A 104663-nucleotide genomic window follows, 5' to 3' on the forward strand; every position below is an offset into this window, starting at 1 on the left:
CTTAAGTAAATTACATTTTTGTTGAAAAGTTTGGTGATTTTTTTATAAAAATTTTTTGTCGTCCCAATATTTAGTTGTTAGGGCTCATACTTTTGGCAAGTAATTTGTAACGGTCAAATTAACATATTTAATAGTCAAGTATTCCTTCCTGAGTCCGTTTTCGGATGGGTCTTAACAGGTAAAATTTCTGGTCCTTCGCAGAACAATATTGTCGCCTGTATTTCAAACCCAAATCCCCAAGATGCTAAACAAAGAAATTTATAAATTTTGGGAATTAGAAGAAACAGCTGTAAACACCAGTAATTCCTTTTCCTTGGAAGAACTTGCCTGCGAACGGCATTTCTCAGAAACGGTCAAAAGAGATATTAACGGTCGGTTTATGGTACGTCTACCCTTTAAGAAAGATATTGCCACGCTGGGGTTTTCTGATGTAACCGCCCTACAACGTTTTATGGCACTAGAAATTCGTTTGAAGAAAAATAATCCTCTTAAAACCGATTATACTAGCTTTCTAGATGAATATTTAGCTCTAGGTCACATGAAATTATAGTGAACCAAGAGTTATAAGGTTATATAGCCATCATAAAATCATCCCATTGTGTTGAAGTTAAGTTGTTTACAATAGAAAAGGTTTGAGGGTCGTAAATAACGTGTCCACTGCAGCTCGACCGGCTCTTGTGGTTTCGTTCAGGGGCGGCTTTCAATAAATATGAAAATCCACCACTCCACTATTTCTTTACTACCTGCAGCCGCTGAGGGTTCCGAAATAACCACTCGCTTTGAAAGCCGGCCCTGTTAAATATGAGCAAGAAATGTTTAGAAGATGATTTATTGCCAACCGGTAAGCTTAGTGCGAACCACACAAAGGGGGTATTTATTTGCGGCCAACTACTTTTATGATGGCCATATAACCTTATAGGTCTTGGTTCACTATAGTTACAGGTGAATCTGATTTTCACACTAATCAATATACTTCCTCTGTCCGAAAATATGGTATACATTTTAGATTTTTTTTTGTCCGAAATTATTGTATACATTTCAAACTTTATTGAATATTTTTATTTATATTAATACATATTAATTTAAACATAAGTGGGCCTTGTCCAAGGCTTCTTGAGAAGAGAGTTGGTCATAAATGGGCACCTCGTTTAAAAATATCAAATAATGTAGACTTAGGTATGTCCACAGCCGAAGATAAGCTACGAGTTGTTCCTCGCCGATTGAATGCAATTCCTGGAATCTCCGCCAAATTGGTTGAATAATTATTCAGGTCTACAAAAAAAAATCGCAGTCATACGCTGTTTGTCTTTTGGGCATAAATGACTTCCTTGTATCCTAAAACTTCGATAAAAATGATTTTTGCCGTTTGTGCACGTCTACTTTAATTTTTATTGGAGTCCGAAATACGAAAAAACACGATTTTAACACTTTTCAAAAAAATAATACCTTCCCAATAATAATAATTTTTATGAAATAATTAGCAAATTTTATTTACAAGGATCTGAATAAATAGTTTTAATTAATTTTAGATGCTTAAAATCGTTTTCTTTTTGTTTGACGACTGTAACAATTCGGTGAACACTCCCTTTGCAGGAACCAACAATAATCTCCCATTGTTTATCCTGATCCCTTACTTCGAAACCGAGATATTATTGATATTTAATAATATGCGATCTTGACCGCAGATGTAACAAAATACATTAGGGTTGTTCTTACACATGTAGAATTGGTTTCAAAAAAAACGGGACAAATGAAAGTGACATAAACGTCATATTCCCATTGCTTTTCGATCTATGAGCACCTGATTTACTCATCTTGTCCCGTTTTTTGTGAAACCAATTATAAGTGCGATCTTTTTGTAGTATTACACTCATTTTGCAAAATTACACACAACGAGAATTTTGACGTAACTTCTAAATGTCATTTAAATTGTGACACATGCCTACTTGACTAAATCATCGAATCTCATTTTTTCAACTCGTGTAATAAGGGGAATACAGATGCACGTTTGATGTGAAAAATGGCAATTTTACGATATAAAATTACGTGTAACACAAAAATGTGACGTGATGGAAAAATTTGGAGAGCAGATTTGAAATCTACATAAAAAACTGCATTAAGTGCACACATTTTTATTGAAGGAGTATTTTGGTTGTTGACCAATGTAATCTTTACGTTTTTTGCCACATTTCCGTTTCTTTTTTGAAGAAACATCTGCACAGACTTTTCCCTCGTTGTATTGTCGTTGAGCTGCAAACAAAAATTTCCAATCGTTCTACCATCGAAACATCACGTGACCAAGTTGATTACACTAGTTTACAAGGGTTTCTCCCCAGACAAACGAATGCACATTTCTAGAAGATTTTTGTGCCCGGGGGGTGGGTTAAATTATCACTTGCGATAAATGTCATTGCGTAGCTTTTAAATGCAAAGTTTGCATTTATTCTTTGCATATAAGCTTATTAAATACTCAAAAGTTTACAATTACCTTAATTTTAAGAACTTATAACTCAGAATCAGTGCCGAAACTAGCTATAGGCCGAGTAGGCCCTTGCCTAGGGGCGCCAACGACAAGGGGCGCCAAATTCGTCCAAAAATTATGTTGTATAATTTTGAAAATTTCATTGTACCCTATAAACTTTTATTGGAAATAACGAGATGGACAGTAGTGCAATAGCAAGACATATTTACAATTTAAGTTGTCGCGAGCCGATATTCCCCAGATGTTAGAAACCAGAATAATCCAAGTCCGGGCAGGGACCATCGTTATTCGTTACTCATGAACAGAAATGACCATTATTTTATGAGTACAACTACCTGGCAAATGTTCTCAGACAAATTCGAGTGAACTGGTGTGAGTCATAAATGTTCCTTACCATTGTACTACTGTCCGTCTCGTTATCGTCAATAAAATTTTATAGGGTGGAATGAAATTTCCAAAACTATACCAAGAGTTATGTCATATTATTATTTTTTTATTTTGAACGGAAACTCAGAAACGTGTAACCGGTGCGACAGGTTTTTTAATGTTAATTTTATTTTGAACTTATATAAAATTTATACATATTATATACCTATATGTATAATCTCGATTTTTTTTCTGTTTTATATTTTATCATAGTATCTGTTTTGCGTAGTTATTAAAAAATATAAATAAAACTGTTCGGTAAAATAACATTTTTATGTGTAGAGGAGGGGCGCCTAACGCAAGTTTCGCCTATACCTAAATATTCTTTGGTTTCGGCACTGCTCAGAATTACGATTTTGCACTTCTATTTTGACATAAATTTCGAGATTATGTCTCCAAAATTTATCACTTCCCTCAGAGCTATCGAGAAAATATCACTCCATGAAAACTTGATTTCGTGACAACAGAATCGAGAAATGTGACAGAAATGTCTCACCAACTCAGCCTGTCAACCAATCAGCAAACGAGATTTTATCGCTATCGAGTTTTTTTCGATCGAGAAACAAAATCGCGCCCCTGAATTCGAATCCGTCTTCAAAAAAATTCCATCACGTCTAGAAAAAAAGTTGTGCAATAAAACGCAAATCTAAATGGACAATTTTATTAAACAAGGAAACAGATTATGTATAGGATTTATTTCTTCCGTTTATAAGCTGAGGCATCCGTTTCTCTCAAAACTGACCAACAATAGTCTCCCAACATATTTTCGTCCCAGTAACCTTGACACCGCCGTTCCGTTGCCATCAAATCCTGATGGAAACGGTCACCTTGTTCGTCGCTAACCGCTCCCAAATTTGGGGGAAAGAAATCCAAATGGGAATGGAGAAAGTGGATTTTTAAAGACATATTCACTCCCATTTTCTGGTAATTTGTCAACAAATTAGCTACAATCTCTTTATAATTGTCCTTCTTAACATTGCCCAAAAATCCTGCAACCACATCTCCATGCTGCTTTTTCTGTCGCCGACAATAGGGTTACAAACATCGTGTCTTTGAACAGTTTTTTATTTTGTGGATCCACGAAAATACCCTCTTTAAGTTTAGCAGGAGTCATTTGCGGTAATAGTGTGGCAAGATGTTTAAAGGCTGCACCGTTATAATCCAACGCCTTCACAAAATTTTTATTTAGTCCAAGTTTTATATGTAACGGGGGCAGAAGTATATTCCTAGGCTCGATTAATGGACGCTGACATATATTTAGTTGACCGGGTGTAAATTACTCTCTCAAAGGCTATTCTTTTCTCTTGTAATGGTGCTCCCTTGCTCGGCTATCCCATAAGCACAAGAAACACGAATATTTTGTGAATCCACTTTGTAGACCCAAAAGTAAACCTACCACTTTTCAATTGTGTTCCCGATATTTTATTATTTCAAGCAAGTGTACCATGGTGGCATATGTTTCTTTGGTGTTCACAGCATATCCAATGGGAATAGATAGTTTTTCATTTCCGTTATGAACTAACACGGCTTTTAAGCTAGTTTTTGACGCATCAATAAATAAACGCCAGTCATTGGGGTCATAAGGGTAGGCCATTTCTGTGAAAAGGCCGTATATGTGGGGACAGAAGCAGAATTTATCTTGTTTTTCAAAATATTCAGCCAATACTTGGATTCTGTTTCTAGTGTCCGCAGCTAACAAGTTCCATTGCTGTAAACGGGACCCAAGAAGTTCAGCAGCTTGTTTAGACAAATGAAGATCTCTCACAAGATCATTTAGCTCAGGTTGGGTAATCATATGCGGAACTGTTTCGTCTTTATACTCACTGCCACTGCTTGATTGCGAGAAGGAAAGATTTGCCCAAGTGTCCTCAGTATCTATATCGGCAGCACTTGACCCTCCAGGACATACTGCAATCGGTAATTCAGTAGAATGTTTCACAGGTTTGGAGATTGAGGAGACATCGGCATATTGTATGCACTGTTTATTCAGGGTATTATAGCCAAAAATGTTGGTGCAGCAGAAATAGCAGTCAACATTGTCATGTGATGGTTTACGTCACAACATCGGTATCCCAAACTCCAATGAAACGAGTTCACCAGCAGCCCAAGAAGTCAAAGTTTTTCTGCAATTGTCGCAAGATACATGGGGAACCCAGTCTTCATCAATGATCGACAATCCAAAATACCGTAAATATGCCAAACGGACAGAGTCGGTGATAAATCGACCACCACCAAATACAACTTTTCCGCAGACGTAGCAGAATTTATTCGGATTATTTTTGCAGTTTTTAGATGTCATATCGCTAGAAGGCAAGTACGTCGTACCACAGTGAACAAGTGATTATGCATTAGAGCCCTGTTAGCAGCCTTGTACTGGCTTCGCATGTAGGCACATGCGTGGACTCTCTAAACAATGATACCATCAGCCCACTCTTTGGTCGAAACACTATTGTACCAACCAATTGTCAATCCAATTTCAACACCGAGTGTTTGCGGAACTGGAACAGGACGTTTTCAAACTTATCTCAAAAACTAGACATGCTGGAATTTTTTTGAAAACAGATTCGGAATCAGGGGATTCAAAATAGTTATTAAGGTATTTAGGGCGTTATGAAATAAATAACGCGCGAGGTCGACAGTGTACTTCCGAGGGCGTCCCGCCCGAGGGAAAGTACGTCGGCCGAGGGTGTTATGTTCATAACCCCCGTGGTGCCTTCAACATTTTATGTCATCCTTACCAGCAAAAGTTTATAAATAAACACAAAATTCCAAAAAAAAGCTTATTCCCGTAATTTAACGGAAAAATCGACCTACCTTGGTCACTAGCAACGGCGTTGTTTACTAAATGAAAAATTGTGTGACAGGTGCAATATTACAAAATGTGCGACGAAAACTTGCCGGAACGTGTTTTGGCAAGTGCTGCAAAAGCTGTGGAAGGAATAATTCCAGTGAAATCGAAATCTGTTTACGAAAAAGAATATTCCCGCTTCATTCAATAGACAAACGACAATTCAGTAAAGACCGTAAAAGAAACCATTCTGCTTGCTTATTTTCAAGAGCTAACTGCGGATTTTTCTCCGAATTCGTTGTGGACTAAAGTTTCTATGTTAAGGAAAGAATTAATGGTTAAAAAAGTGGTGAATAGTGCTAAAAAGTTTTCCCAATTGGAGGCCTATTTAAAGCAACGCTCAAAAGGCTACCAACCAAAAAAATCAAAGGTACTAACATGGAAACAGGTCTTAACGTTCCTTAAAAACGCTTCAGATGAATCTTTTCTGATGATTAAAGTCGCTTTGGTGATGGGTGTGTTTGGAGCGTGTAGAAGGGATGAGCTTGTAAAAATGAAGCGCAGCGATGTTCGTGATATGGGTGAACACATACTCGTCAATATACCAGCTTCGAAAAATGATAAACCAAGAAGCTTCATGGTTATTGAGGACAACGAAATGGATGCTTTGCGGTTGATTCGCAGCTATATATCTCGTCGACCATTACATGAGACAAATGACAGATTTTTTTTATGCCTACGTGGGGGTCGATGTACTGCACAACCTGTGGGTAAGAATACTACAGCGGCTATACCATCCAAGATCGCCACATTTTTGGGTTTGCCTGATGCTAAAATCTATACTGGTCATTGCCTGCGACGAACTGCTGCGACATCACATGCCGATGCTGGAGGAAGCGTATTAAATTTGAAGCAACTAGGAGGTTGGAAAAGTTCCACAGTGACAGAAGGATACGTGGATGATAGCGAATGTTCCAAACGGAAGAATGGTCGTTTAGTTTCTGGCGTAAACAAGTCAGTTGACATCAAAACGTCAAGTCAATTTTCAAGTGTTACAGATTCCAAAGGTGTTAATTTTTCAGGTCACTTTACTAATTGTACTTTTGAAATAAAGCAAAAAGAATAAATTTATACAAAGTACGTTATTGTTCCATTTTTATCATTACTCTTACTATAATTTCTGAATATTGAAAAATAACGCCCTAGACCGTTATTTACATTGTAACGCGTATTAAATAAAGGTTGTTATTGAAAAATAATAATAAAGGATGACATAAATACTAGAAAATATCATTTGCTTGTCTGGGGAAAAAAGTTTATAAAAATTTGTAAATTAGTGTTATTTTAAAAACACATAAGGAACAATTACACGCAGGTCCAGCAGCAACTCTTGCTGCTGTTCGCGAAAGATATTGGCCAATTGCAAGCAGATCGGTAGTTAGAAATTTGCTACACAAATGCCATGTTTGTTTTCGCGCAAATCCTCAATATGATGATCAATTAATGGGCAATTTGCCTGCTCTGAGAGTGCAGCCATCCCGTCCTTTTCTTAATTGCAGTATAGCCTATGCAGGACCCATTGTTATGACGGAAGGTGGCCGCCGTAGTAAAAAAAAAACACTAAAGCCTACATTGCGTTATTCAAAAGTTTTGCAACGAAGGCTGTCCATATAGAATTAGTTACTGACTGCACTTCAGAAGCATTTTTGAGCACACTAAAACGATTCAGGGCGCGAAGAGGCAAAATTTCAACCATTCATTTTGACAATGCGACTTATTTTACCGCAGCAAATAAAGAACTAAACAAATTATTCCATTCTTCGCAATTTGAAAGCGAAGTAGTTTAATCTTTAGCAAAAAATAATATTAAATGGTACTTCATACCAGCACGCTCTCCTTATCGCGGCGGTTTTTGGGAGGCAGGTATCAAGTTGATAAAATATCATTTAAAACGTGTTGCGAATAATGCTTTATTGACGTATGAGGAGCTCTATACGCTTTTGACGCAGATTGAAGCATGCATCAACTTCCAACCCCTGACTCCATTATATCCTCTGACCCGAGCGATCTCACGGCCTTTAACTCATTGGCGAAAAATTAACAACCACAGTCGAAGACGATGTTACAGTGGTGAAAAACAATCGTCTGTCGCGGTGGCAACGCGTCCAACAACAGGCGCAAACACTCTTTTTTCTTTTCGTGTTCGTACCGTGTACGACACGGTTAAACGGTCCTTCGATTAGCCTGCGACGCAACGCCACAGGTTGTCAGACTAAAAATTGATTAGAATTTCAGTATTATCGGTCCAGTAGTTTTAAGAGAAACATTTTTTTTTCTTGTACACCGGAGAAGTGTAATTACATTCCCTGACACGTCAAGACATTGACCTAATGATGTCATCAACACCATTCTGGAGTATTTCATCCTATACTCGGAGCCGAAATCCTTCCAAAGACTCTGAAGGGTGGGATAAATTGGGTAGCCTCCTGTCTATCACATATTACATACCAAATATTTTCGATTAGGGATAGGTCAGAAGATTTTGGATGGTAAGGGTCAAGATTGACTTCTTCAACGCAGTCTAGAGTGACCCTAGTTGGGCATTGTCTTGTTGAAAAACAGCGTTTTGCAGGATGTGAAGATATGGAAGAAGAAGGGCCACTACATTATCCACATTGTATTGCCGTGGATCTATAGTTCCTCTAACAAAGATCAGGGTGATCCACTACCGTATCCATTCGCCCCCCACACCATAACCTTAACAGTTCGTTGCACATGCCGTTCTACAAAAACCTGTGGATGTCGTAGTTTTCCACGCCTTCGCCTTTTTTATCTTTATCCGACGATCGCTGATGCCCAAACCAAATCAGAACTCGTCAGTAAAGTCGACCTGATGCCAGTCTTCATTACAGCGAACTTTTCTCGACACCACTCTAAGTGTTGGCGTTTGTTGAGTGGCAACACAAACTATAGCCGGTACGACATGAGTTCGAAAGAATTTATATGGCCGTCGATGATCTTGGTTGTTACCAGTCTTCCTTCTTTTGCAAACCATTATTTGTCTACAATCGAACATGTAGTCAAAAAATGGCCCCTAACAGTTAACCGTCTTAGATGACGCTCCTGGCGTGCTGTTGCTCATGGGGGACGTTCTAGATGTCTGGCTCGTTGTGCTGTTTCTTCTTGGAACCAAACTTGATAACAGTTTGCCACTGATGATAAGGTCCTGTTTAATCGGGCTACAAATTAGCGAAACGATAAGTCCTCTCCCAGAAAACTTATTATTTGACCTCTTTCAGAGTCGTAGAGTTGGCTAAAATTTAGACAGCGACTCACTCTAGGCTGTGACAAACACGTCAAACACAATAACGTGCCGGAAATGATCAAATGAGCCACACATTTATCATTCCTTCATGGTACTTAGTATATACCACTTCGCTTACAGTTGAAGAGCAAATTTAGATTTTTTTTTGGGAACATCCTAAATGTCTTCAGACCATGAAGGTAGAATGACTTATCTCCATGCTTCAGACAAAATCCTTGTACTCTTGACATGCCACAAAAATTGGTCTAAAATTATGTGGACAGCACTTCTCTTGCTCCTGAAGTATATTAAAAAAAATACAGCTTCTTCGGAAAATAAATAATTTAATTTTGCGAATTTTATTTATTGTTTATGAGGAACGGTACCAGAAAAAAGGGGGAAGGGGTAGGCAGGCGACGGTTATCGGTTCTTATCGCGCATGGGTCAAAAACAAGGGATGGTAACGGTTTTCACGATGTAGCGAACCGTAGAGTGCAGGACCCACCAGAGGTACCAAAAGGGTCGAAGACTCAATGCCCGGTACCCTTATGGCTTCGTTACATTTTTTTTTCTTTGAATAAATTTTATCTTTTTGGGGTAATGAACTTTGTAGTTTACTTAATTTTTTGCGTTTGGGGCCATTTGGCGATAAAAAGTTGAAACCCCTCTTCATGTGAACAAGGTTGGTTTCTAAAATTGATAAGATGTCTACTAGATTTGCTTTAGCGGTAAGTAATAATTATTTTATGTACTTGTTCGAAACATAATCCTACTGCTAAAAAATTAGTCTAAAGAGTCGTCAAGAACTTTCTGGTCTGTACACCAACGATGACTCATCTTCAATGACAGCGACCGAGCGACGGAGCGCTAAAGAAACGCCTGGAAGCGGAAGTCGCGAACAGCAGTTCAGAAAGATCCCGATCGCCGCACATCTAGAAGGAAGTATGGGTTTTAAATAGAGGCCACCTTCGGGAACGATTATTATTCAGTCAAATTACGCCGGAATTATTTTTACATAATCGCTGTGTAATAATCAGTCGTGTAATTCGAGTTATAAAGAAATAAATTGTTGAGTTTAACCCACGCCGATTTTAAATATCCGTTCAATGTAACAATACAAATGATTTGTTGTTTCACTCAGAAAATAAATTCATACTTCATGCTTTTAATTGTTTTTTAACGTTTTTACATTATTTTGAACCTATTTTTGCACAATTAGGGTTTTCGAACACGGGGAATTCATAATTCATTGTATCCTTTGTCCCTTCGGTAAACGCAGATTCTGATCATGAATCAGACGAAGATATTGAACACCTTGGAAAAATCTTCAAACTTTGAAGATTTTGCAATTAAGAACGAACCAAAACTTGAGCCAGAAATTAAGTATACATGGACAGAATTGCAATATTTTCCAAGTTTATCCTCGAACGCAAAAATATGAGTAAATTTGAAATAGTTAACGACAGATGTGCCTGATTTTATATATTAAAATAACTAACATTCTCAGGAATAACATTTGTTTTTAGTAACAAATAACAACCTTAAAAACTGATATAGTTCTGAGTTGAATGCAACTCTTAGAATTCGATCTACCTATATCTCTTTCGAATGAGAAAACTTTCATTGTGGTCATAGAAAAAAGAAATTCCTTTAAGTATTTACACAAAAAAGATGAAAGAAAATCTTTTATTGTGGACGAAACTTTCTGTGTAACATAATATTGTCACTTGTATAAAATATTTAACAACACCGATGCAAAGTCGGTACAGTATGAAACAAGTGAAATTACCCTTAATAGTCAGCAATACGAATAAATTCACTCGCTGAAGTTTCTCGATAATATATATAATCTCGTACAGAATTTTCCACTGATAACAGTTCGCGTTTAATTGGCATTTATTGAAAACCAAATTTTGATATAAAATATGGTTTAACTTTTTTCAAGTTGGTTTTTTATTATCATGGATTTCCACCACCAAAACCCAATCAGGGGTGCGTAAATCTGAAATGAAAGCAATACTTAATCCTTGTCACTTTTAGGCGACCCCCTATACCTGATTTATTTTTTGGGCAGCACAATTTATCACTCAAGACTTGCGAAGATCGTACTCAAGATACTATTATTCTTTTACGTAGCATTCTCGGCCGCTCAAATTTTTTACATGGTTTCTGCTCCAGAGACAATTGATATAGTATATTATGGAGCTCTTTTCCTGCAGATGCTTTGGGTACGATTCCAAACTGCGTTTTTTCGAAAATAATTTTTCCACTACAGGTCATCTTGGGCATTTTCGCGCTTTTGACTAGAAATTATTTAGTGGAGGACACAATGAGTGTAATTGATTTGTGGGCTGTGGATTCTGCAGATGAAGATACTAAAACGAGGATTCTAAAGGAGTCGAAATTTCTCAACACATTTGTTTTTTTGAACAGCGCGATGGGTCTCATTTGGGCCAGCACCATGATTTATCCAAATCAGCGAGAAGCAGAGCATTCCTTCCCGGCTTTTCTGTTTAAAAAATGGTTTCCACACTATAGTCATTTTCTTGGGTGTGCTTTTAATCTAACCAGCTTTGCGATGTCGTTCACCATAGTCGCCCAGGGTTATCAGCTTATTTACGGAACTCAACACGTTAAATTCCAAATGTATATTTTCAACAAGTTCGTAGAAGCGATTTGTCAAGACTTTATACAAAGCGATGAAGTTGGAATATTGAGTAGACCACACCAAATCGAAATTGAATTGAGACTCAAGGTTCTAATCAAAAGACACCAAGACATTATAAGGTATTAAGCGAGTTTAACGTTTAAAACTTGAGCTATTTTTGTTTTGTAGATGGAAAACTACGGCTTTAGCTAATATGAAACATCTGATAGTACCTTTCAGTTTTGGTGGTTTGCTCATCGGGATGAGTCTCCTTCTTGGTTTTTTGCAAGTAAGCAACGTTTTTCGTGTTTAAGCTTTTGTTAAATTTTGTTCCAGATCACAGAGAACTCTCCGGCGATTCTCTTTCTGCGTACTGTGTCATTCACCATTGTTGCGGTTTCTACATTCTGTAGTGTGATTACTGCTGGACAAACTTTTGAGACCGAGGTAATTCTGAAATTGTTCAAAGGGGAATCATCTGATTTATAACATGTTTTACAGTCTGAAAACATATATAACACGCTGATATCGACAAACTGGTACCAGTGGAAAGAGGACAACCGCAAAACTTTGACGATTATGTTATGTAACAGCATCAACCCGATCAGTATGAGATTTACAGACTCTTTCATAGTCAACTTCCGACTAGGAATGGGAGTAAGATTTTGAAACAACTGAGGAAATAGTCTATAAGCTGAATTTCAGATTTGCAAAGGGGTTTATTCTGCGGCTTCAGTTTTCTATAAAGTGAAATAACAGATAAACTGCATAATATTGCCAATGAAAGACAAACTAATTTGGTACTTTTGAAGATAATATTTTTCCATGCTGACACGAAATGGAATCATGGAATCTATATATATAAAATAATATCCATTAAGAAACAAGTTATAACAAGTTCCTCTCTTCTATTTTACACCCTGTTATATTTTTGTGGATCTGTCAAAAGAAGTGAACGTAAACTAATTCGATAATTTTTAATTATTCATAAGAGCAGGTAAATGTGTATGTGATACAAACACTCTACATAGATTTTCCATCAACATATATAAGGAGCTCTAGATTAAGTTCTATTCAGTAGTTTGCTATGCACATAACAAATATTCACTTTTCCTGTATCTAGAGTTTTTCCCGTTGGAAAATAAAATTATTATTATTATTATTATTATTAGTAATAAGTTATTATAGAAAACCTATAGTTTTTTTGCAAGCGTGCTAAAATTATCGTGAACATGGTAAATCATCTATAATGTATAAAACCAAATTTTACACTTTGCCTTATGGTTACAGAACAACCACTACCATCTATTTTTTGTCCCCTTTAGAAAATTAATGACGTCCTAGTACAAATTTGTTAAATTTATCCTAATATATATATGTATTTGACCAAAGTCTACAATGCAAATTTAAAAATTAGCCTTTGGTTTTTAAAAGTAAATGATTGATTTAAAGCTGTTTCGTACATGGGATATCAGCACAGTTTGCAAAAGAATCAAACAATTTTCACTTTTGAAGTAGGTACAAAAATTAATGTAACTGTACATATCGCCTAGTTCTCGTAGTACTTATCCAGTTTTCATGTATGATTACAATTTATATTAATAAATAATAATATACTTCACAAAACAAATAGAATCGCGAAGAAAATACATTAGATATTTCAGACGGCAGACGCTATAATCATTACCGATAATGACTAGTAGAACTTGACCTTAAACTATTTTATTAATGAGAATAATAACTATATTGATGTTGCTGTTTAATTCTCATGAAATCTTAAGGCGTAAACAAAACCAAAATTTCTAAATACACTCTAAAAATTTTGTACTATATTACTACTTATAAATACTGTTTTTACTTAGTAACCTAGAACGGTTGCGTTTATTATGTAATTACACTGTTACAATTCAGTTTAATGTTTTCTAATTATGCCAAACTTCTGTTTTATAATTAAAGGACCTGCGTTGAAGGAAAGAAAATTTGATTGATTTTTGTCTCATCAAAACAGGGGAGAAGATTAATTTAATTATAAATAAGTTACAATGAAGCAAAACGGTCGTAATATTATTATTAAATGTAGACGGGTGCAACACTGTATTCTTACATTTTCGAAACAACTGGGTAAACTGTTCTTGATTTTTTGTTAAAAAAAAGAGCTACCAATAAGCCACTTGCGCTATGTGTCTAAAGAACAAGACGGATTAAACAATAAACAAATATATTAGTAATAATACACAAAATCAAGGTAGATTCGTAAACCACAAGTACAGGAATTCCATACAATTTAAATAATAAGTGGACTTCATCAATTTGTTACTGGGGATAATTAGATAAATTTTGCTTAGCGTTTTACTATCTACATAAATCTTAAGTATAATAATATGTTTATTATGAAATTAAATTTTACCCAGAAATTTTTAAAGATGGTTTTGTTTACAACTGTGATACGGTTTTTTTAGTCACCGTCTAGATATTTTAAATTCAAGTCTTTTTCTGTTTTTAACAAATAAACTTGCCTGTGAACGTATTTACTACCCTCGAAACAGTATTGATAACATTCAAAAATGATGTAGTAGCCTTCGTTTCGCAATTTGATTATTCTTAAACTTATTTTTTTCCTAAAGTTGTACAAAATTTACCGAAAACTATTCCGTCTAGTAAAAATATAAGGATTTTTTTCCATCGGACACTTAAACTTCTCAAAAAGTCGTTTATGTTCAAGTCGAGACTTCATACCAACAGGTTCCATAAGGTTGTTCCACAACTAGTTACCAGCTGTAATTTACATAAAATTATAAAACCACTCTTGTAAAATTTTATTACCTATATCATGTGCTTTTTGACTCAAATGGAAACAATCTATGGATAAATACCGCAAATCGACGGCTTCTGACATTGTCGTCGGAAAAGTATAATTTAACGCAAATGGTTGAACCACCACAGTGAAATCGTCTCTGTCGAATTCGTCAAGACAGCAAACTTCCATGTCCACACGTTGCCATTCATACATGAAATTTTCTATGGTGGATTTCCTGTTCATATTGGGTAATCCAAATAAACAAGGACATGCGGCACGTTGAAAAAGGTGGCAGAAGAGATTTTCTTCTAGTTTTAACTCAGCTAATGCTTTGATGAGGTCTGTAAAAATTCTCGTGACCATTTAAGTACCATGTTAATCTAGTATTACTTGGAGGTATAACGAAATTGACGATAGTCTTAGGTAAACTGTCTCTAAGAAGTCGCAATGTTTCAATTATGTCCTCTCTGTGTCGTTGCAGACTTGCCACCAGATTCTCTTCGTAGCAAATGTTATATACGGACATCATTTGATCCTATGAAAATTGTGACCATCTAAAAACTAGTGTTACAGTGTTGGTTAACCCTTTATTCTCACACCTTTCAGTCCTCGTCCACGTTAATTTTTTTGTCTGATTTGATTCTTCTGATGAGTTCTTTGGTCATGTAAGGCATATTTGCAGAAATAGCAAGCCCTTCGGCTACGTTCAACTGGGATCCCTCTTGTGTGGACAAAGAAGTGTTCAAGGCATATCCTTCTAAATTAGGATTGAAGACTTTTAAGATGTTAGGCAGGGTTACGTAAGTTTTCCAGTTAGCTTCACCACCTACAACGACGTTACGTATTAAAAATAAAAAAAAAAAAACACTTATAAAAACCAATGGCAAACGATTTTCCTCTTTCTTCGAGTGACAATTCGAAAGGAGTTATTGCTGTAGCGCCAAATCCAGCTGTTAAACTATCACCTAATGCCCCAATAACATCTATGTCGCCAGGTCTAAGTTTATGAACTGAATGTGGTCTAGAGGCACTTCGTGTATTTCGCACGTCACAGGGGAAGGCTTCTGATTTTGGCACTTGTCGTTGAAATTTCTGTAAAATCTAAGTCATACACTGTCATACTCAAGAAAAAACTAACTCTTTTTCTAAATTTTGAAGTATTTTTCCTTTTCGACTCTAACTGAATTTCCATTGACCGTCGTCTGAAAATTCTAAAAGGTGCTAAAAAATCTTCTAAAAAAGTTCGTCCAATGGGGGTTCCTATTTGTGCCGTTATGACGCAACATAAGAACCACAAAAAATTAAAAAGAAACACTTTCTTCATAACAACGTACGCACCAAACAAACTCACTGTACAAAAATCTACTGTTATATGAAGAAATTGTAGACACTTATATAATTAGGTACACTTACCTTCATGGATTTTAAAGTTGTATGCAGTATTTTATTAATTCGTGTGAAGGTTGTGTACAATTGAAAACAAATATCAACAGGAATATTTGGTACAAATATCAACAGGAATATTTTATTGTTTAGTTAACGTTCACTGTACCACTGTTTCCACTTTTACTTCCCGAGCGTAAGTTAACGTCACTTAAAAACCATCCTAATTTAAGTGGTTGATCGACCAAATTCTTCTCCCAAAAATTAAAAAATGTGAAGAAAATTAAGCTTGGATCAGGTAGTTCAAGATATAAATCATCTCAGAAAGCACTATCCGCATCGTTTGAAGTTTCTCAACTGATTGCTCAATCAAAAAATTGGTCTAAAGAGTTTAGACAGTACTTCCCTCGCTGTCGGAAACTTGACGACTGCATGCCTATTGTGTTTTTTTTTCTCATTACATTTTTGTAGTGGGAATTTAAAAAAAAAATTGTGATGACGTCATCAACATTTTTGCAAGGACACGTATATCAGTTGGGATAGATGTAGTGTAATACTAAGAATAAAATTATTGTATTCCCAAATTTTCGGGAAAATGAATTGGGTCGTTTTGAATATTGATTTCTTATAATCAATAAAATAACGAAACAATTTACTCACGTATACGGCGCCGGTGTGTAATATCTAGAGAGCGTATTTCTGTCGGGCTAGGCAAGGCCAAACTCGGTACGGCTCGTACGGGATGCGAATTCATTGCGGTTGCGGACTGCACTTCGTTTATTTGAGATTAGAATAACGCTGTTTCGTTGCACTCTGCTGTTAATTCCAGTTCTCATTTACTTAGCCGTTTGATTAATAAATCGTTAATTATAGTTATGGAATTAGTACCGATTAAATTCGGTGATTATCTATCACCCGGCGATCCAGCACGTCCCCCCCTATAATCGTGACGTAGCCCAACAGAAATTCGCTGTCTAGTAATATGAGGGGCAACTGAAAATCGTTTATGTATAAACATTCTTAATTTAAGATGACAAGCGTAACAGCATACGTGAGAGTCAAACAGAGAAACTGTAAACAAAACGACCATCGGTTTTATTGCTTCGACTTCCGCTTATTATATAAAACATTGGGTTTTATTTTAATTCTTGACGGTGAAATTCACAATTGGTTGATTATAAACATGTCTATTCCACATTCGCGGAACCAAGTGAGCGCATAAAACAAATGCAGGTCTGTAATGTTAAAGTCGATGTAAATAAGTGTGCTACCCTTATGTTTCAACCGAGTTTTTCCTTTAACAAATTTTGTGTCTACCAAATTGGGTTGGTTGGGGTGTAATACTAATAATAAGTGTTGCCTTTAATTTAATCAATAAAATAAATTGACTTCATCAATTTTTTTGAACCACCTCTTAAGAAAATCTAAAAAATATGAATGGAATGATAAATCACAAGTACAAACTCATCATATTTTTTGCATTTTAGATAGGATTTATTCAGCAAAATTTTGAGGTGACGTCATAAATTTTTTAAAGAGGATTTGGAAATATATTTTAATTAAAAATGTATCATGTTTATCATGACTTTAAAACATCTGCAAGATTTCTAAGTATTCGATTTTGCAAATACAAAATTAAATTGCAAAATATTGTTTTATAATTTTAATTTTTTTTTCCAAAAATCTAAGGGTGACGTCATCAATTTTTTTAGGAGGGATGAACAAATACATTTTGAACAAAAGTTTGCCATGCTTATAATAACTTTAAAATATTCCCAAGATTTCAAAGCATTCGGTTTTGTAATTCCTGATTAAATCAATAAAATAAATTTACGCATTCATTAATTTTTTTGAGTCACCCTGTATATGCAAATCGAAAAAATTTGAATGGAATGATAAATCACAAGAAGTGACTCACCATATTTTGTACATTTTAGATAGGATTTATTCAGCAAAATTTTGTGGTGACGTCATAAATTTTTTAGGGGGGACGACCAAATACATTTTGATCAAAAATTTACCATGCTTATGATAATTTTAAAATATCTTCAAGATTTCGAAGCATTCGGTTTTGTAGTTCCTGAGTAAATCAGTAAAATAAATTTACGCTTTCATTTATTTTTTTGAATCACCCTGTATATGCAAATCCAAAAAATATAAATGGAGTGATAGATCACAAGTATAGACTGATCATATTTTGTACATTTTAGATATGATTTATTCGGCAAATTTTCGAGCTAACGTCATCAAGTTTTTGGAGGGGATAAGCAGATATATTTTGACTAAACATTTATTATGCTCTTTATAACCTTAAAACATCTGCAAGATGTCAGAGCATTCCGTTTTGTAGTTCCTGATTAAATCAACAAAATATATTTACGCATTCATTAATTTTTTTGAGTCACTCTGTATAAGCAAATCCAAAAAATATGAATGGAGTGATAAATGACAAGTACAGACTCATCATATTTTGTACATTTTAGATATGATTTATTCGGCAAACTTTCGAGCTGACGTCATCAAGTTTTTGGAGGGGATAAGCAAATATATTTTGACTAAACATTTATTACTGCTTAATCAAATTTTAGATTATTTACAAGCAAATGATATCTTATCGCAGTGCCAATATGGATTTTCCAAAGGTCGCTCTACCATATCAGCAATTTTAGATTTTATTAATAATGTTTTTCAATCTTTTGAATCTAAAAAATTTTACTCCACATCTTTTCTGGACCTCAGCAAAGCGTTTGATTGTGTTTCCCATGACATTCTAATAAGAAAACTATTTTATTATAATTTTCATCCTAGTGCTACGAAGCTACTATTGTCTTATCTTAGTACCCGAAGTCAATGTGTTAAAATAGATGGAAAACTTTCAAGCAAATTGAATGTTGAATATGGTGTGCCCCAAGGGTCTATATTGGGTCCGGTACTTTTCTTACTATATATAAATGATCTACCAAACTTTCTTAATCAGACTGACATAATTTTGTATGCTGATGATACAACTATGAGTACATCAGATTTATCTTTAGATAACCTTACTACCAAGAAGAAGCAACTTAATACCTTAGCTGAAGAATGGTTTGTAATCAACAGATTGTCCTTAAATAAAGACAAAACTGTCCAGATGTTATTCACCTTAAAACATACTGTTTTAGACAACACCTATTCAGCCTTTACAAAATTTCTTGGTTTACACATCGATTGTCAATTGAACTGGCACAAACATGGAGAACAAGTCTCAAATAAAATTTCCAAAGGTATATATTTTTTAAGATTCATGTCTAACAGTCTCTCACAAACTTTTCTTAGAACAGTATATTTTGCTCTAATACATTCTCATCTTCAGTATGGTATCTTGGTTTGGGGTCACTCGTCCTCACTTCAAAGTGTGTTTAAACTACAACGAAGAGCTGTCAGAGTCATAGCTAACATTGGATATAGAGACGACTGCAGGCAGTATTTTAGGGAACTGAATATTATCACATTACCCTCTTTATTTATTTATAAATGTTTGGAATATATTGTCACTAATCTTACATCCTTCCCGTTACTCAATGAAAGTCATCAATATTATACAAGAACGGAGATGGTTGCATATAATACATTAAGGTTGACTAAAACTAGAGATGGAACGCATTATTTAGCTATTAAATATTATAATATTATTCCCACATTAATTAAACAACTTCCACCAAAAATCTTTTTACATAAAATAAAAAAATATCTCGTAGAAAAAACTTTCTACAATTGTGATGAATTTTTAAGAAATAATTTTAGTGATTTAGTTGCAGAAGCTGTGTAATTTAATTTAATTTACTATTTAAGTAGATAATTTTATTTTATGTTTTATGTATTTATGTATTATATATATATGACAAATTAATTCTTTATTTTAACGATGAATGTAATTTTATTTTGACGTGTGTAAATACTTGTATTCTAACACAAATATACTATCTATCTATCTATCTATCTATCTATCTATTATGCTCTTTATGACCTTAAAACATCTGCAAGATTTCAGAGCATTCGGTTTTGTAGTTCCTGATTAAATCAATAAAATATATTTACGCATTCATTAATTTTTTTGAGTCACCCTGTATATGCAAATCCAAAAAATATGAATGGAGTGATAAATTACAAGTACAGACTCATCATATTTTTACAGTTTAGATAGGATTTATTCGGCAAACTTTCGAGCTGACGTCATCAATTTTTGGAGGGGATAAGCAAATATTTTTTGACTAAAGATTTATGATGCTCTTTATAGCCTTAAAACATCTGCAACATTTCAAAGCATTCTGGTTAGCAGATTAAAAATTAAATTTCAAAATGTTGTTTTATAATTTTGATTTTTTTTCCCAAAATCTGGACGTTTCGGGTGAAAAGTCGATTCGGAGTTGTAAACTACATGTGTAGGACTATGTTATTTTATACAATTGAAAACCCATTTACTATGTACAATTTTGAAGTGACGTCATCGCATTAGTGGTGGGGATGATTAGACAAATTTTGGTTAGCGTTTTACCATCTACATGATATTCTTAATATAAGTACAAAATTTCACAACAATCGGTCGAGTACTTTCGGAGATTATCTGTCTAATAAAAATCCGGGACGGCAGACGGACAGACGGACAGACGGACAGACGGACAGACGGACAGACGAACAGACGGACAGACGGACAGACAGACGGAAATGGGAGACCTATTTCTTCGTCTTCTAGGGGTCATGAAAGATCGAAAAAACGTAAAAGTAGAGAGTCGGCCGACGGACTCGATTACAATACTTCCTTTGCTTACGCTCGGGAAGTAAAAATTGGTCTAAAGTTGTCTAGACGGTACTGCTCTTGCTCTTAAAGTACAGGCAAACAAATACAGCCTCTTTGAAACCATATAAAAATTAATTTTGGGAATTTTATTTTTCTAATGATAAACTCTAATAATAGGTTGAAAGAAAGCTATAGTGGATTGTTAAAGTGTAGATAAACCAGCATGTTATGCATTGTTTGAAATAAGTTTTTCCATAACAAAATTTTGTGATGACGTCATCAACATTTTACCAAAGACACGTACATAAATTTGGATATGTTCTTGATTTGATCAATAAAATAGATTGCCTCATTCATTCTTTTTTTAGTCACATTTATAAATAATAAAAAAAAATGTGAATGCATTGATAAACAGAGTCGTAATATTTTGCATGTACAAGTATGATCTTAGTAATTATAAGAGTCAGTCTGGCGTACTAAGCACTAGTACGTGGACTTAAGGTACGTGTCCACTTGCGAGAAATCGCCTCAAAATCAGAGAGCTCTGAGTCGAGTCAAGTAAACATGAAACACTGATCGGCTGATCTCGCCGCGAGCGGCATGCTCTCCAGTAGACAAGCCAAACTGCGTTTACATGCGAGAGATACTCTCAATGCGAAGAAGTTTCGAATTGGGAAAGTATTCACCGAGAGTAAGCAGTTCGTCATAAACTATTTCTCGAGTAAAGCCGACTTATTTTACACGTTTATGATTCTATGCAAATAGTCGTGAAACGACTACGCAATTCGGCCAATTCTGATCATTTACCCGACTTCAACATTTATACAGCGTTTTGAGATTAATTTACAGGTAACACTCTTATCGTAAATCTGAAGCAATCAATGTGAAAAGTAGACTAGATTAACTTTATTAATGTGTAGGTAAGCGAAGAAAAATGTTGCTCCTCCGGTGGGAATCGAACCGCACATTTACCGCTTGCCGGGCGGGTGCCCTTACCATTAGACTACAGAGGACGCTTATCTTTCCTCGCTTACACTACGTATTATTGTGCCGCTACAAATATATATTTAAATATCATAGTTTGCATAAGTGATTCTGGTATTTCATCATTATTAATTTTTTGTTTTAGTACGAGATCAAACTATGCACAACGAAGTAAATTCATTTTTTATTATTTTAATAACGTTTTTAAATGAATTTTTAATAATAAATTACATATTAGGTACTACAAATGTATTATTAGCATGCGTATTCAACAATTAATATTTATATTTATTTTCAGTGTTAATCCACAAGTGCTTTTATAATACCTGCCTCAACTGACAGTATAATTATTAGGGACAATAATTTTATAGATGTTTTTCACACTACAACATTGCATGTCATTGTCCTTTGATGAATCATAACCTGCCGGGATGATAAAAAATCTTCAGGTGCCGGTCGTATTAAGCGCTCTTACCACCCTAACCCGGGAAACAATTTACCTATACCCTTTTTGCAAATCTCTAAAAAATTTGCTTGAGCAATACATCTAAATTTGCAATCAAATAATTTATCTCCTGTGTGCTACCTGTTTTCCCAGCATTCACATTTCAGTTGAATTTCTTGAAAGAGGATTAACAAAAGGCTCATAAACCATAAATTATTATTTGTCGGTCGAGTACAAATCGCTCATTTCTTTCGCTAGTGTAGCCGAGCAGTGTACAGGGTAGCAAATTTGCTAGAACTTGGGCTCTAGTTGATAACCAAAGCTGTGCCTCTCTGGAGAGACTTCACAATACGAACACGTTTCGAATTCCTACAGTGCTGTCAGCGAATGATGACTTTTGCCATGGCCAAATTTGGATGGTCAAAAGACCAAACTGCAGATCTAGTTGCACGATATGAAAAAAAGGACTGTACAGATCGCGTAGCATACACTAAAATTATTTTCAACTATACAGTGTTCTGTATAGTTGAAAATAATTTCTCTACTTTTACGTTTTCTCGACCTTTCATGACCCCTGGAGTACGAAGAAATAAGTCTCCCGTTTCCGTCTGTCTGGCGTTGCGATTTTAATTAGACAGATAATCTCCGAAAGTACTGGGCCGATTCGAGATTTTTGGAAAAAAAAAACAAAAATATAAAATAACATGTTGCAATTTAATTTTGAATCTTGCAGATGTTTTAAAGTTATGATAAGCATAATAAATTTTTAATCAAAATACATTTGCTTATCCCCTCCAAAAAATTGATGACGTCAGTTCAAAATTTTACCGAATAAATTCCACCCGAAATGTGCAAAATATATATGATCAACCTATACTTGAATTGCTAACTGCAGAAAGGGGATATATCACATTTTTCAAAATGTTGAGGAAATGAATAAAACGTCTCAGATTTTTACAACTACTTGTTTCCGATCCCCGTTTTCAATTGTCGGTTCTCTATGTTCTCAGTTATCAACGAGTGTTGGTTAAATGCATGTTTTCTTTTTTGGGTCAATTTGGCTGTCAAATTTGACACTTGGACATATCCCCTTTTTGCAGTAAAATGAAAAAAAAGGTAAAAAAAACACAAAAAACAGCTTTATTTCAGTTATAATTTTACACAAACATGTTATATGTATATCTGACTAAAAAACTTAATCATTATCGCGCTCCTGTTCTACAGTTGGCCAAGTAGCAATCTCCTGCCAAAATGCGTTATAAGCGTCTGGGATAAATCGTAAAGTGTTTGTTATATCCGTCATTTTCTTCTGGCTGATGGCTAGTTATTATACTAATTTTGCACTTAATACACGTAGTCATCTTCTCACAACAAAAATTTAAAACATGTTTAAAACGGTAAATTTTTGTAGGAACTACGAATTTTGCAATTCTGCTCCGCCCCCCAGTCTGGCAACAAATGAAAATTTCACCACTATTGAGTTCGCGGCAGGTGTGGGTGGGGCCTAGTTTAATGATGAATTTTTCATTCATTTCCAGGCCGAAGAGTGAAGCGTCACTGAAAAATCTATATTTCCCTACAAAAATTTACCATTTCAAACATGTTTTAAATTTTTGTTGTGAAAAGATGGCTGCGGAGATTAAGAAAAATTGGCAAAATATAAGCCCCGCCCACCCACCCTATCTCAATTGTGATGATTTTTTTTATTCGTCGTGAGCCAAGGGCGTAGCTTAATTGCAAAATTCTTATTTCTTTACAAGAAATTACTATGTAAGACATGTTTTTGAGCGTCGTGTTGGATAAGAATAATAATTTAAAAAAATAGAATTTTCCAGTTAAGCTCCGCCCTCTTGGCTCACGACGAATATAAAAATCATCACAATCGAGATAGGGTGGGTGGGCGGGGCTTATACTAATTTTGCACTTGATATACGTAGTCAACTTCTCACAGCAAAAATTTAAAACATGTTTAAAATGGTAAATTTTTGTAGGGAACTACAAATTTTGCAATTATGCTCCGCCCCCCAGTCTGGCAACGAATGAAAATTTCTCCACTATTGAGTTCGCGGCAAGTGTGGGTGGGGCTTAGTTTAATGATGAATTTTTCATTCGTTTCCAGGCCGAGGAGTGAAGCGTCACTGAAAAATCTATATTTCCCTACAAAAATTTACCATTTTAAACATGTTTTAAATTTTTGTTCTGAAAAGATGACTGCGGAGATTAAGAAAAAAGGGCAAAATATAAGCCCCGCCCACCCACCCTATCTCAATTGTGATGATTTTTTTATTCGTCGTGAGCCAAGAGGGCGTAGCTTAATTGCAAAATTCTTACTTCTCTACAAGAAATTATCATGTAAGACATGTTTTTGAGTGTCGTGTTGGATAAGAATAACGCAAGACGTTGAGACCACGGTGTTTACTGCAGAAAGTCGATATCTCCTGGACATATCCCTTTTCTGCTGTAACCGTAAATTTCATCCGCTTGTAGCCCCGAGCTAAATCATTAAACATGGCCCGTTTTTGCAGTAAAGATGTGTTTAGACCTCTAGAAAACGATTATGTACGAATGTTATTGTGGTAAAAAATGGGACATGTCCCCTTTCTGCAGTTAGCAATTCACTTGTAATTTATTATTGTATTCATATTTTTTAGTTTTGCTTATACAGGGTGACTCAAAAAAATTAATGAATGTATGAATTTATTTTACTGAATAACACAAGAATTGCAAAACTGAATACTTTAAAATCTTCCAGACGCTTTAAGGTTATTGTGAGCGTGGTAAATTGTTAATCAAAATATATCTGTTCATTCCCCCTAAAAACTTGATGACGTCATCTCAAAATTTTGCCGAATAAATTTTATTCAAAATGTGCAAGTTTTTAGTTATGATTTATCACTGCATTCATATTCATATTCATCTACTGTTATTTTTAGTATTATACTGCACCAATCCAAGTTGATATATGTGTCCTTGCGAAAATGTTGATGACGTCATCACAAAATTGTGTAAAGAAAAAACTCAACTCGAGAATGTTAAATATGTTTCATTGTTCTTTCGGTGCGAGGAAAGTTCTGTCGAAACAACTTTCGACTAATTTTTTATATTTTTAAGAGATATGTGGAAAGAAAATTTTACATAATATTAAATAAAAGTAATAATGGCAATGTTGTTTTAATCAAAATCAACCCTACATTAAAATTTGCAGATTATATGACATTACAACAAAAGGTAGGATCAAGTGAATGTGCGTACTAATACCTAGAAGTTTGGGTTTAGCGAACACGGTCAACGTATTTAGGACGATGTTGCAACCGATCGCTTTACCCGAGCCACAGATTACATACCCTTAAGGCTTACGTAAGCGCTACCGACCGCCTGCACTAGACTTCGCCTCGTTCATCTCGTCCACCACTCTACCTGTTTTTACAGCTTGAATATTTTACCGCATTTCCTGAAAAATAAATTAACAAAAGGCTCGTAAAATCCTAAATTCTTTGTCGGTCGAATAAAGAGGGTCCACTTTCCTCGCAGGTGCAACTTTGTAGTGGACAGGGTTTTGAAAGCTTTGTCTGATGGACAGACATTTAACATCTATCGGCGAGCAAAATTTGCCAAAATATCCTCTCAAATCGACAAGCCCTTGAAAGTAACCCTCGCGAATTCTCGCCAAGTTACGCTCTAGTGGACACGTACAATCGCACGCAAATATTTTGCGCCTATGGGCGGATCATTTTTGCCGGTTTCTCTCCTTCAAATGCAGAATTTGTAGGTAGGCTCAAACTACAACGAAATTTACTTGTTGACCAAATTCTTACTATGAATTAGTTTTAATTTTATAAATACCCTATCTAAAATGTTCAAAATATGATGAGTCTATACTTGTGATTTACCATTCCATTTATATTTTTTGGATTTGTTTATACAGGGTGACTCAAAAAGAAATGACTGAGTCAATTTATTTTATTGAAGAAATCAAGAATTGCAAAACTGAATACTTTGAAGTCTTGTCAATTAGTTGGAAACTGAACCCAATTTTTTTTTTTGCAATATCTGTGATGTGCTATTAGTTTCCGTCGGACATTTTTTGAAGTGTAGGTACTACATTTCAAAAATCAAAAAAAAAGTTCAGTTTATAAACTTCATAATTTTGGTTTAAAGTTTATCAATTATGTTTGAAGCTTTATTTTATCCGTTGCATTTGCTATCCTCTACTGCGGTCTCTCTTGGGTCGGGGTGTAACACTGACCGAACGTTCTCCGACCGATAGGATAATTTATTACTTCCGGCATCTTTCTGGTGACAAATTTAATCTTTGCATACTTCAGCCTAGTTAGTGAACTCGTTGTAACCACTGAATTATACAAAGTGTAAATTCTGAAATGGAACGAAAGTCGAAGAATACTTTCAAAGTCACGAACAAAAATAAATGTATTTGCTTATCTTCTCCAAAAAATGCACGACGTCATCGCAAAATTTGATACGATGAGTCTGTGATTTATCATTGCGGTAATATTTTTTAGATTTACTTATACAGGCTGTCTCAAAAATGTAATGAATAAGTCAATTTATTTTATTGATTAAATCAGAAACTGCAAAACCAAATGCTTTGAAATCTTGCAGACGTTTTCAAGTTATTGTAAGGATGATAACTTTTTAATTAAAATGTATCTGTTATCAACCCCAAAAAATTGATGAGGTCATCTCAAAATTTTGCCTAATGAATTTCACCTAAAATCTGCAAATTATGATAAGTTTTTACTTGTGATTTATTATTGCATTCATATTTGTAAGATTTGCTTAAACACGGTGCTCAAAAAAATAATGAATCAGTCAATTTATTTTATTGAACCTAAAAAATATTAATGCAGTCATAAATCACAAGTATAAACTCATCATATTTTACACATTTAAGGATTTATTCAGCAAAATTTTGAGGTGACGTCATAAATTTTTTAGAGAAGATATGCAAATATATTTTAATTAAAAATGTATCATGTTTATCATGACTTTAAAACATCTGCAAGATTTCAAAGTATTCGATTTTGCAAATACAAAATTAAATTGCAAAATATTGTTTTATAATTTTAATTTTTTTTTTCAAAAATCTAGACGTTTCGGATAAAAGCTCAACACGAAGTCATAAACTACATGTGTCAGACGTCGTCACATTATTGGTGGGGATGATTAGACAAATTTAATAATTTTGCAACATTTATGAAAAAAATATCGGTTAAAAAAATTGGTCTAAAGAGTTTAGACAGTACTTCCCTCGTTGTCGGAAACGTGACGACTGCATGTCTATCATCTTTTTTTTTCGCAGTAGATTTCAAAGCATTCGATTTTGTAGCTCCTGAGTAAACCAATAAAATAAATTTTAGGCATTCATTATTTTTTTTGAGTTACCCGGTATATGCAGATTCAAAAAATATGAATGGAATGATAAATCACAAGTACAGACTTGTAATTTATCATTCATATTTTGTATTTACTAGATAGGATTTATTCGGCAAACCTTTGAGCTGACGTCATCAGTTTTTTGGAGAAGATAACCAAATATATTTTGACTAAAAACTTATTATGCTCTTTATAACCTTAAAACATTTGCAAGATTAAAAAACATTCGGTTCTGGAGTTCCTGATTAAATCAATAAAATTCATTAATTTTTTGGGTCACCCTGTATATGCAAATCCAAAAAATATGAATGTAATGATAAATCACAAGAAAATACTCTTCACATTTTGTGGTGACGTCATAAATTTTTTAGGGGGGGATGAGCAAATACATTTTGATCAAAAACTTACCATGCTTATGATAACTTTAAAACACCTTCAAGATTTCAACGCATTCGGTTTTGTAGTTCCTGAGTAAATCAATAAAATAAATTTACGCAGTGATATATCACAAGCACAGGCTCATCATATTTTGTACATTTTACATAGGATTTATTTGGCAAACTTTTGAGCTGACGTCATCAAGTTTTTGGAGGGGATGACCAAATATATTTTGAGTAAAGATTTATGATGTCCTTTATAGCCTTAAAACATCTGCAACGTTTCAAAACATTCGGATTAGCAGATTCAAAATTAAATTGCAAAATGTTGTTTTATAATTTTGATTTTTTTTCCACGATTTTTCGTTGTCATGGAATTTTTTGAATTTTTAAATTAATGTAAGTCTGGCTATACCAGTGACGTAGCAATTTTGAATAAACAAAATGTCAAATTTGACAAACTTTGTTATTCGAACGCCCATGATTTGAACATATATACATTTACCAAAGAGAAAATTATCGTGTACTTTTGGAAGGCCGCAACTGTACATGTTGAAAATATGTATTTAGAAAATCGAACTTAAAAATTTAAATATACATACCTATCAAAATTAAATGCAAACAATTTTACTGTAATGTTTGTTTTTTCAAGCAGAATGCCTCGTTTTACCATAAACTGGACAAAAAGAGCAAATAAGGAACATGTATATTATTACCAAATGCAAGGCCAGTTGCACATAACGAAAAGGAAATCTTGTATTTTTGCCATTTGGACACTCAAAGGGGTTAAAATTGCATATATTATTTTTAACCATCAACCCATACCAGTTCCGTGTTCAATTAAATAAGGATTTTCAGTTAAGCTCCACCCCTTTGACTCACGACGATTAAAAAAAATCAACAGAATTGTGACAGGGTCGGTGGGCGGGGCTTATATTTTGCCTTTTTTTTAATATACACACCCATCTTTTCACAACAAGAAACTTAAGACATGTTTAAAATAGCACATTTTTGCAAGTAAATATGATATTTCCTAATAAAATTTTCCATTTTACACATGTTTTAAGATACATATTGTGAAAAGAAGTCTACACATATTAAAACAAAAAGACAAAATGTAAGCCCGCCGCCCTGTCTCAATTGTGATGAATATTTTTTATTCGCCGTCAACCTAATTGCAAAATCGATATTTCCATATACAAATTTTCCATTTTAAACATATTTTAAGTTTCATGTTGTGAAAAGAAGTCTACACATATTAAAATAAAAAGGCAAAATATAAACCCCACCCACCCACCCTGTCTCTATTGTGATGATTTTTTTTATTCGCCGTGAACCAAGGGGGCGGAGCTTAACTGCAAAATTCTTGTTTCTTTACAAGAAATTAAAAAAATGTTTTTGAGTATCGTGTTGTTCAAAGAATACTATGTATATTAAGAAAAAAAGGTAAAATATAAACCCCGCCCACCCACCCCATCTCAATTGTGATGATTTTTTTAATTGGGGAAACTTAAAACACGTTTAAAATGAGAAATTTTTCTAGGGATTTTGGAGTTTGTAATTAGGCTTAGTTCTGCCAACGAATGAAAACTTCATTACTATTTAGATCGGGGCAGGTATGGGTGGGGCTTAATCTTTGGCTTTAATTTTACTTAATATACACAGTATTCTTTGAACGACCGATACTCAAGCACATGATTTAATTTCTCGCATACAAATAAAGATTTTGCAGTTAAGCTCACGACGAATAAAAAAAATCATCACAATTGACACCGGGTGGGTGGATAGGGCTTATATATTGCCTTTTTTTTCTAAATATACATGAGCATGACCATATTTTCACAACAAGAAACTTAAAACATGTTTAAAATAGTACATTTTGCAATTATGGGGCGGAGGCTAATTGCAAAATCGATATTCCCTTACACAAATTTTCCATTTTAAACATATTTTATTATTTTAAGTTTCATGTTGTGAAAATAAGTCTACACATATTAAAACAAAAAGGCAAACCAAGGGGGCGGAGCTTAACTGCAAAATTCTTGTTTTTTTAAAAGATATTAAAAACATGTTTTTGAGTATCGTGTTGTTCAAGGAATACTATGTATATTAAGAAATAAAGACAAAATATATGCCCCACCCGCCCACCCCATTTCAATTGTGACTATTTTTAATTCTTAGATTCTTAGGGATTTTGGATTTTGCAATTAGGCTCCGCCCCTAGGTCTGCCAACAGATAAAAACTTCATTACTATTTACATCAGGTCAGGTATGGGTGGGACCTAATCTTTGGCTTTAATTTTCTTTTAATATACACAGTATTCTTTGAACGACACGACACTCAAGAGCATGATTTAATTTCTCGCATACAAATAAAGATTTTGCAGTTAAGCTTCGCCCTATTGGCTCACGACGAATAAAAAAAATCATCACAATTGAGACCGGGTGGGTGGGTGGGGCTTATGTTTCCTTTTTTTTTTCTAAATATACATGACCATATTTTTACAACAAGAAACTTAAAACATGTTTAAAATAGTACATTTTGCAATTATAGGGCGGAGACTAATTGCAAAATCGATATTTCCTTATACAAATTTTCCATTTTAAACATATTTTAAGTTTCATGTTGTGAACATATTAAAACAAAAAGGCAAAATATAAGCCCCGCCCACCCACCCTATCTCTATTGTGATGATTTTTTTTATTCGCGGTGAATCAAGGGGGCGGAGCTTAACTGCAAAATTCTTGTTTCTTTACAAGAAATTAAAAATATGTTTTTGAGTATCGTATTGTTCAAAAAATACTACGTAGATTAATAAAAAAATACAAAATATACGTTCGATATGACGAAGAATTTTGTAAAAAAATGGTTCTAAAACTCCAAAACGTTTATTACGGATGCGTTCTTCCGGAGCTTGTTGATCCTAGGAGACGTAGGATATGATCGATTCGAAATCCTGATTATATTTTAAAAGCACACAGAGAAAAAAAAATCACTAAAAGTTAAAAAACAACTTTAATTTTAAGTTTAATAAAACTGATTGTTATTTTTTTGTTGTGTTAATTCGTCATTATTAATTTTATAAATATGACATCTTTTTAAATTATCATTCTCTGTTTTTCGGAAAGTTTGGTCGAAATCAGCTTCGAGCAAATTTTTTATAATCTATGTATCCGTCTATCTACATATAAGCCTGTCTGTCCAATTTTGAACGTATGCCTCCCCTTTATTCTTACATACTTTTTTTATTTTTTTATTACTATAAATTATACTCCTATTGCATACTAATTATGTATAGATTATTTGCTCGTTTTGAAAATATTTAATATACTTACTAAATCTGTCACCTCTAAAATGGTAGTTTCATTGTCTGTTATTCTTCTGGTTTATATTGATCAACATGACGCCTTTCTTAATACAAAAAAGAAGAAAAACGTGAAGATTATTTAGATAATCGTAAAATTTACCTGCAAAATAGAAAATAAACATACTCGACCTGCAACAACTAGAGGACGGACGACCGTCCTCAGGTAATTTATTCAGATAAGGAATTAGTACAGTCGCCCATCCAAGTAGAGATTTTCGGTGCTTATAATTCGCACCGATTTTACTTCAGCTCCCCCTTAACAAAAGGCTCGTAAAATCCTAAATTCTTTGTCGGTCGAATAAAGAGGGTCCACTTTCCTCGCAGGTGCAACTTTGTAGTGGACAGGGTTTTGAAAGCTTTGTCTGATGGACAGACATTTAACATCTATCGGCGAGCAAAATTTGCCAAAATATCCTCTCAAATCGACAAGCCCTTGAAAGTAACCCTCGCGAATTCTCGCCAAGTTACGCTCTAGTGGACACGTACAATCGCAGGCAAATGTTTTGAGCCTATGGGTGGATCATTTTTGCCGGTTTCTGTCCTTCAAGGGCAGAATTTGTAGGTAGGCTCAAACTACAACGAAATTTACGTGTTGGCCAAATTCTTACTCTGAATTAGTTTTAATTTTATAAACACCCTATCTAAAATGTTCAGAATATGATGAGTCTATATTTGAGATTTACCATTCCATTTATATTTTTTGGATTTGTTTATACAGGGTGACTCAAAAAGAAATGACTGAGTCAATTTATTTTATAGAAGAAATCAAGAATTGCAAAACTGAACCCATTTTTTTTTTGCAATATCTGTGATATGCTATTAGTTTCCGTAACTTATAAAATTAGAAAACAAAAACCTGTTCTGCTCTAATAAAATCAAGAAAATACTCAAAATCACACTAACATTAGGTCTGATTGTGCCGACCATAGTTATAAAATTCACATTAAAATAAGTTACGGACATTTTTTGAAGTGTAGGTACTAATTTCAAAAATAAAAAAAAATGTTCAGTTTATGAACTTCATAATTTTGGTTTAAAATTTATCAATTATGTTAGAAGCTTTATTTTATCCGTTGCATTTGCTATTCTGTACTGCGGGTGTAACACTGACCGAACGTTCTTCGACCGATAGGATAATTTATTACTTCCGTCATCTTTTTGGTGACAAATTTAATCTTTGCATACTTCAGCGTAGTTAGTGAACTCTTTGTAACCACTGAATTATACAAAGAGTAAATTCTGAAATGGAACGAAAGTCGAAGAATACTTTCAAAGCCACGATCAAAAATAAATGTATTTGCTTATCTTCGCCAAAAAATGCATGACGTCATCGCAAAATTTGATACGATGAGTCTGTGATTTATCATTGCAGTAATATTTTTTAGATTTACTTATACAGGCTGTCTCAAAAATGTAATGAATAAGTCAATTTATTTTATTGATTACATCAGAAACTGCAAAACCAAATGCGTTGAAATCTTGCAGACGTTTTCAAGTTATTGTAAGGATGGTAACTTTTTAATCAAAATGTATCTGTTATCAACTCCAAAAAATTGATGAGGTCATCTCAAAATTTTACCTAATGAATTTTACCTAAAATATACAAATTATGATAAGTTTTTACTTGTAATTTATTATTGAATTCATATTTGTAAGATTTGCTTAAACACGGTGCTCAAAAAAATAATGAATCAGTCAATTAATTTTATTGAACCTAAAAAATATTAATGCAGTCATAAATCACAAGTATAAACTCATCATATTTTACACATTTAAGACAGGATTTATTCAGCAAAATTTTGAGGTGACGTCATAAATTTTTTAAAGAGGATTTGGAAATATATTTTAATTAAAAATGTATCATGCTTATCATGACTTTAAAACATCTGCAAGATTTCTAAGTATTCGATTTTGCAAATACAAAATTAAATTGCAAAATATTGTTTTATAATTTTAATTTTTTTTTTCCAAAAATCTAGACGTTTCGGATAAAAACTCAACACGAAGTCATAAACTACATGTGTCAGACGTCGTCACATTATTGGTGGGGATGATTAGACAAATTTAATAATTTTGCAACATTTATGAAAAAAATATCGGTTAACAAAAATTGGTCTAAAAAGTTTAGACAGTACTTCCCTCGCTGTCGGAAACGTGACGACTGCATGTCTATTGTCTTTTTTTTTCGCAGTAGATTTCAAAGCATTCGATTTTGTAGTTCCTGAGTAAACCAATAAAATAAATTTTAGGCATTCATTATTTTTTTTGAGTTACCCGGTATATGCAAATTCAAAAAATATGAATGGAATGATAAATTACAAGTACAGACTTGTAATTTATCATTCATATTTTGTATATTCTAGATAGGATTTATTCGGCAAACTTTTGAGCTGACGTCATCAGTTTTTTGTAGAAGATAATCAAATATATTTTGACTAACAATTTATTATGCTCTTTATAACCTTAAAACATTTGCAAGATTTCAAAATATTCGGTTCTGGAGTTCCTGATTAAATCAATAAAATTCATTAATTTTTTTGGGTCACCCTGTATATGCAAATCCAAAAAATATGAATGTAATGATAAATCACAAGAAAATACTCATCACATTTTGTACATTTTAGATAGGATTTATTTAGCAAAATTTTGTGTTGACGTCATAATTTTTTTAGAGGGGGATGAGCAAATACATTTTGATCAAAAACTTACCATGCTTATGATAACTTTAAAACACCTTCAAGATTTCAAAGCATTCGGTTTTGTAGTTCCTGAGTAAATCAATAAAATAAATTTACGCATTCATTAATTTTTTTGAGTCACCTTGTATATGCAAATCCAAAAAATATGAATGGAGTGATAAATTACAAGGACAAACTCATCATATTTTGTACAGTTTAGATAGGATTTATTCGGCAAACTTTCGAGTTGACGTCATCAATTTTTTGGAGGGGATAAGCAAAAATATTTTGACTAAACATTTATTATGCTCTTTACAACCTTAAAACATCTGCAAGATTTCAAAGCATTCGGTTTTGTAGTTCCTGATTAACTCAATAAAATAAATTCACGCATTTATTAATTTTTTTGAGTCACCCTGTATATGGAAACCGAAAAAATTTTAATAAAATGATAAATGACAAGAAGAGACTCACCATATTTTGTACATTTTAGATAAAATGCACAAAATTTTGGGGTGACGTCATAAATTTTTTAGGGCGGATAAGCAAATACATTTTGATCAAAAACTTACCATGCTTATGATAACTTTAAAACACCTTCAAGATTTCAAAGCATTCGGTTTTGTAGTTCCTGAGTAAATCAGTAAAATAAATTTACACATTCATTAATTTTTTTGAGTCACCCTGTATATGCAAATCCAAAAAATATGAATGGAGTGATATATCACAAGCACAGGCTCATCATATTTTGTACATTTTACATAGGATTTATTTGGCAAACTTTTGAGCTGACGTCATCAAGTTTTTGGAGGGGATAACCAAATATATTTTGAGTAAAGATTTATGATGTCCTTTATAGCCTTAAAACATCTGCAACGTTTCAAAACATTCGGATTAGCAGATTCAAAATTAAATTGGAAAATGTTATTTTATAATTTTGATTTTTTTTCCAAAAATCTAGACGTTTCGGGTAAAAACTCAATTCGGAGTCGTAAACTAAATGTTTAGGACTATATTATTTTATACAATTTAAAACCCATTTACTAAGTACAATTTTGAAGTGACGTCATCACATTAGTGGTGGGGATGATTAGACAAATTTTGGTTAGCGTTTTACCATCTACATGATATTCTTAATATAACTACAAAATTTCACAACAATCGGTCCAGTGCTTTTGGAGATTATCTGTCTAATAAAAATCCGGGACAGCAGACAGACGGACAAACGGACGGACAGACGGACAGACGGACAGACGGACAGACAGACGGAAATGGGAGACAGACGGAAATGGGAGACCTATTTCTTCGTCTTCTAGGGGTCACGAAAGATCGAGAAAACGTAAAAGTAGAGAGTCGGCCGACGGACTCGATTACAATACTTCCTTTGCTTACGCTCGAGAAGTAAAAATATTACTCCGTGACCATAAACACCCTATCTTTTTGGAATCAACACGCCGGGATCTATACTCTGAATTTTTTCAGAATTTTTACATGAATTTTCAAAAATGAAATTTTCCATTATGTATTACCACCATTATGAAATTTCGACCCATTCTCGACGATTTTCGAAATTTAACTAAATACATTTTCTTATAGATTTTGGGCCTCAGAAGTCACTTCTGGCTTCATTTCTTCGATAACTTAAACCATTCTTCCAGATTCGTCCAGTTGAAATATCGCAATTTTTAAAAATCTCGAAAAATTCGAATTTCACACCGCAGTTTCCGAAAATATTGCTCGGTTACCATTAACATACTATATTTTTGGAATCAGCACATCGGGATATACATATATCTCTGAATTTTTTCAGAATTTTTAGGAAACTTTTGCAAAAATGAAATTTCCCTCATGCAAATTTCGACCTGTAGGGTAGATCTTAGTTAGGTTGGTATTGTATGTACGTTGGTACTGTTGACAGTTGGTTGGGGAATTAATAAAGAGTGGAGCATGGCGAAAGACGCCGTAACGGATATTAATTAATACCTGGTCCCCTGCAAAGCCAACCACCACACGACCCATTTTCGACGATTTTCGAAATTTAACTAAATACTTTTTCTTGTAGATGTCGATAACTTCAACCTTTTTTCCAGAATTAGTTACTTAATTCAGTGCATTGAAATATTGCAATTTTTAAAAATTTTAAAATATTCCATACAACATATGCAGAAAGACCTTGCGTCATTTTTGCAAGTAGGTGCGTGTTTCCAAGTTCAGTTCGGATTGCAGTTTTTGTTCGGATTAAAGAAGCATCGACTGTGTTCGGATTACTGGATGTTCGGATAATCGTGAATTCGGATTATAGAGGTTGAAATGAAAATGCGATTTCAAAATTTTGAAATTGGTCAAAATAAAATACCTCGGGTGTCAGGATCCGCGCCTGGCTAATCTACTTAAAAAGAGTTTTTCTGGTAAAAACACAGGGTAGTATTGTCTCGGCCATCCCTGACACGTGACACGTACCATGGTTTGCATTTGCTAAGTTTTATGAAGGGTCGGCTGTAAAGTACTTTAAACGTCAAAGCCATAAACGCACAATATGTTTACGTCCAGTTTACTTAGTAGAAGTTTGGGTTTAGCGAACACGGTCAACGTATTTTGGAACGGTGTTGCAACCAATCGCGATCGCTTTACCGGAGCCCTACCGACCGCCTGCACTAGACTCCGCCTCGTGCATCTCGTTCGTCACGAGATCTTGTAACCACTCTACCTGGTTTCACAGCTTTAATATTTTACCGCATTTCTTGAAAAATAAATTAACAAAAGGCTCGTAAAATCATAAATTCTTTGTCGGTTCGAGTAAAGAGGGTCCATTTTCCTAGCAGGTGCAACTCTGTAGTGGACAGGGGTTTGAGAGCTTTGTCTGATCGACAGACATTTAACATCTATCGGCGAGCAAAATTTTCCAAAATATCCTCTCAAATCGACAAGCCGTTGAAAGTAACCCTTTCAAATTCTCGCCAAGTCACGCTCAAGTGGACACGTACCTTTAAAGGAATAAATTTGAGAAGGATAGAAATATTTAGCTAGAAATTTAAAGTCCACCGAGGCGTCCTTGAGAACGGATGAACTCGCCCTTGCTGTCAACACCGACTCTCTAATCGTATACCTATCATAAAAAAGTCCACTGCACAGTGGCGTAACTACCGGTGTTCCATGTGTTCGCCGGAACACGGGCCCGCTTCTTCAAGGGGCCCGGTCCGGTCACAAGAACATTTTTTTTTATTGGATTTTTTGTATTATTGCGATCATCCCAGGATCGATCGTTCATTGCTATTTACGATTTTTTTGCTGCAAAGGGCTGGCCCTCTGGCAGCATCTCAATATCATAGACTCAATAAACTCAGGTTTTAGCGAGCGACATCGGCGGCTAGAAATGCATCAGCATCTGTTTCTAATAAACCTGTCGCACTGTCGCAATGCCATTGTGTCAAATCTAAAACACTCCATTTAGTAAATTACCAATCTTTAGCCGACAAAAATATGACTAATTTATGATTCAGGACAACAAAACACTTAAATTTTGTCCTTAGATCGTCAGTGAAACTTTATACTGTAAGACGTGAAAAAAAAATCAGTTTCAGTTGCGTTTTAGGAAAACTTTCGTATTTCCAAAAATGTTTTAATTCTGTGTTTGTGGTGCTTTTTTGGTATAATAAAATATATCTGATGTATGTTACAACTAATTTTTAATTCCCGAGCGTAAGCTAAGGAAGTATAGTAATCGAGTTCATCGGCTGAATTGCCACCTTCATATTTTCTCGACGTGTCATTACCTCTAGACTTCGAAAACAGTAGTCTCCCGTTTCCGCCTGTCTATCTGTCTGTCTGGTGTCTGTATCAATTTTTGTTAAACAAGTAATCTCCGAAACTACTGCACCGATTGTTATCAAATTTTGTATGTATATTAGGAATACCACCAATGGGATAATGTCATCTCCAAAATTTATAATAAAAAGTTTTTTGAAATTTTTTCCTGCACCGTGTCGAATTTTTACCCCAGACATTAAGAATTTTTAGAAAAAATTTAAACATGAATAACAATATTTTGTAATATAACTTTGAAACTGCAAAACCGAATGCTCTGAAATCTAGTAAATATTTTAAGGATAACCATGGTAAATCGTTAAGCAAAATTTTTTCGTTTACCCACTCCCAAAAAATTGATGACATCATCTCAAAATTTTGTCGAGTAAATCCCATTCACAATGTGCAAAATATGATGAGTCTATACCTGTGATTTATCATTGCATTAAAAGTTTTTAAATTTTTTATACAGGGGAAAAATTAATGAAAGAGTCAATTTATTTTATTGATTAAATCAGGAACAGCTTACTCTGTTTTCCTAAAAATTTCGAAGTACAATACTGTTATCATTAGTATTACACTACACCTACCCAAAGTGATATCTATTTCTTTGCAAAAATGTTGATGACCTCATCACAGGGCGAAGGAAGTTCTGTCGAAATAACTTTCGACCAATTTTTTAAGTAGAAAAAACACTGGACCGGAAATTTATTACAGAATGAATACCTAGTACCTGCACTAGTTTCAGTGAAATTATCACAGATGTTTCATTTTTCTTTCGATGGCTTCAGCGGAAATATCTTTTTCGAAATTAAAAATGGCTAAATTTTTTTTAAGAAACACAGTGGGCCAATGCAAATTATCTTTACTGGCTATTATCTCAATTGAAAATCAAATTGCTAGAAGCTTAGATGTGTCAAATCTTGTATCAACTTGTGCCCATTGGAAAGCAAGAAAAAACAATTTTGAGATAAAAAAAATGGGCAATTTAATTTCTAATATATATTTTAATTATATGTATTTAGGTAGTTATTGTATTTTGTTTTTTTAATTCAGTGTTTCAGGTAGAATGATTTTAATAAAATCCCTAATTGCAATATACCTACTCATACTTTACTCATTATACGTATGTGCTCGTATTGTTAAATAATTTTTATTTCGCTGTTCATTAGGAGCCCCACAGTGTCGTAGAACACAGACCCGTATTTTGATTGCTACGCCACTGCAGTAGACCAACAGCCTGTCAAAGTTAAGACACGTTTTTTGTTGCAGGCCTGTGTAATAATTGAAAACTAGATGAAATACTTTTTATTAAATGCAAAATACTTAGATACACTGATTTATTTTATATACAATTAATTTTATTATTAATAATTACAAATTTTGCGATACGAGTTTGACGAATTCGTAGTAGTATAGTAGTAAGATACCGTTTTTAAGTTGTTGCAATTCATCTTCCGGTTCATTCATGAACTACCTGAAGCGGGTGGTTGGTGTCGAGTTGGCCTAGCGTCAAAGGGTAGTTTTTAAAATTACCTGAAATTGCTGGTGCCGAATTGGCGTGTTTATTTTATGACGGATTAGGCTCGGTGCCAAGTTCACCTGTGCCCGTGTGATCAAAGCCTCTAGGAGGATAACCATTATATCGTATCCAGCCTGGACCTTATAAGCGAGCAGAAGAGAAGGATTAAAACCGATATATCTGAGAAATCTTTACAATTTCTAAAAATGAAAACATGATTTAACTAAGATACCTGAGATATGATCCACGAAGTAAAATTTCTGGTCAAATAAGATACCAAGGTCTCTGAATGAATCAACACAATTTACCGGTACCCCATTCAAGACATAATTATGCTGATACAATTCTTTTTACCTTGTGAAAGACATAACGTTACATTTGGATATATTAAGTGTTAAACGATTTTTCTTTCACCATTCCAATAATTGATCTAAAACATTTTGCAAAGCTAAACAATCATCAACTGATTTTATTTCAAAGAAGAGTTTCATGTCATCAGCATATAATAACTTTTCACAATGAATTTTGTCAACTATGTCATTAATAAATAAAAGGAACAAAATCGGACCTAGGTTAGACCCTTGGGGCACACCGGAAGTAGAAGAGAAATTTGAAGAGTGAAAATTGCAGTGTTTAACAAATTGTACTCTGTTAAATAAATAAGATTCCAGAAGTGACAACAAAGACTGAGTGAAACCATAATGATGTAATTGGTTTAAGAGAATGTAGTGGTCGATTTGGTCAAAAACTTTTTGAAAATCGGTATATCTAACGTCCACTTGGCTTTTTCGATCTAGTGCTTCCGACACAAATTAATTGAAGTAGGCTAAATTTGTGATGGTAGATCGCTTTTCCACAAAACTATGTTGTTCAAGGGATATTAAACTTTTAACTTGGAAATAAATACGCTTATGTATTATGGATTTTGGAAAAAAGGTTTAACAAAAGCATGAGCACAATCCTTCAAAATGAAACTTGGGATACCATCAAGGGCGGCTGTGAATGAGTTTTTGGATCGTCTTAAAACATGCAAGATTTCATCGTCAGTTAAAAGTGTAAGGGAAATTAGAATACTAGAGAGACTGGTAGTTACCGATTGCACCTTACTGGGACGGCACAAGACATTTGTAGAGCTAAAAAAGTTGTTGAAAGTATTGACAATTTCATATGGAGTAGACAAATTGGTATCATTGTAACTCATATCTCCAGGAATTCTACTATGTCCTTTTTCATTACGAATAAATGTCCTAAGTTTCTTAGGATCTGCAGATATAGAGTTTTGCGCTGCATTTAGGTATTGTCCATAGGCCGATTTGATTTGACTTTTACAGTGATCTAAAATGTTTGAACTTGTTAAGAGAATCGTCTGTTTTAAAACGTTTGAATTTTTTGTAGTATAGTAGGATTTTAAGTTTAAATTAATATTTATTATCCACCAAGGAGGATATCTGCGACTATAGTGTTAGCATTGGCTGCAAATTTTGGAATAGCAGCATCGAAAATGTCATTCAAAGTATTAAAAAAAGAGCATGCATTATTGACATCCTTAAAGTTATCTAGGGGAGACCAGGCTTGAGAAGAAAGTAGCTGGTACAGTAAGGGATAGTTGTTTTTTTTTAATTACGTTCCAATCTGTCAAAGCACAAGTAAAATTGCCTATAAAGTGTCTATACCCTATATAAAACATACTGCATTTTAACCGAAAACGCATCAGTCGCGTATGAGATGTAGGATCACTGATGTAGGTATGTATAACACACATTTCACTCGACTGCATTCCAGGTTGCCGAACACTATCCTAGACAAATGTCATTTCTCCAAACATGCCTCAAGCACGTTATGCACGTTGTGAACCGTTTTTTGATGATGGTAATCGTGATATCACCAATCATCCACGTACTCTATTATCATTGACCTTCAATGTTGCGCTCAATGTGACTTTCCATAACCACTAAAGATAGAGGATAGAGGGGCAACAACGCGATTCCTTTGATTTGCTTACTTTTAACAATTAACGAAACTCTAAAACGTTTTTAGTTTGCATTCAGCTGTCGAACCCGCGACGCGTGTGCACAAGTGCATTCCACATTATTATTCCATTTTTTTTTAGCTTGTAGTGATAATTACTGCAGTCGAGATGGCCCAAGGGTAATATATTTTTTCAAATTTTGTAATGGCAACTTTTCTGCTTTTTGAAAATAGGTTAATATTTTGATTGTTTCTCATTGGTCCTTTTTTTGCTACATCATTATCGGGGAGGGGTGCTGCTGTAGCGATAAGATCACCTGAGGGAAAATTATGAAAATTGAAGTGTATTTTTACGATATTGCAACTTCTAAACATTCACTATGTATAACTTAATTGCATGGTGATTAACGTTTCCCGGATTCCCGGCATTTTGATTCACAATTTTAAAATTATGTCAGCACTGTCATTAACCTACGCATTTTTAAAATGTTACCTCCATGGAAACAAATAAAAAAGAATATAAAGGTGAAAAAGTAAAAGTGGGGCATTTGCTAAATTATTACACTAATCTGAAGGTTGAATCAAATAAATGTAGGCTATTACCAAACCACCTTAGAAATGTAATTTAATTGTTACTAAGATGAATGTTTCCAATTTTACAGGAAAGGAGACATTGGTTTAATCGGTTTGGCCGTAATGGGTCAAAACCTGATCCTAAACATGGCAGACCATGGCTTCACTGTAGTAGCCTTCAATCGATCAATTGAAAAAGTTCATGCATTTTTGGCTAATGAAGCAAAAGGAAAAAGCATTCTCGGCGCTGAATCAATCCCAGATCTTATATCAAAACTAAAAACTCCCAGACGAGTTATGTTGCTAGTAAAAGCTGGAGCTGCTGTAGATAGTTTCATTGATCAGTTGGTTCCTCATCTTGAAAAAGAAGATATTATTATTGATGGCGGAAACTCTGAATATACTGACTCACAAAGGCGACACAAAGAATTGCAAGCCAAGGGTCTTAGGTTTGTTGGAGCAGGCGTCTCAGGAGGTGAAGATGGTGCCAGATATGGACCAAGTTTGATGCCAGGAGGAAACAAAGAAGCGTGGCCTTATATTAAAGATATTTTCCAAAGTACTGCCGCAAAAACCGATGGGCAGCCTTGCTGTGATTGGGTTGGTAGTGATGGTGCTGGCCATTTTGTCAAGATGGTTCACAATGGTATTGAGTATGGAGATATGCAACTCATTGGAGAAATTTATCATCTGATGCAAGCCATCGGAATTGACCAGGCGACGATGGCTGATACTTTTGCTGAATGGAATAAAGGAGAATTGGACAGTTTTCTCATTGATATTACCAAAGATATCTTGAGATACAAAGATGCTGACGGTTAGTAAGAATTTTAAGTGGAAGCAATTTTTAAATTTAAGAATATAAAAATGACAAAGCTTTGAGAGGCATGTGAGAGATAAGTTAAAACAGTGCTTGCTGAAACATGAGATATTAAAAAAAAAATCATTATCACTGAAATATATTTTCAATGCTTTTTTTATTTATTTATACATATTGACATTACTTGAGTTATTAGGCGAGGTGAAAGTAAAAGAAAATAGTACTACACTCATTTTTGTTGAAAAACAAATAACGTCTATATTTTTATTCCAATGACGTATTAACTTCTTAAAAATCAAGTAACAGAGTTGTTTTTAAATAATCATAGTATCCAAGTAGGCAATGGGATATACTATGTTATTGACAACAAAAATTGTGACATTGTGACCAAAGCGACATGTATCATCACGTAATCGAGAAAAAAATATATCAACTTTTGAAAGGTAATAAAATATAATATGTGAGTTGGCAATCAGTATTTGTGTTAACCGGTTTGATATTTACGGTCAAGTAACTCAATTAAAGGGTCAAATAACAAATGTCAACGTTATTTTAAAAGTAAATTTCATGGTTTACTAGACAACTTTTTTTCGGTCATATCAATAAACTGATCTTATTAGTTTATGACTAATCGTAGGGGATAACAAAAATACCAGACGCCAAATTTAAACTGAATTAGTCATTTATAATGTCTAGCGATAATTTGAACCAAGGTTTGGTTTAGATTTAGACTGATATTTATGGGATTTCGACCGAGTTGACTATTCAACAAACTTTAAAACAACATTTATCCTCACACAAAAAAGTGTTTCCTTCGAGTGTTGGATCCGTAATGTAGGTATATAAATTTTTAGCAGCAAGTTTGAAAATATCCAAGCTATTGATTGCTTTTTAAGCCCAAGTTGTATTACCAGCTTTGATTTTTGTATAGTGGGAAAGAACAAAAAAAAAATACATTTCAGTGAAATATTAAGAATACTGTTTAATGTCGAAAGACATTTTAAAAATAAATGCAAAACATTTTTAATTTAATCACCGTGTGTAATAGATCGAAGCATTTGTAACTTTTTTCATAAATGCATGTGTTAGAAAGTGTAACATTCAAACTTTTTATTTGTTTTTTACTTTACCTAGTTACAAAAAATTGCTATTGAAATATAAGTTATTCAATTTTTTAACTAAATGCAGCTAATAAATAAGTTTAATTGAATTACCACCTGTGTGGTAATAAGATTATGCACTAGGGAATTCACAAAATAATGCTAGCCATTTAGGGATGCCATAATATTAATAATAAAACTTTGGATTTGAGTGGGGAAAGACGACTTTTTTTTAATAGGACATGTGATGGAAATTGATTAATATCTTGATATCAAACACCTTTATATACGTTCTCTTGATCAACGTACATAATATAGCTTCGTTTTGATTTAATTTGACACCTTTTAAGTATAAATTCATGTTTTTAAGAATACAAAACTAAGGAATATAAATTATTTATTAAATATACCATCCCGTATGAGTAATGAAAATGTTTAGTAAAAATGAGAACTGAAATAAGCCGGCGGTCTTATAAACTTAAATTAATTGTATAAAGAACAAAAAAATGCGCATATAATTAGCTGAAATCATGATAAACTGTTTTTAATCATTAGATAATGCGATAAGAAATATTCTTGACATACCATAGTTTAATGATTCAGCACTATTAAGTTTTTATGTACACTTGATTTTGTTTGATTGTTTGACCTCCTGTATGATTCGTTAACTAAATTTAGAAGTGCCAGTAGACGCGACTGAAATACATTTTTCCATAAGAGATCTAAAAACATCATAAATAACCATGGCTTTGTTACAGGTAAAGGTAATTGGGCATTTATAGAAAATCGAATGGAGGACATGGTATACGGTGCGAAGTTATGTCTCTATCTCTTATATTTTGTTACTTTTTGACACGATCTACACTAGTTAAATTATTATTAATTTTTAAAGCGACTGCAAAATCAGTATATTTTTTGTCACCATGGTGGGACTTGTTACCACACTAAGAACACAGAGATTCTGTGGTCATCCTTCCTTTGTTTCTCTTATTGGGACTTTGTAGCACCTTAACAAAAAATGTGTATAGTAACCTTGGAAGTAAACATGATGAGTCATTTTTTAACTTGTAGTATTAATTGTACAATAGACACAGCATAAATATTGACCTCCAAGAATATCTTTTGGCGTTCTTGTTAAAATTTCGAATTTAAAAAACACCAAATAATAAAATCAATACACGGAGGCGAAAAAAAAGTTTGGAATCAATTAATTTTATTTTAACGTCATCAAAGAGTATATTTTTCCGGTTTCGGTGATTCGTGGATTATCTTATCAAAACTGCAGAAAAATATGTAAATATTTTTTTTGTCCATGTTATCGACTGTGTCGTTTGTTGCTCACGACACAAATGCGCTGTGCGCACAATATGAGAAAATCTGTAAAATGTTGAAACCACTTGAAAATTAAGTTTTAAAACGAACTAAAATTGGAAACATTTTTGGAAATGACCTTTTTGGCATTTCTGGAGAAACGTACCCCTACGAAACTGGATGATTTATAGAGTAACATGTATGAATAATAACTAGTTTAATTAATAAACAACCGGTTATATTCATTTGTACGTTGGTGAAGTTAGGTCAGGGTTACACCAAGGATTCTATCACTCGGGTACATAGAAACTATTACTTTTATCTCGTGTTTGTTAAAGGTACGCTATGTAAATGCGAATTCTACAAAATACAAAACGATTTCTGAATATTTGTTTGAACCAAATGAGTGTTGATGTTTAGAGGATTTTGAATTTACTACTGATAAACATAAACATCATTACAGTTTTTGTTATGCAAATAAATACTATACATAATAGATTGCATTGACATAAGATATGGAGAATTTAGCATGATTTTAAATAGTTTTCACTGACGTTATTACCTATTTGGTTACTTGGTGTATTTTATTGGACGTAACCTTTGCAAAGCAATAATTACCAGTTAATGTCTTCATTAACCTTGAAAAGCAGCAATTGTATGGAAATCTCTGAAAGCAACAAGATGTAAACCGAATATTGTTTTCCACCTCTGTAGAAGATAAACCGTAGGTGTGTTAACCTGGATTGTTGAACTCCTTAATAATTTTAATAATGCCAAAAATAAGTTGCCAAAGTTTGTGTTGTATCTCTTAATACCTGAAAAATAGATCCCTTGGACAGCTTTTTTTATATAATTTAGTTTGGATTTTAGATGTATAGTTGATAGATGTGAGAACTAAGATTTTTTTTAATGTTATACCAAAATAAATGAAAAATTGATAACATGGAATGTATCTTTGGTCATTTTTTTCAACCATTCTTAAGATGAAATACGTTATGTACCAAAACTATATTTTAAAACAATGTCGTCATCTTAAGCCTATCTTGCATTTTAGGACATGTTTATCAGTAAAGATTCTGTCATTATAGTTTGGTGGAGATAAATCGTTATAGTTTGGTAGCCATTATGTAATGTAGTTCCTGCGTGAGTCATTAAAAAAATTAAAAAATATTACTAAGTACAAACAATATGTATAGTCTCTTGTTTACACATTCTTCTCTCTTCAGGTCAATATCTTCTACCCAAAATCAGAGACACTGCAGGCCAAAAAGGAACCGGCAAATGGACAGCCATCGCCGCCTTGAATTATGGCATTCCAGTGACTTTAATTGGTGAAGCAGTTTTCAGCCGATGCTTATCCGCTCTTAAAACCGAACGACAAACCGCCAGCAAGATACTTCCTGGTCCCTCAGTACAGTTTTCAGGAGACAAAAAACAATTTTTGGAAGATCTCCGCCAGGTACCTCTTGTTTTAAAATAATTACTTATACAGTACAAATAACATCAACAGGCTCTCTACGCTAGCAAAATAGTATCATACGCACAAGGCTTCATGCTGTTACGTGAAGCCGCCCAAGTTCACAACTGGGATTTGGATTATGGTTCCATCGCTTTGATGTGGAGAGGTGGATGTATTATTAGGTCAGTGTTTTTGGGACAGATCAAGCAAGCATTTGATAAAGATCCTAATCTTCGATCACTACTTCTGGCACCGTTTTTCCTGAATGCGATTACAAAGTCGCAAACAAGCTGGAGGAATGTTGTGTCTACAGCAATTACTTTAGGTACGTTCAGATTTTCTTTTGCAGTAATTGTTCATACGTAACATTCTTGTAGGTATCCCAACCCCCGCTTTAAGCACGGCTTTGGCGTTTTATGATGGATATCGTTCAGAACGTCTTCCAGCCAATCTTCTGCAAGCCCAGCGAGATTACTTTGGGGCACATACCTACGAGGTGCTTGGTAAAGAAGGTGCATTTGTCCACACCAACTGGACCGGTCATGGTGGCAACGTTTCAGCTTCATCATACAATGCTTAAAAGATTTTATCATATAAATTATTTATATGTCTATTTTTTCAATGCTTCTAGGTTGTTTGTAGATTAAGTCATTCAATACAGTATTGTTTTAAGAACTGTGTTTATTATGGCCATATAAAAGTATAACATTGTTAAAAATATATAACAACTAAGTAAATAAGCCCACACAAAACAGACAATCGCAGTAAAACCCTCAACAACGAAAAAATTGAGCTTACATATTGCTTATAAAACTAAGTAATTTTATTACCTTGGTACCGGATTAAAAGCAACTGAACGGTGCAACTAATTAAGTATAGTACGAACTTCGTTTATGTTTAAAAAAATATATTACCTTTAACATTGCTTTGGTAAACCGACATCGACTTGTAATTACGCCACGATCTTTCTGATCATATAATTCAATATACCTCCATGTTTGTAAAACAATAAATCCACTTCAGTATCAAATCTCAGCAAAACATCGAATGTTTTGCCAGTATTTGTCGAAATCTTAATATTTTGTCCTGGTTTCAATTCAGCTGGTATTTCTATATTATAAACTTCCTTCCCTGTTAAGCCGAGAGTTTCAGCAGTCTCATCAGCTAAGAATTGGAGAGGAATGATACCCATGCCAACCAAGTTTGAACGATGAATGCGCTCGAATGATTCGGCAATGACCGCTCTTACACCCTATAAAAAATAACAACAATAAGAAAAAAATCGCCACAAGATCATAGTTAATATTATATAAATATCAAAAGTGGGGTTTTGCACTCTGACACAACTCTGATAAGTGTTTAGTCAAACCGATTCTAAGGAAGTATTGTAATCGAGTCGATTGGGCGACTGGCTGCTTTCATTTTTTATTATTTTAGCAAGATAAGACCATTTTATATTACATCGTCAACATATTATTATTATTACAATCACTCCGGCTTTACCCGATCCATATTTAGTTTTACTTGTTTTTAACAACTTCATTTCAGAATAAAATATTTGAATTTTTTGGATCTTCCATGCTTTTCTAAAGTCCATTTCTTATTTTAATTAAAACTTAATTCTAGCTAAATTGATTAATATAAAATTCATTTTGATCAGAAATTTATTACAGGGTTTGAGTTCCCTTGCTGAAATCTGCTTCGAAAATTAAGTACGAATGTTGTTCACGTATATTTTCTAAACGAAGGCTTTTATGGCCCTAGTTAATAACCAGACAACCTTTTCTAGGTTCAGACCGTGGCAATTTGAAATTGTCAATTTGGAATTTTCCACAAATTTTTGAATTATCCCAAGTTTTGCTTTGTACATCTGTGTGAAACGGAAAATAAGTTAAATGTATTCAACTCATTAGGTAAAAATTACAAATATCGTTATATTGTGTTCACACGATTTTCGAAGAGCAACATGTAGAATTATCGTATGACAGCTCAAAAAAAATGTTTATGAGGTCGCTCCAAATTTTTAAAAAGTGCCCAAATCGTCAAAAATTTATTTTCTTTTTGTTTAATTTTGTTTTTCTCGTTACGGTAATATTTTATAGACGAAAAAAAAAGTTTCCCAAATTTTTAGTTCAAAATATTAATTTTTAAAAGTCGTTCATAATTTTTTATAATTTACAAGAGCATTGCCTTAGATGTTTTCGAGCGACTTTTTAATTTTTATATTAAACTTCAATGAATGCTTTACCTTTTAATTAGAAAGATAATCGATGAATATACACCACGAAATGGAAAAAAAATCAAACACAATGCTGGAAATATAGTTTGTTAATAACTCGATATTTAGCAAATTAAAATTATAGTATGATTGTTAATTGTTATTTTGAATTTTTAAGTTTTCTTTCAAGTCTTTATCATTTTTTATTGTAAATTATATCTCAATAAAAATAAAATTAATATAATAAGTACTTTAAATGAAAAATAAAGAAAATTAATCTTTAAGTAAGCTTTAAAATTGTATAAATTTATAATTAGTTTTCAGAATTCATAACAAAGTTTATTTAAATGTTGTTAAAATGTTGTAATTGTTTACATAAAAATGCTCTTGTAAATTAAAAAAAATTATGCGCGACCTTTAACAATTCATATTTTGAGCTAAAAATTTGGGACTTATTGTTTTTTTTTTGTCTATAAAATATTATCGTAACGAAAAAAAAAAACAAAATTAAACAAAAATAAAACCAATTTTTGACGATTTGGGAGCTTTTTAAAAATTTGGAGCGACCTCTTAAAAAAATTTTTTTTGATCTCTCCTTTGGAGAAGGGTCTTAAAACATGACAAACTAACATATTTTTACAGGCAGCTCAACACAAAAAAATAGTCGGATTTTTTGCGCTACCCTAATATACAACAATGTATATGTGTTTATACAGGGTGACCCAAATAAAACGAAACAGACGGGACCGTAGCCACTGTCCCTGATTAAGTTTATTTTTATTTTATTATTATATTATTTAAGATAAATTAAAGTCTATTTGATGAGCTAAAAGATTTCTTTGGTCGGACTAATAACTTCTAATGAAGTTAGCAGACAATCATCGTTTTGATACAATTTGATACGTACAACATACAACCAAAACGTAAATTCGAGAGAATCATCAATTAATCAGTAAGTTCATCTTATAAAAAATATAAGAATTAGTTGAGAAATTACTATTTTTTTTTTTTTACAAATCTACAAGAAACATTTTTGGATGTACAAATTTCATACCCAACGTTCACGCAACGCAATATCAACATTTGCTGTAGTTGTAGACAAATGAAAATTGGCCCCTTTTTACTTCCCAAGCGTAAGGAAAGGAAGTATTGTAATCAAGTCCGTCGGTCGACTCTCTACTTTTACGTTTTCTCGACCTTTCATGATCCCTAGAGGACGAAGACGATAGTTCTCCCGTTTCCGTCTGTCTATCTGCCGTCTCGGATTTTTATTGGACAGATAATCTCCGGAAGTACTCGGCCGATTGTTGTGAAATTTTGTATTGTGTTAGGAATATCATGTAGATGGTAAAACGCTACCCAAAATTTGTCTAGTCATCCCCACCAATATTGTGATGACGTCACTTCAAAATTGCACATAGTAAACTGGTTTTAAATTGTATGAAATAACATAGTCCTACACATATAGTTTATGACTCTGTAGATAAGCGAAGAAAAATGTTGCTCCTCCGGTGGGAATCGAACCGCACATTTACCGCTTGCCGGGTGGGTGCCCTAACCATTAGACTACTGAGGAGGCTTATCTTTCCTCGCTTACACTACGTATTATTGTGCCGCCACAACTCCGTATTGAGTTTTTACCCGAAACGTCCAGATTTTTGAAAAAAATTCAAAATTATGAAACAACATTTTGCAATTTAATTTGGCATCTGCTACACCGAATACTTTGAAATCTTGCAGATGGTTTATAGTTATGATAAGCATTATAAATTTTTAACCAAAATATATTTACTTATCCCTTCCAAAAAATTGATGACGTCAGCTCAAAAGTTTGCCGAATAAATCCTACCTAAAATGTACAAAATATGATGAGTCTGTACTTGTGATTTCATTCTTATTTTTGGGATTTGCATATACAGGGTGACTAAAAAATGAATGCGTGAATTTATTTTATTGATTTATTCAGGAACTACAAAACCGAATGCTTTGAAATCTTGGAGATGTTTTAAAGTTATCATAAGCATGGTAATTTTTTTATCAAAATGTATTTGCTCATCCCCCTAAAAAATTGATGACATCACCCCAAAATTTTGCTGAATAAATTCTATCTAAAATGTACAAAATATGATGAGTTTGTACTTGTGATTTATCATTTCATTCATATTTTTTAGATTTGCTTAAGAGGTGGCTCAAAAAAATTAATGACTGAGTCAATTAATTTTATTGATTAAATCAAGAATTGCAAAACTGAATACTTTGAAATTTTGCAAACGTTTTAAAGTCATTGTAAGCATGGTAAATTGTTAATCAAAATAAATATGTTTATTTTCCCCAAAAAATTGATACGTTATCTCAACACTTTGCCGAATAAATTCTACCCAAAATGTACAAAATATGATGAGTTTTTACCTGTGATTCATCCTCACATTCATATTTTTTATGGCAATAATTTTTTTTGGCAGCAATTAAAATTTTTATTCGCATAATATTTCAGCTAATAAAATGATCGATCAACGAGATATTTTTGCAACTGCAATTAAATTATTGGTAACATCAAACAATGGTTAGTAAAATTGGAGACTTTGATAAACTAATCAAGTATTGGAGCGGCAAGTAAATGCCTGCAGAAAGAATAATTGGTCAGCTAAAAGGATAATTGAGCAGCAAATTGGCTGACATAGGTGCAGATTTTATACATGAGTAGCAAAATAAATTATTTTTCATCTCAAAGTGTAAGCGATTTACTATAATATTATGTGATCAGCGTTCCTACGACTGTAACTAAAATGCTTTGTGAACGCAGTGGTACATACGATATATCCATGATTTGGGCAAGTTCTTTCCATATAACTTGTTTCCATGATTTGTTTTGTTTTCTTTGATTAACTATTGTTGTTTTGTTCCACCGCCTGCAGCTCTAAAACTGTACCAATCGGTGAAAAAATAAAAAGAGACAGACCCTCTAAGACTAAGCGAGCTCTTATTGTACAATAAGTTGTAAAGTAGTCCAAGAGCTATAAGGTAATATACAGGGTGTTATTGAAAGGTACGTACAACAAAATAGACAGTTCTTCGCGAAGTCTAAGAAGTCGAAAAAACTTATTTTGTGTTATCAAAATTATAACGGGAAAATTAACCCTTATCCAACCTTTTTGGACGCTACTGAAGGATAAATAGGTAAAATTAATTTATTTTAGTAAATCCTAGCAACGGTAACAATAAAACTTTTGTCAAGATTAAATGTTGCTACAGAAACGAAAGATGATCTTTTTATCAGAGGCGTACAACGAATTTGGACATAAACTTTAATAATTTTTATCTCTAAAAGGAGAACACTTTTACCTGAACTTTTTTTAACTTTTAGCACCTATACTTCGAGACCAATTGCCGATTTTATTTTGTACGTACCTTTCAATAACAGGCTGTATAGATCATCATAAAACTAGTTGACCGCAAATAAATACCCCCTTTGTGTGGTTCGCATTAAGCTTGCCGGTTGGCAATAAATCGTCTTCTAAAATTTTCTTGCTTAGATTTATAGTAGATATTTAGTGAAAGTCGCCCCTGAACGAAACAACAACAGTCGGTGCAGCTGCAGTGGACACGTTATTTACGACTCTAAAATTTTTCAATTATAAACAACTTAAGTTCGACACAATGGGATAATTTTATGATGGCCATATCACCTTATACGTCTTGGACTATTATATTAACTTTAATTTTTTTAAATAAGTATTAATTTTACATTAGCGTACTTTGTTACATTGTTATTTGTTATAAATATTATAGTTGGACAAAAATGCTAGTAGATCGATTTATTTGATATCCCGTATTACCAGCTGTTTTCTGTACCATTATTTTATTAATAGTTAAAATGATAAGATAGCTTGCTGTGTAAAAATTAGTTAAAGAGTGAACACAATTCGACATTGATTGAATTTTTTTATGCCAATGTACTCTTTCGGCTGGACACAAAAAATATTATTAGCCGATCAAGCGATCACAAACCCATAAATTGCTGCTCCAATTTCGCTGTTCAATTAGCCATTTTGCCGGCAACATCGGCTCATTGGCAGATCAATTAAACCTAATAGTGAACACAGTTTGATATTATTAGCTGATCACAAACTCATAAATTGCTGCTCCAAATTTGCTGCTCAATGAACCATTTTGCTGACAAAATCGCACTTTATTTGCAGATCAATTAAACCTCACCCATTTTTTATTGATCAAATTAAGAACGGTTCACCCCATTTTCCCGAAAATGTAAAAATGCAATTAATTGTTTTGATTCTCTGTTTTGAAGGGACGAACTCGTTCAAATCAAACTAATTTGTACGTGACATTCTTCCGATGTATAAACATAAACATTTTCAAGTTGTTTTTCTTATCGAGGATAATCTAAGGACGTACAGTAATGGAGTCCATTGGGCAATTTGGTACTCGTTTCTCGATATTTCATAACATAAGGCAGTAGCTAGGGGGAGGCTAGGGGATGCTCCCCTAAATATAAACCAGTTTAATTAACCAAATGTGAATTAAAGCATCCAAAAACGGAGGAGGTAAGTTGTCTCCCAAATGTACAAATTTCTAAAAACCATAGGTAAGTTGTCCCCCGACCCCAGGTAAATTGCCTCCCGCACACAGTACTACATTAGGGGTGGTTTAGTTGTTAAAAACACCTCCTACCCTTAATTTACCTGTTTTCAAATTATTGAGTTGCAATTTAGCAGCACTTTCATAGAAGTTTTGAATAATTTTCAAGTAAACTCATATATTAGACAAAGAAGTGTAAATCAAAGTAAAGTCATTTATGATAAGAAACATCTTCTTAGAAGAAAAAATTGAAAACTTAGCCAGACATGACATAACAATGTTGGAGTTTATAAAAATTGTTTCATATAAATATAAACCTAGAAAAATTTGAAATTATAATGTTTATTTTTTAAAATATAATTCAAATTGATGTAAATAAAACAAAATTTTTGACTTTTACATATGTACCTGTGTATCAACTGATATTTTTCTAAATAAGTGTACATATGTTTTTTTTTGTTGACTTAGATTGTAGATTAATCCATATGCTATGTACTTGCAAATTAATTGTAAATGTTATACAAAAAAGTATAATTTGGACATGCGCATAACTTATTTGTGGCGTGGATGTTGCATGTACTAATTCTTTTCAATAAAAACAGTTTTTTTTTTTGGTGAAGTACATTCTTGAATATTATTGCACATTCTCGACGGTGCCGCCCATTAGCCCTAATCCGTGTACCTGCGTAACCGGGAGAGAATTTACCTATACCCTTTTTGTCACTGGGAGACAACTTACCTACAGCCTCCAAAAAACCAAGTAAAATGTAGTGTTCTATTCAATAAACGGAAGTCAGAGCAATAAAAAAGTCTGGACCGTCGGTATTATCATCCGGTTATTGCAAATCGTAGAAACCATGTTTTAGTTTAGTTTGTATTTCACCGTCACGTCTATAGCTTGATAAGTGTTATGGCTATTTGTATTAATTTCCAAGTACTATACAGGTGTTCATTTTATCTGTTCACATCCTGACAATTTTAGCATAGGCAACATATTATACACCCCAGAGACGATTTCGTCCAATTTATTTTTTTTTAATAAGCAATCATAGCAATCACAGAAAAAAAAAATGACAAAGATGTGAAAGCCAAATAATGACAAAATTGAAGCAATTAATACTAAAACATAATAGGCATGCAGTCGTCACGTTTTCGACAGCGAGGGAAGTATTGTCTAAACTCTTTAGACTAATTTTTTATAGACTGGAAGTGATTCTTTGATTTAGCGGTCATGTATTCGAATGATTAAAATCCGCCGTATCTGATCTAAAAACATGGCGGTTAGCCTCGTTATGTTGTTCTGTGCAGTATTATTTAGATATTTTCCCGATTAGATGAGTTGTAAACTTGCACTTCTGTTTGTTATCGAATTTATTCCTGACTGTACGGACATATGCATTATACAAATAGAAAAAATATTATTGACGCATTTTGTTGATATGTACTTTCAAACTTTAACTACTGAACTGTTATTAAAACTAAACTAGTACGTAGTTGATAAACATTTAGCGGTTGATAAAATTGCAATTTATGTATCTGACGACTTTTTGTCAAAAATAATGGCAAATTGTTTCTTAACTGGTTTATAATTGAATCTGTTTTAAAAGACACCATTTTTGGAATTCGAATTTATTTGAAGCAAAGAGCATTTAACTGGAACCGTAATTGACACAAATTGTACAGAAAGAAGGTGGCTCCATTTCAATTTGAATTGTTGTAGTTAAAAAACCTAGCGCATTGAAGATGAACGCTAAATAAATATTGTTTGGAAACTTGCAAGATTTATCAGTCTTGTTATAAAATAAATATTAAAAAGTAATTACCAAATCATTACTCAAAATGTTCGTTTATCTATAACATTCTTTTACGCTAATGTGATTTTGAACGCCAGTAAACAAAATTTAATTTGATTAAGTAGAATTCTATTTGTATTCGCTGATTGAGCATTACTTTAACATAATTTAGTCGTTTGTTACTGTACAACTTCCTTAGTTTGTTGAACGATTTCTTATTCTTTCTATTTAGTAATGTAACATAATTTCTTTCATTTAAAAAGGCATTTATTAGCCGTGTGCTTCATGATAGAACAGATTTTAAAAATATTCTTTTCATACAACAATACAATTATTAGAAACAGGTTGACTAATTTAGCGTAAATGCAAATGCAATAACTAGAGCCATGCGATTGAAATTTAAACGCTGCGAATTGACCCCCACTCCGGCAGGCCAGAGGCTTGCAACCGACGTTATGAATCGCAAAGAAAATTACGCGAAAAATAATGTTAACGGGATGTCAGTTGATGATTTTAAAATCCATATTCACGAAATAAGAGTAATAATAATTTTAATAATGTTCAGGTGTCCGTCTCGTTGACAATAAAACTATTTGTGTGAATTATCAAAAATAATCCACAACTGAAAAGCGAGAAGCAAGCAAGGCAAGGCTGTAGCGATCGGCACTGTGGGCCGATAGTGGGGGTAAATAAATTTGGACCGCACAGCTCTAGTAATAACTTACGACCAGTACAGGTGGCCAATTTTCCCTAAAATACAAAGTACCAACCCACGACATCAGTGATCCTATACCTACCAGAGATAACTTCTTGTCTCTGTACCTACTGAAAAATTGTAAGCAACAACAAAAACGCATGACCGGTGTCGGTTACCTACAGGAACCTAATATTGTCTATTTTTCACAAGCTGTGTTGTAATGTTGTAAATCAACTGTTTCGCAGAACTTACCAACAAATATGGGCCCTTAGCCGCCCAGTCTCTACTTGAACCGGAGCCATAGTCTTTCCCGGCGATAATAATGAGGGGTGTCTGGGAAGACTTGTAGCGTTCAGCACAGTCAAATACGTCCATCTGAAATGCATTAAAATACGATGAACTAAGGATGAATCAACAAACACAATAATGACAAACATTATTTGAACAAAATTTAAAAGTACGCCGCTTTACAACTAATTTAGCAATTTCATAACGAAGGCACATAAACGTATTTCTGTATACTACTGAGTTTTAATTTTTGTAGTTTTAACTCCTTTCTTGTCGTATTTTAGAATGCGTACACGACGCCCCGGAATAGGATCTCGAGTTGGAGCTACCATCTCGGTGTCCTCGACACCAACCCAACAACACAAGAGAGAAATAGTTATTGTCTTTGCCATTTCTATTGAAACACCACCTGTTGATTTTGCTTAAAATTTAGCAGTCCGTCTGTCCGTCTGTTGTCCCGGATTTTTATTAGACAGATAATCTCCGAAAGTACTCGACCGATTGTTGTGAAATTTTGTACTTATATTAAGAATATCATGTAGATGGTAAAACGCTAACCAAAATTTGTCTAATCATCCCCACCACTAATGCGATGACGTCACTTCAAAATTGTACATAGTAAATGGGTTTTCAATTGTATAAAATAACATAGTCCTACACATGTAGTTTACAACTCTGAATCGACTTTTCACCCGAAACGTCCAGATTTTTGGAAAAAAAATCAAAATTATAAAACAACATTTTGAAATTTAATTTTTAATCTGCAAACCAGAATGCTTTGAAATGTTGCAGATGTTTTAAGGCTATAAAGAGCATCATAAATCTTTAGTCAAAAAATATTTGCTTATCCCCTCCAAAAACTTGATGACGTCAGCTCAAAAGTTTGTGGAATAAATCATATCTAAAATGTACAAAATATGATGAGTCTGTACTTGTGATCTATCACTCCATTCATATTTTTTGGATTTGCATATACAGGGTGACTCAAAAAAATTAATGAATGCGTAAATATATTTTATTGATTTAATCAGGAACTACAAAACCGAATGCTCTGAAATCTTGCAGATGTTTTAAGGTCATAAAGAGCATAATAAATGTTTAGTCAAAATATATTTGCTTATCCCCTCCAAAAACTTGATGACGTCAGCTCGAAAGTTTGCCGAATAAATCATATCTAAAATGTACAAAATATGATGAGCCTGTACTTGTCATTTATCACTCCATTCATATTTTTTGGATTTGCATATACAGAGTGACTCAAAAAAATTAATGAATGCGTAAATATATTTCATTGATTTAATCAGGAACTTCAAAACGGAATGCTCTGACATCTTGCAGATGTTTTAAGGTCATAAAGAGCATAATAAATGTTTAGTCAAAATATATTTGCTTATCCCCTCCAAAAACTTGATGACGTCAGCTCGAAAATTTGCCGAATAAATCATATCTAAAATGTACAAAATATGATCAGTCTGTACTTGTGATCTATTACTCCATTCATATTTTTTGGATTTGCATATACAGGGTGATTCAAGAAAATAAATGAAAGCGTAAATTTATTTTACTGATTTACTCAGGAACTACAAAACCGAATGCTTCGAAATCTTGAAGATATTTTAAAATTATCATAAGCATGGTAAATTTTTGATCAAAACGTATTTGGTCGTCCCCCCTAAAAAATTTATGACGTCACCACAAAATTTTGCTGAATAAATCCTATCTAAAATGTACAAAATATGGTGAGTCTCTTCTTGTGATTTATCATTCCATTCAAATTTTTTCGATTTGCATATGCAGGGTGACTCAAAAAAATTAATGAATGTGTAAATTTATTTTATTGATTTAATCAGGAACTACAAAACCGAATGCTTTGAAATCTTGCAGATGTTTTAAGGTTATAAAGAGCATAATAAATTTTTAGTCAAAATATTTTTGGTTATCTTCTACAAAAAACTGATGACGTCAGCTCAAAAGTTTGCCGAATAAATCGTATCTAAAATGTACAAAATATGATGAGTCTGTACTTGTGATTTATCATTCCATTCATATTTTTGGATTTGCTTTTCAGTTGCCTCTGATACGTATTACGTGAGTAAATTGTTTCGTTATTTTATTGATTATTACAAATCAATATTCAAAACGACCCAATTCATTTTCCCGAAAATTTGAGAATATACTAATTTTATTCTTAGTATTACACTACATCTATCCCAACTGATATACGTGTCCTTGCAAAAATGTTGATGACGTCATCGCAATTTTTTTTTAAATTCCCACTACAAAAATGTAATGAGAAAAAAAACACAATAGGCATGCAGTCGTCAAGTTTCCGACAGCGAGGGAAGTACTGTCTAAACTCTTTAGACCAATTTTTTTCGTTTATTATTCATACACAGGAAAATGTATCAAATCAACAATTAAATTATTGAAAAAAAATAGTAAGCACTGAAGAACATCGAAGCCGTTATTGTTTTGTAATTTTGTTAGCTATCTTAAATATTAAGCGTTTTAAAAACTAAATTCGCATTGCTGGGTACGGCCAGTGAGTATAGAGTTACATAGTCACTGGTACGGCGAAGGAGAATCTCGCCGGACCTGGGGCAACATACATTCCGCTCGTAAACAGTGTAGTAGACAAAGAGAACAATGAAACCGTAAGCTGCTACGAAGTCGAAACATGGAGCATTGAGCATTCCTGGATGCGGCGTGCCGAAATCTCGCCGGCAAAGCGTGTTTATCAGCATTTAAAATTAGCAACAAATGCTTTATTTTGTACCTATAATATAATAAAATATATTTTTTAATATATATATGTTCTATACTAAAGGTACATTCAAACTTTATTTCTTTTTTTATTTTCTAATTTCAACGCTTACTAAGTATTTTAAAATGACTGATACCCTGCCGCCCCTGACCAGCCGCCCCTGTAATTTAACTTTGAAATTGCAAAAATCGAAAACTGTGAAATCTTACAAATATTTTAAGGTTACTGGAAGCATGGTAAATCGTTAATCAAAATTTGCCCGCCACCTTAAATTTTGCCAAATAAAGGTTCCTCAAATTCATAAGTGTTTTTGAGGAAAAAAAAATTGGTCTAAAGAGTTTAGACACTACTTCCCTCGCTGTCGGAAACTTGACGACTGCATGCCTATTGTGTTTTTTTTCTCATTACATTTTTGTAGTGGGAATTTAAAAAAAAATTGCGATGACGTCATCAACATTTTTGCAAGGACACGTATATCAGTTGGGATAGATGTAGTGTAATACTAAGAATAAAATTATATTCTCAAATTTTCGGGAAAATGAATTGGGTAGTTTTGAATATTGATTTGTAATAATCAATAAAATAACGAAACAATTTACTCACGTATACGTATCAGAGGCAACTGAAAATCGTGTATGTATAAACATTCTTAATTTAAGATGACAGGCGTAACAGCATACGTGAGAGTCAAACAGAGAAACTGTAAACAAAACGACCATCGGTTTTATAGCTTCGACTTCCGCTTATTATATAAAACATTGGGTTTTATTTTAATTCTTGACGGTGAAATTCACAATTGGTTGATTATAAACATGTCTATTTCACATTCGCGGAACCAAGTGAGCGCATAAAACAAATGCAGGTCTGTAATGTTAAAGTCGATGTAAATAAGCGTGCTACCCTTATGTTTCAACCGAGTTTTTCCTTTAACAAATTTTGTGTCTACCAAATTGGGTTGGTTGGGGTGTAATACTAATAATAAGTGTTGCCTTTAATTTAATCAATAAAATAAATTGACTTCATTAATTTTTTTGAACCACCTCTTAAGAAAATCTAAAAAATTGGTCTAAAGAGTTTAGACAGTACTTCCCTCACTGTCGGAAACGTGACGACTGCATGCCTATTATGTTTTTTTTTCGCCGTGGATTTCAAAGAATTCGGTTTTGTAGTTCCTGAGTAAATCAATAAAATAAATTTACGCATTCATTAATTTTTTTGAGTCACCCTGTATATGCAAATCCAAAAAAAAATCAATGGAGTGATAAATCACAAGTACAGACTCATCATATTTTGTACAGTTTAGATAGGATTTATTCGGCAAACTTTCGAGCTGACGTCATCAATTTTTTGGAGGGGATAAGCAAATGTATTTTGACTAAACATTTATTATGGTCTTTATAACCTTAAAACATCTGCAAGATTTCAAAGCATTCGGTTTTGCAGTTCATGATTAAATCAAAAAAATAAATTTACGCATTCATTAATTTTTTTGACTCACCCTGTATATGCAAATCCAAAAAATATGAATGGAGTGATAAATTACAAGTACAGACTCATCATATTTTTACAGTTTAGATAGGATTTATTCGGCAAACTTTCGAGCTGACGTCATCAATTTTTTGGAGGGGATAAGCAAATAGATTTTGACTAAACATTTATTATGCTCTTTATAACCTTAAAACATCTGCAAGATTTCAAAGCATTCGGTTTTGTAGTTTCTGAGTAAATCAGTAAAATAAATTTACGCTTTCATTAATTTTTTTGAATCACCCTGTATATGCAAATCCAAAAAATATAAATGGAGTGATAGATCACAAGTACAGACTGATCATATTTTGTACATTTTAGATATGATTTATTCGGCAAACTTTCGAGCTGACGTCATCAAGTTTTTGGAGGGGATAAGCAAATATATTTTGACTAAACATTTATCATGCTCTTTATGACCTTAAAACATCTGCAAGATTTCAGAGCATTCGGACTAAATCAATAAAATATATTTACGCATTCATTAATTTTTTTGAGTCACCCTGTATATGCAAATCCAAAAAATATGAATGGAGTGATAAATTACAAGTACAGACTCATCATATTTCTACAGTTTAGATAGGATTTATTCGGCAAACTTTCGAGCTGACGTCATCAATTTTTTAGAGGGGATAGGCAAATATATTTTGACTAAACATTTATTATGCTCTTTATAACCTTAAAACATCTGCAAGATTTCAAAGCATTCGGTTTTGTAGTTTCTGAGTAAATCAGTAAAATAAATTTACGCATTCATTAATTTTTTTGACTCACCCTGTATATGCAAATCCAAAAAATATGAATGGAGTGATAGATCACAAGTACAGACTCATCATATTTTGTACATCTTAGATATGATTTATTCCACAAACTTTTGAGCTGACGTCATCAAGTTTTTGGAGGGGATAAGCAAATATTTTTTGACTAAAGATTTATGATGCTCTTTATAGCCTTAAAACATCTGCAACATTTCAAAGCATTCTGGTTAGCAGATTAAAAATTAAATTTCAAAATGTTGTTTTATAATTTTGATTTTTTTTCCAAAAATCTGGACGTTTCGGGTGAAAAGTCGATTCGGAGTTGTAAACTACATGTGTAGGACTATGTTATTTTATACAATTGAAAACCCATTTACTATGTACAATTTTGAAGTGACGTCATCGCATTAGTGGTGGGGATGATTAGACAAATTTTGGTTAGCGTTTTACCATCTACATGATATTCTTAATATAAGTACAAAATTTCACAACAATCGGGCGAGTACTTTCGGAGATTATCTGTCTAATAAAAATCCGGGACGGCAGACGGACAGACGGACGGACAGACGGACGGACAGACGGACGGACAGACGGACGGACAGACGGACGGACAGACGGACGGACAGACAGACGGAAATGGGAGACCTATTTCTTCATCTTCTAGGGGTCATGAAAGATCGAGAAAACGTAAAAGAAGAGAGTCGGCCGACGGACTCGATTACAATACTTCCTTTGCTTACGCTCGGGAAGTAAAAAGAGAGAAAAAAAACACCAGTGTGGTTAATTAATTAATCAGTCCACTCCTCCAAGTCTCATTTTCTTTTAACCACTCATGCTTGCAATCTGAAGTTCTAATAGTCGAACTCTTTCGAAGTATAAACAAATAAACAGTTGAAGTCAAGCATGTACTGAGAAATTGAGAATATCTACATTTTTACTTCCCGAGCGTAAGCAAAGGAAGTATTGTAATCGAGTCCGTCGGCCGACTCTCTGCTTTTACGTTTTCTCGATCTTTCATGAAACCTAGAAGACGAAGAAATAGGTCTCCCATTTCCGTCTGTCTGTCCGTCCGTCTGTCCGTCCGTCTGTCCGTCCGTCTGTCCGTCCGTCTGTCCGTCCGTCTGTCCGTCCGTCTGTCCGTCTGCCGTCCCGGATTTTTATTAGACAGATAATCTCCGAAAGTACTGGACCGATTGTTGTGAAATTTTGTACTTATATTAGGAATATCATGTAGATGGTAAAACGCTAACCAAAATTTGTCTAATCATCCCCACCACTAATGCGATGACGTCACTTCAAAATTGTATATAGTAAATAGGTCTTAAATTGTATAAAATAACATAGTCCTACACATGTAGTTTACGACTCCGAATTCAGTTTTTACCCGAAACGTCCAGATTTTTGGAAAAAAAATCAAAATCATAAAACAACATTTTGCAATTTAATTTTGAATCTGCTAACCCGAATGTTTTGAAATGTTGCAGATGTTTTAAGGCTCTAAAGAGCATCATAAATGTTTAGTCAAAATATATTTGGTTATCCCCTCCAAAAACTTGATGACGTCAGCTCAAAAGTTTGTGGAATAAATCATATCTAAAATGTACAAAATATGATGAGTCTGTACTTGTGATCTATCACTCCATTCATATTTTTTGGATTTGCATATACAGGGTGACTCAAAAAAATTAATGAATGCGTAAATTTATTTTATTGATTTAATCAGGAACTACAAAACCGAATGCTTTGAAATCTTGCAGATGTTGTAAGGTTATAAAGAGCATAATAAATTTTTAGTCAAAATATATTTGGTTATCTTCTACAAAAAACTGATGACGTCAGCTCAAAAGTTTGCCGAATAAATCGTATCTAAAATGTACAAAATATGATGAGTCTGTACTTGTGATTTATCATTCCATTCATATTTTTGGATTTGCATATGCAGGGTGACTCAAAAAAATTAATGAAGGCGTGAATTTATTTTATCGATTTAATCAGGAATTACAAAACCGAATGCTTTGAAATCTTGGGAATATTTTAAAGTTATTATAAGCATGGTAAACTTTTGTTCAAAATGTATTTGTTCATCCCTCCTAAAAAAATTGATGACGTCACCCTTAAATTTTGCTGAATAAATCCTATCTAAAATGCAAAAAATATGATGAGTTTGTACTTGTGATTTATCATTCCATTCATATTTTTTAGATTTTCTTAAGAGGTGGTTCAAAAAAATTAATGAAGTCAATTTATTTTATTGATTAAATTAAAGGCAACACTTATTATTAGTATTACACCCCAACCAACCCAATTTGGTAGACACAAAATTTGTTAAAGGAAAAACTCGGTTGAAACATAAGGGTAGCACGCTTATTTACATCGACTTTAACATTACAGACCTGCATTTGTTTTATGCGGTCACTTGGTTCCGCGAATGCGAAATAGACATGTTTATAATCAACCAATTGTGAATTTCACCGTCAAGAATTAAAATAAAACGCAATGTTTTATATAATAAGCGGAAGTCGAAGCAATAAAACCGATGGTCGTTTTGTTTACAGTTTTTCTGTTTGACTCTCACGTATGCTGTTACGCTTGTCATCTTAAATTAAGAATGTTTATACATAAACGATTTTCAGTTGCCCCTCATATTACTAGACAGCGGATTTCTGTCGGGCTACGTCACGATTATAGGGGGGGACGTGCTGGATTCCATAAATATAATTAACGATTTATTAATCAAACGGCTAAGTAAATGAGAACGGGAATTAACAGCAGAGTGCAACGAAACAACGTTATTCTAATCTCAAATAAACGAAGTGCAGTCCGCAACGGCAATGAATTCGCATCCCGTGCGAGCCGTACCGAGTTTAGGCTTGCCTAGCCCGACAGAAATCCGCTCTCTAGATATTACACACCGGCGCCGTATACGTGAGTAAATTGTTTCGTTATTTTATTGATTATAAGAAATCAATATTCAAAACGACCCAATTCATTTTCCCGAAAATTTGGGAACACAATAATTTTATTCTTAGTATTACACTACATCTATCCCAACTGATATACGTGTCCTTGCAAAAATGTTGATGACGTCATCACAATTTTTTTTTAAATTCCCACTACAAAAATGTAATGAGAAAAAAAAACATAATAGGCATGCAGTCGTCAAGTTTCCGACAGCGAGGGAAGTACTGTCTAAACTCTTTAAACCAATTTTTTCTGGTGGTTATCATGAAATTATTTTTTGAAATGGAAACGTTATTTGTAAAACAAGAGTACATATAGGTGACATGACGTAAGTACATTGATGTCAGTTTTAAAGACTCCAATATAAAACATCGTTATTAAGTTTCTGCTATTAAAAAAAGAGTTAATGAAATCTCAAGTTCTCTAAATAGACGTGGCAGACCTAACTTTTAAAGTCGCCATAGGATTACCATAAAAGTATGAACTTGTGTCAAATAATGTTTATTACCCTTCTATTTATGAATAAACACCTATATAGGGTTCTAACACTAACATCGAACCTTACCTCCTCGTTTGTTGGCAAATACAAAGTTTTTGGTCCAGCCTTACTCATAAACTTGTTAACCAAACGGATATTAGCAAAAGTTCCCCTGGCCATGACAGCATCATTACCACGTCTTGAACCATATGAATTAAATTCTCTAGGAGTCAAATTACGCTGTGCTAAATATCTCGCAGCAGGACTACTGCGTCCAATCGAACCAGCAGGACTTATATGATCTGTAGTAACTGAATCGCCTAAGAAAAGCAACACTCTAGCTCCACTAATAGCAACAGATGAAGGCAGAGCTTTTGTCATTCCATCGAAAAATGGCGGTTTTTTAATGTAAGTGGAAGCATCCGACCATGGGTACAGGATACCCGATGGAGCATTCAACGCCTGCCAGCTTGACGAACCCAACTGAATACGGGAATAAACTTGTTGGAACATAGCTGGAATGACAAACTTCTGCTCAACAGTATGAATTTCTTGACGAGTAGGCCAGATATCTCTCAAAAACACAGGAGTTCCATCGGGTCGTTTTCCGAGTGGATCGATCTCGAAGTCGATATCGACAGTTCCTGCAATCGCGTAGGCTATGACCAGCAAAGGACTCGCTAAGTAGTTGGCTCTTGTGTTGGGATGAATGCGACCTTCGAAGTTTCTATTTCCTGATAAGACTCCACAACATACCAAGTCGTTTTGTTCGATAGCGTTGACTATATTTTCGTCAATACCTCCGCTGTTGCCAATACATGTCATACAACCGTAGCCAACTATATCAAATCCGAGTTGTGTGAGAGCGTCTATCACGTTTGATTCTTGTAAGTAATACGTGACAACACCGGAGCCTGGTGAAAGGCTGGTTTTAATATATGGCGCCACGGTTAGTCCAGCAGCCACGGCATTTTTAGCCAATAAACCGGCGCCTAACATTACGCTTGGATTGCTGGTATTTGTACAAGAAGTTATTGCTGCGATAATCACACTCCCATGTCTTATTGTGTATTGTTGGCTATTGAACATAAATTTGGCTTCGGTTTTCATTCTATCGCCCAAAATTCCGAATCCTTTGAAGCCGATCTAAAAAGAAAAAAACGAATCAGTTTATAAAACTTTTTATTACCATTTATTAGAATAATTATTCTAGTAGTCGTTTCCACACCAATCAGATGGATCAAATTTTAATCTGTATTTATTTACTATAAATATAGTCCATTCTAAGAAGTTAAATATTGACTATAATTTCATCTCATTTGATGTAAATGACCCAATAAATAAATAAATTTAATATTTATGACTGATCACTCCGATATTCCGATATTTATAAATTTTTAAATTGTGGTACAAAAACTCCATTCTAAATTCCTATTTGAATTAACAATAATACATTTTGACTATGCCAAAAACTTAAATTAATCCAGCACATCAAAATAGTACATCCTATGCACAATTATCGTATTTTGAATTAATTTATGAAAATGAACGAACTGTAACTGAATTCGTTATAATAAAGTCGAATCTTCACCAGAAAATTAACAAAATAACATCATGCATTATTTATTTTTCAATATTTTTCAAACGTTATTTCAGATATTGTCATAAAAGAAAAACAAGTCTTATAGACTATTTATTTAGGATATACCTCATAAAATGATATGGATTCCACTTTACAAGTGGCTGGTCGGTCCGCACCATCGAAAAAGCGTAGTGTACTCCCAGTTCAAAGTGGTTTTTATGACTAGATAATAAATATTATAACCTCATTATTACCCCACGACGGGCAATATGAGTTGAATAACAAAGTATTGTACGACGAACGATATTTGCAAGTGAGTCCAATTATGGGAATTGCAGCTGTAAAATTTCCGACCGCTTCGGAAAATGCACCCAGCATAAAACTGTCAAACAAGATTACCCGACCCCCTTATCTTTGCAGAACCCTTTTTGTTTCAATACGTGAACAGGTAGATTGTTAAAAGGATCGCTTTCAAGGAATTTAATCTTAAAATTTAAGGGGATGTTTGCTAAAAGAAAACTGTCGAATTTTTAATTTTGCCGTGTTATTGTCTTCACAAGAAGTTTGCGTGTAGAAAAATAAAGACGAGAAGTAGTGGTACGCTGGTTGAAACTCAGGAAAGCTGGGGTGTAATTTATGACACCCATAATCTCTGGTAACAGTTCGGCACCCGCTTGTCGTGTATTATTGTTCGATTTTCGTTCGTCAACAGTTCAATTTTCATATACGAATTTATAAAAATGACCACAAGAAATGAATAAAAAGTAAAAATCTGAATGTGTACAAAAATGAACTTCGAAGAATTAAGATAACAAATAATAAGTCCAAGCAATTATAATCTAATTGGGAAACTGATTGATTTACAACAAAAAAAGCACTCAGCCGAATAATTATAAATGCAGTTATTTTTCGGACACAAAACAATCACTTTCGCTACACTTAAAAAGATTTGTGGCAAATAAAACAAAATCAATTTTAAGTGTCCAAATGGTTCTACTGAGTGTGTCCCTATACTGAAATGCAACGAGAAAATTACCAATTTCTGCATCAGTATACGTACCTATATGTCATGATGTAATGCAAATTATAAAATAAACTAGGGACCAATAATTTGTTTCGTTTTTATTTATGCATATTTATAAATATACCCAATTGTTTTACTTAAAACTAAGTACTTCAATTATTTGGTTTACATATTTCAATTATAACTGGTTCCCAGCTGGTTAGTATCGGCTAAGTTCAAACCAAAGAGGTATAGAAACTACCTGTGTATACTGAATGGTTATCGGCCTAATTTAAGGTTTATGGTAAACTTTTATTCGACAAAATAAAATTCTTTCAGGTAATACACTTTGATCTTTGACAAAAAGCTGAGAAGTAATAGGATTGGTTATTATATAAAGTAACAATAATAAAATTTCTATTAGTAACATTGACTTACACTTTATGTAAGTGTATAAAAACAGCGGCGGGTCTAAAAAACAATAATATTTATATGTATAGAAATTAGGAAATAAAAGCATAATAATAGTAAAACTAATCAAATGATGATTAAACTGTATTTTTTGTCTGTAGTTTTAGTAGGTTTTTGACATAATAATTCTGATAAAAGTTTTTTCGACTTTTTCGTGGCTTTGAAAGTGGAATCTTCGACTTTCGTCCCATTTCAAAATTTACTCTTTATATATTTCAATGGTCACAAGGAGTTCACTAACTACACTGAAGTAAGTTTATGCAAAGATTAAATTTGTCACCGAAAAGATGTCGGAAGTAATAAATTATCCCATCGGTCCAAGAACGTTCGGTGGGTGTTATACCCCAATCCGAGAGAGACCGCAGTAAGAGACAGCAAATGGAACGGATAAAATAAAGCTTCAAACATGATCAGTTTTAAACCAAAATTATGAAGTTTTATCAATCGAACTTTTTTTTTTCTTTTTGAAATATCATAGTAAACACTTCAAAGAATGTCCATGACTTACTTTAATGTGAATTTTATAACTATGGTCGGCACAGTCGAACCTAATATTAGTGTGATTTTGAGCATATTTGCGATTTTATTAGAGCAAAACAGGTCATTTTTTCTCCAATTTTATAAGTTCCGGACACTAATAGCATATCAAAGATATTGTAAAAAAAAAATTGGGATCAGATTCCAACTAGTTGTTTAGTATTTGTGAAACAAAATCTATTGTAAATTCACTGAAAACTAAACCGATAACATCACCTTAAGGACACCTGAAAGTGTGGTTCTTAAAACGTTTTAAATCTTTGCAAACACATAGTTCTTAGAAAAATCCCAATAAAAATGAACTCTACCATGATTGATATATGAACGCTCCAAAATTCGAAGTCCGGTTCTGGCTGAAGTCGTACCTTCGTTGCGAAGGGTTCGTAACGGTTTTATTGCAGGTTGCGGTCCAAAGTACTAAAGACCCCTCACACAGTAATTGACAGCGTTTGCAATTATCTTTCGTCGTACTTTACGACCCTGCAAGAAAGCCACCACTTTCTTATTTATGGCTAGGGATTTACTCACTCCATTCCCCCCTCAGCAACTTCGACACAATGTACCTATCATAAAAACCAGTTTAAACTGGGAAGACGATACCATATTCTTTAGGGTATAGGATTTTTTCGAGCGACAATTGACCTTAATATGATGCACGATATGTACATATTATAAGATACGTATGTAACTGAATCTTAAAAATTGTTCTAATTAGATGGATATCACTTCATACAAAAACTGCACGAATAATACCACAATATCTGAAAACATAACTGTAAAAAATGATAAAAATAGAAGGGTGTTCTAGTTTTTAGTTTTTTGTGTTGGTTTAGAATAAAACGTTTTTGTCCTGACGCCTTCATCTACACACACCCTATCTATAGGGAAAGCCTATTTTAAAGATCGCTCAGTATACATGAAATTACGTACGCGAGTAAGCAATTCATTTTAAAAGATGAAAGGAACTATGTAATATGGTTTCCATACGTACAAAGTAAAAGTCGGTTTTCTTTAACTGCTGAACATTTGGAATATATGAACAAGTCGTAAAATTTACCTGAATATAATTTAAAAGACCGTTATCTAGAGATTAAGACTAGTAATAAGCAAGCCAAAGCCCGTAATGACCGGCAATGGTAAAAGTAAACATTGAAAGCCGCAAAATTTCTTAGGAATATGGTAATGATAATTTACAGCCCCTACCTCCTGTCCGGTGATCTACCTGAAAGAACCGGTGGCAAGACAGCAACAATTTACCAGCAACAATTTTAGATCGAACCGTAATTTCATGCAGGCGGCACACACATAGAAATACATATAGGGTAACCCTGTAATTCGCTTATCAGTGTTTGTGCCACGATGTAATTCAGTGTGGGAGATCTTTAGAATTTATAATGAATTGTGGTTTGAAAAAAAATTAAAATTTTTGGGGATGAGGGTGTCCACGGACATACCATATAGGGGACCCTTGTAATAGGCTTATCGGTGTTTGCGCCAGACAACACGGAGCACCTAAACTCCCGTCGCGGTCAAGTGCAACCTTTCTAGCCATAAAATTGGTCCTAATCCGTCACCGGAATTCCCGTCCGGCTAGCTGTATTATACAGGGTGACTGCGAAATACATGCAATAATTTTAACCACGGCATCCCCCACCCTAGTAGTGTCGAAATATCGAAAAAACAAATTAAAAATCGAATGGGGCAAAACCCCCATGAACCACCCTCTATACGAAGTAACTTTTTTTCTTACAGGTACCTATGTAGGTAAAACAAAAGTTAATGCTTGTGTGATAATAATAATTTTCAAAATATTGACGTTCTGCAATCTTATTAATATTTGTAAATTTATTAATTTTAGCATTTATATTTAGAATTCACTAAATGTATAATATACATATGTATAATAAAGATATAATTACACATAAGTATTTAAAAAAATTAATTAATAACAATATTAAATTAACGTTACAATTTTGGTAAAACTTTCGAATTTGTCACTAAGGTAAAAGGTTCTTTCTGTGTGTTCATTATGTACAAATCTATGTACAGTCGAGGCCTTTAATAATCACCGCCTCCCGGTCCTTCTTCATAAGAAGCTTTTTACTTAAGAATATTTTACTGGACCAAAGCAATTCGGAACATCAAAAAAGTCGTTTAAAAAATTACAGAGATGAAAAGCTCAAAATGTTCATTTTTAGCGACCCCAAAAATTTTCAACAAAAAAATACACCACCAAAAATTGATTTGTATACACTAGAGAAATTAACAGAATTTACAGATGAAGGAGATTTTCCGGCTGGAGTACTTCACATCCAAAATTTCGAGCCTTTTCACGAAAAATATGTGGCGGAGTGGCGCAACTAGGGATGGGCAGATTCGGTCATCACTACGAACGGATCGTTCATCGTTCGATCCCTACGAAGACCCGGTCATCAAATGTCGTTCATTTCGTTCGACTACTGGTTTTTAGTGACCAAAATTCGTCAACATACCACAGACACAATTAAAGAAAAAATGGAAATGGTCAGTGATGGATATATTAAAGCTTATCGACAGCAGAGAAATTGGGCAAAATTTTGCTGTAGCATTCCCACATCGTCCCATATCCGGCAAGATCACAATTAAAAAATTTTATGGCAAATTTATGAACACAGGTTTTCTCGATTGTGAACATCAAAAACGCAATTTCAGTGAATTTATCTTTTGTTTTCTTCATTTATGTTTGAATTCCATCAATCTGTTCCTTTTTTATAAACTGCAATAAAGGTTTTTTATGATTAAATTAAAATCATACTGTCAACAATAACAAGTTAAAATGATAAGTCAAAACCTATGAGGTACCAAAGTTTTTTAATGAAACAATTTTTATTTTTAAGGCACAAATTAACAATTTACGGCAACAAGTGGTAGTGGAAATTAAAGTAGAACCCTAAGGCTATTTTCACCGCAAAAATCATCTCTAGGTTTTCACTCTAACAAAAATTAACATGGGGCCTAAAATTTAATACGGGAATCCCTATGGCCACTTTTAAAAAAGTTGCATTGCATAAGACGTTTAATTTTGAAATGAAACACTATGAAATATCAAAATATCTAGATGAAATTTTGGAATTAAATTAACGACTTAGAGAAACAGAAATGTTTAGGAATATGAAAGCAAAACAAAAGATTTAAAATCATAACTACGTATAAACAATTGTGGAAAAATCAAAAGCTTCAGTTGCAGATTATTTAGTATTTTTCTAAAATAACGACACGAAAAAGTCGAGTCTTAAAAAGAATTTACTTGGGAAAACCCTCGAACGGATTAACGCCTCCCGAGATAACGGTGCATAAGGTCCACACATTGTTCTTGCATTGTTACTTACTCCCCAGCTAATCACCACAATTCTTTCTCGGAAACAAGGAAAGAGAAATCTTAAATATTTGAAATTTTAATGGTTTTCTAATGATAAACGGAGCACCGAATACCAGTAAGTGGTACTCACTTTTATAATTACGATTATCGTTATGTTAACTCTGCCTTAATACTAACGTTAGGTTTTTTGCAAAATAAGAATTTTCCATAATAAACCCATGTAACGAAAATGATTCGACTTTCATCACTTCCGTAGTCCTTTTGTTATGTATAAATAGTTCTTTATCACCGAACGCCATTAAACATTAAATATTTATTTTTACATACACAAATATCAAAATTAGGTAGAATATATCTTTAAACGTTCAATTAAAAATATCGAAGTGACCGTAACTGTTTGGGATGAAATAATAGTGTTTCGTGTGTTTGCAAAAAAAGTGGTAATATTAAAAAATCGTTGGGTTTTTAATCGAAACAAGACAAAATTTTCCACCATTAAACATTGGAATTTTGATAATGACCATGACAATGTCAGTAAAAGTATGTAGTGGGAGCAACTGCCCTTACAACTACATATAAATATGTCAATACTAAAGTGTAACAATAAAGTATTGTTTCGTGCACCATGCAAAACGTCTACTTTATATTTCTTTGGTGATCTAACTTATGATTAATTTTATAAGTCATAAAGCTAGATTCACCATTGAAATATGTCGTTGGCACTACTTCCCCAGTGAAAACGGCTATTTCATACAATGCATTTAAGGAACTACAGGTGTGATGTGTGAATTAAAAAACGTATCACAGCCGTAGTTGCCTTACTGTATTTGTGAAACGACGTCAAAATCTACTCCGACGAATGAAGAAATAATCATCTGGCTATTAGATGAACTCGACTCGGATGATGCTTATAAAAAACATCACTGGGTTCAGTTCGTCCAATAGAGGGATTTCGATACAGCATGGAATTTTATATATTCTGAAGAAAACGCAGGACAATAATATCCTTTAATTATATTTATATCTTTTTTTGTTACCTAATTTTATTTGTTGTTAGTGTTGTTGGTCCATAAAATATTGTAAGACTGCATTTTAAAAGTTGTATGCATTTTATAAAATAAACTGTACATCGGTGTGTTACTCTTTTTAAACTGGATCAAAAACATGCGAATTGAAGCAAACTGGAACTGATTTTCTTAAAGCTCATACAATTTTCACACTTTAAACAGCATAAAACATCAATTTTGCCGTAATATCACATACTTATTTGAGCTAATGGTTCATTGTTTACTATTTTATTAGACCTGATTGGTATTATTATAAACGTGCATGGTGTCCAGTTACTAAACTGTGTTCAAGAAAATTGTTAAAGTCACCAGTACTGATAACTAATCTCGTTGATTAATAGCAGTCTATGATGACAAAATAAATTTGTAATGATTCTGAAATAACGAGTAGTGGTACTTTGAAAATATAAATTCTCCCACTTTCTTTATCACCCACCCTCTCGGACATTCCTCCACCCAACCGGGTAGGGTGGGGACTACCCTCCCACAGTATAAAAGAACTCGAAACTCAAAATTTCATTAGTTAGTGCCTTTATTTCGGTGTCTACAGTACACTTGAGTGAAAAAGTGAGAGAGAGAGAGGTGTCTCTATTTCCTTCCAACAGAAAAGGTAAATTTCTTATTTCATAATTGGCGATATCTGTCCACTCCTACTAGTTCTAGAAAAGATTATAAATCCATAAACTTGTCTATAACGTGGATAGATGTCGCCACCCAATTTAATTCGTTTTACGTATTTTTGCCTATTGATGCTGCTCCATTAGATTAGCTTTTATGAAACTTTGGAACCATAAAGCTATGATCTAATGGAGCAATGTCAATTTGGCATTTTCCACAAATCTTTGCGGTGATAAGTTATTTCGCGCCAAGATGGCTTGCGCAAAAGTGTCCCTGCGCCAAGATGGCTTGCGGCAAAGTGTCCCTGCGCCAAGTTGGCTTTGCGCCAAAATGTCTCGCATCAAGTCGGCCGCGCCGAATTATCCTAGACCGCTCGCTATATTGTGTTCACGCGATTTCTGTACATCTACACCCAGAATTATCTTTCTTTTTATCACTTGTTACGATGAATATATAATTTTAGTTGACACAGATAATCCAAAGTGTTTGTTGCGCACACATTTAAAATTTTTTCTGATGGCTGAGTCTTTTTCATGCACTGGGATTCTAACTGCAAAAATATAATTTCATTTGGACAATATTTTTATATCCACGCTAATTTGAAATTTTTGATGACTCTTTTTAATTGAATGTTCAACGAAAAAACACGATCAAAACACCCATAGATTTGGAATGTTTGTCTTTGATCGTTACATACATTTTCGACTCACTTTCAAATTGACTGTAATCTGATAAAACTATATCAAAGACAAATCTTCAAAAATCCATTTTCATCGTGTTTTTACTGTTCTCTCGGTATTTGTTGTTGTAACACATTCGTTTTTTAATTTTTAATTTTGCTTTGCTAAATATCACGTTGGTAGTCCCATCTTTAAATTAAATAACAAAGAACTTTATTACACTTATTATTCTTATTAAATTGAAAATAAATCGGTCATTGTTGACGAAGTAGTAGGCGAAATTATAAACTACTAGTGTTGTTTGGTTGAAGGTAAATGACCAAAAATTTTCATTATTTGCCCATCATTTAAATCATATTTTACAAAGTGATATTTTACTCTTTTTTTTTATTTTAAATAAAGTGTTGTTGAATAAAAACTTCTTCAGTTAGTCTTTTGAACGTGTTTGAACCTAAAGTAGGATAATTCGTTACAATTTTTTATTTCCGTTGATATTATTTAATAAATATTCTTTTTGTGATATTTTTCTAAAAAAAAAATCTACATATGTGTGAACAAACTTCTTTTTAATAATGTTAAATTGTTTCTTAAAAACTTGGGGCGATAAAACAAGACAGAACATTGTGCTTGTGGTAATGATTTTTTTTTTAATTACAACACTTACCACGCAAGTTCCTTTTTTGTTTCATAAATGTACACACAAAATTACTGTAATTTTTTTCATTGTCTTCGTTATTGTTAAAAAGGAAATTGCCATCAAACTTAAATACTATTCGATTAGTAAACAATAAATCTCTGAATATATACGAGTGGTAATTTTGTATTACAATGATTTTTTTCGATAAATTTAGTCATTAACTATGACCATTTGTGTTAAAACTCTATTTTGATTTTCAGTTTTTAGAAATACAATACTATTTTAAGAACTATTCAAAATTTTCTCCAAAATTTATGATAAACTATAAGTAAACTTTGTCTATTGTTTTTGTTGTGGACACTGTGTGTAATCGAAGTTTCCATCACTATTTATGTTTAAGACGATCTCGATACAGGAGATATAATTATAAAAAATTGGTCTAAAGAGTTTAGGCAGTACTTCCCTCGCTGTCGGAAACGTGACTACTTCATGCCTATTATGTTTTTTTTTCGCGGTAGATTTCAAAGCATTCGGTTTTGTAGTTTCTGGGTAAATCAATAAAATAAATTTACGCATTCATTTTTTTTGAGTCACCCGGTATATGCAAATTCAAAATATGAATGGGATGATAAATTACAAGTACAGACATATTTTGAACAGTTTAGATAGGATTTATTCGGCAAACTTTCGAGCTGACGTCATCAATTTTTTGGAGGGGATAAGCAAATATATTTTGACTAAACATTTATAACTTTAATATTTTTTATAACCTTAAAACATCTGCAAGATTTCAAAGCATTCGGTTTTGTAGTTCCTCATTAACTCATTAAAATAAATTCACGCATTCATTAATTTTTTTTGCGTCACCCTGTATATGCAAATCGAAAAAATTTGAATGGAATGATAAATCTCAAGAAGAGACTCACCATATTTTGTACATTTTAGATAGGATTTATTCAGCAAAATTTTGTGGTGACGTCATACATTTTTTAGGGAGGACGACCAAATACATTTTGATCAAAAATTTACCATGCTTATGATAACTTTAAAACATTCTTTCATTCAGTTTTGTAGTTCCTGAGTAAATCAATAAAATAAATTTACGCATTCATTAATTTTTTTGAGTCACCCTGTATATGCAAATCCAAAAAATATGAATGGAGTGATATTTTATACATTTTAGATCGGATTTATTCGGCAAACTTTTGAGCTGACGTCAAGTTTTTGGAGGGGATAATCAAATATATTTTTACTAAAGATTTATGATGCTCTTTAGAGCCTTAAAACATCTGCAACATTTCAAAACATTCGGGGTAGCAGATTCAAAATTAAATTTCAAAATGTTGTTTTATAATTTTGATTTTTTTTCCAAAAATCTGGACGTTTCGAGTAAAAACTCAATTCGGAGTCGTAAACTACATGTATAGGACTATGTTATTTTATACAATTTAAACCCATTTACTATGTACAATTTTGAAGTGACGTCATCGCATTAGTGGTGGGGATGATTAGACGAATTTTGGTTAGTCTGTCTAATAAAAATCTGGGACGGCAGACAGACGGACAGACAGACGGAAATGGGAGACCTATTTCTTCGTCTTCTAGGGGTCATGAAAGATCGAGAAAACGTAAAAGTAGAGAGTCGGCCGAAGGACTCGATTACAATACTTCCTTTGCTTACGCTCGGGAAGTAAAAATTGGTCTAAAGAGTTTAGACAGTACTTCCCTCGCTGTCGGAAACTTGACGACTGCATGCCTATTGTGTTTTTTTTTCTCATTACATTTTTGTAGTGGGAATTAAAAAAAAAATGCAATGACGTCATCAACATTTTTGCAAGGACACGTACACTCCGCGACAACTGATTAACCTCACCTCCAATTTTTTATATTTTGGCAGAATTATTGCAGCTTTTTTAAAAATCGTGATCTTGGATTTGAGAGCAAACAAAATAAAGCATTTACGGATATTGCAATTTTTTTATGTTTTCTTAGTTAAAGAAGAAAATTTGTAATATAAAATTATTAATAAATGCGACAACTGATTACCCGATATAGGGAGTTTAAGAAATTTTGTGGGATATTGGCCCAAGCTTCTCTGATTGCATTTATTAATGCTTCAGTGTTCTGATATTGTCGTCCTCCTCCATAAATATTTCTTGATAACCAACCCCACAAATTTTCAATGATGTTCAAGTCTGGAGAATTGCTTGGCCATTCCAAGACTTGAATATTTTCTTCTCTAAACCATTGTTGCACCAGCCTTGCTGTATGAATTGCAGCATGGTCTTGCTGGAAAACCCACTCTCCACCTTCCATGACATCTTCAATAACGGGTTTTGCTGTGGCAAGAAGATCTCGATACTTTTGGGCATTTTGCACTCCATTTAAAATTTCCATATGCACGGGTCCTTTAAAAGAAATAGCGCCCCATATCATGATTCCTCCTTCTCTGTTGTGACGCCGGGTCAAATATTTTTTTTCTTTCCTTAAGTCATGGAAATAATGTTGGAAACCATCTGGACCATCCAAACAAAACCGTTTTTCATTAGTAAAAATTACTTCTTACCACTGGTCGATCCAGTCCATATGGTTTCTAGCATAATCTAATCTTGCTGCTTTATGCCTTGTTGTTAGATCGGGTTTCTTTCTTAGGCGACGTCGTTTTAGATGTTGACAACCTTTAATTATCCTTTGAATTGTTCTTACACTTGCTGTACTACCAACAGATTGTCCTATTTTTCTTGCTATTAGAGTAGAATTTGAAGCTTCACGCAAAATGTTTCGCCTTTCTCTGGGAGTAGTCGCTGTTTTTACTCCCCCATGGTTATTTTTTCCATAATTTTCAATATTGTTGAAAAAATTATTGATAACACGGGGGCTGCGATTAATCTTTCTTGCAATTTCTCTGTTGGAGTAACCTTCTGCACTAAAAGCCTTAATTTTACCAATTTCTTCAGCACTCACCTTTTACCGGCACCCATTATTAATATTTTTGAATTAAAGTGACAGCTGCCTACTGGATTTTAAATAAAACACTAAAAAGACAACGTTTTCATGTGCAAAGTTTATTATTTTTTGATAAATAACGAAAATTTTACTTGTGAGGTTAATCAGTTGTCGCATTTGTTTTTTATAAAAAACAGTTTCTTTAATTTTGAAAACAAAAAAAAATCTGCAATATCTGTAAATAACTTTATTTTGTTTGCTCTCAAATCCAAGATAATCATTTTTGAAAAATCAGGAATAATTATGATAAAATATATAAAATTGAGGCCGAGGTCAATCAGCTGTCGCGGAGTGTATATCAGTTGGGATAGATGTAGTGTAGTGTAATAGTAAGAATAAGATTATTGTATTCCCAAATTTTCGGGAAAATGAATTGGGTCGTTTTGAATATTGATTTGTAATAATCAATAAAATAACGAAACAATTTACTCGCGTATACGACGCCGGCGTGTACTAGGAGAGGCAACTGAAACCGATGGTCGTCTAGAGATTTTTATTGCTTCGACTTCCGCTTATTATATAAAACATAGGGTTTTATTTTAACTTTTGACGGTGGAATTCACAATAGGTTGATTATAAACATGTCTATACTACATTCGCGGAACCTAGTCAGCGCACAAAACAAATGCACGTCTGTAATCTTAAAGTAAATATAAATAAGCGTGCTACCCTTATGTTTCAACCGAGTTTTTACTTTACAAAATTTTGTGTCTACCAAATTAGGTTGGTCCAATGTAATACCAATAATAAAATAAGTGTTGCCTTTAATTTAATCAATAAAATAAATTGACTTCATTAATTTTTTTGAGCCACCTCTTAAGCAAATCTAAAAAATATGAATGGAATGATAAATCACTAGTACAAACTCATCATATTTTTTGCATTTTAGATAGGATTTATTCAGCAAAATTTAGGGGTGACGTTATCAATTTTTTTAGGGGGGATGAACAAACACATTTTGAACAAAAGTTTACCATGCTTATGATAACTTTAAAATATCTCCAAGATTTCAAAGCATTCGGTTTTGTAATTCCTGATTAAATCGATAAAATAAATTCACGCATTCATTAATTTTTTTGGGTCACCCTGTATATGCAAATCCAAAAACTATGAATGGGATGATAAATCACAAGAAAAGACTCATCATATTTTGTACATTTTAGATACGATTTATTTAGCAAAATTTTGTGGTGACGTCATAAATTTTTGAAAGATCGAGAAAACGTAAAAGTAGAGAGTCGGCCGACGGACTCGATTACAATACTTCCTTTGCTTACGCTCGGGAAGTAAAAATGATAAATGTAAGGCGAACTTTATCCAATCATGCTATTTTTATGTCGTCACTGGATATGAATCGTCTGATATTTATCACAAATAGCCACGACTTTTTAAAATTATTTTAATTATTTAAACACGTTGGTCGAGCTTCAAACTGTAGCTACGTGAATTTGAATTTAAATAAATTGACATTACTGTCGGGCACACCGAGCTCGGCTGATGTACTTTAAAAAATCATCACTGGGCGAAGTATGCCCTACAGTTTTATCAGTATTTGATTCAAAATAATAATAAACATTTTAACAAATTAGAATAGATACAGAATCACCTTGATTTGAGACTTGTCAAATTTATACACTGACTTCTATGGAAAATTGTTGTTTTAATAATAGCACCGCCGCGAATTCTGTCACACAAAATGTGTTGCTTATGGGTTTATTAATTCGTGGAACGCACAACAGATTCTACATATTTAAATAGTGATAAACGTTAGACGAATTTTATCCGTTGATGATAGTTTTGTTACCACCACCGGGTAGAAATCGTTCAGTGTTTTTCACAAATCGTCACCGGAAATTGTTCAGTTAAACACTGGCAAGAATTGTTTCAAACAATCAATTTTAACAGAGCAGAGTTTGAGGCTTCATGTACTCCCCAAATTGATTTGTATTTAACAAAATGTCCGTATTACCATCGAATGCAGCAAGTTCGGCTGATGTATTTATTATACAAAATCATAAGTGTTGCCACTGTCCTAGTTTCAACAATATTTCGTTTAGTCTGCCATTTTATATTGCTCCATTAGGTTAGCTTTAATGAAAGTTTAAAATCATAAAGCTTCGATCTAATGGGGAAGTATCAATATGGCACCGTTCCTAAATAAAATATATTTTAAATAACATCCTGTATCGAAACCACGCAAAAGGAAGTTGTTTTTATGAAAACATATCTCAATACCGCTGTGAATGCTAATCCTGAACTGCGCTGCTTCTCGCCAATCTTAACCATAGTTTTGATTTTCGGTAGTACCTTAAATTTTTGGCAACGTGTATCCACATTAACTATTTTATTTAAATTTAAGGATTGAATACACTGACCTGACTGTTATAAAAATCGTCACTGGGTTGAATATGTCCGTTTGTTTTGCTATAAATCTGGCGGAGCTAAAAACATTATGAACGAATATGTCATTATTTTTATTTCTTACTATTTTTGATAAAAATTATATTTGAAAATAAAGTTGGTATTACTATCGGATACACCAAGTTCAGCCAATGTACTTCAATCATCACTGGATTTAGTTTATCCTCTAGTCTTATCAGTGTATACTTTAATCTACGATTTTACTTACTTTTTAAGGCAAAATTTAACGAACTACTACCAATTTCACCGATGATTAATTTCCTCAGTATCTATTTTGCATACATGGCTACCTAGTCAAATTCGTATTTTATGAGTTTTACAGCCAACATTTTCAGATCAAATAATAAGTATCATATAAGTATATAGAGTTTATTGATATCGCACTGTGAGAGCAATACTCGCGTAAGTCAAAATTTGCCGAATTCTTAAATTTATCATTAATGCATAAAAAGTTAATGTAGTTTTAGTATATGTAAGTATAAACGGTTTTTAATAGTTGCGTAATGCTCAAATTCATCAAAATGTTTGTATTGCATTTCCGAAAATTACGTGTGCACTTAATGCCGTATCTCAAAACTAAGTGAAATGCAAGTAAGCTATGAAGCTATAAGATTTCAGTCGATGTTGATAATCTGATACTCCTCCTACTAATTTAGGTACAAATTGAACACAACAAGTGCACGATGTGTTCTGATATAGTTAAGAATTGACCGAAAACATGGAAATCAATTTTTCTTTGAATATGAAAGGTAGGAAAGTTAATTAGAGGGAAATAAAATATTTAAAATTTGTCAAAAATTCCGATGGAATTTTATAACTTCGTACAGAAAGGAAGTATATCAGGAAATAATGGTCAATCAATTCCCGAACATCACGACAACGACAGCATCAGACTTAAATGAAAATGATTAAACAATATTTATAAAGGTCCTTTAGCAATACGTAAAAAAATACGATGGACTAAATTATGTATAAAAAAACGAATTAAATAAAATTATAACACATTTTATAACAATTTAGCCATAGTACACTGACCGGCAAAAAAAAACCGGATACCCTGAAAAATTTCGCAAAACGAAGCTTTAAAAATTATTAATTTAACTAGTAATCGTTATTTTATTAAAGAACCATTCACTATTGACATATAAGGTATAAATTGGCAAAAAAAAGAAGCCAATTAAACGCAGAATTAAATTTAATTTAACAAAATAACAGAAACAGAGTGACACGTTGAAAGACGTCTGAACATTTATTTCACATAACATAATTTTGTGTTTAATTTTGTCGTTGATATTACTGTGTGCACTCGACTCGGTTAATATATTCTACAAATTGTGATTCTCCACGAAACGACAAATATTTTTTTCCTCCACATTAAATATTTTGGCCATTGTTTCCGTCATTTTTAGTTTAAAATTGTAATTACTGCCGGATACACTTGGCTCCGTTGATGTACATATTTTAACAGAGTCATCACTACTAGTATGTGCTACAGTTTTATCAATATTTATTTCAATCAGATTGTTTTCTGTAACAAGATATGCAGCTTTTTCCTGGTTTTCATTTTTTAGTCGTTTTCTTGATATTAAGAATCCCCAATTTGTGCTGAATTTAAACCTAGACTTGGGGTGTTACTACTGGATACACTGAACTGGTTTGATGTTCTTTATGGAAACATCACCGGGTTCAGTATGTCCCTTAGTTTTACCCTACTAACAGCCTGCATACCTCGGACTTAACACAACCCAATCTCTAAACATTCGTATAATGAATTTATTTCATTACGGCAAAGAAATAGCCTCCTTTTCCATGAAAAGATACATATTTTTTCATCTATGTTAAACATTTTTGGCATCATTTCTATAAACATACTTTATTTTGCGTATAAAATTATTGGTATTACCGTCGGATACACTTGGCTCAGTTGATGTATTTACAAAATCATCACTGGGATTAGTATGTCCTATGGTTCTATCAAAATTTAGCCTGCTACTTCGGACACATCAACGAAACTTGACACATTTTGCGCATTCACTCTATCACTAGTGAGTTTTGGTATCACAGTCGGATACACTTGGCTCAGTTGATGTATTTTACAAAATCATCACTGGGATTAGTATGTCCTACAGTTCTATCAAAGTTTAGCCTGCTACTTCGGACACTTCAACGAAACTTGACACACCAGTGAGTTTTGATATTACTGTCGGATACACTTGACTCAGCTGATGTACCTCAGAAAATCATCACTGGATTGAGTGTATCCTATCAGCATTTCGTTCAGTATAATTTGCAATTTTACTTCGTTCTATTCAGCAAAGTTTAATGGCCATTAAATATCATAAACTACGACGTAAAGGCACAGTGTCATATTTACGTTCCAAAGAACTGAGCTCTAATGAACAATTGGTAATTATCGATTATGGGTAAAAATCTTCTAAAGCTTTTCACAAATCGTGGTAGATGTTATATAACATTTTGGTCATTCTTTAAATTGTTTACATAATTTTAAAATCTTTCGTATTGAATTAGTACAGCTACCGGATAGACTAAACTTGGTCGATGTAATTATACAAATCATTCCTGGGTTGAGTTTGTCCAATAGTTGTACCAATCATTTGTTTTAATCTGCCACTTTACATCCGCTCACTGGATTAGCTTTAGTGAAAATTTTGTATCATAAAGCTGCGATCCAGTGGGCTTATGTTGATATGGCATTTTTCTTTCACCAAAAATAATATCAACAAGCAACATTTATGTGGAATTCTCAACGATGATATCGTCAAATTATGTTTATTGCGAATTCAACATCACGATTAGACATACTCTGCTCAGATGATATTTTGTCTCACTGGGCTGAGCTTGTCCTTTCGTTTTGTTAGAATAGTTACATCTCGAGAACACAGTCTGTGTTACTGTCGGATACTTGACCCAGTTGATGTATTTTTCAAAATCATCACCGGGATGAGTGTCCTATAGTTTTATCACTGTTTTTCTTTAATTAGCTACTTCGGACGCTTTCGGGGCACTCACACTAGACGTCATTACTATGGGATACATTGAGCCCAGCTGATGTGTTTTACAAAATCATCACCGGGTTGAGTTTGTCCCTTAGTATTGTGCGTCTAACCACCATCTCGAAATCAAGACAATAACCTCGTCAAACTCGTAGTATGAATTCACACCTGAAAACACACTCACATGTTTGATTTATTAGTATGTCAATTTATGTCGTTCCGTTTGATTAGCTTTAGTGAAAATCTGATGTCATAAAGCTACGATCTTACGGAACAACGTCGATGTGACACTTTTGGCACAATTGTCTCAATCCTCACTTTTTACCTGACATACTGGGCAATGATCTAGTGAGATTAGGAGTACATAATATTTTAAACAATCATTCAATTTGTCTCCTTGTTAATTAATTAACACATACCGACGAACCAAACAATTAATATAATATAATTGGTACTACTGTCGGATAGACTTGGCCCAGCTGATGTATTTTACAAAATCATCACTGGGATGAGTATGTCCTTTGGTATTACCTCTACGACACATTTTCTCTTTTTTGAATTATTCTGGCCATCGTTTCTACAAATTTGAAATCATAATTATTGGTATTACTGTCGGATACGACTCTGTCCAGCTGATGTATTTTACAAAATCATCACTGGGATGAGTATGTCCTATAGTTTTATCACTGTTTTGTTCAATCAGTTCGGACACTTTCGGCACACTCACACTAGAGGTTATTACTACGGGATACTTTGAGCCCAGCTGATGTGTTTAGAAAATCATCACCGGGTTGAGTTTATCCTTTAGTATTGTCCGTCCAACAACCACTATCTCGAATTCAAAACAATAACCTCGTCACACTTATAGTGTGAATTCATCACGAGATTATGAACTCAACTGAAAAACACACTCACATGGTTGGTTTGGTATGTCAATTCATGTCGTTCTGTTTGATTAGCTTTACTGAAAATCTGATGTCATAAAGCTACGATCTTACTGGACAACGTCGATGCGACACTTCTGGCACAATTGTCTCAACCCTGACGTTTTGTCTTAGACTCTGGACAATGACTACTAAGATATTATGATTATATTATATTTTAAACAATCATTCAATTTGTCTCCTTGTTAATATGTATACATACCGCCTAAACAAAAAATTATTGTAATATAATTGGTATTACTGTCGGATACACTTGGCCCAGCTGATGTATTTTACAAAATCATCACTGGGATGAGTTTGTCCTTTGGTATTACCTGTACGACACATATTTTTTCTTTTTGAAAATATTTTGGCCATCGTTTCTACAACTAAAATGTGTTTTGTATTTGAAATTATAATTGATATTACTGTTGGATAGACTTGGTCCAGCTGATGTATTTTAGAAAATCATCACTGGGATGAGTATGTCCTATAGTTTTATCACTGTTTTCTTCAATTAGGTACTTCAGACACTTTCGGCACATTCACACTTTACGTCGTTACTACAGGACATATTGAGCCCAGCTGATATGTATTACAAAATCATCACCGGGTTGAGTTTGTCCCTTAGTATTGTACGTATAACCACCATATCGAATTCAAGACAATAACCTCGTCAAACTCTTAGTATGAATTCATCACGAGTTTATGAACTCAACTGAAAACACCCTCACATGGTTGGTTTAGTATGTCAATTTACGTCGTCTTGTTTGATTAGCTTTAGTGAAAATCTGAAATCATAAAGCTTCGATCTTACTGGACAATGTCGATGCGACACTTCTGGCACAATTGTCTCAACCCTCACGTTTTACCTTAATCACTAGACAATCTAGTGAGATATTAGGATTATATAATATTTTAAACAATCATTCAATTTGTCTTCTTGTTAATATACATACATACCGAAGAACCAAATAATTAATATAATATAATTGGTATTACTGCCGGATAGACTTGGCCCACCTGATGTGTTTTACAAAATCATCACTGGGATGAGTATGTCCAATAGTTTTATCTTTGTTTCGTTCAATTAGCTACTTCGGACACTTCAGTTCACTCACACTAGACGTCATTACTATAGGATACATTGAGCCCAGCTGATGTGTTTTACAAAATCATTACCGGGTTGAGTTTGTCCTCTTGTATTGTCCGTCTCACAACCACTATCTCGAATTCAAGACAATAATCTCGTCAAACTCTTAGTATGAATTCATCACGAGGTGATGCACTCAACTGGAAAACACACTCACTTGTTTGGTTTGGTATGTCAATTCATGTCGTTCTGTTTGATTAGCTTTACTGAAAATCTGATGTCATAAAGCTACAATCTTACTGGACAACGTCGATGCGACACTTCTGGCACAATTGTCTCAACCCTGACGTTTTATCTTAGACTCTGGGCAATGATCTAGTAAGATATTATGATTATATTATATTTTAAACAATCATTCAATTTGTCTCATTGTTAATATGTATACATACCGCCGAAACAAATAATTATTGTAATATAATTGGTATTACTGTCGGATACACTTGGCCCAGCTGATGTATTTTACAAAATCATCACTGGGATCAGTATGTCCTTTGGTATTACCTCTACGACACATATTTTTTCTTTTTAAAAAAATTTGGCCATCGTTTCTACAACTAAAATGTATTTTGTATTTAAAATTATAATTGATATTACTGTTGGATAGACTTGGTCCAGCTGATGTATTTTAGAAAATCATCACTGGGATGAGTATGTCCTATAGTTTTATCACTGTCTTCTTCAATTAGCTACTTCAGACCCTTTCGGCACATTCACACTTTACGTCGTTACTACAGGACATATTGAGCCCAGCTGATATGTATTACAAAATCATCACCGAGTTGAGTTTGTCCCTTAGTATTGTACGTATAACCACCATCTCGAATTCAAGACAATAACCTCGTCAAACTCTTAGTATGAATTCATCACGAGTTTATGAACTCAACTGAAAAACACCCTCACATGGTTGGTTTATTATGTCAATTTATGTCGTCCTGTTTGACTAGCTTTAGTGAAAATCTGAAATCATAAAGCTACGATCTTACTAGACAATATCGATGGGACATTTCTGGCAGAATTGTCTCAACCCTCACGTTTTACCTTAATCACTAGACAATCTAGTGAGATATTAGGATTATATAATATTTTAAACAATCAGTCAATTTGTCTTCTTGTTAATATACATACATACCGGAGAAACAAATAATTAATATAATATAATTGGTATTACTGTCGGGCAGACTTAGTCCAGCTGATGTATTTTAGAAAATCATCACTGGGATGAGTATGCCCTATGGTTCTATAACTGTTTTCTTCAATTAAAAACTTCTGGACATTTTCGGCACAATCACACTTTACGTCGTTACTACAGGACATATTGAGCCCAGCTGATTTGTATTATAAAATCATCACCGGGTTGAGTTAGTCCCTTGGTATTGTACGTCTAACCACCATCTCGAATTCAAGACAATAATCTCGTCAAACTCTTAGTATGAATTCATCACGAGTTTATGAACTCAACTGAAAAACACCCTCACATGGTTGGTTTATTATGTCAATTTATGTCGTCCTGTTTGACTAGCTTTAGTGAAAATCTGAAATCATAAAGCTACGATCTTACTAGACAATATCGATGGGACATTTCTGGCAGAATTGTCTCAACCCTCACGTTTTACCTTAATCACTAGACAATCTAGTGAGATATTAGGATTATATAATATTTTAAACAATCATTCAATTTGTCTTCTTGTTAATATACATACATACCGGAGAAACAAATAATTAATATAATATAATTGGTATTACTGTCGGGCAGACTTAGTCCAGCTGATGTATTTTAGAAAATCATCACTGGGATGAGTATGCCCTATGGTTCTATAACTGTTTTCTTCAATTAAAAACTTCTGGACATGTTCGGCACAATCACACTTTACGTCGTTACTACAGGACATATTGAGCCCAGCTGATTTGTATTATAAAATCATCACCGGGTTGAGTTAGTCCCTTGGTATTGTACGTCTAACCACCATCTCGAATTCAAGACAATAATCTCGTCAAACTCTTAGTATGAATTCATCACGAGGTGATGCACTCAACTGGAAAACACACTCACTTGTTTGGTTTGGTATGTCAATTCATGTCGTTCTGTTTGATTAGCTTTACTGAAAATCTGAAATCATAAAGCTACGATCTTACTGGACAACGTCGATGCGACACTTCTGGCACAATTGTCTCAACCCTCACGATTTACCTTAGATCACTAGACAATAATCTAGTGAGATATTAGTACAATTACATAATATTTTAAATAATCATTCAATTTATCTCCTTGATAATATACATATGTACATACCGACGAATCAAATAATTCATATAATATAATTGGTAATTACTGTCGGATAGACTTGTCCCAGCTGATGTATTTTAGAAAATCATCACTGGGATGAGTATGTCCTATAGTTATCACTGTTTTCTTCAATTAGCTACTTCGGACACTTTCGGCACATTCACACTTTACGTCGTTACTACAGGACATATTGGGCCCAGCTGATGTGTATTACAAAATCATCACCGGGTTGAGTTTGTCCCTTGGTATTGTACGTCTAACCACCATCTCGAATTCAAGACAATAGCCTCGTCAAACTCTTAGTATGAATTCATCACTAGTTTATGAACTCAACTGAAAAACACACTCACATGGTTGGTTTAGTATGTCAATTTATGTCGTCCTGTTTGATTAGCTTTAGTGAAAATTTGAGATCATAAAGCTACGATCTTACTGGACAACGTCGATGTGACACTTATGGCACAATTGTCTCAACCCTCACTTTTTACCTGATATGCTGGGCAATGATCTAGTGAGATATTAGAATTACATAATATTTTAAAAAATCATTCAATTTGTCTCCATGTTAATTAATATGCCTACATACCGACGAACCAAATAATTGATATAATTGGTACTACTGTCAGATACACTTTGACCAGTTGATGTATTTTACAAAATCATCACTGGGATGAGTTTGTCCTTTGGTATTACCCCTACGACACATTTTTTCTTTTTTGAAATATGTTGGGCATCGTTTCTACAACTAAAATTTGTTTTCTATTTGAAATTATAATTGACATTACTGTCGGATAGACTTGGTCCAGCTGATGTATTTTAGAAAATCATCACTGGGATAAGTATGTCCTATAGTTTTATCACTGTTTTTCTTTAATTAGCTACTTCGGACGCTTTCGGCACACTCACACTTGACGTCATTACTATGGGATACATTGAGCCCAGCTGATGTGTTTTACAAAATCATCACCGGGTTGAGTCTGTCCCTTAATATTGTGCGTCTAACCGCCACCTCGAAATCAAGACAATAACCTCGTCAAACTCTTAGTATGAATTTACACCTGAAAACACACTCACATGTTTGGTTTATTAGTATGTCAATTTATGTAGTTCCGTTTGATTAGCTTTAGTGAAAATCTGATGTCATAAAGCTACGATCTTACGGGACAACGTTGATGTGACACTTTTGGCACAATTGGCTCAATCCTCACTTTTTGCTTGACATGCTGGGCCATGATCTAGTGAGATTAGGATTACATAATATTTTAAACAATCATTCAATTTGTCTCCTTGTTAATTAATTAAGTTAACAGATACGAAGACGAACCAAATATTTAATATAATATAATTGGTACTACTGTCGGATAGACTTGGCCCAGTTGATGTATTTTACAAAATCATCACTGGGATGAGTATGTCCTTTGGTATTACCTCTACGACACACATTTTCTCTTTTTTGATATATTCTGGCCATCGTTTCTACAAATTTGAAATCATAATTGGTATTACTATCGGATACGACTTGGTCCAGCTGATGTATTTTAAAAATTCATCACTGGGATTAGTATGTCCTATAGTTTTATCACTGTTTTGTTCAATCAGCTACTTCGGACACTTTCAATACATTCACACTTCACGTCATTACTACGGGATATTTTGAGCCCAGTTGATTTGTATTACAAAATCATCACCGGGTTGAGTTTGTCCCTTGGTATTATACGTCTAGCAATTACCATCTCGAATTCAAGACAATAACCTCGTCAAACTCTTAGTATGAATTCACACCTGAAAAACACACTCAGATGGTTGATTTATTAGTATGTCAATTTATGTCGTTCCGTTTGATTAGCTTTAGTGAAAATCTGATGTCATAAAGCTACGATCTTACGGAACAACGTCGATGTGACACTTCTGACACAATTGTCTCAACCCTAACGTTTTATCTTAAATTCTGGACAATAATCTAGTAAGATATTAGGATTACATAATATTTTAAACAATCATTCAATTTCTCTCCTTGTTAATATGTATACATAACGGCGAACCAAATAATTATTGTAATATAATTGGTATTACTGTCGGATACACTTGGCCCAGCTGATGTATTTTACAAAATCATCACTGGGATGAGTATGTCCTTTAGTATTTCCCCTACGACAGATTTTTTCTTTTTTGAAATATTTTGGTCATCGTTTCTACAACTAAAATGTGTTTTCTATTTGAAATTATAATTGATATTATTGTCGGATAGACTTGGTCCAGCTGATGTATTTTAGAAAATCATCACTGGGATGAGTATGTCCTAAAGTTTTATCACTGTTTTGTTCAAGCAGCTACTTCGGACACTTTCGATACATTCACTCTTTACGTCATGACTACGGGATATATTGAGCCCAGTTGATGTGTATTACAAAATCATCACCGGGTTGAGTTTGTCCCTTGGTATTATATGTCTAGCAATTACCATCTCGAATTCAAGACAATAACCTCGTCAAACTCTTAGTATGAATTCACACCTGAAAAACACACTCAGATGGTTGATTTATTAGTATGTCAATTTATGTCGTTCCGTTTGATTAGCTTTAGTGAAAATCTGATGTCATAAAGCTACGATCTTACGGAACAACGTCGATGTGACACTTCTGGCACAATTGTCTCAACCCTCACGTTTTACCTTAGATTCTGGACAATAATCTAGTCTGATATTGCGGTTACATAACGTTTTAATGCACCTGGTCAAACAAATTCAACATCACGATTAGGCATACTTGGTTCAGGGGATATTTTAAAAAATTATCACCGGATTGAGTGTGTCCATTTGTTTTGTTGGAATAGTCACATCTCGCAAATTTATCCAGAAAACAAGATGCATTTTGGTAGTTCCTTAAATTGTAAGCTAGTTAAAACGACAATTTACTTCGTTATTGAAGTTTGTACAACTGTCGGATACACTAAGCCCCAGCAGATGTACCTAACAAAATCATCACTAGGTTAAGTTTGTCCTTTGGTATTACCTCTACGACAGCACAGCTATTATTGTGAATTAGGTACATTACATTCAACTCAGATGATATATTAACATAACTATCATTGGGCTGCGTATGTCTATTTTGTTAAAATAGCAGCATTTTGATAGCTGAAGGTAGCATGATGATACGAGATTACACTAGGTAGGAATCTTCTCATATTTTTTACTAATCGTTATTTTTCTTCAAAATTTTACTTTTTCAGATTGTGACCGGTAACTACCTCACAGTTGATGCTGGATTCTAAACTCATCTAATGAAAAATTCTTCACTGGATTGAGTTTGTCTTGCAGTTGCATCAATTTTTGGTTGAGCATGCCCATTCTACGTCGTTCTATTGGATCAGTTTTAATGAAAATTTGAAATCATAAAACTGAAATCTAATTGAGCAACGTTGACAGGCACTCTTCTCTCGCCAAAAATCAACTACTTCAACCATCAGCATCCACGATGAATTCCACAGAACAATACGTCAAACTTGTTTAGTGTAAATTCAATATAACTATCGGACATATTCGGCTCAGTGATTTTTTAAATAACTGTCACTGGGTTGAGCTTGTCTGTTTGCTTTAGTTGAATAATTGCATCGTGAATAACTTTAGGGAGTGTAATTTTAAACATTTTAGTCTTTCCTCAAATTACCGGTACAATTTACTTTGCACTTAAAATTAAAACTGGTATTATTGTCGGATATACTGAACTCAGCTGGTGTAATATACAATCATCACTGGGTTGAGTTTGTCCTTTAGTATTGCCCCTCCAACACCAACTATCTCTGCTTCAATACGATAATCTATACAAACTTTATTGTGAATTTAGCATTACAAGCAGACACATTCGATTCAGATGATATTTTACATACGTATCACTGGATTGAGTGTGCCTGTTAGTTTTGTTACAATAAGTACATCACTGGTAGAAATACTGTTTTTCATAAATCGGAATGAATATTTATTTGTTCTAGCATTTGATTACTTTTCTAGTTGTTATCAATGTAAATAACTTCATTATTTGTTTTGTATTTAAATCAAAGTTTGTCCTTGTAGTGTGCCATTTTATATCGTTCTATTGGATTAGCTTTACCGAAAACTTAAAAACGTAAGGCTGCGATCGAATGGGACCATGTGAATATGGCAACTCTCCCTCTCGGCAAAAATGAAATTGTTTGAGCATACGTCGACAGTAGACAACTGCGCGAATTCTTTTCACGTGTTTTTTTACATATCATCGGGCAAATATTTCATAAATCGGGTTTTTCTTTTGTGTTTAAACCTGAGGTTGACACTACTACCGGATACACTGACCTCCGCTGATATATTTGTACAAAATCATTATTAGGTCGAGTTCGTCTTTTAGTGTTGTCACTTCAACCATCCCTCGGATTAGAGATTACTAAACTCTTATTGTGACTTATATGTTACGACTGGACACATTCGACTCAGATGATAATTTAAATATTTAAGTATCAGTGGGTTGAATTTGTTCGTTTGTTAAATTACATGTCAACACGCTGAGAAGAGCATTATGAACATCGTTTAATTTAGTTTTATTACTGATTAGGGTTCTGTGATTTTTACCGAATAATTTCAATTTTATCTCATTGCTGATACGAATCGTGTTTTTCGCCGAACGAGGTGGATATCTATCAAATATTTTAAACATTCTTTTAAAATCGTTTCTCTAATTGTTGCCAAGATAGATAAATTCACAATTTGTTTTACACTTAAAATTAAAGTTGGACATGCTGAGCTCAGATAATGTATTTTACTAGACTTAGGGGGATTCAATATGTCGCACCGTTTCAGGTGGTTCTATTCAACAAAGTTTCATGAAACCTGGAAAGATGTCCACTACATTACATACACTTCTTAACATGAACTGATTAATTGGCTATGGATTTTGAAGTGAGTACAATGAAAAGTTAGAAAATAGGACATACAACGTTGTACGTGCAAGGTGACAAAACATGTTTTGAATGTTTTTTTAATCATATGTAAATGGGCATTCCACAATTGTTTACATACATAACGTTATGTACTTATTGCATAGTCTATTTGAATACACGTCGACTAATTAAAAAAATAAATAAATAACACACGTTTTTCAAATTACGTTTTATAGAAGAATAAATTTCAAAACCAATGATTTTTTTTTAATTTCTTCATTAATTTTAAACTCTCTTACGCCCGCCCTCATTTCATAGTTTACTATTTATTAAAATCTATTTTCGTCAAAAATTTTTGTTTACGTATATTGTGATCTGCTAATGAGTAATGATGTGGAAAACTCCTTATTGACTAACCTAGTCAAGACAGATGACTTTTTCACAATGTTCAACTTTTTAATTGGTACCAAAATTTTTCATTACCTTATTGCTTAAACAAGCTTGGAAATCTGTCTTCATCTCAGAAACAGAAACTCGATCATTTGGCCTTTTTGGTCCACTGACAGAGGAAACCACTGTTGATAAATCCAGATTCACGGTGTGACTAAATATTGGTTCATTTTCTTCATTTGTGTAATTTCTCAACTGATCTGTAGCCTTCAAATATGCTCTAATTAGCTCTATTTGCTCTTCTGGTCGACCTATGAATTAATTATGAAAAGTAAAATTTAATTACTAATTGTATTAAAGTTACTTGTTTGCCTTAAATAGTTTAGAGAATGTTCATCTACTGGGAAAAATCCTACTGTAGCTCCATATTCAGGACACATATTTGCTATTGTCGCACGATCTGCAATTGACAAAGCTGCAACCCCTGGTCCATAAAATTCTACAAACTTTCCTACAACTCCCAACTGTCTCAAATGCTGAAACATTTTTTAATAAGGTAACAGAACAAATCTAAAATGAATGAATCTACTTTTGTTATAGTTAATACTAAATCTGTTGATGTAACATATGGCCCCAAAGATCCATACAGTCGATAACCAACAACTTTTGGAAGTAACATACTTATAGACTGACCTAACATTACAGCTTCTGCCTCGATGCCACCCACACCCCACCCAAGAACACCTAATCCATTTATCATTGTTGTATGTGAATCAGTTCCTACCTACAAAAGTTATTTTCATTATTTAATTAATTAAGTAATCTCAAATTCCAACATACAACTGTGTCTGGATATAAAATTGGTTTGTCCGAACCAGTAAATACCACCCTTGCAAGGTACTCAAGATTAACTTGATGCACTATACCACTCCCAGGTGGTACAATCAACATGTTATTAAAAGCTTTAGCTCCCCACTAGAAATGTAAAAATAAAAAAAACACGCATAATAAATATCATTAAAACATACTTTCAAAAATGTGAAGCGTTCTTGATTTCTTTCAAATTCTAATTCTTCATTTTTTTTCAAAGCGTTAGGCCTGCAGAACATGAAGTTTTATAGATAAAATAAATTGTCACAACTTACGATCTAGCAAAATCAACTTGAACTGAATGATCGATAACAAGATCTGCGGGACAACTGGGGTTAATTTTTTCTGGATCTCCTCCTAACTCTTTAACAGCGTCTCTCATAGCTGCAAAGTCCACAACAGCCGGCACACCTGTAAAATCCTAAAAATTGTTTCAGCGTTATGCATTCTTAACATAAAATAATTTGACACCTGCAGGATCACTCTTGCTGGTTTGAATGGGACTTCAATGCCCCCTTCCAGTGATTGATTATTTTCCCAGTTCAAGATATTTTGAACATCTTGTTCTTTAACTTGAAAATTATCACAATTTCTGACGGCCGATTCCAGTAATACTCTAATAGAGTATGGTAACCGAGCTTCGAGAATTCAGAAAATTAAGAACACATAAACAGCATAATAAATTTCTTACCATATTGGTTACCCAAAGCTGATAAATCATAATATTGATATTCTTTGGATCCTATCGTTAATGTTTTTAAATGCTTATCAAAAGGATTGGCTACAAAAAAAAATATTTGAGAAAACTTACCTTTACATATAACTCTTAACAAATTTTTAAAATCTTTATATTTATTATGATAATAATAACTTAACAATACACTGCGAACATTCTACTCACCAGCCATGATTTACAACTTGGTAGTCACGTAGCAATTCTAGAATAATACAAAACGAACTCTGGATTGTTAAGAATTAAAATCCACTACTAAACAACACAGAAACCACAAAAATTTACTTTTATTTTTCAACAAATATCTGATATCGTATCAGTAACTTCACTAAGGTCAATTCGAAGCACTACTCAGCATTTAAAAGTCCACAAATAATATGACACACAAAGTTTTCAGGTTATGTTTAACATTTTTTTTAGGAAAGTGAATGCAAATTAAGTACGAATTGCACGACCTGTGACAAACGCAGTTGTACACTTAGTTTTTTTTCTCATGAACACTAAAAATAAAACTGTGAAGATTAAGTTTGAATGTTTGTGTTGTAATATTATTTTCAAAAACAGAAAGAAAATATTGATAAAATAGAATTCAAATTCAGGTGCACGCGCAGTGGAATTCGCCCTTAAGACATTAGAAAGTTCCAGGATGAATTTATCAATTTTCAAGCCTCAAATCACATTCAGTTAATAAAATAAGTCTTATTACCTTTTTTTTGAAATTAAATTTCTGTAGTGGCACCTTATTGAAACAAATTGTACATTTTAAAGACACTATAACGTATTGTGTAGTCTTACAATCAATTAATCAAGCTAATAAAAAACTATTTTATAAGTATACATATATATAGAACCTCAGGGTAAAGGTCAATATATCACTTTATTACAATTAGCAATGTTGTTTATCATTATTAAAAAAATCTTTAAAGTTACATAATTTCGCTGGCTTTTGAACTATATGTAAATAATGTACCGCGTGCATCTGAGAATTTTTTAGAAGTGTATTAACTTTTTAATGTAATCGCAGTCATATTAATGATAATATAATCAAAAATATTATAGAATTAGTAGAGCCATTTTTGTTTAAGGCATTCATATAACAAAACTGTTAGTCCATCATTTATTTCTTTGAGACATTCTGTATTAACTTTTGGATAAAATAAGGGCAAGCACAAGGAATGTGGCATCATAATGCTCATTTTAAGAAACACTTATTTCATTTTCTTTTATATAATATAAAGTCATCAAATGTCTGTAAACGATGAATGCGGAAAATTTAATAAATTTAATATTTTGCAATTACTAAAGCAGTCTTTATATCTCATGGAAATTTCAAAAAATTCTGTTAAAACTGTACAGAAAATTTCCTTCTTTTAGTCAGGTGCGGGTGGTACCAGGGGACACAAAGGCACGTGCCCCCCAAAATTACAACGTCTACAAACACACTGGACATTGCAAAATAATAATTTTCAATATTTAAAAAATTATCCGGAAGTTTGTCATAATTATCAAAAGTATAATTTTTTTATCTCGCTCGATTTGTATCAAATACATCAAAACATACATCAAACGATATTGTATCTTGAATATATCGTTGGTAAGGTCTCGATAAAAACGAAGACCCAATCATGACACATTTAGACTTTTTGTTTACACAGTTGCCATGGAAACCGCGCCTCTAGCCGCTGTATTTGGCTGGAATGGGTCACATTTTGCGCGAGTAAAATTGTTTGATTTTAATAAATAAAAATAATAAATTCAGTCGAATATTTAATAAAAAATCGTCCTCTGTTTTACGACGATAAAGTTGTAGTGAACAATTTAGGGATAATCACTCCCGATTTATTAATAAAAAAAGTATTCATGGCAAAACGAGAGATTTTCATAAATATTTTAATATCCATAACACATGATATTTTTTGTGGATGTGCGGTTGTGAAAAAAATAATGAATTGTTTTGTTTTGCGTGTCCCCTCAGTAATGAATGAGTTAAAATCGCAGAATTTTGTCTATTAATTGGTAATAACAGTCTGTTTTGTATCTTAATATTTAACGCATCAATCAAATAGTGTCCCCCCATCGGTCACGAGCCGCCATTGCTTTAAATATACAATATATACAGTGTCCCAGATAAAACTGCGTGATCTTATATATCTTGATTTTCTTGATAACTGATAGAGATGTTGAAATTCTGTAAACGCCATTGTGTTTATCTTGAAGGGGGCTTAATTTAGTGTATTGCAAATATAACTCATATATGCGTCGGGGCAAACATATGCTTTTTAAACTGCAATGCATATATTTTATAACGAATTTTGATCATCAAATTACGACATTAAAAAAATAAAACAATTTTTTCTAGCTAAAGTTCACTTAACAACAGAACGAACTAAAATAAATAACATACCACATGTAATATAATATAAACAGCATGAGGTGACTTTTTATCTTAATAGGTAGTTGATAAAGTCGCGGATTTTATACATATGTAAAATTTATGGATAAGTTTTGCCGAGTTAAGGTTATTAGGTCAAACAATAACGAAAATCAGAATTTCTCAATCATTATTCGGTCACATGAATGAATCTAAATTAATAAGGCTTTTGTGAAGGTACCAGTTTTTATCCTCTGACAGCATCCATAGGATTCTAAGGATTTTTAACTTTGAATATAACAACAAAATTAAATTTGAATTTTGGTAGAGGAAGTCATTGTATAACAAACTAAAACAAAAATGTGTTACACATAGGTATGTAGTTTACTCCAAATAATATGTGTAAAGTGTGAACATAAATCTTTTTAAGTGCCCTATAATTTTATAAGAAATCACAAATTCATTACACAGATCTGCAAAATTTAAATGTTAAAGCCCTGTTTTTGTTTTAACAAACTGTAATAGTCGCCTAAAAAACGATGTGTTGTGTACCTTGGCCAAAGAGAATTCTGATTTCTAGGACTTGACGCCTCGGGTTCAAACTTCAGATAGACCGAAAAAGTTCTTCTTTATGGCCTTGATAACTATTATTGTCGTTAAGCACACTTATTATACAGGTTAGTATAAAATCCCGGAACGACTGAATAACTTTGTTATTTGAAAAGTTTTTTTTTGGAAAATTTGTGTGGACATATAGTTAAACATGGCGACTTGATTACAATATTTTTCCTTTTTTTTATCGCTATCGGTTTGAAACACAATGCCGCCTATTTTTTTTTTTTAATAATAATCACCCAGATTTTTTTTACATATTTGATGCAGAATAAAAAACTAATTTCAGAAATTATCAACATGTTTACTTTTACTGATATAAAAAAACTAATATTGTAAAATCACGTCATCTTTGAAAATACTAATAATGTCTCAATGAATTGTGTATGATTTTACAACATTAAACAGTAGAAATAAACATGTTGAAAATTTCTGAAAGTAATTTTTAATTCTGCTTCAGAAAATGTCAAAAAAATCTTAATGTTCCATAAAAAAAAAGTAGGCGGCCCTCGGTCTGTCAAACCGTGAGCGATAAAAAAAGGAAAAATGTTGTAATCAAGTCGCCATGTTTAACTATATATCCAAAGCAAATTTCAGAAAAAAACTTTTCAAATAACAAAGTTATTCGACCGTTCCGGGACTTTATACTAACCCTGTATATATAATATAGGTATTAAGGTATTATTTAACATTAAAAAAATTGGTGTAAAGTTATTTAAACAAAACTGAAGTATAGGTGAACAAATAACAGATTCTTCTAAAAATTATAAAATTTAATTACATAAATTTAAATAATTGCTGTAAAGTTATTTAAACAAATAACAGATTCTTCTAAAAATTATAAAATTTAATTACATAAATTTAACTTTTTTTATGAAAAGTTAAAAAAGATGGATGTGGTCTATTAAAGTACAGGTAAAGAAGCATGCTGTGTCTGTATTTCAAGTGAGTTAAAAAAAATGTTCTGTAACGTTATCAACATTTTAATAAGTACATGTATACCTACGTTGAATAAGTGCACTGTAATACTACTAGTATTATCTTTGCCATTCTACTGAAACATTACCTGTTGATTTTGCTTAAAATTTTGCAATTAGTTGGAAAATTTACGACCAACAAGTGGTGTTTCAATGAAAATGAGAGAGGCTATTATGCTCATATTATCAAGAAAATGGGATGAGCCATTCTTGATTCGATCAATAAAATAGATATTCTCATTCATTAATATGTTTGAGTTACCCTGTTCTAAAAGATATGAAAGCATCTATAAACCGTAAGTATACTATTTTATTTTAGATGGGTTTTATTGGGCCAAATTTTTAGTCATAATTTTTGTAGGGCTATAAATGGATAAATTAAAAATTTTGATTAACGATTTACAATGCCTACGATAACCTTAAAACGTTTGCAAAATTTCAGAGCATTCGATTTAGCAGTTTCAAAATTAAATTGCAAAATGCCGTTATACAATTTTGATTCTTTTTTAAATCTGGATGTTTAGGGTAAAAACTCAACACGGTTTCATAAACCACAAGTGCAGGAGTTTGTTATTCTATAAAATTTAAATAACATATGTATACTTACTATTGTAAATTTTAAAGATGAGGTCATCCCATTGATGATGGGGATAATCCGACAAATTTTGATTAGCATTTTACCATCTACACGATACCTACTTCTAACGTATATCATAAAATTTGACAACAATGGGTCCAGTAGTTTAGAAGGTTACCTACATAATAAAAATTGACACAGACAATAGACGACGGAAAAGCGAGACCTACTTTTCGAAATCACGAAACGTCGAGAAAACATGAAAGTAACCATTCGTCGTATGGACCCTATTGCAATATTTCCTTAGCTGACAGTCAAGAAGTACTTATAACAATGAATAAATAATTTATTAAACAAATGGTAAGGAGTTGAGGATCATGAAACTGCTTTATTTACAATCATATGGAATAAAATTCTGCATCGAGTAAATCTTTACAATCTAATATTGACTACATAATTGTTAAAATTACGTCACTATTAAAGAGTTTGGAAATTTTTATTATATCAAAACCAAGATAATCAAAATTTAACAGCCATAATTTGAACGAAATCGAATCAGAGTGATTTTTAAATTACGCTGTGCGGTCTAGTATGCTTTGCCACGTGTCATAATTAATCATGGTGGAAATTGTGACATTTGATATATGTGTGTAATTACAACAAGAATATTAAAATTAAAAAGAAAGCATTAAAATATTTTGTAATTAATTTAATAGCATCTTTGTGTATTTTGAGAAATTAGTGTTTAGTGAGAAGAATCATAAAGATGTTGGAATCCACTGAATTAGATTACGAATCGATGCTGAAAAGTTACTCTGTTCAGGTAACGAAGAATTTGCTGGTTATTCTTTAATATTCGCCTATTTTTTTATAATGCCATGATAAATTGAAAAGTCTCTGGCCGATTCCATATAAGATACAAATTTGCGTGATATTTTTACGGTGTTATATTGTTTTAAGATTAATCATTCTGACTGTGGAATCACAAATATTTTTGTCAGATAATAATAATTTGACAGTCTGTCAAATTTGCGAAAGTAGGTAAGCAGCTATAAGAATGGAACAATTGAAATTCGTGTAATAATTAAATATTTTCATATTAGGGGTTTATTCCCAAAAGAAATTAAAGCTGAGGTAAACGGCACATTTTATTTTTCCGTCGACCTGAAAAGTTTTGGCTTCAGTTTTTTGGAATGCCAAGGATGTTTTTGTGGATTATCTTAAAATGGGTGAAACAATCACCGGGACATACTACGTTACCCTATGTTACCAGCTAAAAGAAAAAATTTAAAAAACACCCGGATTAATAAAGAAAAAATTCTGTTTCACCAGAATAATACATCCTGCTCCAAAAGTCAATTATTGCTATGGTAAAAATTAACGAACTACTCTTTGAATTGGCACCCCATGCTCCCTACTTGCCGAACTTAGCCCTCTAGGATTTTATTTTATTCCATACTTGAAAAAATTTCATAGTGGAAAGAAGTACGAGTCCGTATTTAGACCAGTTGGAAGAACGGGGTATAGGGATATGGAATAAGAATTCTTAAACATAAGTGGCATTGAACTTTACGGGGATTACGTTGAAAAATAAAATTCCTTTTTAAGCGATATTCTTTTGTTTTCTTGTGCGGACAGAAGGCTTTTCAATTTATCCTCGTAAATCATTTCAAACATGTCAAAATTCTAGTTACTCTCAAGTATTCAGCAAACGAAATTAGGAGGAAATAATTATTCCACTATTTACTGTGTAAAATTAGAATTAGGAAACAGTTGTACCATCACAACAAATACAGTACATATTATTGTCAAAAAATTTGTCGAATTTGGAAATACCGATGTCCAAAAAACGCTAGTATATATGTTGGATATATTATAATGATACAATTTGTTGTAAATTAAAAAAGCCCTTTTGCTAATAAAAATAGGCAACCTAACAATAGTACCTGCTTAATATATTATGTATAGTAGAAGTAGGAACTAACCGATCCGTAGATAATAATCAGAATCACTAAAAATTTATCTTTTCAATTTCTTTTTCTCTACTTGCTAAAGAGAGTTTTTCCAGATTTGAAGCACTTGTTAATTATAGGTGGTTCCGAATAAAGCGTTGTGTCACTGTTCCAATTCTGTTAGCATAATACAAAAACTAATTGTTTCTTATTTGTTTGTTTTGTTTTGTAATGTTCATGGAAAAAGTAAATACTTTTTATCTTCTACGAAATTCCATTGAGTTTATAGTAGGTAACTCTGTTTTAAATAATTATTCTTCTATGTTTTAATTTGAGATAAATCATAATGTTGTCTACTACCCATACCTCAAAAATTAACATTTCTAAAAAACTGTTTTACAAAATAAGTATTACAAAAAGACATCTTCTTGCTTTATAAAAATTTTAGACACGCAATTAAATTGTTTTCAGGAATAAAGGAAAATAATTTGTAAATTATACTGATTATTTCCATCAAAAAATTCATGACGTGTTTGGATTTAAAAACATTAAACGGACGTAATTTTGAGAGGGTTTTTATAATCTGTTATATGAGCTTATAATAAGCTGATAAGATAACGATAACTGTTATAATACTCTTGATTATTTTTTCCTATATGTTCCTATTTTTTTTTAATATAAAGGGTGTTTCAAAATGATTTTCATCTAGTTAGCTTTAAAATCGCTTCAACTCCTATCTTTCCCTTGATGAAAATCTGCAACCATAGGCAATTAGATGAAAATTATTTTGAAACACGTTGTATAAATAATTAATATGTCCAACTTTTTACTTGCGTCATAAACGAAATATTACTAATTTTGGTTATGTTTTTTGTTTTTTAGAAGCTGTTTTAACAAAGTACGGATTATTAATTATTATTATAAACGTTTCTTACATCGTAGGTGTTATTTCAATCAAGGGCATTTTATCGAAAGCTACTTAGATGGTCCTCCAAAGTGAAATTTGAGGAATAAAATACGCAACTAATAAATAAAATATTAAGAGGATTGTATTGGTAGCTCAACCAGCAGATTTGTAGAAACAATTATTATGTTTGAAGGTGGAATATAATATACCATACAGGGTTACTAAAAGTATGAATACAACTAAATATTTCCAGAACGATTTATCAGAACTCATTGAAATTTGGTACACAAGTAAAAGTACTTCTTCAAGTTGGCCTTGTATCTCTAAAATAGATGTTGAAAATTTCAACATTTCAGAGGATAGAGTTTAAATACTTTTGCCTGTGCATCAAAGTTCAATGAGTTCTGATAAACCGTTCTGGAAATATTTAGCTGTATCAATACCTTTTAGCAACTTTTTTTATATTGCTACTTACCATTTACAACAATCACTTTTTTTATATTTTTTAATGTAAGAAAATTGTATCAACATGTAATTTTTTTCTTTTTATAGGATGTTGCACTGGAGCAATCTTGTAAGCAAAGAGCGGTTTTTTATAATATCTATGAAGAAACCCTTCAAGAGTACAAAGAAGTAAAAGACGATTATCTAAAGAGCAATGAAGAGCATCAAACTCTACACGCAAACTTTACAGGAAAATTAAACATAAAAAATTCTTTTAATCAGTTGCACATGATTCCTAATTCTAAACTAAACGAAATTCAAAGAGAAGTTTTAGCCATATATGAAATGATGTCCACTGATTCGTAAGTTAGGAAGTAGTTGTTACTCATTTGTATACCTAATCTTTAAAATTAGGGATAATTTTGTGGATGCAGTTGATACTTCCGTGGAAAAGTTTCAGAGCTTGGGATCAGAGTTTGTATGTTAAACAATTATATACCTAGTTAGGGACAGAAATGACTTAAGTGGAAATTACTTAAAAGCATATACATGATAAATAAAATAAAGCAACATCAATATATGTTTGATCACGAAGTCACTTCTGTGAACTACCATAACCTGCTAAATAAACATTGCTAAATCAATTTAAAAAATTTGATATGCTACCATTACAACGTAGATATCAGTGGCTACAAATGTCAAACTTTAAATTACGCAGACATAACTTTTTTTTTTCATTTAGCAGGCGATGATACACATATTCAGGTTACAACAATTTATATCTGAATTTATTTTTGTAGGATGAAAGTGCGATTTTAAAAAATAAATCTGAATGTATAAAAAAAACAGAGGTTCTCACGCAAATAATTAAAGAACACGAGTCTAAGTACTATATTTTAACACATTGCGAAAAGGAATATGAATATACAAGAATAGCGTACAATTTAAAAAAACAATTTTTAAATAACCTGCTTGACTATTACGAACCGCATAAAATCATATCAGGTATATCTGAAAATAAACAGCATTTGGCTCTGTTAACGAAGAATATAGAGTTTTTGAAGGAAAGAAATCGTGAATTTGAAGACCAGTGTCAAGCTTTCAGCAATTAATTAGCTACCACTATTATTTAGAATGTATCTATTTGTGTATTCACAAACTTGTAGGTACGAAATTTAGAATTAGTATTTTTCATTTTTGCAAAATGAATGAGTATTTTTGTATTTTCATTAATCGATTTAGAAATTACATATGTTACAGCATTATATTTTAATTTTTTTTTTACCCTAGACAAATATAAATATGTTATTGTTTCCAGGCTTATATGTTGTCCAAATCCAGAATTTTACAAGCTCTGCAATCATGTATTGTAGGGAATTTTTATTTTTCAGCATTAGCGATAATTAAATAGTAATAACTAGTTCTAAAGTAATAATAGGTAGAGTTCCCTCAAACATATAAGGCGTTTATGACTTCACACCAATTTAACTCCCATTATAATTCAATAGGCCGTCACAACCGGATGTCCTAAACCCGCTCACCGATACCTACCTGAAAAGACCTTTTCTGGTAAAAGCACAGGGCAGGACTGAGTTTTGCATTTACCGACAACTGCACCTTTCGATTTTTTTATTTTAAGTAAAAACAAAGTAACTTTGTACTCAATCATTTTTTATTACAGCAAATTAGTTAGAATTTTGACATACACAACTATTTACTTATTAACTACTACTACTGCGTATTTATTGATCGAAATAGTCACTGTCATCATCACTCGACTCTTCTAAATTAACAATTAATGGTTTTATCAACCGTGTCCTGTACTGGTCTTTTTCTGAATTTATTCTTCAAGAAGACACTGTGTTTTGTAGCTTCTGCTACAAACCGCATTTCTATTTACAAATATATGTTTTCGGATCATCGGCAAAATTTTTTGCTAGAATATTTCGAAAAGTATTTAAAAATAAATTGCTACAAAAATACTAATTAAATGGCCTATTATTATTAATTTTTATTTATTTGTCAGTATTTAGTGTAAGACAATAATTTTTAAAAATTTTATTTATCTACTTATTTATTTTTTATTAAAAAAATTAAGCTTGATAAACCTGTTTTTATAATTTGTAAATAAATTTAGTTGTGTTACACTTCTTTTCAATTTTTGGAGGATATGCAACTGCATATCTCTGCATATATTAATAAAGTTACAGCATATTTGCATAAATTTCATGCATATTACATGATCATATTTCTCAAAATTTTGCTGCATACTTTTCGCTCTCTAGTCATGTATTATTTTTAATATAACAGCAATATGAATGTACCCTCTGGATTTGAAACAAAGGACGGTGACATCGTCAAAATTATTTCATTTATCAAAAAACTTAGTGGACCAGTTTTCTACGATTGCGATCGTACTTATTAAAGATTTTATGTTTTTTGCTTTCAGTATCTTAAAAATATTTTCAAATGTGCAGAATAATGATTAAATAATCAAGGTACGGAAGAAACGTTAATAACAAAATTACTCTTAGTCCGATCCTTCGCGTCTCGGCCGTCCCTGGCACGTGGCATGGTTTACATTTACTAAGCTTTATGAAGGGTCGGCTGTAAAAGTACTTTTTACGTCAAAGCCATAAACGCCTTATAGGTTTGAGGAAACTATAGGCACCCAAGAAAAT

At 33.1% G+C, this 104663-nt stretch overlaps 4 protein-coding genes across 4 annotated transcripts; 2 read left to right on the plus strand and 2 right to left on the minus strand.

Annotated features, from left to right (window-relative positions):
• Positions 1 to 14996: 14996 nt before the first annotated feature.
• Positions 14997 to 15863, minus strand: LOC135120509 (phospholipase B1, membrane-associated-like). Its single transcript, XM_064044820.1, has 3 exons — positions 15858 to 15863; positions 15323 to 15536; positions 14997 to 15270 (listed from the first exon to the last, which is right to left on the minus strand). Exons 1-3 carry the CDS (start codon positions 15861 to 15863, stop codon positions 15047 to 15049), a joined length of 444 nt encoding a protein of 147 aa, XP_063900890.1. The 3' UTR covers positions 14997 to 15046.
• A 25147-nt stretch (positions 15864 to 41010) lies between these two features.
• On the plus strand, positions 41011 to 47082 carry LOC135122515 (6-phosphogluconate dehydrogenase, decarboxylating). The gene is made up of 5 exons (XM_064046737.1): positions 41011 to 41324; positions 41807 to 42534; positions 46175 to 46407; positions 46459 to 46732; positions 46785 to 47082. Exons 1-5 carry the CDS (start codon positions 41314 to 41316, stop codon positions 46985 to 46987), a joined length of 1449 nt encoding a protein of 482 aa, XP_063902807.1. The 5' UTR covers positions 41011 to 41313; the 3' UTR covers positions 46988 to 47082.
• Positions 47071 to 94609, minus strand: LOC135122511 (cytoplasmic aconitate hydratase-like). The gene is made up of 12 exons (XM_064046734.1): positions 94311 to 94609; positions 94101 to 94190; positions 93881 to 94047; positions 93685 to 93830; positions 93568 to 93637; positions 93380 to 93514; positions 93129 to 93323; positions 92904 to 93075; positions 92633 to 92850; positions 64575 to 65633; positions 55964 to 56086; positions 47071 to 47659 (listed from the first exon to the last, which is right to left on the minus strand). The coding sequence occupies exons 1-12, from the start codon at positions 94315 to 94317 to the stop codon at positions 47360 to 47362; spliced, it is 2682 nt and encodes an 893-aa protein (XP_063902804.1). The 5' UTR covers positions 94318 to 94609; the 3' UTR covers positions 47071 to 47359.
• A 4802-nt stretch (positions 94610 to 99411) lies between these two features.
• Positions 99412 to 103118, plus strand: LOC135122518 (uncharacterized). Its single transcript, XM_064046741.1, has 4 exons — positions 99412 to 99502; positions 102091 to 102344; positions 102397 to 102460; positions 102783 to 103118. The coding sequence occupies exons 1-4, from the start codon at positions 99446 to 99448 to the stop codon at positions 103092 to 103094; spliced, it is 687 nt and encodes a 228-aa protein (XP_063902811.1). The 5' UTR covers positions 99412 to 99445; the 3' UTR covers positions 103095 to 103118.
• Positions 103119 to 104663: the final 1545 nt, after the last annotated feature.

Source organism: Zophobas morio, unplaced genomic scaffold (genome assembly GCF_036711695.1).
Source record: "Zophobas morio isolate AGI-343-1 ecotype UQ-CSIRO unplaced genomic scaffold, CSIRO_AGI_Zmor_V1 ptg000005l, whole genome shotgun sequence".
NCBI classification, from domain to species: Eukaryota; Metazoa; Arthropoda; class Insecta; order Coleoptera; family Tenebrionidae; genus Zophobas; species Zophobas morio.

Bases quoted from the DNA above. Each gene is read 5' to 3' on its own strand.
- LOC135120509 (XM_064044820.1), bottom strand. The intron at 15,271-15,322 runs GTTTTTATAAGT...ACGTCGTTGTAG, and splicing joins AGGAAAATCGTTTGCCATTG to GTGGTGAAGCTAACTGGAAA.
- LOC135122511 (XM_064046734.1), bottom strand. The intron at 93,324-93,379 runs GTATGTTGGAAT...TAACTTTTGTAG, and splicing joins TTTTATATCCAGACACAGTT to GTAGGAACTGATTCACATAC. The intron at 93,076-93,128 runs GTAGATTCATTC...AAAATGTTTCAG, and splicing joins TAGTATTAACTATAACAAAA to CATTTGAGACAGTTGGGAGT.
- LOC135122515 (XM_064046737.1), top strand. The intron at 42,535-46,174 runs GTTAGTAAGAAT...TTCTCTCTTCAG, and splicing joins GAGATACAAAGATGCTGACG to GTCAATATCTTCTACCCAAA. The intron at 46,408-46,458 runs GTACCTCTTGTT...TAACATCAACAG, and splicing joins TTTTGGAAGATCTCCGCCAG to GCTCTCTACGCTAGCAAAAT.
- LOC135122518 (XM_064046741.1), top strand. From the start codon at position 99,446: ATGTTGGAATCCACTGAATTAGATTACGAATCGATGCTGAAAAGTTAC. The intron at 99,503-102,090 runs GTAACGAAGAAT...TTCTTTTTATAG, and splicing joins TGAAAAGTTACTCTGTTCAG to GATGTTGCACTGGAGCAATC. The intron at 102,345-102,396 runs GTAAGTTAGGAA...CTTTAAAATTAG, and splicing joins GAAATGATGTCCACTGATTC to GGATAATTTTGTGGATGCAG.